Consider the following 134151-nt stretch of genomic DNA (forward strand, 5'->3'; position numbering starts at 1 on the left):
TTGGGCAGACTGGATGGACCGTACAGGTCTTTATCTGCCGTCATTTATCATTTACTATATGTTACACAGTTAGCATGCGCTAATTTTGTGCACGTGTTAAAAACGCTAGCACACCCTAGTAAACAAGGCCCTTAGTGTCGCCTATAAGAGTCTGTCATGAAGTATCCTCCACTGCCATTTTTATATGCTGCCTAGAGCCAGATTTATTAAGGGGGAGGGGATTGGAGAGACACTGAATAGGAAAAAGCTTCTTTTTTTTCCTAAATGAAAACCAACAAACAGAATACACCATATTAAATAAACAAATTTGTAGCCCACCAGAGGTCAGGGCAAACAGAGTGATGTAATACGTTGTAAGCCACTCTTGGTCCACTGTGAAGGCGGGATTATATACATGTAATGTACAGCTAATTTACAGATACGAGAGCAGTAGCCTAATAGTTAAAGCATTGGACTGAGAATCAGGAGAGCCCAGTTCAAATCCCACAATTGCTCTGTACGATCCTGAGCAAGTCACTTAGGGCCCCCTTTTACCAAGCTGCGGCAAAAGGGGGCCTGCGCTGGTGTCGGCATGTTTCAATGCATGCCGTGGCCCCCTTTTACCAAAGTGGGTAAAAAGTAGGTCTTTCTTTTCTTGAAGAAATGGCCATGCGGCAAGTGAAACACTTGCCACGTGGCCATTTCAGGGGGCAGCCCTTACTGCCACCCATTGAGGTGATGATAAGGGCTCCTGTGCTAACCCAGCAGTAATCGGGCAGCCTGTGGCACTGCCCGATTACTGCCGGGTACACACCGGTGCTACAAAAATTAAAAGTTTTGTAGCGCCGGATATGACGGTGCACTGGGGGTGGGAAGTACCGCCAGGCTGTTGTGGTAGCCCGGCGATACTTCTGTTTTTAGCGAGCAGTAAGCCCGCGTTGCTTACCGCCACTTTTTAAAAGGGTCCCTTAACTCTTCATCACCTCAGGTACAAACTCAGATTGTGAGCCCTCCAGGGACAGAAAAATACCCACTATACCTGAAGGTATACCAGTATATAAGAAATTAAACAAACACAAAGACACAAAGGTTGGATCATTGGTTAATTCTGGTACGAATTTCCTGCCTCTTTAAAATTCCATAAAACCCAATGGAAGTTGGAAAGAATTATACAAAGTGCGTTGAGAATGTCTGCCTGGAAGCAAAATAACTCTCCCAAAATGGAATGGGATGAAATTTGGAAAGTGAGAAAAAACTGGTAAAAAGATGCCTCGAATTTAAAAAATGGCCAAATCAGACCAGAGGATCCAGAGCAATAAACCTCTGCCCCCCCCCCCCCCAAAAAGCCCAAATGCATTTCTGTGGGAGGAGTCCTAGTTTCTGCAACATAGAAACTTCGAGTGAAACACACAGCAATTAGGCAATTTCTTCTTTCAAAGTGCATCACCCTGTTCTCTACTCTCCCAAAATGCCCCCCACTGATTCCCTCCCACATATGCCCCACCACCCTACATATGGCCCGTGCCCTCAAAAACTGCCCTGCCACCTGGCAAACTGTTTCCATACCCTAAAACCCTCAATTTTCCCATCACCCTGCAACTGCCCCGCCTCTAAAAACTACCCCCTGCAACTACCCCATCACTTGCAAGTTGCTTCCATCCAACACAAACTACCCTAACTATCCATCACAGTTTTCTTACTGGTTGCTATGTGTTCTGCCAACTAATATCTGTCTTCATGGGCATTTACTAAATGTTGGGGACTCAGGATGTTCAGTTGACCACTTTCTACTTTTTTCAGGATTCATCAGATTGTTTTAATGTCCAGAAGCTAGAAGGATGACTAACGTATCTGGATATTTTTCATTGTTTAAAACCTCTACATACATATCTTCAATTAACCCCCCCCCCCCCCCCCCCAAATCAGCCTGTGCTGCCTGCTTCCTATATAACTAGCAGCAGAGATTATAGGTGGGATCCAGACAATCAGACAGAGCACTAGAAAGCTCTCTAGTCACATGGAGGAGTTGAGCTAGGGGAAGTTCCAGCACTGTACAAATAAGGCTTCTGCATGTGGTTGAGCGGAGGGAAGAAACAAAGCTCCCCCCCAGAAATGCCCTAATGCATTTCTATGAGAGTAGCTGCTCCAACAGCTGCAGCATATACAACACTGATTCACTGTAATAATGAAGGGCATTTTAGAAAGGATGTCCAACTCAGAATATGGAGAGAGTAATCCACCTAAGTGGATCATATTGAGACGCTACGTCAGCAAAATATCACAAAGGTCTTTATCAAGACCACTCGACCTCAAGGTTTTTTTGGAAGTACAAGGATCACCAAAGACCACTCAATCCAGAGATCCATCTCCTTTTTAACCACAGGCTCATCCAAGACTCCTGAGGCAGGCCTGTGGCCAAAACACAGTTTCTGTGTCGAGCCATTGAATAAAGTGGTACTTTGAAATCTTATCTCCCGTTCTCCTGGAGTCATTGGTCCACTTCCCACTCTCTCTGTACTGTACTACTACTGCTCCCAACTCAGAATATGGACATCTTTCTCTCATGTACTTTTGAACAGGATCTGCCCACACGAGAAATGGACGTCCAAGCGCTGGCTACATCCAGCATCAACATCCATTTTACAAACTAAAACCCGAACTATGAATGGGGCAAAACAAGGGACATGGATGTCTGTGTGGGAGCACAGAAACATCCCTATTTTATTTATTTGTTACATTTGTACCCCACATTATCCCACCTATTTGCAGGATCAATGTGGCTTACATAGTGCCGTGAGGTGATAGCCACCTACGGTAAAGAAACAAATATAGAGTGAAGTTATTTACAATGAAATAGATATGAACAGATGCATCGGGGAATCATAGAGAGGGAAGTTATATAACAATCATAAAGTTCAATACAAGTTTGGATATCTTTGTGTTGCTGGATTTAGGTGCCGGTGGTGGGAGGCGGGACTGGTGGTTGGGAGGCGGGGATAGTGCTGGGCAGACTTATACGGTCCGTGCCAGAACCGGTGGTGGGAGGCGGGGCTGGTGGTTGGGAGGCGGGGATAGTGCTGGGCAGACTTACACGGTCTGTGCCCTGAAAAGGACAGGTACAAATCAAGGTAAGGTATACACAAAAAGTAGCACATATGAGTTTGTCTTGTTGGGCAGACTGGATGGACCGTGCAGGTCTTTTTCTGCCGTCATCTACTATGTTACTATGTAATTAAGTTTGGTCAGTAGGATATGATCTTCCGAACAGATAGGTCTTTAGTAATTTCCAGAAGTTGAGGAGGTCGTCTGTAGACCTCATGGTTTTTGGGAAAACATTCCAGAGTCTTGTACCTATAAATGAGAAGCTGGATCCATGAATTGATTTGCACTTGAGACCTTTGCAATTAGCGTAGCGGAGATTTAAATAAGAACGTGATGATCTGATTGAGTTTCTAGTTGGCAGATATTATTAAATGGCTACCCAGACATCCACGTGGAAGTGTAACCTAATGGTTACAGCAGCATGCAGAGAAGCAGAGGTTACCCGTTTTAAATTTCACTGCAGCTTTTTGTAACTTTTGCTTCTATTTTTTAAAAATTTTGTTGTTGTGAGTACCTGGTCTAAATGCGGACATCTCCTCCCCTTCTGCAATCAGACCGGATAGCCATCTTTTAGCCCCACCCAGACCACACCCCCCCCTTGTCATACAGACATTCAGCCATTTAAGACATCCATGTCCTGACTTTATAAATCTGAGATTTGGACGTCCATGCAATATAGAAATCTAAATGCCAGTTTTCAGATATCCAAAACATGAATAGAGTTTCTAAAATAACCACCATAGTGAATAAGGAATTTCACCTTTCAAATAGACTTCCCTACCATCTTATACACACACACAAACCTGCTCACAAATGCAGACACACACATGCAAGCACTCATGCACAACGTGCAGGTATTCAACCATACACATGCACACCAGTCCAGACACATACGTGAACAAAACAAATATACACATAGATAAAAACATACAAGAGATACCCATACATACAAGCAACGCAGATACAAACACAGATGTGTGTGTGTGTGTGCATAAATGCTTTCCCCACTTGTTTTTGATGCGTACGTCTACAGAGAAGTGCTCCTATCACTAGAAACAGAGAAAATGGCTATCTGTCCTTGTGATCCAGCCCTGTTGCTACTGGTATCCATAAGCGCTTTCCTGGTTGGGGAAAGAGAGTAGAAGAGGTGCCTGCTGTGCTTTGCAAATCTCCCTCTTAAAAATTGCTCCCCATTGGCAGCTCTGCTCTTCCGACATTATAATTTTCTGACGCTGCAGCTCGTGGTGAGGTTTGTCCTCATACCCACAAATAGGCAGGTTGTGAGGGTTACATCAGAGTTTCCTGTCGAAATACGTAGACAATAAACCGTCAGTGGTTTACAGAGTTCCTAAGAAAGCCAGATCACAGTGGTCCTCACAAAGGAGCCCAGTGGGTTTCAGTTCCTATGGAACACCCTGCATAAATGACCTTCAGCAACAAATGAGGGAGGGTGAAGTTCCTGGATAAGAGAACCCACTGGGATTTCATAACACATCCCATATTTATTCTCAGACCTCGGCAGAAACTGTTATGTAGATCTGTTTCCCCAGGTCTTTGCCAAATGCACCATCAAGCCAGGACTGTAAAACAGACAGGGAAGATTTTTTCACCCCACCTCTTCTGTCAACAGAAAACACTGCGCAATGATTCTGCGTGCCAAATGACTTCTGTTGCAACTTGCTGTGGCTGAAAACAAAGAGCCCAGAAAATTGATAGCCACTTTCCAATGATCATCTCTCTTCATCATACTGCAGCCCTCTCTGTGGATGTTTAAGGCTCACCACAATTCCTAATAGAAAACATTTTTGTGTTTGTGGGTACTGAAATCCTGCTGGAAACCTTATATGACTTCACTGTGTGGAAACAAAATGATCCTGGCACTGGACATTCTGCTCTACTGTACAATTAATAGTGAAACAAGGAAGCAGGGATCAGCCTCGGAGGTTTTCCTCAGAAAGTGGATAGGAAAACTGCTTAGGACCTCCGGGCCCTGGGGTAGATAGTAAACCTGTTCTCCATTTCTCCAGAAGCAGCATACACAAGACCATTAAAGCAGCAGCCCGTTCCCAGTCTCTCCAAAAATTAATCTACCTGGCTCAATTTTTAATTCCTAGTCCTATCTTCTTTGCAGTTCCTCCTATTTTTACATTTGTTTAGAATAAAGAATGTCCATTTTATTTGTACCCTATGGACCTGGATCACTGTCTCCTACACTTCAAAGCTTATGGGGTAAAACCGACCATCCATAAACTGATGACTCATGTTTTTATGTGTCTAGCAAGTTAGTGCTGGCGGGGTCCTGGATGCAACCTACATTGCCAGGCCTCCAACTCCTTTTGCAGAAATTAGATTACATTCAGCTGATGTCCAAATTGACCACGCTCCGGCCTGGCCGGATTCTGCCGTATCATAAAATTTGGGATCCTTATCACATGGATCTCGCACCCAGATCCTTGGCGAGTTTGTCTTTGCCATCCCAACCCTAAGTAGGCGGGTGGGATTTTCTGTTGTAGTTTTACGCCTTTTTTTTGGGAATGGGGGACTTCATGATTGATGAAGGTTTACCTTGTATTTATGTTCTCTTTTGGGGCAACAATTCATTGCTGTTGTTGTATCTTTTATTCTGGTTTGTTATAATAATTTAAATAAACTTTGGAAAAAAAAAAAAGAACGTCCGTTTTATATTACGGCCACTGCACATTTCTAAAAATCTCTTTCCTTGGAGCTGCATTTCACTTGTTTATCAGGTATTCATAATTTTGGATGTTTTACAGCAACACAGGATCACCGTCTGGCTCCATTTTAGGATGGCCAAGCTCATCCACAGAATACTGGATATCCCCTTGAAGGACTACACAGCTTTTATAGCAAGAGTAAAAGAGGCACGGGTACAGTTGGGGTTTTCATCTGTGATTTATCCTTCAAAGCGAGGGCCATGACATAGCAAGGGTCATACAGGAAGGCACTGATTATAGAGGTGTCAGTCCCAAGTGATTACTTGGTGAAGCACATGGAGAGAGATCCAAGAAATGCAGTCTGAGACCAAGAAAGATACAGAAATATTTCTAATCATTTTGGGTGGGTGCCACAGATGAACAAAAAGATCTTCCAAGCACACCTGGATAAGTTCCCTACACATATTACATCTTATGAACTCCAGAAAGAACCTCTGGCACAAGGCACGTACTACAGCAAATGTCAGCAGTAAATTTGAGATTGAGATCATACTCCACCTACCCTGGCTTAGGAGTGAGGTTCAATCTCATCTTGGTATGCATAAAACTAACCCATTTAATGATATACATATATATATATATATTTTTTTTTTACTTTAGTTTGTATATTGTTTTGTCCTGTTTGTTCAATTAAAGTGGTATAGAAAATTTTAATAAAGTATAATAAACTATTTGGAGAAATTGTCCCCGAGGAATGATGCCTCTGTAGGCAAATCATGCAACTACTGCATCTGTGAAGGTTAATTTCTAAAGCCGTAAATGGCTGGGGGTGGTGGCTGGCAAGGATAGTGGAGGGCAGACTTAAACAGTCTGTGCCAGAGCCGGTGATGGGAGGCGGGACTGATGGCTGGGAGTACTGCTGGGCAGATTTATACGGTCTGTGCCCTGAAAAAGACAGGTACAAATCAAGGTAAGGTATACACATATGAGTTTATCTTGTTGGGCAGGCTGGATGGACCATGCAGGTCTTTTTCTGCCGTCATCTACTATGTTACGTTACCTGCCTTGCCATCACTCCTTTCTGATATTCAAAACCCAAAAACTACAAGGGGGGAGGGTAAATAACATCATCTAAAAACCCGCCCTTTTGTAAAACTATAAAACTGTCTCCCACCGCTAGTAATTATGGAGTTGATTTGAAATGGTTCCAGATTATTTTGCAGCTTTTTATTTTTTTTTTTTAAGGATGAACCGTCCCTGAAGAAGTAGAGAAACAGGGTACTCTGTCAGGCAGCACGCTCTAGGCACCTACGATAAGTTGATTTCTTATTTTTGAATTTTCTGACTGGATCAAGCTCATATGAGATTGAGATTTTTTTCCACTGCTTTTCGTCTCACTCACTTTGAAATGTATGGACATTAGAATGGATACTGCAATTGTAATTACATATTGAGGTATCAACTTAGTTACAATTTTCCAACCTTTTAAGCAGCACTTGATGGTCAATTGTATGAAATGCTGCCAAGACATTTAACATGACTGTAAAATACTGCTTTGGTTTAGTGCTGTTGAAAATAACCGGTTAGTGCCAAACTGAAAACCGGCTATTTTGGAAGCAGTTGACACTTGGTTGGTTAAGTTCTGATATTCAGTACATAAACGGCCAGGTTAACCGAATAAATGTGGTAACCCATAGGCGGTTAAGTGCTCAATATTGTACTTCGCCATCTCTGGAAACCCAGAATTTCAATGTTGGTGTCCGAACGTGGCCCAGCAGCGTGGCGTAAACATAAAGGAATCCTGTTGAGAAGGAATGGATCCTCAGAAGATTAACCAAGATTGGGTCGCAGAGCTGGTGATGGGAGGGAGGGGGGGGGGGGGGCTGGTGCTGGGCAGACTTCTACAGTCTGTGCCCTGAAAATGGCAGATATAAATCAAGGTAAGGTATACACAAGAAGTAGCACATACGAGTTTATCTTGTAGGGCAGACTGGATGGACAGTGCAGGTCTTTTTCTGCCGTCATCTACTATGTTACTACTAGGCATATTTTCAAAGCACTTAGCCTTCCAAAGCTCCATAGGCTAAGTGCTTTGCGTGCGAGTTAGTTAAATTTAAATTCACTTGGGCACTATGAAGCGAGGACAAATGATAGTGTGGAGCATTTTTAGAGTAGCTGACTAAGTCGGCAGAATTGTACACGTTGGCTCCGGAGATCGTGTATAGGCAGTCCCTCTAGCTGAAAGTCCTCCTTTCATACTAAATTTGCTTTGATGTCCCCATGCATACCTCCGACCCACCCCCATCCTCCCACCCTGTCAGACTATCATAGTAATGCTTGAATGTTTTCACTTATATACACTGTCAGCTAGCACATTTGCTTATTTCCGATCTGACGAAGAAGGGCAACCTTCGAAAGCTAATCAAGAAATGTATTAAGTTATGTCCAATAAAAAAGGTATCATCTTATCCATGTTTTATTTTGTTTGATTTCTATAGATTCTACATGGAATGTTGCTATTCCACTAGCAACATTCCATGTAGAAGTCGGCCCTTGCAGATCACCAATGTGGCCGCGCAGGCTTCTGCTTCTGTGAATCTGACGTCCTGCACGTACGTGCAGGACGTCAGACTCACAGAAACAGAAGCCTGCGCAGCCTTCTACATGGAATGTTGCTAGTGGAATAGCAACATTCCATGTAGAATCTCCAATAGTAGCAACATTCCATGTAGAATCTCCAATAGTATCTATTTTACTGTCATAGTAATACTTGAATGTTTTCACTTATATACCCTGTCAGCTAGCACATTTGCTTATTTCCGATCTGACGAAGAAGGGCAACCTTCGAAAGCTAATCAAGAAATGTATTAAGTTATGTCCAATAAAAAAGGTATCATCTTATTTTCTTTTCCATGTTTTATTTTGTTTGATTTCTATTGATACTAAATTTGTAGACTATTGTAGTAGTGGTTGATCCCTCTAAGTTTTAGTTTTACAAAAGGGCGGGTTGTAGATGTCATCATCACGAACCTTTGAGCAGAGTCCCTGCTGCAGCGGCTCGAAGCAGTCTGCAATAAGTACAAGTGGCATTTCTACACAACATTTCACCTAGATTTGCATAATAAATAATAAACATTTTCTTTTGCTTCATTAAAATGAAATCATTTTTTTTTCCAATTTCTCTTGTGTGTTTTGATAATTTTATTTTGTTCTTTTTGAGTTTCCTTTGGGTTGAAGAACTGGGATCTTAGCAATTGATGAAGGGAAAGGATGGTCAGCTTCAGGATGGGATCTTGAGTCTCAGGAGAAGGGTGGGGACAGAAAGAATAAGAACATAAAAATATCCATTCTGGGTCAGACCAAAGGTCCCTCTAGCCTAGTATCCTGCTTCCAACAATGGCCAATCTAAGTTACAAGTACCAGGCAGAATCCCAAGAACTAGCGAGGTCCTATGCTACCAACCCTAAAGGATCAGCAGTGGCTTTCCCATGTCTACCTTAAAAGCAGTTTATGAACTTTACTGTACCTCCAGGAACTTGCCCAAACCTTTTTTAAACCTAGCTATGCTAACTGCTTTTATCACATCCTCCAGCAACAAGTTCTAGAAGTGAAATAAGGATTGAGTGAATATTTTCTCCTATTAGTTTTAAGAGTATTGCCCTGTAACTTCATTGAGTATCACCTAGTCTTTGTACTTCTTGAAAGAGTAAACAATTGATTCACGTTTACCCGTCCCACTCCACTTAGGATTGTGTATCATATTTCTCCTCAGCTGTCTCTTCTCCAAACTGAAAAGCCCTAACCTCTTAAGCCTTTCCTCATAAGAGTCGTTCCATCCCCTTGATCATACTGGTCGCCCCCCTGCTTGAACCTTTTTTTAATTCCACTATATCTTTTTGGAGATGTGGCAACCAGAACTGCACACAATACTCAAGAAATGGCAGCGGAGGACAGGGGAGTTAGGATCATTTCTCTAACTCCCCATTCCCAACAGCTGCAGCTCATCACTCTCATACCTTCAACCCAGGTACAGACCCCATCTCTTACGGGTGTATGCCCCCACCTCAATCTCCCTATCAAATCCCCATGAGACACATGCACAAACCCCTAATCAATTCCCTCTTTCTTTCCCCAAATACATACACCAATGTTAATTCCCCGCCTTTCTCATATACCGTGCCAATCTGCCCTGACACACAGCTATTATCTCTCACAGCTACATACCCCCCCTCCCATGTTCCTCATCGCCTCTCTAAGCTACTTCCCCATGCCAATAATCTTTTTCCCCCATCACCACCACATATACATGTATGCAATCTGTAGACTATCCTCTCACAATCACTTTATCCCCCCCTTTTCTAAACCCTTTATTTACCCTCCCCCCCCCCCTCTCAGTCTCCAATCTTAGTTGGAGGAAAATGATGAACAGTGGTGTCTCAGATTATATCATATGCTGCCCGGTGCCTGACTCTTACCGCGGCGGACAGGGCAGGTGGTTTATATTAAGTTACATCCCAGGTTGCAGAGAACAATATGACAGTAAAGGCATAGAGGAAGGAAACTGTATGCTGAGTTGGTCCTGCTAGCTACTGCCATCCAGACCCAGCCCATGGCTTTCTGCAATTATGGAAGGGAACGTACACTTCTATACTGAGGGGGCAAATTTGTGGCCCTTGTCATACCTATGGAATCAAGGGAAGACTGAGAGCCCTGTTAATAAGTGTATTATTCCCCTTACAAATACCATATTTTAGCAACTACACCAAATCCACCCTAGAGTAACATGTACTGATAACTCGACACAGCACTATACTGATCAAGCTAGAAAAGGAAAGGTAAGCTAGGGAATAGAAAAGGTTATTCAGGACCACATGCACGTTCACGACTATTGTTATTAAGATGAATGGATATCCCACCACCTTATTTATTTACAGTCTTTCTGTCCAGCTGTTGATCCAATCAGTTGTGTGACCTGGTGTGCATTTTTATAAGGTTACAATCACTGGCTCAGTTTCCCCTCCCCAGTGGTTAGCTACGGGGCTAGAAAAACAGCTATCACACTGCTTTCCCTGACTGAACATAGAGCAGGCTGTAGCACCTGTAGCAGTACGTTTAAAGCTGTCAGAATCTCTTTTGTAGGAAGTAATGGGAGTTATCCAGCTGTGGCAGTGTTCTGATCCAGACTTAAACCACTACCGGGAGTAGTAAATATATTCATATTTGTTGTCTGAGGGCTCTGGAAAGTAAATAAAAGGCACATATGTATTTGGGCGTCTGTGGCTAGAGCAGAAAGTACAAATGGACATAGGTGGTGGCTTCTCCTTCTATGTGGTTCAAATATCTATTTTCAGGCCAAGGAAAACCATTTCTTTTGTCAAACACTTCTTTTTATGACAGAAGATATTCAGCAAAACCTAAGTATATCTTCTGTAGTTTGTCCTCCAAAGGCCAAAATGATTCAGAGTAAACTGCATACGCTGTTCCTCAGGTTTACTTCCACATGTTGCAAAAATGTGAAAAAAATGCAACAGAGAGCTAGAAAAAAAACTGTTTTGATCCTGATAGTTTTTACTGCTGATAGAGCAAAAAAAAAAAAAAAGAGAAAAAAAAATCCTCCAAAAACACAACACACTTAGCTCTGGATAAACTAGAAATGGGATTCCAAAACAAATTATTGTAAGAAAAAAAAAACCTTCCAAAGAAAAGTTTAAAAACCTGTAAACATTTCTGTTCCAACTTGAGCATGAATAAAATAGCAGCCACGCCTGTATTTCTCATGTTTGTCCAGTGAAAGGCAGGCCTGGCCTGTAGTAGCACATAATCCGGTTTTCCCTATTTGCTCACTCCGGCACTGAGGCATGTCTCATGCGGACACGCTGGTATCCTAAAACTATAACCCGGCTGGGATTTCTGAGGAGACCGAGTCCAGAGGCTGCCAGTGACAGTCCATTAAAGAATCGTACAGCTCTTCACTCTGTTCCATAAATTGTTTGTTCGCCTCTTCTACGTCCAGCTGGCGCAGGGGATCTAAGGACATAATTTTACAAGAAAACTCAGAAGGTGAAACACATAGGCTGAATACAAACCTTGTTTAAAAACACAAAGGCCCTTTATGTTGAGGTTGCTTGTCACTATGTCATGGAAATGAGCCCAGGGATCTAAATTATTCTAATCCTAGTTTTACTATATTAACAATTCTATAAAAAATAGTTACATAACCATTTTTGTTACATGCAAAGGAACTACATGATTATTTGAAAAAAACAACAACAAAAAACTAACACAGCTAGATGCATTCACAAACCCAGCTGTAGTCAGTTTCTAAGAATAGTTACCTTCCCAGATCTCGGTGCTATTGCGTCCTTCATGGATCTTATTCCTAATTCACCTTCTTATTGCACTAATTCTATAAACTGGCACCTCAATCTAGGTGCCCCAATGCTGTGCACTTAGCGTGAATCCTATAACGGCATCTTGGTTGGGGGGGGGGGAGGGTCAGAAAGTGAAGGCAGTCGTTTTGGTTTCAGCCGAAACTGAACAGCAGCTGAATCCGGATTTCAGGCTGATTTTGGTGCCAAAGCTGAAATTCCGTCAGCCTATAGCGTCAATGTGCCCCATGTTCTTTCATGCTGTATCAATGGAGGTGTAAGTTGACACACCATATAGTATTCTGCAAAACTACACAAGTACCTGGGAGACACGCCCATGCTCCACCCACGTCTACACCCCCTTGCGGTTAGGCGTAACGGCACTTAGGCCCCACCTTATAGAACAGAGTCTGGCGCACGTAAGTTCCTGTCAATTAACGGCACCTCTGACGTGCATTAAGTGGCACCTACCTCTAGGCGCCAGTTATTGCCTTCAATGTGCTGAAGTGACAAGCAAAAGAGGCAAACAGTACATTAGGTTTATTGTACTGAAGTTCTTGCAATATCACCTTTAACTACGTCGTCACTGAAATGCAGTTTTTCTGCATTAAGCTATCTACAAAAGTTTCCACATGCAAGCATTTTTGCTGCCCTAACAGATAATGAACTCTTACATCTCATTCGCAGTTTTTGCACTCAAAACGCTAGCTAATTTCAATAGAAGCATAGAGAATGATGGCCAACAAAGACCTTGGGGCTGATAGTGAGACTGTAGGAGGGAGCCCAGCTAACTCCTGTGGTCGGTGGTGAACCCGCAAATTCAATGCCAGGGCCGTATCCAGTGACCGGTATTGAATTTCTGGGGGGGTTTTGGCTGCTAAAAACATAGCTGGTTAAGCCAATATTTATCGGCTGACCAGCTAAGTTATAGCAGTCAAAGACAGACCTGGTATTTACATGGGTCAATCTGCCCGCTAGACTTAGCTGGTCAGCCAAAGAATATTGGCGTTAACTGGCTATGTCACATGACATAGCCAGTGACCAGGCTAGCTGCTAAGCTGTAATATTCAGCCGAGATAGCCAGCTATCTCATGCTGAATATTAGTGCTTAGCCGGCTTAAGGCTATTTAACCGGCTGTTCCTGGACGGTTAAACAGTTTTAAATATCAAGTCTAACCTTCCATACCAACTATTAAACTGTACTATTTTTTTCCTTTCTCTTAGAGATCTTCTGTGGTTGTCCCATTCTTTCTTGAATACAGATACAGTCCTTGTCTCCACTGGAAGGCTTTTCCATGCATGCTTCTCTGTGGTTTGCACATGCACGAAAATATTGGGCACTCTTTGCAAAGAATGCACACACTTGATGGCATTCGTCTCAAAGCAAAAAATAAAAAAAGACACAAAAAGACTTTGCCAGCTCAACCCTCGTGGAAGCCAGCCCCATAGTATGCCAGATAATTCTATCCTAGGTGTTATATTCCAGGAGAGATGGGATTAAATAATATTTTGGAATACATAGAAATATACGATAGTATCTTTCAATTATATTTCAGAAAAAAAAAAAAGGTCACTTCCTATTGAAAGAATTTCTGGCACTCAGACTGCCTGGCAACTTCTGAGGAAGTAGAGAAGAATGGATAACACTGTTGTTATTCAGTTAGAAATCTGCAACCTCAGGCAGTGGGCGATCTGCTCTTGATGGTGGACAAAAGTCTAGAAAACAAAGTCTGGCCTAGGCCAAGGAAACGCAATATACAGTGCCAGGCTTTGGTTTCAGCTAACTCTTAAATTGAAAAATAGGGAAGCTATCTTTGCTGGAAAACAATTATCACTCGCATTTTCTACCATAAGATAAAGACACAAAGGCACACTTTACCTTCCAGCACATCAGCAGCAGCGTTTTCGTGTGTCTGTAAATGAAAGAAGCACATCTTTGAAGACCTTAAGGGCAAACTGTATCGACAAATGACCAAGCCACTCCCACGTAGCATCAACATATAGTAACATAGTGCTACTTTTTGTGTGTACCCTACTTTGATTTGTAGCTGTCTCTTCAGGGCACAGACCGTATAAGTCTGCCCAGCACTATCCCCGCCTCCCAACCACCAGCCCCGCCTCCCACCACTGGCTCTGGCACAGACCGTATAAGTCTGCCCAGCACTAAACTTAAAAGAGTAAAACCTTTCTTCCTGAGATACGTCTTCCGTACCCTGATACAGTCAATGGTAATAAGCCATTTGGACTACTGCAATGCACTATACACCGGGTGCAAAGAACAGACAATCAAAAAACTCCAGACTGCCCAGAACACTGCCGCCAGACTCATATTCGGAAAAACCAAATATGAAAGCGCAAAACCCCTAAGAGAAAAACTTCACTGGCTTCCACTTAAGGAACGCATTGCGTTCAAGATCTGCACGATTGTACACAAAGTTATTCATGCAGACGCCCCAACCTACATGCTAAACCTCGTGGACCTACCTCCCTGAAACGCCACAAGATCATCCCGTAATTTTCTCAACCTGCACTACCCCCCAGCTGCAAAGTATCTAGCATCAACATATCTCTCTGCACACTACGCACCGGTATGAGTCTTACCTGTGAGGTGTCCTGGGTATATCCATATTGTGGGTAACTGTAATTGTAAACACTCTGGTCATAAGCCCATTGTGCGTAGTAGTTCTGAAACTGCTGGTAATAATAATTCAACTGGTAGTTGTACTCTTCACCCGGTGGCCTCATTTTGGAACTACAATAAGAAATTATAATTTCTTGGAATGCAAAGTCAACAGTGCTATAGAGTAAACATACCGGTTTAATTCACAGCATACCTTTTCTTTTTTTTTTTTTAACCAGTAAATGGACATATTTTCAGATGTACTAGTTCCTCTTCCCTCCCACCCCAGTGCTAGACTCTCCATGGTCAAACTTTTCTGGCCAGAAGTCTTCTATAGGGTTTTTGTCCTTTAAGGGTGAGAACCTGTGATAAACTGGATGAAACCAAGATGAAGAAACAGCAAGACAGAAAGTTTTATGCTGGTGACTGCCAAATCCGATCCACCCTACAACAGCTCTGGTTTTTGGGAAGTAACTGTTAATGAAAACAAGAATAGATGATGCAGGAAATTTATCAGTCTAATTGTTAACTAATTATAACTTGTCTTTTCAAATACAAAAGTCATCATATAAAAGGGGACACACATCTTGTAGATCATTAGGAGGTCTTCTTATAAGCAACTAACTCACAATTTAATCATATCAAATTTGGTGTACAAAAGTATTTTACAAACATTTATGTAACATTTTCCTGGTCCAAAGATTATCCAAAATGGGTTTGCACATCACATCAAACATAAAAGTTGGAAACACAAGAAAAACGTCAGAATAAAAGAACACAAATTAGTAATATAACAAAATAAAACCTACACTTTTTCTTCATAATCGCTACTATCAAAAAATAGAATCAAATTCGTGAGGAAACAAAAACATTTTTTAGTTTTCTCCTAAATATTATCAGATTTGTTTCCAGTCTCAACTCAGTAGAAAGTTTATTCTACAACTCTGGTCCAATCATTGGAAAATTATTTGTCCACCATCTAGCCTTCCTTACGACATCTACACCTGGCAGAAGTAGTAAGTTACCTTACTTAGCTGAAATTGGGTGGTGGAGCAGTTGGGGGGAAGAGGGGGGTGGTTGGGAGGCGAGGATAGGGGAGGGCAGACTTATACGGTCTGTACCAGAGCCGGTGATGGGAGGCAGGACTGGTGGTTGGGAGGCGGGTAATACTGCTGGGCAGACTTATATGGTCTGTGCCCTGAAAAGGACAGGTACAAATTCAAGGTAATGTATACACATATGAGTTTGTCTTGGGCAGACTGGATGGACCATGCAGGTCTTTTTCTGCCGTCATCTACTATGTTACTATGTTACCTTGACCTGATCACAGTGGTCGATTAGGTATGTAAGATGTTTCTCATCTATATAATATTGGTCTCTGACAATGTAACACCTTAAAAAATTATTGTTAATAGTTTAAAATGAACCCTTTCCTTCACAGGAAGGCAGTGTGATTCAAGGAGGGTTTTGCACTCTTCCAGCGAGACCCCTCTACAAATAATCTAACTGTTGTATTCTGGATAATTTGTGATTTCTTAAATAAAATACATAACAGCACCCAGGCCCAAGACTTTATAGTACAATCCAGTCTAATAACACATTCCTTAAAAATACTGTATGTGTGCTATTTTTAAGATGAACTGTAGGTATAAAGGGACCATGCGAGGTCATTTGCTGAGAAAGGAATGTTCCAATATAGAGAGGACTAGCACCCTAATAGTTAGATCAGTAGGCTGAAAACCAGGGAAGTCGGGTTAAAAATCCACTGCAGCTTCTTCTGATCTTGGACAAGTCACTTAATCTTCAATTGCCTCAGTTACAAACTCTATTATAAGCCCTCTAGGGACAGGAAAATTCTTACTATACCTGAATATAACTCGCCTTAATCTACACCTGAAAAAAATAAAAGTGGGAGCTAAATGCTAAGTCCCATCCCTTCAAGTTTCCTCTGTATAATCTGTCTGCCCTCTGGTCCTCCAAGTTTGCTACTTTAGCCTCCAAAGATCTGAATCATTCCCTAAGAACCAGAAGCTCTTTGCACTGAGCGCATACATACAACCTCTTCCCAACTGGGAGAAAATCATACATGTGGTACTGAAAGTAAAACAGCACCCATCCAGCCGCTGGCCTGCTGTCTGCATCTTAGTATTGTTGAGTTGTTTAGTTATCTTAGGACCCCTTTTACTAAGCTGTGTAAGGGCCTATGCACCTACAGTGCGCGTCAAATCGGCACTACCACACGGCTAGCATGTGAGCTGGGAAGTAATTCCGAACTTAGCGCAAGCTGAATCCTGCGGTAGAAAATAATTTTCTACCGCGGGCTAATTAACCGGCAGTAAACAGCAGTTGGCGTGTGCGGCATGCTTACCGCGTGGGTAGCGTATGAGATCTTACCGCTAGGTCAATGGGTGGCGGTAAGGATCTCAGGTCAAAAATGGATGCACGCTGGTTTCAATTTTAGTGCGCATTCATTTTCCAGTCCCTTAAAAAAAAAGGGCCCTTTTTCCTAGACACAGTAGAAATACACGGTTAGGACCGTTTAGTAGAAATACACGGTTAGAACAATATAGCAGCTTAACTTTTGACATAGGAGGTTTTTGCCCATGATGATTTAAGGGACCTCCCTTATGTTGTGAGAAGCAACGACGGAGTACTCCCTTTGCATTTGAGGCTTTTCCTCCATTTCAAATCATTTTTGAACACATCAGTATTTCATTTGGATATCTTTTATTGCTTAACAGTACTTGATTTTGTGATATCCTTGACAGTTCTGTTTTGTAATTTAGATTACAGTAAAAAAAAATGGCCCAGCGTGCACCCAAAAGACGCATTCGCACTACTGCAGGACACTTTAGGGGCCCTTTTACTGAGCTGCGGTAAAAGTTGGTAAGAAAATAGGAATACCTAAACTATTACAAAGGCCTATAATATTATTTGGTGTATTTTATATCCCATTATTTTATGTTTGCTTCACAATGAACTGCAAATAATTTGTTTAGTGTTAAATTGCATGGTGATGAAAGTACCATGTGGTGAAAAATGTCACTCCTGTCTCTTAACTGGGGTAACTGCCTATAAATTAAGGGATGTGCTTAGGGTAGCTGGGAATGGGAAAGAAGACTAAATAAAGCTACAGCAAATGGATTTTAGACTTTTTAAAAGAAGCAGCAAATGTTATTCCCAGTAGTCGATTTGCAGTGAGCGCGTCACTGAATAAAGACACACATTTAAATTAAACTGTGTGTACAGAGAAAATTTCAAAGCTGTTAATTATGTAAAAAGCCCCATTCAAAACTATTTTCTTCTGTGCAGAAAGCGTCCACATTGTTCTCAAAGGGTTTGTATTTTTACCACTGACAAAAATGGGATGGGAGGAAATTGGGAGAGGAAGGGAATGTCTGGGGCTTGCATTTTAAAAGCCTCATGCATACTTTCAGAACATTTATCTGCACCTGTTTCAAAGTTTCACTGAGTTAATTTTCAATGTGGAAGAACACAATCTTTCACTTTGAAAATACTTCTTTAGAGGTCAGTTCTTAAAATATCTGCAGTGATGAAACACAAGATTTCCTTTGAAATTCCTGTGGCAGCCAGTGTCAAGAATGCACAAGGATTTCAAATTGTGAAATCTCTGCAAGTAGTTTACCAGGCCTGTCTAACCTTGCTACTAGTGCTGCTTCTTTTCCCTGCCAAAGGACGTGGGCAGTTTTGGCAAGGACTTTCCTCAATGAGGACTTGGTTGGTTCATGTACAAACCTTCCTCAACAGAACTGTCAAGTAATGCTGTTCGACAGTACGTGTTAATTTATTACTACGTTACCCAATGGTTCTCTTCCTCTTATAAGACTTCCACACCCCATTTGACGCTGATCGAGCAAAAAGGCTGGAATGCTTCACTATGACACAGAATGAACTAAATAAAGATTTCAGCATTTAAAACAGACAGTACTTACGCCCTGGGTAAAGCTACATTCAGGCGAATAGGTTTTGTCCCCAGTCCGACAGCTCCCTGGCACTCGGCAAGAGCCTTTTTCTGGTCCTCTTCATCAGAGAATTTCACAAACCCAAAGCCTCTAGAAAGGGAGAAAAAAAAAAGCTAGCTACTGAGATGCCTCAGGGCAGATGCAGACAGCTCCAGCTCTAGATCCACAAGCAGGCCTGGTTTTCAGAATAACCACAATAAATATTGAAAGCGAATACATTGGCTTCCAAGTACTTGATTGATTTGTAAAGCGATTTTGAAAGCCAGGCTTGTGGCTCTTGAGACCAGAGGTGTCCACCGCTACGTTAAAAATTGCTCAGCAGTCTAAGACATCTACCTGTAACATCTGTGAAAACCTGGACGATGCAACCATTCATCCATCCATCCAAGGTACATAAAATGACGATCGATGGGGACCGGTTAATAATAATCGTGTTCTATATCAAAGACCTATGGACAAAAGAGCTATTGAAGTAATAATATTAGGACTCTAAATATTCTGTATTTTCAAAAATGCCTCACTATGGAAAAGAAAGTAGGCCGACCTCAACAAGTGGTCTCTGAACTGAGGGAAATTAGTCACTAACAAACAGCAAAAAGTTTGCAAAGTAACTGTAGATAGTCCCTTAAGACTATTCCTTGCAGAAAAGCTGTGGTAAAAAAAAAAAAAAAAAAAAAGAGAGAATTTATAGACTCGACAGATGGGAACCTTTGGTGTTCTTCACTGCTTGCTGGTGTGTAGGGGAGATACAGGATAAGCCTGCAGGAGGATATCACTCAGACTAAAGTCAGTGCTATGGGATAAAATACAGTGGTGGAAATAAGTATTTGATCCCTTGCTGATTTTGTAAGTTTGCCCACTGACAAAGACATGAGCAGCCCATAATTGAAGGGTAGGTTATTGGTAACAGTGAGAGATAGCACATCACAAATTAAATCCGGAAAATCACATTGTGGAAAGTATATGAATTTATTTGCATTCTGCAGAGGGAAATAAGTATTTGATCCCCCACCAACCAGTAAGAGATCTGGCCCCTACAGACCAGGTAGATGCTCCAAATCAACTCGTTACCTGCATGACAGACAGCTGTCGGCAATGGTCACCTGTATGAAAGACACCTGTCCACAGACTCAGTGAATCAGTCAGACTCTAACCTCTACAAAATGGCCAAGAGCAAGGAGCTGTCTAAGGATGTCAGGGACAAGATCATACACCTGCACAAGGCTGGAATGGGCTACAAAACCATCAGTAAGACGCTGGGCGAGAAGGAGACAATTGTTGGTGCCATAGTAAGAAAATGGAAGAAGTACAAAATGACTGTCAATCGACAAAGATCTGGGGCTCCACGCAAAATCTCACCTCGTGGGGTATCCTTGATCATGAGGAAGGTTAGAAATCAGCCTACAACTACAAGGGGGGAACTTGTCAATGATCTCAAGGCAGCTGGGACCACTGTCACCACGAAAACCATTGGTAACACATTACGACATAACGGATTGCAATCCTGCAGTGCCCGCAAGGTCCCCCTGCTCCGGAAGGCACATGTGACGGCCCGTCTGAAGTTTGCCAGTGAACACCTGGATGATGCCGAGAGTGATTGGGAGAAGGTGCTGTGGTCAGATGAGACAAAAATTGAGCTCTTTGGCATGAACTCAACTCGCCGTGTTTGGAGGAAGAGAAATGCTGCCTATGACCCAAAGAACACCGTCCCCACTGTCAAGCATGGAGGTGGAAATGTTATGTTTTGGGGGTGTTTCTCTGCTAAGGGCACAGGACTACTTCACCGCATCAATGGGAGAATGGATGGGGCCATGTACCGTACAATTCTGAGTGACAACCTCCTTCCCTCCGCCAGGGCCTTAAAAATGGGTCGTGGCTGGGTCTTCCAGCACGACAATGACCCAAAACATACAGCCAAGGCAACAAAGGAGTGGCTCAGGAAGAAGCACATTAGGGTCATGGAGTGGCCTAGCCAGTCACCAGACCTTAATCCCATTGAAAACTTATGGAGGGAGCTGAAGCTGCGAGTTGCCAAGCGACAGCCCAGAACTCTTAATGATTTAGAGATGATCTGCAAAGAGGAGTGGACCAAAATTCCTCCTGACATGTGTGCAAACCTCATCATCAACTACAGAAGACGTCTGACCGCTGTGCTTGCCAACAAGGGTTTTGCCACCAAGTATTAGGTCTTGTTTGCCAGAGGGATTAAATACTTATTTCCCTCTGCAGAATGCAAATAAATTCATATACTTTCCACAATGTGATTTTCCGGATTTAATTTGTGATGTGCTATCTCTCACTGTTACCAATAACCTACCCTTCAATTATGGGCTGCTCATGTCTTTGTCAGTGGGCAAACTTACAAAATCAGCAAGGGATCAAATACTTATTTCCACCACTGTAGGTGGCTGAGATACATCACTGGGAAGATGTAGTGCTTCACATAACAGAAAAGATGTGCTGATGACAGGACAGCTCTGTCTTACAAAATAAACATGAATAAAACACAATGGGACCAGTAGCAGTCAGATATATCGCCTGGTACTCAAGATTTCTTGAGATAATTAACTGGTGATGATTCAGAGACCTGCTCTCATCACCATTCCTTTTGTCAGAGGGACTTAACGTGAGCCAAATTACATATGCCCACTTAGAAAAATTAGACAGAGCCACATGCACCACAAGGCATTCCGAGCACAATGTTACATGAAGCCCAACTATCCTCATTTTCAACTTTTTAAAAATACATTTGTTGAATAAAAGCTGTACATCTATTACTTACACCACACTCCCTACCATTTATAAAAAGCTCACATCCGTGCTCCTTGTGACTCTGGGCAAGTCACGTAACCCTCCACTGCCCCAGGTTCAAAATAAGTACTTGTACATAACACGTAAACCACTTTTGACTATAACCACAGAAAGGCGGTGTATGAAATCTCACCCCTTTCCTTTTATGCTTTGCCAGCTTACCTGGGCTTATTAACATTCCAAGTGAATACTACAAAAAAAGGCAAAATCAATTAAATAAAATCACCAGACTGTTGTGATACAACCAATTAAATATTTAACTTAATATGATTTTTAAAAAAATGGAGTTATCAATACCAACTTGGTTTCATTAGTAGCTGTGGCTAACTCAATGAGTTGCCATTGAAGCCAAGTCAACTCTGATCTCTCCATTTTCTGAGGATATTAAGGGCTCCCCTTACAAAGTGGTAGTAAACTCAACGCGGGCTTACCGTTCAATAAAAAGGAAGTACCGCCGGGCTACTGCAGAAGCCCAGCAGTACTTCCCACCCCCAGCACAGTCATATGTGGCTTTACAAAATATATTTATTTTTGTAGCGTCGGTGTGTACCTGGCGGTAATCGGGCAGTGTCGCTCATTGCCTGGTTACTGCCGGGTTAGCGCAGGAGCCCTTAGGTGGCGTTAAGGCTCTCCCCCCCCCCCCTCCAGAAATGGCTGCGTGGCAACTGCTTCACAGCCATTACTTTAAAAAAAAAAAAAAGACCTACCTTTTACTCACTGCGGTAAAAGGGGGTCTCGGCGTGAATCAAAAACATGCCAGTGCAGACCCCCTTTTGCCTCAGCTTGGTAAAAGAGGCCCTAAGTTAAACAGCAATTGGTTGTATCGCTACATGGTTTGGTGATTTACCTTAGTAGCATTCAGACTGTGTGTGGCTCAGTAGGAAGGGCTATAAGAAACATTAATTCCTCCTTCACAATGAAATAAAACCCAGAACGAAAAGAGAACCTTAGTAACTTTTTTTTTTTACTTGATGATTTTATTAACTTTAGGCTTGCTTTTCTGAAGTACGGCAAGGGCTGTGAAAATTGTAAGGCTGTGTCAGGGGCGTAGCCAGACTTTGGTGGGAGGGGGTCCAGAGCCCAAGGTGAGGGGGCACATTTTAGCCCCCCCCCCCCCGGTGCCGCCGACCCCCCCCCCCCCCACTGCCATTACCGACACCCCCCCTCCCCGCCAACTTTGACCCCCTCCCTGCCGACGACCCTCTCAACCCCCCCTCCCACCGCCAACCCGCCGTCGCTGTCTGCTACCTTTGCTGGCGGGGGACTCCAACCCCCGCCAGCCGAAGTCTTCTTCCTTCGTTTTGTTTCTGAGTCTGATGTCAGACTCAGAAACAAAATGAAGGAAGACTTCGGCTGACGGGGGTTGGGATCCCCCGCCAGCAAAGGTAGCAGATGGCGGGAGGGGGGGGGGGGGTTGAGAGGGTCGTCGACAGGGGGTCCAGGGCCAAATCTAAGGGGGCACAGGCCCCCGTGGCCCCATAGTAGCTACGCCACTGGGCTGTGTATAGCTATTCTGCTTGCTGTTTTACATTCTTTGTCAGTTTGTATTTTGTATTTCTCATGTTTTCATTACTTTTTAGTCTAGAATTTTTTTTTTAGGGCCGCATTTCGATTAAAATTTTTATCATGATAATAGTGTGATTAAAGGTATGTTTATCTGTTTATCTTTTTTTCCAATGCAGCTCCCTGTGACTCTGGGCATCTCACTTAATCCTCCATTGCAAAAAGAGTCACAAAGAGCTGCAGTGGAAAGAAAATAAATAAAGATTAATCACAATTAAAATTTTTATCGAAATGCAGCCCTAAAAAAATTCAAGAATAAAAGTAATGTAAAAATGAGAAATGCAAAATACAAATGGACAAATTTACCACTTCTACAAGCAAAAGCAGTGTAGGCTGGCATTAGGCTACCTACCCAGCCCCCAGATCACGTAGAGTCAGACCCAATTGTGTTCCCTCCTGTTCTAAAGCATTTTGGGACTCTCTCAAAATGACAGACTAGGAATGACTCAGCTGTTACCTTATATGTAAAAAGGGGGGGGGGGGGGAGGTAGAAAAGGGGAACATATGACGTCAGTTATCAGGTACTGGCTCAACAAGATAACATTTTGAAGTTAAGACAATCACACTGTCACTTTCACGGCCCAGGTTCTTTACAGAGGCCCACAGAGGAAAGGAGAAGCAATGAGGAAGTTGAAGAAGGGAGAAGAGGCTTACTTGGATGTGCCAAACTCGTCCATCACAATGGTCCCTCCTTTGCAGGATGGATAAAGTTTAACAAAGAACTCGTAAAGCGTGTCATCATCCACATCAGGGCTCAGGTGGGTCACAAAGACAGAGTATTCTTGGCTGGAAAATAAATTCACAAGAAAAGTAACTAAACAGCTATGATGGGAATGGGAATTGTTTTTTCGCATCACAATCTAAAGATTCAGGGGGTTAAAACGCTAGGTGCAGCAAACAGCTGTACACTGTCTCCATGCATAACCATGTTACAGCAACAATTCTACGACAAATCTCTCTCTCTGCATAAGATCCTCAAAAACCAGCATGGAAGTACTTGTATAAAGGTTTTTCTGCATATAAAGCCTACTGTAGGCTAAATAAATCTGAGCATATCTGGACTGCTCAGGGAGATTTAAGCATGTTAGTTTGAAATGTTTCTATTCATTATATCTTTGCCTTTTCTATTGTTGTGAGGGGAGTGGAAGTGGGGGAGGGAGAGCAGACGCTGTGAAGGGATTATAGCATGTTACTTTGATCTTGCTAATCTGATGTGAATGGGGTATATGTTTTTGAAAACCTGAAAAAGAAATACGGCTTGTTATGAATCTTTATAATAGCCCGTTTTCCCAACTATTGTGGTCAAATATGGCTGTACAAGTACTGCGCTGACGAGTTTGAGCATATGCAAACCGTGTGTAGACATTCCCGAGGGTGGGGAATGGGGTGGTTTGTTCATATTTTAGAAAATACACAAGTAAAGATGACACACATATTTAAACTTCCTTCGGAGCACAGGTGTAGATTTCCATGTGAGCACTTGCATGTTATTACAGCTGGTTCCAACAACCTATTTTGTAAACACACACAAACAAATACATCGTACTGGCACCTTTGACATTTCACATAGGTGCCCTGTTAAGAAATCAAGTGCTCTGTGTCCTCCTACCTCTTTCAGCTTATTTTTAAAACGGGCTACTATTGGAATGGGGGTTTTCCAAGGCCCCCCCCCCCAGGTCGCCGGTACCCCCCCACCCCCCCGGAGTCACCGCCACCCCTCCATCCGGCCCGGGCCCTCTGTTCGCAATTAATTCAACTTATATCGCCGCAGCACACAGATCAGCTGAGCTCCCGTCGGCCTGGCCTTCCTTCTCTGCCTGTGTCCCGCCCTCGTGTGACGTACCGTCCGCGAGGGCAGGACACAGGCAGGGAAGGAAGGCTGACCGGAGCTCAGCTGATCTGCGTGCTGCGGCGATGTAAGTTGAATTAATTGCGATCAGAGGGCCCGGGCCGGGTGGAGGGGTGGCGGCAGCGACTCGGGGGGGGGGGGGGGGTACCGGTGGCGGCGACCTCAGGGGGGGGGGGAGCGCAGTTTCCCTCTCTGTCCCACCCCCGTCATCACATATTGACGCGGGGGCGGGACAGAGAGGGAAGTCTCTACTGCGCATTTGTGAGTGAGTTCGGTCACTCGCCGTTTATATGTTTGATGAGCTGAACTGTCATCATTAAGTGCCTTTCTGAATATAAATTCGGCATCCTGCTAAGTTGAATAAAGGCTAGATGTCTCTGACAATCTCGGTTTATTTCAATTTATTATAACAGACTTGGCGATTCCCGAGCATTTAGTTTTGCCATGTCTCCTGTCTCGCTCACCTGTTCTCTGGCTGTCTTCCGTAGGTTGCATAGTTCAGTTTAAATCGCTTTGGCTGCAACAAACAGAAATATATTAAAAATCCTTCGGCTTATTAGACTCTGTAAGATATAATCATCCATTCAGAGATCAGGGGAAGCGGGTGAACACAAAACCATCTCACAACCGTGAAAGCTTTTAGCTATAGATTCCAAAGAGAATATAGTCTCTGCCTCTCATCCAGTGGTCTGTATCTGTGATTGCTGGGTTAGGCCAGAAAGAATCGAAAAAGAAAAATACTTAGAATGGATATGAGTGAAGATTCATGGTGTCAAAACCCAAGCAAGGGCTTACTGCTAGAATGCCAAAAATTGCTGAAAAAACTGCTAGGATAACAACAACAAAAAAAAAGTACAGCAGCTTAACTCCAAAACATCTGAAAGCCTTTCACAAAAATCTACATCCAAGTCAATAGAAATAAGAATTCATCACTACATAGTATTCATATTTTGGATGACTAAAATACAGGGGTGCCCAACCTCTGCTATCGCCCAGTCGATTTTCAGGATTTCCATAATGAATATCCATGAGATCTATTTGCATACAATGGAGACAGTGCCTGCAAATAAACCTCACGCATATTCACTCAGGAAATTCTAAAAACCCGACTGGGTTGCAGCCCTCAAGGACCAAAGCTCGACACCCCTACTATAATATAACGATCTTACTCCAGCAACCATAGTGGAAAATGGCACACGTTGCATTAATCAGATCTGTACCTGCTGAATGAAGCCGAGTTTCTTGAGAAATTCTGTCTCACGTATTTTCTCACAGTTCCTGTTTAGTCTGGAGCTACATTCTCCAGCAACGTAATACTTATGATAAACCTCTCCCTTTCTCAGCAGTTATCAAACATATAAATGGCAAGTGACCGACTCACCTGCAAATGCGCAGTAGAGACTTCCCTCTCTGTCCCACCCTCGCGTCAAGACGTGATGACGTCAGAGGGCGGAACAGAGAGGGAAACAGAGTCGGACTGTCGGCCGCTGCCGCCTGGAAACGAACATCGCGCACACCAACCTCCACCCTCCCCCCATCCCCGCCGCCACTCCCGCCCCCCTGCACTGACCTGACAGCGCCTCTCACCTCCGTGTGGAAGCGCTGCAGGCAGCACAGCGATCTGCTGCTGCTGCCTGCAGCGCTTTTACACGGAGGTGAGAGGCGCTGTCAGGTCAGTGCAGGGGGCCAGGCACGGAGGGGGGAGGGAGCGGCGGCGAGGAGGGTAGCTGGAAATCTCGCCCGTTTTAACAGGCTTAACGGCTAGTTACAGGATAAATAGCTATACTGATACTCACCGGTGTCGCACCCGGAATAAACTTTGCATGGACTCTATGCAAACATTTTTCCGCCGTATCCTGATTGGGAAATTCAACAAAACAATAGCCTGAGGGATGCCTAAGAAGAGAAAGATTATGTGCCTTTAAATGAAATGTTATAATGTTATCCGGTTCAAAATGAAGTGGGAAAGACAGGTACCCATAGTTTGGAGGCACTGCACTGTGAAGCAGGGTTCTATACGATACGACGCTGGGATTCAGGGATAAAAGGAAGCCATAAATTTCTACTAAGTTAAGCTGAGGCGAGTCCACCCCAGGGTGAAAAAGAGAGAACAGTGCTTATAATGTCTGACTATTTAAGAAAAGAGAGGCTTTGAATTTAAACTGAGGCTATTTCTGGTCCTAGAAGTCTACGAATAAAACCAAAGTGTGCAAATATGCTATAACTGTATTTTAAAAAGTAGATAAACAATCTAGTTGGACCCCTGATCTAATTGCACCTCTGAACACAAAAGCAAGCCAAGTCCACTTTTAAGGAAATCAGGGCCGTGGTCCACTCTTGTTCCAAAGACTATGAAGAAAGTAGTGAGTACATAAAGTCTTGCAGATGGCAGAACTGATTAAGTATGGGCATTGCCCGATTTTCTTCTAAGTATTTAGGCCACAGAGGTTACGAATCAGTGCAAAGCTGAAATAATGCAAAATGTGGATAAAAAGGCTCAACTGTCCTCTTGATTTTATTAATACATCACCTTTTATGTCCCAATATTTATTGCTAATTTTCAGGCTTTTTGAAATAAAGTGCACCTTTCACTACAGCCACTCATTTTGCTTTGAAAAAGCACCTTTCCTTGTTTTCATGCATTATATTTATCAATCTGCATACATGAGTATCTATATGTGTATATCCCTGTGCACACAAGCATGGCGCATTCATACGGTCAGAGAACTGACTAAATCACGGTAGTGGGAGTGGATAAATAAGAGGAACTTTCAGACACTTTAGACGGTAACAGAATTTCAAAAACAGACCAACCTAGATATCTCATGACATGAATTGTTAATATAAACATTCCCCTTCATAGAAGTTGGATTGTAATTTCAGCTTCTTGTATGGCATTTCTTTTCTGACTCCATATATGTTAATTTACTGTAAACTGCTTAGATGGAAAAATTAATTCTTACCTGATAATTTTCATTCCATTAGTCCCAACAGATCAATCCAGAGACTTGTGGGTTGTGTCCTTCTACCAGCAGGTGGAGATAGAGAGAACCTCCAAAGTTTGCTATATGTGGACCTGTGCAGCCAAGTAAACCTCAGTATGAACGATACCAAAGCAGTAGAACGGAAACAATAGAAAACTCTCCTGACATTGTCAGACCAAATGCCCAACATACTTCCACCACTTCCAAATGTATTTGTTTTTATTATTTAATCAAACGAAGGAACATTCAGAATGAAACCTGAAAAAACTAACCAACCGAAACAAAACCGCAGATAGTAAATCCAGGGGGGGCCTCTGGATTGATCTGTTGGGACTAATGGAAAGAAAATTATCAGGTAAGAATTCATTTTTCCTTCCATAGCGTCCCACAGATCAATCCAGAGACTTGTGGGATGTACCCAAGCAGTCCTCAAGTAGGGCGGGACACCCCCAACCCGGCAGAAATCACCGAGCCAAACACCGCATCCTGCCGAGCTGCCACATTCACCCGATAATGACGAGTGAACGTACAGACCGAAGCCCATGTAGCGGCTCTGCAGATATCTTCCAGAGAAACCAAACGGGACTCTGCATAGGAGGAAGCCTGAGCTCGTGTAGAATGAGCACGGATTTGCGAAGGGGCTTGCTTGCCCAATGCCATGTAGGCCGAAGTGATGGCCTCCCACACCCAACGGGCTATGGTGGCCTTGGAAACCATAAGACCCTTCTTACTGCCTCCAAAAAAGGACGAAGAAATGATCAGAAAGACGAAATTCATTCATCACCTCCAAATACCTGAGAAGAGCCCGTCTCACGTCGAGGCAGCGAAGAGCCGGAATTGCTCAGGGTAATCTTCCCGGAAAAAAGTCGGCAAATGCAGAGACTGTCCCAAATGGAAACGAGAAACCACCTTGGGCAAAAACGAAGGAATGCCTCCGTAAAACGCAGGAAGGGGTCTCTGCAAGAAAGAGCCTGCAACTCTGAAATTCTCCGAGCCGAAGTAATGGAGACTAGGAAAATCGCCTTCAAGGTAAGATCCTTAACCGTAATCCCCGATAAGGGTTCAAAAGGAGGACGCTGAAGCGCTCTGAGAACTAGATTAAGGTTCCAGGATGGCAGAACTGGCACATGCGGAGGACCCAACCGATTTACGCCCCTCAAAAAACGAACCACATCCGGGTGGGAGGTGATCGGCGCCCCCTGAAGACGGCCTCTAAAGCATGCCAGAGCTGCCACCTGCATCTTAAGATTACTCAACGAGAGTGATTTCTGTACACCCTCCTGAAGAAACGCGAGGATAACCGATACCGAAGCCGCTGACAATCCCGAACTTGCACACCACGAATCGAAGGTACGCCACACCCTAGCATAAGCTATCGAGGTGGATCTTTTCCGAGCCTGAAGCATCGTAGCGATAAACGCGTCCGGATACCCTTTCCTTCTCAACTTCGCCCTTTCAAGGGCCAGGCCATAAGACCAAAGGGGGAGGGATCCTCCATCATGACTGGTCCCTGCAGCAAGAGACTGTCCTGCACCTGGAGCTGGAGAGGACGATCGAACAGGAGCCTGACTAGATCCGCGTACCAGGGACGTCTGGGCCAACCTGGGGCCACCAGGATCACTCGACTGGGATAACTGGCAATGCGAGTCATAACCTGCCCATCATAGGCCACGGGGGAAAGGCATAGAGCTGGCCCCTGGGCCAAGGTTGTAGAAGAGCATTGATGCCTTCCGAGCCCAGCTCTCTTCCCTTGCTGAAGAAACGGGGAACCTTCGCATTAAATGCGGTGGCCATTAAGTCCATCACCGGCATCCCCCAACAGGCAGCTATCTGATTGAAGGCCAGAGGGGAAAGTGTCCACTCCCCCGGCTCCAACTGGTGGCGACTGAGAAAGTCCGCTTGCACATTCTGTGACCCCGCTATATGAGCCGCCTTCGAGAGAGATGAGTCTCTGCCCAACGGCAGATCAAAGCCACCTTGGGCGCAAGGGGTGCCCTCCTGGTGCCCCACCGACGGTTCACGTAGGCGACCGCTGTCATATTGTCTGAGAGAACTCGAACTGGGCAACCACGGAGAAGAGACAGAAACTCCCAAAGGGCCAGACGAATCGCCCGCAACTCCAAGCGGTTGATGGACCAAGACACCTCCGTCGAGGTCCAAATGCCCTGGGCCGTCTGTTGGAGGCAATTAGCCCCCCAACCAGACATCGACGCATCCGTGGTCATGATCTTCCATTCCGGGGTTTGCAGAGTAATGCCCGACACCAGTAATGCCCAACACCAGTGCATGGTTGTGTGCAGACAGGTCGAACATGGCACCTGAACCTCGTATTCCTCCGAGAGAGGAGACCAACGGCTCAGAAGGTGCCACTGCAGGGGGCGCATGCGAGCTCTGCCTCACTTTAGGACATCCAAGGTGGAGGCCATGGAACCCAGAACTTGTACATTGTCCCAAGCCCACGGGTTCGGAGTTTGGAGCACAGCTCGCAACTGACCCTGCAACCGCTGTGCTCGAGCTGAAGGAAGAGAAACTATCCCTGTTCGGGTATCGAAGCACTCTCCCAAGTATTCCAGCATCTGGAAGGGCGTAAGGCTGCACTTTGGGAAGTTGATCACCCAACCAAGCGATTGAAGTAACCCGACCACTCTGTCGGTTGCCCGTCAACTCTCCTCGAAAGAAGACGTCTGCACAAGCCAGTCGTCTAGGTAAGGATGGACTTGAATCCTTTCCTTTCTGAGATAGGCCGCCACTATGACAAGGACCTTGGAAAAAGTCCGAGGTGCTGTGGCTAGGCCAATTTGAAAATGACGACCGAGCACTGCAAAGCGAAGAAAACGCCTGTAGGAAGGCCAAATTGGAATGTGTAAATAGGCCTCTTTGAGATTGAGAGACATCAAAAACTTCCCTGGCTGTACTGCTGCGATCACCAAGCGGAGGGTTTCCATGCGGAAATGCCGAACCCGTAAGGACCTGCTGATGCACTTGAGATCTAGGGCGGGTCGCCAAGTACCACCCTTTTTTGGCACCACAAAATAAATGGAGTATCAACTGCACCCTCTTTCTGCTGGGGGTACAGGCTGGAGGGTGTGACGAACTGTCCGCACCTTGGCGGGAGATTTGCAAGGAGATTCCAGAAACGAGTCTACTATCGGACGAGCCAATTCCAACTTGTAGCCGTCTCTAATAACCTCCAAGACCCATCCGTCGGATGTTACCCTGGTCCATTCCACCAGGAATAGGGACAGCCTGCCCCCAATAACCGGCTGGAGATGGACCAGGGCCCCATCACTGGGCAGACCTGGCTGCGGGCTGGTTTCTGTTGCCGGAAAGGAAGGCCCGCCTTTCACCTTGAAAGGGCTGAGGTCTCTGAGAAGACCTTGCTCTCTGAAAAGAGACCCCGCGCCCTGGACGGTAATGACATATATCCCTAGATCTAGGCCCCGCCGGTCACACAAATTTGGACCTGTCCTCCGGGAGGCACTGGCCCTTACAGTCACCGAGGGCCTTCACAATCTGTTCTAGGTCTGTCCCAAACAATAGCTTTCCCCTAAAAGGAAGCCTTGCCAGCCATGACTTGAGGCCACGTCTGCAGCCCAATGTCGCAACCACAGCCAGCAACGCGCGGTGATCGCTAGGGAAACCTGCTTCGCCGAAGCCCTCAAAAGAACATAAAGAAGATCCGTAAGGAAGGCTAAACCGGACTCTAAGGCTGGCGAAACAGCCACGAGGTCCTCTGGAGAGGAGGCTTTCTGTATGCATGCCCGCGCTGCATAGGAGCCACAAACTAAAGCTTGCAGGGAAAGGGCCGCTACTTCAAAGGACAGCTTCAAGCAAGTCTCCAACTTACGATCCTGAGGGTCCTTGAGCGCCATGCCAGCCTCCACAGAGAGAGTGGTTTTCTTAGTGACCGCTGTGATTAATGAATCCACCGTAGGAACCTTCAGCAAGTCTAAGTCAGCAGCAGGCAGCGCATAAAGACGCGACATAGCTCTAGCAACCTTAAGCCCACTGTCCGGCGTATCCCACTGCGCTGAAGTAAGGATTTTCATGGCCTCATGCACATGAAAGGAACGAGGTGGGCATTTGGTGCCAGACATAATAGAGGGCACCGGACCTGTTCCCCCTGACGATTCAGGGGGTGAAATGGCCAAAACCTCAAAAGCTCTAATAATCAGGAAGGGAAGCTCTTCCCTGTAGGCGGGCAGCTGTCGGGTCATCCCCCTCCTCAGAAGGCAGGATGACCTCATCTGCCAAATCCAATGATTCTGAGGGAGAACCTAGGAGTGGCCTAGTGGTTAGGGTGGTGGACTTTGGTCCTGGGGAACTGAGTTCGATTCCCACTTCAGGCACAGGTAGCTCCTTGTGACTCTGGGCAAGTCACTTAACTCTCCATTGCCCCATGTAAGCCGCATTGAGCCTGCCATGAGTGGGAAAGCGCGGGGTACAAATGTAACAAAACAAAACCGGGCCATCTGTGTCAGATAGCTCCTCAGGATCCAAAATCTCCACCCGGGGACGTTTTGGCAGGAAAGACTGAGAGGCTGCAGCAATCGAAATTTGCTGAGGAAGAGACGGGGCTGCCTGAAGAGAAGCTCCTGACTTCTTCAGAAGAAAGGCATTGTGCATTAATAAAACAAAATCCGGGGAAAAAGGAACTCAAAAGGGACTCCCCTGCTCCCTCTAAATTGCTTTCCTCCATCGGAGCCTGTGCCATAGAAGTGTGCTGTGCCTCCTGTCTGTCAACCACCACGTGCGGAGCTGGTTGCGCCTGAGAAGAAAAAATGGCGCCCGCCAACGCGCGCTGCACTAACTACCCTGAGGAAACTGCCCAAACTATCCCCTGCACTTCCGACTCACTGGAAGCCTAAGGGGAACCCCTGTCGCACTGAACACCCGCTGTGGGCTGATGACGGCACGACTCACACTCCCCTGAAGCTGCTCTCCGGCCCCCACACCGGGAGCAGCGCTTATCCGCCTCAGAAGGCACTGTCATGCTCCACAAACGCCTGCCCCTCAAACAGACTCGGCAGAATGTCTAGTTCCTCTGTATAATTAAACAAAAACAAAGTCTCTTACCTTTTTTTTTTTTAGTCAGGAGAGAAAGGAAACACCCGATCAGGCCAACAGCCCCGGGCGACGGAGGAAAGGTAGGGGGAGACAGGGAGGGACCTGGCACCACAAGATGCAAACAGCCACTCAACCCGTCTGTGCTAAACTAGGCCCAAAGGACACCAGTAACCAGATCAAACCAGAGCTGCACAGAGATGTCCCTCCACCTGCTAGATAGAGAGAATAAATACTGAGGTTCAGATGGCTGCACAGGTCCACATATAGCAAACCTCAGAGGTTCTATCTCCACCTGCTGGTAGAGGGACACAACCCACAAGTCTCTGGATTGATCTGTGGGACGCTATGGAATTGGGTTTTGTTTTTTTAGTGTTTGCAGTATATTAAATAAAACTGAAATATGAAATGAAATATGAGATCCAAGATCACCGATTGTTAGCTTGCTTCCGCATACTGGTGTTCACTTTTCCCTTTTTATTTCCTCCGATTTAAATTCTATTGCAGCCTGGGGTGATGGATGCTCATGTTTTTCAAGCTACAGCGTTGAACAGCCCAAATCATTTGGGAGCTCTGACCATTTGGGCTGGTGCCAGAAAGCAGCCTGCCATTCTCCCCAGGGCAGGGAGACAACGTAAGAACATAAGCGTTGCCATTCTGGGACAGACCGAAGGTCCATCAAACCCAGTATCCCGTTTCCATCAGCGGCCAATCCAGGTCACAAGTACCTGGGCAAGATCCCAAAAGAGAAACACAGATTTTATGCTGCTTATCCTAGAAATAAACAGTGGATTTTCCCAAGCCCATCTTAATAATGGCTTACCATCATGGGATCTGGGAGGCTGTGAGGAACAGTGACCATGGTGTGGTCTGACTTGCTGGTGGGGACCCCAGCACTGGAAGGCAGGTTTGGTGTCAGGATATAAAGCAGCAAGCAGGTATGAAGACACACAGAGGCTCTGTAGTTTCCATTGTCTGTTTTAAAGGTATCAGTTCATTTTTAGCTGGACAAATGCAGCAGAACCCTTTGAGTTAGTTTTCTCTAAGCTGGAGGGTAACTTAGAAGTTATCTGGGAAGCTACTGACATGCCACACGGGCAAATAATCCCATTGTCTAAACAAGTGCAGACATCTGTGGAAGGCACGAAATTGCTGATATTCAAAACCAGGTGCAACAAGCAATGAATTAACTTTTCTGAGCATAAAACAGAGAGCCCAGTATCAACAGTTGAAGGAAATGAGTACATTTGTATTGAGGCTGAAAGGAAGCAGAATGTGGTTCATGACAAAACATTCATTTATTTTTGCTACATTTGTACCCCGCGCTTTCCCACTCATGGCAGGCTCAATGCGGCTTACATATTATATACAGGTACTTATTTGTACCTGGGGCAATGGAGGGTTAAGTGACTTGCCCAGAGTCACAAGGAGCTGCCTGTGCCTGAAGTGGGAATCGAACTCAGTTCCTCAGGACCAGAGTCCACCACCCTAATCACTAGGCCAGTCCTCCACAAACTTTTCAAATTTTCAAATGGATTTTAAAAAATAGTTCCTGAAAAAGCTCTCATTAGTGTCTAAGGCCTACCACCTTCCTCCCTTTAGAAACAAAAAAAGCCTCAAATGACCTCAAGTACGAGAGATTTTTTATATTTATTTTGTTTTAATACTATGATTGACAAAATCATAGAAACTGGAGAAAACATTTCTTCACTCAATGTGTAATTAAACTCTGGAATTCATTGCCAGAGAATGTGGTAAAAGCAGTTAGTATAGAAGAACTTAAAAATGATTCAGAGAAGTTCCTAAGATAAAAGTCCATAAGCCATTATTAAGATGAGATGCAAAATAAGATCAAGAATATTATAATGCCTCTGTATCACTCCAGGGTGCGACCTCACGTTGAGTACTGCATTCAGTTCTGGTCACCGTATCATAAAAAAAGATATAGAGGACTTAGAAATGGTTCAAAGAAGAATGACCAAAATGATATGAGGAAAGGTTAAAGAGGTTAGGAGGCATATTTTCAAAGCACTTTGGGAGGCTAAGTTCCATAGGTTTCTATGGAACTTTGGGAGGCTAAGTGCTTTGAAAATATGCCTCTAGGGCTCTTCAGCTTGGAAAAGAGATGGCTAAGAGGGGATATGATAGGTCCACAAAATCCTGAGTAGTGTAGAATGGGTAAAACTGAATCGATTTTTCACTCTTTCAAAAAGTACAAAAACCAGGTGACTTTCAATAAAATTACATAGAAATATTTTTTAAAACAAATAGGAAGAAATATTTTTTCACTCAAAGAATAGTTAAGCTCTGGAACTCATTTTTGGAGGATGTGGTAACAGCTGTTAGCGTGTCTGTGCTTGAAAAAGGTTTAGACAAGTTCCTGGAATAGTCTGTTATTGAGATAGACACGGGGGAAGCCACTGCTTGCCCCGGGATTAGTAGCATGGAATGTTGCAACTAATTAGGTTTCTGCCAGGTTCTTGTGACCTGGATTGGCCACTGTAGGAAACAGGATACTGGGCTAGATGGACCATTGGTCTGACCCAGTATGGCTATTCTTATGTTCTTAAGATAGATGGGCAAATCCACTGCTTATTCCTTGGATAAGAAGCGTGAAATCTTTTTTTTTTTTTTTTTTTTAACTCTTTTGGGATCTTGCCAAGTACTCGTGACCTGAATTGGCCACTACTGGAAACAGGATACTGTGCTTGATGGGCTCTCCCAGTAGAGCAATGTTCTTATGACTTCACTGGTTTTTTGGAAAGCTTGAGAGATTTTCCTGTTCCCACAACATTCATTGTCAAATTAATATTGGATTTAAGATCAGGATTACCTCCTTGGATATTTCTTTCATCAAATAAAAATGTTTATTTTATAACATGAAAGGGAGAATGATTCTAGAAGTAACCAAAGTTACTGAAAGCAGGAAAAATAATTTTTTGTTTTTCAGGCCTGGGGTTTTACAATGAGGGGCTTTGGTTTGGTTTAATTTCCTTTATAAGTGTATTGTTAAATATCAAAATGTATCTTTCACAGGGCATCTGAGCCAAATTTTTGCCTCATAAACTGCTCCAAGCATTCCTGTGATCCTATGTCATTTCCTAGTGCTACACAAATGGTATTTAGAAGCACATGCATTGTAAGGATCAGCCCTAGTTAAAGCTGGAAATTTGAGACTTTCCTTGAATTGTGGTCTTGGATCTCTCACGAGGAACTAAGAGCACTGACCTACACCATTAATTGATTTTCCTTGTTATTTTTTAAATTTGTTAGAATTAACATTAGATCTGGACAATGTATACTTGGGTATATTGTAAACAAAAATAAACAGAACTTTTTAAGGGTCAGAGTCCCTAATGATCATTTCTCCTTTCTAAAGCTCTTAAATAAATCCTCCTAATTTACGTGATAATTTCGGAAATGGTTTTTACATTACTTACCCAGTTGCTTTGTTCCGAATAATTTTTACACTCTGAACGATATGTCCCATGGTGGCAAAGGCTCTAGTAATGAAGCTTTCATTCATATAGGGTTCTAGCTGTTAAGAAGAATGAAAATGTTAGGCATGTGTGAGAAGTGATTGCTTGGGGTGCAAAACAGTTGCGCTCAGGAGGCTGGCAGAATAAGGGATGACGTCAAACATAATGATATAAAAGGCGCACCACCAAGTATACAGGGGTAAATTCTATAAATGGCACCTAATAAATCAGCAGCAAAAAACCCTGCTTAAGCGGTATTCTATAAGTTGCGCCTAAAGTTTGGCATGGTTTATAGAATACACACTTAAGCAGAAAGTTGCATGTAAATTTAGGTACGGCCATTTGCACCAACAAAAACATGGTGGAAATGCCCGTGAATAATTTACACACGGAGCCCCATTATTCCGTAATTACACACGTAACTTGAAACCATGCCACTGTTCTGCCCAGAGACGCCCATGACCCTCCCATTTTCACGCCCCCTTTTTTGGAATGTGCATAACTTTTAGGCGCAGATCCTGTGCCTGTTACATGCATTGGTCCCAATTAAATCTAATTAGTGCCAATAATTGCTTGTTAAAAAGCCAATTACTGACACTAATTGGCTTGTTCAATTAAATTGCACGTGCAAATTGGGAATGTGCCTAAATTTGCGCAAGCAATTTTTTGGTGACCTTGATTAAGGGATCTCAGAGTACAAACCAACAGCAGCATCTCCCACACCCCTCCATGTTTCTATTTAGAATTTTTCTTTTAGATATTTGAAAGTAATATATGCATTTCTTGTCACTATGTGGTTATCCACTTGTCTGTTTGCAATGTACAGCAACTAGATAATGCAATAGGCAGGTGAACTTAATTTTAATATAATAAATACAGGACATTGCAATCTTACTAGAGTGCAAACAAGTTGGTTCTCAGAAAACCAAAGTATGTATGTTTGCTTAACTACAGTCACTGTAGATCTTGCCAGGTATTTGTGACCTGGATTGGCCACTGTTGGAAACAGAATGCTGGGCTTGATGGACCTTTGGTCTTTCCCAGTATGGCAATACTTATGTACTTATGTGCAGTTAAACTTATTGAGAATTTAATTTTTGATTTAGCTCACACCATTTCATTGGTAGTTCGATGTGAATTACATTTAGCTGCAGTATTTTCCTGTCTTCAGAGGCTTACAATCTAAGGGGTCTTTTTACTAAAATGCAATGGGATATGGGCTTAGCAAGTCCTAAAATGGTATTTTCCTGTGTGCTAAATCCATTTTACCATATCTAAAAAAAAAAGGGGGGGGGGGATTTCCTTTTTCTGTTTTCGCAGGTCCTATGTTAATTTTACCATTAGCGTGTGGGACTTGCAAAAATGTTAACATGGGAGCACTTACTGTCTCCTATTTAGGAGGCACCAAGGGCTCCCACGTTAATCCTGCGTTATTCAATTAGCACGCACTACAGTGAGCATGCTACCTGAACAGTTTCACGCCCATTTTCCACCCCTCCAAAAATTAAATTAAAAAATACCATGCAGTTAGCGTGCACAAAAGGGAAAAGTATCACAAGACGTTTTGGTACGTCCTGCGATAAGCCTTTTTTTGCAAACTAAGCCTGCATTTAGCCTTATTCTATAAAGGTTATGCTCCTAAATTTAAGCTCCTAAAATTTAAGTTAATTTATGAGCTTAATTTATGCTCCAAAATAGATTATGCTCCTAATTTAGGAATATAAATTTTAGGAGCACAACCTTTATATAATAAGGTCCATTAGGGCTTACTGCACCTAAGTAAAAGAGCCTCTAAGGGTTCCTTTTACAAAGCCGCACTAGTGATTCCAGCACGGCAAATGCAACAAAGCCCACAGGAATTGAATGGGCTTCGTTACATTTACTGCACCGGAATCCCTAGCGCGGCTTTGTAAAAGGAGTCCTAAGTTTGTAAATGAGGCAGGAGAAGGTGACATGACTTGCTCGCAGCCACAGAAAATGTCAGAAGGATGTGAATCCTGATATCCCTGGTTCTCTGCCTGCTGCTTTAACCACTAGGCACTCCTCCACTGAAGGTCTCTATGGAATTATGGAGGAGATTCTATATATGGCACCTAAATATATGCGCAGAAAACATCGTCGACTAAGCATATTCTATATGCGGCACCTAGATTTAGGCGCAGCATACAGAATACACTTAGTTGATATCCCAGCGCCTAAAACTATACACCTCCATTTAAACCAATGAAAGCATGGCGTAAATCCTGACGCGTAGATTTACACGCTCTGGGCCATATTCTATAACTATTCATGTAAATTTCAGAATGCTCATAAAATGCCCATTTCCCGCCCATAACCACGCCTCTTTTTGCCTGCGCAGTTTGAAATCAAATACACACAATATGCTTAGTGAGTTGTGCACGTAAATTATAATTATTGCAATTAGTGCTGTTATCAACACTGATTAGCTTGTTAAGCCATTTAAGTTACGCACATTGTTATAGAATATGCCTGATTTTGGCGCAGATTTTTAGACGCGCTATATAGAATCTGGGGGTATAGGCCTAAAATTTACCATCACTGACGTGTGGATTCAGAAGCAACATTAACAATTGGGGGCTGCTTCAGCAGCTTTTTTTTTTTTTTTTTTAAATAACCTACTATAGAAATTGTTGGTTTAATCAGAATTCCATTTAAAACCTCTGCTTTAATAAAATGGCCCAGAAAGAAATATTGTCATTTCTCATCCTTCTCTCAACCGTTTACTTGCAGCAAAATAACTCTTTAGCGGTTATGCAGTCAATGAGGGGCACAGCTATTTTAAATATTTCTGCAGCGTCTATCACCTTTGGAAAACAATGGATTAGCTATCATCCAACAGGGCCATTTAAAAGATTACAGCACGACATTGCAATTTCATAGCTCAGTAGCCTGTACTTCTGCTACTCTCTGCAGACGTTGCATATTGTGTATATCTACATAAGATCTTGTAGTTTATGCTCTAAATCTCATGACTGCAGCTAATGAGATGAGAACAATAGAAGCCCTAATAGATGCTTATACTTGATAAAATATATGGGGTGGGGGGAGAGAACCTGCACTGGGCACCACCACTTGCTGGATACACTAAGGAGGCAATTCTACAACTGGCCATCTCTGTTTAGGCATCTCGTGTGAGCTTAATTTGTAATGGCATCTGAGTGCCTAGGTTCTGTTATAGAATACTAGTATAACCTATCGGTGCACCTAATGTTCACATGTTTATAATAATGTTCATATCTGAAGATATATTTATTTTATTTATTTATTTGCATTTGTATCCCACATTTTCCCACCTATTTGCGGGCTCAGTGTGGCTTACAATACATTGTAAATGATGGAGTACAATTGGCTGCAGTACAATTATGGGTTACATTGTGAAGAGTTTATATAAGACAGAGTAAGTTCAGGATATTAGGGGATAGAACAGTGGAATATAACAGTGGTGAGTTGAGAGGGGGACAAAACAGTATCGAGGGAACAGGGAGGTCTGACAATTTTATCTGTGGGTAGGGTTTAAGAGTGGTGAGAGCGCGGGAGAAGAGATTTCAGAGAGTGTATTGGTGCGTGTCTATGAGATTGTATGGGCTTCATGTGTTTTGATCCTTGCCGTAGATTTTCTCTAAGATGCACATCCCCTTGCATTTACACACTATGTAGGTTATATACACTATTACAGAATAGCGCTTAGGCAAGCTGCTGGCATTTTTATACCCATGCTACTATTCTATACATTTCTGACAGGACTGTATAAATGCGAGCATCTAGATTACAGAACTATCCTTCACATTTACTATTTTGGTCTTTGTCTGCTGCCAATTCCTATTCTAGGATCACAATGGTTCAGAAAATTGTCAGCTCTGAAAAATCAAGTAATTATATAAAAAATACGAAGACGTACCAAGCAAAGAGATTTGTTCAACAACTGTGTCAAAACCACGCTAAAAAGTGGCTGGCACTGTGTTTATCGTGTGGGTTTCCCACATCCTAAAGCCACTTTTAGCATGGCAGTAAAATGATCTATTTCTATATATTTTCATTAATGGCCAAACGCTAATTTCCCAATTTGCGCATGGCCATTACCGCAGGAGCCCTTACTGCCACCTATTTTGTTGGTGCTAAAGGCTCCCACACTAATCGGGCAGCGCATGGCAATGTACCAGGCTACCCAATTAGCACAGGGCATGCCTACTCTCTTGCCCACAGACACACCTCCCGTGCCAAAAATTAAAACTATGTTTACCATGGGGTTAGCGTGTGTTTTTTGCTATGTGGTAGGCACATGCTATTGCCTACTGCAGCTTAGTAAAAGGACCCCTAAATGAGTTCTTGGAGCAGTAAGAAAACACCCTTAGGTGTTCCTACAACTAGAAAATAATAAATAAAAATAAAAAACAGAAGAAAAGCCCTTTTTTTAACGGACTAACTCAATACATTCTTTGAATAGCTTTCTTCAGGTCAGAAATGAGCAAATGATGCGACTGTGAGATTGATACATTCTAATAACTGTCATCATTTGCATACTTTTGATATGAAGATGGGATTAACTCCCAAATCTAATCAAAAAAATGTATTGTTAGTCCAATAAAAAAAAAAAAAAGAGCAGGCTTGGAGAAATCTCGTCAGAACGACACTAACAGTATTTTTGGAAGCTCAAAGCTCTGCTTCCCTAACCTCAATGCTTACAATCTTAAGCTAAAGGCGCACTAACAGTACAGTAGAGAGCTACAACATCCTACTCTCGAAAACGGTTATTCCTTGCAAGGTAAACGCAAGCCGCCCTCCCCTTGGACCCGCAACTCACATCTCCCATCCACAAGCTCGCCATATCCCCTTCGACCTCCGCTCAACGCTCCTCGGTCCTCGCAGCAGCCCCAGGGCCTCACTTCCGGCAGCGGCGCGCAGCAGTACTGTTCACGTCATAGCGTCATCACCGCCGAATTCCAAGGCCGGAAGTGTTTCCAGCTTCCGGGAATGCAGGCAGGCGGGGACCTCTGATGCATTACCGATCACCGAATCGCGGAGGAGCCCCTCGTCGTCCTCTGGTCGGTCGAGGGCCCCAGACTTTAGAGCTGAAAAGTGTGCGTTCTTTCGCCTGAATGCGCCCAGGAGGCCCCCCTGTGGAGGGATTATGCGGCCTACTTCCGGGTGGCGCCTTGTCGTCGCCGAGGTTTGACGTAGTTCCGGTAGGTGGCCTGCAGTGCTGCAGGTGAGGTTGTGTGACGGTTTTTCCGCTACCGGAAGTGAGGCCTTCGTGGTGCGAGATTCATTTGTACCGGTAAAGCTGGAGGGCTGCGACGCTGGAGTGCGTGGGGGCATGGCGACCCTGTGGATGGGCGACGTGAGTAGTGGGAAGGAAACGAGGGGTGGACCTGGGTGTGGTTCTTTTATTGCCGGAGATGAACTGGTCTCTGATACTAAGCCCAAGAGGACTCTCCTTTTAGTCTAGGAATGTTTTGTGCTGAGGCTGACTGGAGAAAGGCAAGTGCGAGAAGCTGAAAGGGAATGAGAAACACCTATCTCTCTTTAAACAAGAGCTCTTCATAGTACTCCAGTGTAAATTGCAGGTTTTGCTTTGAATGCATTCACAAATTGCTTCCCCTCTACTCTCTTCCTACCTCCCTCCTTTTCCTTCCAAGTTCCTCTGTTACCTGCCTACTGATATTCTTTGGTGTGATTACCTGATTATTTCTTGTAATTTGTATTTCCTACCCCTGTTATTAAAATTTAATAACAAGAGAAAGGCAAGTGCGAGGTGTTTCTCCCTTGTCTGTTTGGGAAAACTGGACTAGAATGAGCCTGAGGAAGATATCCCCGAGAACCAGGGTTTGAACTTCAGATGGAGGGCTAGGCAAATAGCTCGATTGCTGAGGGACAGCCAAGTTAGTGGTGTTTCTCTTTCCCTTTCAGCTTCTTTAGATAGCGTGTGTTATAGTTAAAAAGGTTAATTCGCATCACTACTACTACTACTTATCATTTCTAAAGCGCTGCTAGACGTACGCAGCGCTGTACACTTGAACATGAAGGGACAGTCCCTGCTCGACAGAGCTTACAATCAGCGGGCGTTTATAAGCAATAATAATGTGATGGGGTAGTGCCCCCAATTTATTTAGCGTTTTATATACCCACTGTTTTGTTTGATGGTACTGTAATAATGTAGTGATATTGTACTTATGCGTTTGTATACTGCTTGAGCTCAAGTTGGACTGGAGATCAACCTGTCAGATAAAAATAAACATATAGTGATTTTGCTGGTAACTTAATGTACATCTATTTTTATCATCCTGAAAATGAAGTTCAATAGTCTTGTTATAAAGGAAGAGAATGGATGGTGACAGTAAATTTTTATTATGGGGGGGGGGGGGCACACTATTAAAAATTCAAAAAACATGGCCTGTTTATGAAGGTCATCAACAAAACGTGAATGTGTTCCATGGTAGCATAGTTCACAGCAGAAGCAGGAAGACACCCTCTACGAAGATCCGCACAATGCAGACAAAGCAGGAGTACAGGATAACACAATGAACAATCCACCAGGGAGATGTAGTTCAAAGCAGATTTATTCAAGCACCAAAACGAGAAGACCCAACATGGGCCGTGTTTCAGTGGCCACCTGCCTCAGGGGTCAATATACACAACTGGGTCATAAATGATTAAAAATAATAAGATTATTTGGCATGCTTTCTTTCATCTGCCGTCTCTTGCTAAAGGCAACGTAGCTACCTATGTGCCTTAATACTTATAAGGTCCCAGAATTATCCCCAGTAAGTGCACAAATGGTTTTGTTTTATAGATAGCATTTAGCGCCGATTCACACAGCCATCTTTGGGCATGCGGACTTACACCAAGTGAAACCTGGTGCGCAAGTTGAGTGCACTACCCTGGAATTCTATAACATCCTGACTAAATTATGGGAACACCCTGACTGCCCATGCCCCTCCTATGGTCATGCCCCTTTTTGGGTTGTGTGTGAGAATTTTGGCATATAGCTTTATAGAATAGCGCATAGGCAGAAACGTGTATAAATCTAACTAATTGCCAATTAACACCAATAATTGATGTTAATTGGCTCAATTTTGTTGAGCGTGGATTGCACCCAAAATTTGGCACACAAATTTCAGTGACCTTAATAGAATCTGGGGGATATTGCATAAAAGTATATGATTTCTTTCTATATACCCACTTCTTACACGTGTATGGCTTCCATGCAGTTTTATTTTAGCTATTTTCCTTGTGTACAACATGCTTTACAGGAAGAAAATGCTTTTCAAAACTACCCATAAAGGTAGCTTGGAAAGGAATGGGCAGTGCCATCGCATACATTTCTTCAGTGCCTAGTTATTTGATTGACGAAAAATCTTTATAAAGTTATTTTTGACTTTATTATTTGTTCTCTCCTTGGCCTTTTGCTTATGGGAGAATTAATTTGTGACCCATGTCAAAAGTCAGAAATGCATTTCTGTTTATTGTGGCTAATTTTCCAATTTTATTTAAACAGCTGGAACCCTACATGAATGAAAATTTTATCACAAGAGCCTTTGCCATTATGGGACATCTTGTTCAGAGTGTAAAAATTATTCGACACAAAATGACTGGGTAAGTGCTTATAATGTGTGGTTTAACTCTGAAATCATAAGTGACTCACCAAGCGTTTTTCTTTATGTCCATTACATAAGAGTCAAGCCTTATGAACCATGATTCTTATGTTTTAAAGAAGGGAAATCCCAGTCTGGTCTTCAAGAGCCATAAGCAGATCTGGTTTTAAGGATGCCCAAGCTATACTGATTATATCTATTCTTAGGCTCATGAAGACCTGAGTTGGGAACTATTGATGTAAAGAGCTTGATTTTTCTCTTTCTGCAAATATCAATTGCCGTTAAAGAGAGGATATTCAGTAGTTATTTGCCTAGAAACAAAATATAAAGATTATATTAATGTAGGGGAAGAATGTTTTGTTTTTCACTGACCTGCCCGCAGGAGCTGATTCACCAAAATGCATGTATGTCTTTATTCATACTTGGGGACCTTTAGATGTAAATATTGTATCTTGCAATTATGTCTCCGGGGTTTGCTGCCAAAACACAGTTCCCGTGTGTTCTTCAGAAACATAATTGTACCTGTTTCAAGCAAGATATTTTGTGTGTATATGTATAGATACAATGTCTTGCTCTTCTGATCCCACATCTTCATACAGCTTTATACAAACATTTGTGAAGGAAAAAATTCACCTGCTTCTCTTATTTTTAAAAAGGTTTCTGAAGTTTGTCATAGATCAGGTGTCTTAAAAGCCAGTAGCAAATTTCTATTGTCAGTTTAATTGTGCTTACCTATCAAAAAAAGAACTTTGTAACCTCAGCTTCCTTTAATTCTTAGCGTAAAAACTTAAGTGCCTAGTTTGGTCACACTTAATTCATGTCAGAAGTATTCACATTGTCTCTTGCTACACACTTTCACTAGAAGAATAACTTCACATTAACATATCATGTTCTCACCTACACAGACATGTAGTATAATCCTATGGGTTAATGCTTGTGCACCTCTGTATGTATTATACAGCATAAATGAGCTGACCTAGCAAGCATGACACCTACATGTAGTACTCAATTCTAGTTGCAACTAATGCATATGTATTTGTATTTTATGTTAAACATGTTAGTATATGGGATTTTGTTATGCAGGATGTTCATGCATGAGAAATACATGGAAATTATACGTGTTGACAAAAATATATTAAATGCCAGCTTTGGGTTCTGGGCTGAGCTGTGGCTGTGCCCTACCCAGTTTCTCTGGCTATATGTGAAATTGGGACGGGAGAGGGCCTGGTGACCTTGGCAGCTCCTTCTGCAGGAGCACTCTGTTGTGGTGATATTACACAAGGCTGCAAGGAATATTGGGAACACAGCAATGTACAGAGGCAGAATACAGACTGATAACGGCCAAGGTAAGGAGCAATGTGGAGAAAGAGTATGAGTATTCACAGAAATCAAAACAGTATGCACAATACATACATACAATCATGTAGCAGTGAGGGAAGAAAACACACATGTACACAACACTTGAGTGACTTAAGTAAATTCCCTAACACATGACAAACATACACTGAATGACCTAAGCATCATCACGTTCCTCCAGGATGACGGCATTAAGACAAATGTGAGTGAAATGTCTGTGTGCAGCACATGTATAGTAGATGTGCTATCAATGGAGCGTGTAGCACAGGAAATTGTAGCTGTAGCCATACCCACCTGAATAGTCTATAAGAATGTGATACAACCTAAAAAGATCAGTACTTGGCAAGCAGCAGAAGAGGAGGTGCCAAACTGCTCCTTGCTTCCCCACTTCAAGCATGCGCTCAACTGTGCCTTCTGCCAACACCTAGACATCTGCCCTCGTTCTCAGTAGTCTAAAAAACATTTTGCTCAATATATAACAATAATGGTAATATTTCACTATCATTTTTATTCATAGACAATCAGCTAAGCTTTACAGAGAGCCTATGTTGTCTCTGCATACACCTCAGGCTTGATACTATTTGACATTGTATACTATAATAAACAGAAAATAACTTCTAGGGGGGAGGGAAGAGAACCTTTAAGGGTGCCTCCTGATCCCAGTACTATCCTAGAGCATGTGCTAGAGCAAGACACGCAGCCTTAGCTCCCAGGTTAGCAATCATGCAGTTCCTGGAGCTGCTGTGTCAGCAGTCAGCCACGTAATGAGCTTTGAATGCAACCTGAAAGCCCTCTGTATGACCAGATGGGTAACCACTCTGTGAAAATGAAGGGGCCCATATCTGACAGCTGAAGGAATCATGAATTTCATTGGAGGGTTTCCATTTTAGATATTAGGTGGCAAGGTCTGACTTCCTACTTACATAGCTAAAAGGGATATATCTTTGTTACTCATATCATTGACCACATTGAAGGATTTCGCTCACTGACTGCAAGTGCAGTTTGTGGTATGCTGTATATCCTGCTATTCTGTCCACCACTGTCTGCCTTGGCAAGAGGAGGAGCTTACTGAGGCTGAGCTATGAGATCTGCCTGATACAGAAGAACTAGAACCTTCAGCCTGTATAACGATATCCCAATGACTCAGCACTTCAGCTGTCTCTGAAGGTAGGTGTAGAGTGGAAGCATTGGCCTTAGGAAGCTGGATCAGGTGAGTGTGTGTGTGTATAAGTCTGTAATGTATTTCTCTTGAGCTGCGTGTATTAGGTTTGAGACCAAGGGTTTGAGGATGCTTCAACTGTCTGAGTTGTATGAGCCTCCCCATTCTCCTGACCTTCTCTGCTTTTTATTGTATTGCCATTATCTCCTACCCTAGGAAAAATGGAATGGATTGGAGAGTAACATTTGTCATAGAAATAAGATTGTTACCTTCACTGTCCCACAGCATGCACAAGTATGCAGTGAGTGTAGGGCACTGTTTCTTTCTTTTGTGACTTGACCTAGGAGTTGCAGTGGAACAAAGTGAGTATATTCTCATTGGGTCCTCTAGTCTTCTTTGTACCCTCTCTCACCCCACTAACCTTCCACTGAACATTCGTCTTTTCACTTTTTCTCGCCACTTCTCCATCTTTCTTTTATAGATTTTTGTTTTCCTTTTTCCCTCCATTCTCCATACCATCTCACCTTCATCAATCAGGCCACAACGTTTACATAATTGATGGGTTGGTAGCATGACGGCACAGCATATTTGTGATTCCCTTCTCCCATGCTTCCTATTTAGGAAAGCAGTGTGTTAGTGGAAAAAAGGAGCAGATGGGGTGGTAGTGATGGTGGTGGTGGGGAACTGGCAACCTATGCTGTCAGCATCTTCCTAAGCTGCCAGCCTGCTGATCCTGTGTGGTGCAACCTGAGAAGCATGGAGGGGCTGCAGGTCTTCAGTGTCTGGCAAGAAGGTCTTTCCCAGTAGCAGACCTTCCTCTCCTGTTTACAGGGTATGTAACGCCATTCCTTCATCTTTTCTTTGCACTGCATCTGCAACATTTGTTATTGCAGTTCCAAAATTATCTACAACCCCTTCTGAAGGTTTAGAAGTAAAATAAGATATTTTTTTCACCATTAAATAGAATTCTATTGATCCTTTTATTTTCCAGTTTTAATCCTTGATTCCTGTGAAGCTGATGCATATGTACATGGAATAGACCAAAGAAACCTTAGTGGCAGAAAGAGGGAGACTGCCACAGATTGAGTAAGGCCTATGATAACACATTAGGCAGTTACAAATAGAAGACTGGGTGGACTGAATGATCTTGTTTTGCCAGTGCTTTCTATATTTTAGTGTATCAGAACATAGTTGCCATATGTTCTTGGATAGTGCTTGGACAGGATGTGTTTTTGAAATATGGACAAATACATTTTGTTTCAAGTGTTTTGTGTTTTCTTTACCTTTTTCCAGATGTTGCCGACTGATGTGATGACAGCGAGTTTCGTCAAAGGCTAATGAGATGAGATTAATTGTACAACATTATCAATAGCAAGTTGCTAAGAGGTGTTCACATGTCACTTCTGACATACAGAGCCTCTGAACCACAATGTTGTAAAATTTCATGTGAATATTTTAATTTATCGACACCAGCAAATATCTCTCTGTTAAAAATGTTTTTTTTTTTTCTGGGTCCTGGTTGAGTCAATTAGGCTCTATCTGTAATAATTTATAGCAGGAGACTTTTTTTTCATTCTAATTTCTGAGGTGATATAACTATTTAGAATTTCAGAAAAGTTCCTATTTAGTCACTCCTACTACTGTGAATAAAATAAATTAGGGCAATACAGTATATGGATCAGGATGTGTATATATTTTTATATAAAATGTGTGAATGCAGGTAAGTGTATATAGGTATCTGTACATTTATAAATGTTTTTACACGTAAAAGGGAAGTTTCTAAAGTGTATATGTATATATGGTCCTATGCAAGCAAATGTATAAAGGTGGACCAGGTGAAAGCACAGGTCCTTTTAGCTACCAGGGCTGCAATTTTCAGCATGACTAGAAAACAAATTGAAAAATTGATCAAGGATGGATAAGGTGCACATGTTTTATTTCAGAAATTGTCCCCAAAAGGAGGCAATACGTGAAGAATCCTCTACGTCAGGGGTTCTCAACCCAGTTCTGAGGACACACCTAGCCAGTCAGGTTTTCAGGATAGCCACAATGAATATGCATGAGATAAATTTGCATACCAGGGAGGTAGGGCATGCAAATCTTTCTCATGCATATTCACTGGCTAGGTGTGTCCTGAGGACTGGGTTGAGAACCCTTTCTCTAAGTAATCAGTAATTGTAAAAAAACAAGACACAGGCAATTGGATGCAATTTAAATAAGGATATGGTTCTTTTGCATACTCAGCTGCTGTTTGTATCTGTCTGGCACCAGAGCTTGCCCTTACTTGTATAAACTGAAAACTCTGAATTTTATATTAAGTGCTCTTCTTAAAACAGTCTAACGTTATAAGTACTGCTCTCTTTTCATCGTGCAGTGGACTCGCCCACTATGTATTCCTGCAAACCCCCTCCCCTTAACAGTGTGACTGAATTCTGATAGCTCATCAGATAGAACCCCGCTGCACCTTGCAGGGCCTCCAAGTTGTCGGTACCAGCCTTGCCTGATGTATTTTGTACCACATTGTGCCTTATTTCATTAAAAAAAACTCGTAGACTTTCTCTTCTTAGGAATCTAACAGGTTACTGCTTTGTTGAATTTCCTGATCAGCAGTCAGCAGAAAGATGTTTACAGAAGGTCAATTCCAAGTTCATTCCAGGTGCAGTACCAGTGAGTATCAAAATAGCTGCTTGACCTGTAACAAGAAGTCACAAATTGGAGGATGTTTTGCAGTTATATCTGTTTGTTTGTTTGTTTGTTTTAAATGATTGACAACCTAGGTGAACTGGCCAAATCTTGATCAGCTAAGTCAAGCTGATTTTTATCCTAATTTAGCTTTCTTAGATTTTTGTCTACAAATCATCCTGAATCTAGTCATTATCTCTATTTGATATACCGCCAAGCAAAATATCTAAGCGATTTACAAATAATAGGAAAAAGCAAAGGGGGAAAAATGGAGGTAGAAAAATTGGCCTAGGTTACGTATTTGCATTAGATAATACTGCTGCTTTAGGCTTGGGGTACCTATGTTTAGCTAGCTAGTGCCAAAATCAAATTGAACCAGCTAAGTCTTCTCCAACACTTCCAAATTAAAAACTAAAAGTGGGGCTCACATCTCCCATCCACACTTCTGAATTCAAAATTATTGCCAGGTCCAACAGCCTCCAAACTTCCCAAACTCAAAATCACATAAGGTCGGCAGTCTCCACTTCCCTTCCCCCTGCCACTGCACCGTTAAACGCTAATGGAAATTAGGCTGCTACTTGCGGAAATAAACGTATAACGGGAGATTTAATTGTCCCAATATCAGTCAAGTGAAGTGTCTAATGAGGGCTCGTCAAGGAAGTTAAATCTCTACATGTGTAAATGACTGCTTCCTGGAGAAATTTAGGTCAATTAAATACATCTTTGTTCTTGCTGAAATGCATGTTCTGGTATGGAAGTAATAATTAGTCACTTAGATGTAGTGATTATAAGTAACTTTGGAACTGCCACTAGGAAAGTATTTCATAGGCAGACCAGGGCATGGTTGGTCTGCAAAGCACTTACTTATTTCACAATTTATATTCTGCCTTTATTCAAGCAGATCACAATAAAATATAATCAACATACAAACATTTCTTCACAACATAACAAACACCCCCCAAAATGTCATATATATCCTGCAAATGACCTGCACATAATTAACAGTCACACTAGGGAGATTATCCTGCTTATTAGCAGTACTGTCAGATGCTGGTTTTGAGGGGCATTTCTGTTTTTGAAGGTGATGGAGGTGGGAGGAGTAGGGGCAGCTAATTTATTCTGGGTTATTTGTGGAGTATTTGTGTATTGTATTTTATTTCATTGTAATGCACTTCAAATATTGTTTATGATGAGGTGTTTAGTGAATAAGTTTGATCAAATTTGAGATAATCACTGAGTGGTACAGTAAAACAATAATAATGGGTGATTTCAATTACCCTGATATTGACTGGGTAAATGTAACATATCAGGGCATGCTAGGGAGGTAAAATTCCTTGACGAAATCAAGGACTGCTTTATGGAGTAGCTGATACAGGAGCCGACGAGAAGGAAAAATTCTAGTCCTTAGTGGGGCGCATGATCTGGTGCGGGAGGTAATGGTGATGCTTGATAACAGTGATCATAATATGATCAGATTTGATATTAGCTTTGGAGTTAGTATAAACAGGAAATCCAATACGTTAGCGTTTAAATTTCTAAAAGGAAACTATGATAAAATGAGAAGAACGGTAAAAACAAACTTAGAGGAGCAGCTGCGAGGGTCAAAAGTTTACATCAGGAGTGGATGCTGTTCAAAAATACCATCCTGGAAGCCCAGGCCAAATATATTCTGTTCTTTAAAAAAGGATGGAGGAAGACCAAACGACAGCCAGCTTGGTTAAAGAGTGAGGTGAAAGAAGCTATTAGAGCTAAAAGAAAATCCTTCAGAAAATGGAAGAAGGAACTGACTGAAAATAATAAGAAACAGCATAAGGAATGTCAAGTCAAATGCAAAGTGCTGATAAGGAAGGCAAAGAGGGACTTTGAAAAAAAGATTGCGTTGGAGGCAAAAACACATAGTAAAAAAATTTTTTAGGTACATTAAAAGCAGGAAGCCGGCAAAAGAATCGGTTGGGACCGCTAGATAACCGAGGGGTAAAAGGGGCAATCAGGGAAGACAAAACCATAGCAGAGAGATTAAATGAATTCTTTGCTTCTGTCTTCACCAAGGAAGATTTGGGAGAGATATCGGTGCCAGAAATGGTATTCAAAGCTGATGAGTCGGAGAAACTGAATAAAATTTCTGTAAACCTAGTGGATGTAATGGGGCAATATGACAAATTGAAGAGTAGTAAATCTCCTGGACCGGATGGTATTCATCCCAGAGTACTGATAGAATTGAAAAATGGACTGGCGGAACTATCATTAGTAATATGTAATTTATCTTTAAAATCAAGCGTGGTACCGGAAGACTGGAGGGTAGCCAATGTAATGCTGATATTTAAAAAAGGTTCCAGATGGGATCCGGGAAATTATAGACCAGTGAGCCTGACGTCCGTGCTGGGCAAAATGGTAGAGACTATTATAAAGAACAAAATTTACAGAGCAAATTCAAAACCATGGATTATTGAGACAAAGCCAACATGGATTTAGTGAAGGGGAAATCTTGCCTCACCAATCTATTACATTTCTTTCAAGGGGTGAACAAACATGGATAAAGGCGAGCCGGTTGTTATTGTGTATTTGGATTTTCAAAAGGTGTTTGACAAAGTACCTCATGAAAGACTCCAGAAGAAATTGAAGATCATGGGATAGGAGGTAGTGTCCTATTGTGGATTAAGAACTGGTTAAAGGATAGAAAACAGAGAGTAGGGTTAAATGGTCAGTATTTTCAATGGAGAAGGGTAGATAGTGGGGTTCCCCAGGGGTCTGTGCTGGGACCGCTGCTTTTTAACATATTTATAAATGATCTAGAGATGGGAGTATCTAGTGAGGTAATTAAATTTGCTGACGACACAAAATTATTCAAAATTAAATCGCAAGAGGATTGTGAAAAATTACAAGAGGACCTTACGAGACTGGGAGACTGGGCGTCTAAATGGCAGATGACATTTAATGTGAGCAAGTGCAAAGTGATGCATGTGGGAAAGAGTAACCTAAACTATAGCTACGTAATGCAAGGTTCCACGTTAAGAGTCACCGACCAAGAAAGGTATCTTGGCATCGTTGATGATATGTTGAAACCCTCATCTGTGTGCTGTGGCGGCTAAGAAAGCAAATAGAATGTTAGGTATTCTAAGGAAAGGAAAACAAAAGTGAGGACTTTATAATGGCTTTGTATCGGTCTATGATGCGACCGCACCTCAAGTATTGTGTTCAATTCTGGTCACCACATCTCAAAAAAGATATAGTGGAATTAGAAAAGGTACAGAGAAGGGCGACAAAAATGATAAAGGGGATGGGACAACTTACCTATGAGAAAAGGCTGAAGCAGCTAGGGCTATTTGGCTTGGAGAAAAGACTCCTGAGGGGAGATATGATAGAGGTCTATAAAATAATGAGTGGAGTGGAACGGGTAGACGTGAATTGTTCGTTTACTCTTTCCAAAAATACTAGGACTAAGGGGCATTCAATGAAGCTACAAATTTAATACAAATCAGAGAAAATTTTTCTTCACTCAACGTGTAATTAAACTCTGGAATTCGTTGCCAGAGAATGTGGTAAAGAGTTTTAAAAAGGTCTGGACGGCTTCCTAAAGGAAAAGTCCATAGACCATTATTATTTATTTATTGGTATTTATTAAATTGACTTGGGGAAAATCCACTGCTTATTTCTGGGATCAGCAGCATAAAATGTGTTCAACTTTTTTGGGATCTTACCAGGTATTTGTGACCTGGATTGGCCTCTGTTGGAAACAGGATGCTGGGCTTGATGGACCTTTGGTATGTCCCAGTGTGACAATACTTATATATACTAAATACAACTAATTTTCTTAGCGTCCTTACCAGACCAGTCCAGGACCAGCAGATGCAGACAGATTAAGACTTGTGGGCTGTACCCTATAAGGGCACTGTGCAGCCTCAGGTCTCCAGTATTTCTCTGTCTACACTAGACGATGATGAGCAGAGCGTGCAACTCCTCAATAGGTCAAGGAGAGCTCTTGAACTGGTCAGAGGACCAGGTCTCAGCTGAGCAGGAGGGTACCCATTTAGGTGGTTTCACTCTTTTTTTTTTTTTTTTTTTAATGATTATTAAAATAATAATAATTTGATAAGAGCAAAGGGGGGAAATCTCAGAGGAGCCTAAGATTCCCCCGCTCCCCCCCAGCCTTCCTTCTAGCTGTCTGCTTATGATTTATTCATTTTCTCCATGAAAATAATATAAAGGCAGACCTGGGAACTGGGGAAAGAAATCTTCAAGCTGGTAGAATTTCTGAGGGAAGTTTTTCTTTCCACTTCAACTGGGTCCTTCGGAAAAGGGAGGTAATGCCTTACTAATCTATTAAAATTCTTTGAAGATGTGAATAAGCACATGGATAAAGGTGAACTGGTTAATATAGTGTACTTGGATTTTCAGAAGGCATTTGAAAAAGTTCCTCAGAAGAGTCTCCTCAGCAAATTAGTCGTGCCATAGGAGTGATAGTCTTACTGTGGATTGATAACCTGTAAAAAGACATGAAGCAAAGAGTAGGATTAAATGAACATTTTTTCACCAATGGAAGGAGCATAGGCATAGTTGCCCTGTTGGGAAGGAGAGAGAAAGCTTGCATCCTAAGACCCAACCCCACTAGTTTCAGCCCTCACATGTTACGTTGTAGCATAGCAGTTCAATAAAATATTTTCGAGCCTTTATATTTCTTGATCCTCCTTGAGATTTTTTTTTTATTTTATTTAGGTTTCTAGTTTCTTTAATCTTGCTTTCTCTGTTCATTTTTTCTGAACTCTTGATTTCTTAATTTCCTCCTTTTGTTACCCATTGTATTCGTAGCCTTTCCTGTAGATTTTTCTGTCCTGCTGCTATTGTCCTTTTGCTTATCCTGTATATCCCCTTCCATTATTCTTTCTTCTCCTGCACTTGTCCTTCTGTCTTTCACACATTCTTCATCTTGCTTCCTCCTTGTGACCCTTCTGATTCATCCCTTGCCCTCATTTCTCCTCCCCCTCACCACAATTTTATCCTCTTCCCATAGCGCACAACACAGATCACATAGACTTTCATACACAGTGTAGCTGGTTCCCACAACTCTTCCTCCACATGCAGTTCCACTTTTAAATAAGAAGCACATATGTAGAGGGGAGGAGGAGATCACTGTGTATGCTTTGAGTCCCTGTGGTCCAGCACAGAACACTGCCTGCCTGCAGAACACCTGTTGGCTTTTTATTCCAGTGCACTGACTCCTACATCCGTGGACTGATTGAACTCCAGTGAATTTGGGATGCATTGTCCTCTCCTTGGCCCCCTCAAATTCTGTCCATGGGAAAGAGATAAATAATGGAGCAACTTATGAGTTTGTGAAATGCTTTATTATAATAGAAGTCAGCTACTGAATTAATATTAGCTTTAAAATCGTACCCTTATTAGAGTTAAATTCCTTCAGTCAGTTTACATAACATAAAAAATAATAGGTGCCTTTATCTTTGTTCTATCTATGGAAAAAGGAAAGAATTTTGGGCTTGTCATGTGATAACATTGTTAAGTCCGTTTTATTACTTAGCTTCCCTCTATTCCAGCACCTGTGATATAGTTGTGTCCATCAACCAGCAGGTGGAGATAGAAAATTAAAACTGAGCTGAGACATCTCTCTCTTGACTTCCAATCCAGCTCCTCAGAATTTCTGTCTCCAAGAGGTGGATGGACACACTTTTTAGCCTCTGGTTCTGAGTGATTGGCTCCTGGTCCAGTTGGTCAACTGGTCCCCAGTTGAGCTTTGCGGTAGCTTGAGTCTGCAGAGTCATAGCTGAAGGTCTTCAGATCCTGCTCTGGTGCCCTGTGAATTTACTTCTTTCCTCCCTTCACCTCTCCCCTATTTCCTCTGGAGCTTTCCTTTTCCAGCACAACAACCTAAAAAAAAAAAAAAAGATAATAAGGAAAGGTTTGCTGACAAGTGTGGGACAGAGTATCAGTCCTGAGCCTTTCTCATCTGTGGTAAGACTTGTGGAGACTGTGAGCTTGAAAGGAGCAGATGACAGTGGTAAGTCCAACTAAAATTTCACTCAGAATCACTTGGAGAGCTGCAAGTTCTATTTGGTGCAGGGGAGGGATCCTGACTCGCCACTTGGAACACTTTGTGCTGCACTTGTAATAGGGTGAATAGCGACTTTCGTGGAGGCAGTTATGCAGTATGCCAGCTGTGGGACTCGCCGGCCGGTGTCAAGGCATTGCAGTGCATGCAAGCTGGGAATCCGGCCAGACACAGAGGAAATGGTCAGCAACAGCACATCTTCGTATTTGGCGCAGCATCCAAATATTCAAGAGTCTTCGCGCTCTCCAGCAAGGCCAGTCTGCAGTTTGATGCAGGAGAGCATGGGAACGGATGCCATTTTGTTGGATCCGACTGGCAGTAGGGATCAGCCTTTGATTATGCACAGAGCACAACCGCCATTTTACAGCCTCAGGGCTCAACAGAGCATTCAGCTGCATTGGGATCTTTTTGTCTGGAGTTTATATTGCTTTTCAGGGTGAACTCCCTGGTTACGGTGATGACTACGAGAAGATGCCGAGGAAAAGGGGCATTACCCTAAAAGACCTACAGGATAGGAAACTAGAAGGCTTGCTGAAACAAGCCTTTGAAGTGGCCTCTTTGGATCTTCAATTGACAGTGTTCAGCTCGTACGTGGCAAGAGCATGCCTGAAGTGGCATCAGCAATCAGCAACACAAGACAGGTACCTGTTGGAAGCAGGGCTGGCCTACTTGGCAGATGCTATTGATAACATTTACAGTTCCGGTCTGCAGTATATATTTGGCTATCACAGCATGTCAGTAACTCTGGGTGCGGCATTGGGCAGCAGATGCAACGTCAAAGTGACGTCTAGTTAAACTGTCCTTTCAACTGCTACTTGGAGAAGATCTTAGTAACTTGGTGAAAAAACTGAGGGAAACAAAGCCACAGCAGTTGCTGGAGATAAGCCAAAAGCCTCTGGTTAACCACTTTCAAGGAGCTCTCAGTTTCGAGACAGCAGACAGTACCGACCTGGTCGTCAGTAATATGGTCAGAAGTCCTGCTTGCAGGTATGCCGAACTTCTTTTGGTGCAGACAGGAAGTCCTCCTCTCAGTCAGCTAGAGCACCTAATGCCTCAAGAGCTTCGCAATGATTCAACACTTGTCCACTTTTCTCTTCCTCTGTTGGGAGGACGTCTTCAGGAGGAGCAAGCCAAGATCATGTCAGACTAGTGGGTTCTGGGTATTTTTACAGAAGGTTACAAGTTGGAGTTCTTTCAACCAGTTGCTTTTTTTTGCAGTCTCCTTGTTGAAAAGGAACCAAGGTAGTAGAGGTTAAGGCCACCATAGATTCCTTGTTGGCGCTGCAGGCCATTGTTCAGTTCCCCAGGCCAAACTGGGACAAGGCAGATACTCCATCTACTTCATTGTTCCAAAGAAGGAAGGCACCTTTTGTCTGGTTTTAGATCTCAAAGTTCTAAACCACTGCCTCTTGAATGTCCCACTTTAGCATTCTGACACTAAGAGCAGTCATAGCCTCGGTTCAAGCTGAAGAATTTCTCGCCACACTTGATCTCAAGGAGGCGTACTTGCATATGGCCACTGCATCAGAAGTTTCAATGTTTTGCGGTGCTGAGCCATTACTTTCAATTCAGGGCTTTGCCCTTTGGTCTCACCACAGTTCCATAGTCTGTTATTGAGATACATTGGGGAAGCCACTGCTTGCCCCGGGATTGGTAGCATGGAATGTTGCTACTATTTGGGTTTCTGCCAAGTACTTATGACCTGGATTGACCACTGTTAGGAACAGGATACTGGGCTAGATGGACCATTGTTCTGACCCAGTTTGGCTATTCTTATGTTCGCCAAGAACGTTTACCAAGGTTATGGTGGTAGTGGCAGCCTTCCTTCAGCGCCAAGGGAATCAAGGTTCACCCGTATCTCGACGAATGGCTCATTTGTGTGTTCTAGTTGAATAGCATGATGGCAGTGGTCAAAGTTTGTCTTCTGCAGTCGATGGGTTGGACAATCAATTTTGAGAAGAGCAGACTAACTCCTTTGCAGACGCTAGAGTATCTGGGCATTCTATTTGACACAGCATGGAAGAAGATCTTCCTCACGGAGTAAAGAGGTCATAGCCAGTTCAACAAATTCATCTTCTCAGTCAAGGCAGGTTCTGGGGTCAGCGATGGAAGTGGTGCCAGGGCAAGGGCTCATATATGTGGCTATTACAGGAATCTCTTCTCAGCCACTGGTCTCTGATGTTGCAAAAGTACGACCGTCATCTTCCTTGGACACTGGTTGCCAGATGGAGCATGCAGTGGTGGTTGTGACCCAGGAGTTTGACCGTCAGATAACATAGTTGGAGGTGGTGACAACGGACACCAGCAAATTGAGTTGGGGGAACTCAAAGTTCCATCTGGCACAGGGCACCTGGATGGAACAGGAGTCTCAGTGGTCAATAAATCACTTGATGCTAATGGCACTGCGGAATGCCTTATGTGACTTCCCTCCCTTTCTGGCAGGGGCCCCGATCTGAGTTTTCTCTAACAGTGCGATGGCTTTTATCAACAAGCAAGGTGGGACCCTCGGCCGTCCGATGGCAGTGGAGGCTGCCTCCCTCATGAGTTGAGCAGAGAAAAATCTCTGCTTGTCGGCAGCTCACATCTCGGGGTTCCTTGAATGTGGAGGTGAACTTTCTCAGCAGGATCTCCTTGGGAGAATGGGAACTATCCAGCAAGGGGCTTTGGCTGATAGTGGACTGATGGGATTTTACGCTTCTAGACTTAATGGCGATGTAAAGGATGGCCAAAGTGCCCTAGTTCTTCAGCTGTTGGAAAGAACCGAGCTCGATGGGGATTGAGGCCCTCCTGCAGCCCTGGCTGGAGACACATCTACTGTATGTCCTTCCTCCATGGGTTCATGGTAAGCTGCATGTTAAAAGGGATCACATTGCACCAGGGTCGAATAATTCTCGTAGCCCCAGATTGACCGCAGAGGCTGTGGTATGCGGATCGAATTTGACTTACGGACAGGGGTCCCCTCTGTTTTCCGCAGGTATACGGCCTACTAAAGCAAGGGCTGGTGCTCATGGAGAATCCATGCCCCTTTGGTCTTACAGCTTGGCCATTGAAAGAGCTTGGTTGAGATGAAAAGGTTATTCTGATTCGATCATTGCTTTAGGCTCGGAAATGCTGTACATCCATGGCATATGTGAGGGTGTGGAGGATGTTTGAGGGATGGTGTTTTGAGCGTGGACTTTCTCCCGTCTCTGCTCAGATCGTGCACTTCTAGCATTTCTCCAGACAGGTTTTCAGAAAGGATTAGCATTGGGTTCTCTAAAAGTTCAGGTTGCTGCTTTGGTCTGTTTCAGGGGCTGACTACAAAAATCGTCTGTTGTGGCTCTCCCAAATATTATTCTATTCTTGCAGGGAGCAGGTCACGTCTGGTCTCCATTTTGCATGCCGTGTCCAGAGTGAAACCTTAATTTACTCCTTCAGGCTCTTCAGAAACTTCCTTGTGAGTCACTCCAGAAGGTCTCCTTGAAGATCTCATGCTAAAGACAGCGTTCTTGGTAGCTGTTGCATTGGCATGTAGGTTTTTGGAGCTTCAGGCTCTCTCTTGTCGGGACCCTTTCTTCGCTTTTCAGATGTGGGTTCTCCCTATGCACAGTTCCTTTTGTTTCTTCCGACAGTGGTATCAGCATTTCATCTGTGGAGCTTCTGGCCTTTTGCAGAAAGGACGAAGATGCTCTGTATTCTTTCTTGAAGCTTCTCGATGTGCATAGAATCCTCATTAGATATCTGGAAGTCACGATTGAGTTTTTTGCAAATCAGAATGACTGCTTTTTGGTAAACAGAGGTTTGGCCTCATGGCTTCCAAGCCACAGTTACTAGATAGCTGAAGGAGACTATCACGTCAGCTTATTTGCTTGCCGGGAAGCAAACCCCTCAGGCCTTGCAGGCTCATTCTATGAGGCATACATCAACATCCTGGATGGAGACTACCTTACTGTCTCTGGCTGATATTTGCAAGGCGACGATGTGGTCAACGCTTCATACCTTTGCCAAGCTCTACAGGGTGGATGGACATTGTGGTGCTTGGAAGCTACTTTTGGGACTTCAGCCCTCAGGGCAGCATTGCCAGGATCCCACCCATTCAAGGGATTGCTTTTGAACATCCTACAGTTTCTAGAATAGTGGGAAACTGTGAAATGGAAGGAGAAATTAGGCATTACTTGATAAGTTTCTTTCCATTTGTCCTTCACAGTATTCCAGAGGCCCGCCAGAGATTTCTGAGATGTTTAGTCAGGTCAAAGTAACAAGTCAAATAATGACTGTCACCTTGCATAGTGCTTCCTGCATATCTTTTGTTCTCTACAAGTTGTCCAGAGATGAGAGAGGTCTACATGTTTGCAAGTCTGGTTATTGTTAGGTTAGCGAGTTATTTAAGGCTTTTGTGTTTATTCTGAGTTTTTCCTTACTGCTTGTCTACATAAATACTGAGAAGCTGGACTGGATGCCAAGAGAGAGATGTCTCAGCTCAGTTTTTAGTTCTCTATCTCCACCTGCCGGTTGATGGGCACAACTATCCCACAGGTTCTGGAATAGTGAGAAGGACTAAAAGAATGAAAATGATCAGGTAAGACCTACTTTCTCCATACCATTCTCCCCTAATTCATATGCTGCATCTTGGGAAAAGTTATTGGAGAGGTCCTCTGCATCCGTGTTAAACCTCTCGCATGCAAGCTGCCTTCATGCTTTTGTCACTCATTCAATGGAAGAGAACCGATGTCACCATGGCAATATTTATAGAGTTGAATGATGGGAAGGTGACTTTTCCATACTCTTATTTTATTTTTCTTTCTTATTGCAGCCCAAGCAGTTTAGACTGAACTATTCAATCCGTGAGAAATTATTGGAGAACAGGTGAGCAGAATAGAAGTTTCAGTCACAGCAGCCGCTCAGGAAGCCTAGCATCGCCTCTGACAAAACAAACCAACACCCCCCCCCCCCCCCATTTTTTTCCCTTTGCATCTCAGTAGCTTGTGATACCTTGAATAAAATGAAATAAATATGAGCTTCTGAAGAACGTATCGCAACCTGCAAAGATTCAAACAACAAAAAAAGTTCTCTTCCTGTAGCTTGTTTGCTGTAAAACAGTTGATTTCCAGTTCTGGAGGTTGCCTTCCTCACTGACAGTGGATCCATTACTAATTTATAGGTATAGGCTGGAAGTAAAACAAAATCAAGGGTATCTGGAATCTATAATTTGGTACTTTAGTTTCACGTATCTCAAAGGGACACCAGACCTGTAGGTTGCAAGTTTTGTTCTGTGATCTTTTCAATGGATTGTGTTTCCAGAGATTCCAAAATTCCTTCTTGAGTTGCGTGCCAGTGACAACATGATCTTGTATATAATTCCCCATCCTCTTAAGATATGTTAGGAGGGATGAGGCAGGAAGAAGATGTTTGAATTGGATGGTAAATGCATTTGTTACTTGACCAGTACACCATTGCATCTTATTCACATGGAGCCCTCTCACTGTCCTCCACTCCCCATTCCCTTCCTCTGTCATTCCACCCAGATTCAGTCCTTTCTCCTTCTCTGCTCCTCCCCCCCCCCCCCCAATCACTGCATTCCTCTCACATTCTTCTTCCCCCACCATTCAGTCCTGTGTCTTTTCCTTCATAACCTGGCTGCACCTCTCTTTCCTCTTTATGTCTTTTCTGCTGTCTCCGAAACCCCTGAATTGGGACCAAGGAGGCATATCCTTTCTCTAATCTGGGGCCTCTAGTTTGAGATACAGATGCTACCCTTCCTTCACAGGCCCCAGTCAGGGAATTTCCACCTCCAGTTGTGCCACACTGTTTCCACCCCGGGGGTGGAAACAACATTCCTTTTTTTGAGCAGTGCTGCCTGCTAGCTGAAAGGAGGAAGCAGCTGAAGATCTTGCTCTGTGTACTTGCCTTTAGTCAAAATCAGCTTGGTGAACAGGTGAAAGCTTACGTATTTTATTGTATTTGCGTATATAAGCAATATGTCTCCATCCCTTTTAAAGTATTTCATCACAATGATTCAGCTCATTTGAAAATAAAAAATGTGTTGATCATTCATGTTATATTTGAACTGCATTTGGTCATAGGGTTGTTTTGAATAACACTACGATGTGTAGACACACGGCAGACCTGTTCTCTGTAGTTAGCATTTTAACAGCTGGTGGTCTTTGAGTTGTGGGTACTGAATGTTCAGGGTCTGGTAAGGTGGTAAGGAAACAAGACTTCCAGGACCTTCAACAGATGTTCCTTTATAATATTTTTAGCCCGATAAGATCAATAGGGGGTAATTTTATATTAGAGTTCATATAAACATTTTCCAAAAAAAGAGCCTCTTATGTGTTTTTACAAAGGCCATTCTAGTATAAGTCCAAAAACAACTTCAAATTATCAATGAGAAAATTAAATGCACCATCATATAAACAAAAAAAAAAAAAAAGTAATCCACGCAATATTTCACTATTTTTTGAGTATTGACACATTACAAAGACTGTATTTTTTTGTTCTAAATGATCAAATGAAGTTGCATAATTTTATGATGAAGTAGATATCTATTGGATCATCATAGCTCTATAAATCTTTTTGATTTTGAGCTACTTTGTGGCATTTCCTTCCTTTTCGTTATAAGCCTGTTTCTTTTTAAGAAGTTTGCTTTTGACATATTAGTGTTTCATATGTCGATATTGCGTGGATTACTTTGTTTTTTTTGCTTATGGCTTTTGTAATTCCACATCCAGTTTGTGTTAGTATAGTTGATTCCATCATATAAACAGCTGTGTCATAGCAATTGACATTGACTTCTCATTCATTCATTTATCATAGGTCCTCAATAACATTCCTCTATTGCTTTTTATCAAAACTTTGTACATAACATTTTTTTCTCAAGAACTATTGAAAAGACTGAACATATAAGTTTCCATCATCTTTCTCAAACCACAAGCCTCCCAATTATTCACATTTCAACCAACAACATAGAGAAACATTATGATCACGTTTATGAATCAATGCATGACAATAATATGTTCTCATTTAGATCATATTTTGTACAGCAACCAGATTTAAGGAGGTGGATGTTTTAGTTATATGTAACCAAATCTTTTCCCAAGTGTCTTTAGTCATGGTTCCAACAAGATTCCCATCATGTGTGATATTTAAATAGTATGGTTTGGTGCTTATGAACTTTTGCCTAAAAAAGAATTTAGGTCAGTGTCAGATGAGATGCTATAAATTGAGGATTGATCTAAAGTTCTCAATTATTGTGGACTCTAAATTATCTTTAGAGCCTCATATAAAAGCTTTGACAAAAAATGTAAGACTGTTGAGAGAGAGAGAGAGAGAGTTTTAAGTCCTCTGAGTTTTCAATACATTGCACAAACTATTCTGTTGCCATATTTGAATTATTGCAACCCATTGTATAGATAGATCACCAGTAACTTACATAGAGGCATATGTTCAAAGCTCTTAGACCTAACATAGTAACCTATAGAACTTTGTAAGTCTAAGTGCTTTGAAAATGAGCCTCTTGGTAGATTGCACTTTTTGCAAAATACATCTTCAAGATTGATTTTCCCGTTGGGAAGCTCTGAGAGGGCTTCTCCATTGTTAGTAAAATTGCATTGCCTGTCAATTCCAGGATTAAATTTAAATTGGCTTGCTTAATTTTTTAAATCATTATATGGATATAATTCCAGTCATCTGATGTATAGACTGGTTTTACCATCATCTTTTACTTCAGCCCATAAAGAGCATTGTTTAAATATAATCCATCAGTAAGGGTTATTCTTATTCATTGTAAATTTTTGTGTGGGGGTCCTCATTCTTGTATCAGGGAGTGAAAGTTTGGAATCGGTTACCATTAATTATTTGAAAAATTGAGACATATAGTTTTTCATAGAGTTTGAAAAGCTTATTTCAAGAAGAATGTATTTTTTTTTCTCTTTTACTGATATGATTGTATTATTCTCCTAGAATGTAGGATTTCTTATGATTGAGATCTGCTTTGAACTTGGATGGATATAACCATATAGCATAGCAATAAGCACATCAAGCTTTGTATAATTTTGAGATAAGACCTTTATTATTTATCTCTAGGAAAATAATTTTTTCTAATAATAAGGATTTTCAAATGAAGTGTTTATATTATTAGTTTTGGTAGCGAAGTGTTTATATTATTAGTTTTGGTAGCAAAGTGTTAGATTTGGAAAAATTGATATTGTTACATTGTTAGATTTTTTTTCTAGATCTGATTGTGTGCAAACATTGTTTTTTATTAAAATACTAGTAAAAAAAGGCCCGTTTCGAAATGCAATGAAACGGGCGCTAGCAAGGGAAATTCCCACCCATCCTCCCTCCCTGCCGAGTTCCATGCCCCCTCCTTCTCTCCCAACCCAACCCCCTCCCTCCCTCCCAGTTCAGGGCCCCCTTCATGCCCCTCCCACAGAGTTGAACCCCCCCCCCCCCCTTGGCGTTACTGCCTGCCCCCCCCCCCTGTGGCGTGACCCTCTGGACACCACCCTTTCCTCCAGAAAACCTCTCCCGAAGCCTCTGCTGACGGAGGCGAACTTCTCTTCTCGGGGCGTTCCTTGTTGAATGAGCATCTGTTGAAGTTTCTGTTTGTGCGTCTGATGTCAGACTTGGACAGATACTCCTTCATCAAGTGTGTAACTCGTTGTTAGGGGAGCGTGTTTCCCTACTCCTCCCTTTTCGTTACGTTCATTTCGTTCACCGAAATTGTTCCGCCCTCGACGTCATCACGTTGGACGCGAGGGCATGACAGAGAGACATGGTCAGTGGAGAGGCTTCACCACCACGAACTAACGAACCCTTCACGGAAGTGGGTGGAGCTTGGGGCTTCATTAGAACGTTGGGGTTGCGAATTATGTCCAGATGGGGCGTGGCTGAGGGCGGCTGTATGAGTGAGAGTGAGTGGTGCTGACAGGCTACAACAGTACAGGGCTTCAGTGTTTCCCTGCCACACAGTGAGCTTCAGAATTGGAGGTGAGAATTATTTATATAGATATTCAGAAAATGAGAGCGCTCCTAGTCTTCTGACCTGTCTTTCCCATAGACTTTTTCCCGTATTTCTAATAAATGCTTTTGTTGAACTGGGAGTAAAGGGGAGAGGTGTATACGCTGCCAAATACAACTATAGCTGCTAAAAAGAGATGAGCTCTGTCTCTTGAATGAGCTGTTGCTTCAGAGATAAATAAGAAGGCTTGCCATGGCCAAGGATTAAACCGTTTGGGTGTTTCTCTGTGACACATATGGAAAAAGCTATGATGTGAAATATAAGTTACTGCACGAGAGAACCCACACCAGGGTGTGACCCTTTTCATGTTCTCAGTGTGAAAAATGTTTCAAATAAAAGATAAATCAGAAATTACACCAGAGAATTTTTACTGAACTTACAATATTTCTATGTATTGAATGTAGCAAAGGTTTCTGTCATGAGGAATCACTAATTACACACCAAAGAGCACATGATAGAAAATGGTCTTTTGAATGTACTGAAGGTGTGAAATATTGACGTTATAAATCAATTAGGAGACATAATTATTATGGGATCCCTTAACTAAGGTGCGCTAATGATTAACATGCGCTGTGACAAAATGCCTATTATGTTTCTATGGGCATCTTATCATTTAGCATTCGCTAATGGTTAGCACATCATAGTAAAAGGATCTCTATGTTTGTAATTGCTAATGTTGTACTAATCTGAACTTTTGTACTGACATTGAGCCAATTTGATGGGTAATAGAATGCATTACAAGCTCTTGTATACCCCTATTTCAGTTATAAAATTACCACCCATATCAGGATACGTGTCTCCCTTATGTTTGTGTTTACTGTCCTAGCCATACCAAATTGTTAGATGTGGGGTGGTGGGGGGAGAAATGAGGCAGAAAACCTGAGGATTCTGCTAGGGTTCTTTTTTTTCTTTCATATATTCAGACCTGAGATGTGCTTGATTCCTGGAAAGGAGGCTCCATTACTTTTGGATGAAATGTCTTGATAAAAATGCTGGGATGTAGGGTAACCAAATGCACAAGATCTCCAGAGGTTGACTGTAGCAAATGTTGTTGTTTTTTTAAATACAGATACAGTGGACTTGGCACGGACTGTGTTTCGGTAAAACAAAAAAAGCTTGCTTCAGGAGTCAAGTATTTGCTGAAAGGTGAAATTAGGCCTTACCTGCTAATTTTCTTTCTTCTAGACCCTCCAGACGCTTGGGTTATGCACACCTACCAGCAGAGGGAGACTGAGAATACATGACGTTAGATAATGTATATCCTGTGCAGAACCCAACCAGTCAGTATATCAATAACAAAGCAGAGCAAGAAAGGAAGAAAAAAAAGAAAGAAATCCATAGAACCCTGTACCATAGCCCACCACAAAAAGGACCATGCTTCCACAAACCAGCAGACTGGTGTACTAGTAAGCAACCACAGCAAACATGAGCAACACACAATAAAAAGGAAGGACTCTTGACTGGGAGGGAGGGTCTAGAGGAAAGAAAATTAGCAAGTAAGGCCTAATTTCACTTTCCTCAACAACCCTCCAGACCGGTCAAGTTGCTTGGGAAGTACCAAAGCAGGAACACCCTAAGGGCAGGATCCCTGGAAACCAGAAGTTAACACTGTTGCTCCAAAACCATCATCCCCTTTTACCTGCACGTCAATTCTGTAATGTTTCACAAAGGAATGCAAAGAAGACCACAGCACCACTCTGCAGATATTCTGCGGCGGAATCAAACTGCTCTCCCTGCCCAGGAGGCCCCCCCCCCCCCCGAGTGGAATGCGCCTTAAGCACCAGTGGAACATCATACCCTTAAATAAATAAGCTGAAGCAATCACCTCCTTCAACCACTGAACTATAGTCACCTTGGAGGCCACCGCCCCCTTCGGACCTCCATACAGGACAAACAATCCATCTGAAGCACGAAATTCCTCCGTCCATTTGAAATAATGCTGCAAAACTCTTTCACATCCAACTTTGCCAAGCTACGCTGATCTGAATCCCCCCGCTCTATCTCCCAGAATGGGCAAGAAAATAACTTGATTCATATGAAAGGCCGAAACCTCCTTGGGCAAAACCAACGAAACTGGCTTCAAAGAGATGACTTTCCTGGAAAAGGACAAGAAAGGCTCCCTACAGGACAAAGCCTGTAACTCCGAAATTCTCCAGGCTGAAGAAATTGCCACCAAAAACACAGTCTTCAAAGTTAAGTCCTTACAGGTGCTCACCCCAATTGGCTCGAAAGTAGCACCCACCAAAACCAGGACGAGATTTAAATTCCAAGGAGGTACAAAAGGACTCCGTGGTGGCTGCAGGAGTTTCACCCCGCAAAGAAAACAAAACCACATCTGGAGAAGAAGCCAAGGACAATCTCTTAATTTTATCCCGAAAACAAGCCAAGGCCGCGACCTGCACTTCCAAAGAAGACAACGCCAGACCTCTGTCCAAACTATCCTGCAGAAATTCCAAAATCTCTGTGAGCAAAGTAAAGTAAACAAAGGCTGATAAGACCTATCCTGGCACCAGTTCTCAAAAATCTGCCACACTAACACAGGCCAAAGAAGTCGACTGTGACTGCAACATCGTGGAAATCACCTTGGGGGAATAGCCTTCTTCCTCAGCCGAGCCCTCTGCCGTAAGTGAGAACGGAGACGGGTCGGGCATCACAATCGGTCCCTGATGCAACAAAACTGTCGGCCCCTGCACCACCAGACAAACCAAATCTCTGTACCAAGGATGGTGTGGCCAGTCCAGAGTTACCAAAATCATCGGACCCAAGTGTCGCTCTATCTGGTGAAAGACCCGACCCACTAAGGGCCAAGGCAGAAACACATAAAGCAGCACTTGAGGTGGCCACAAAAGATTCAGCACTTGGAGTAATTAATTTTTTTATTTTTTGAAGTTTTTCCCAAGGAGAGAAAAGCCCAAGCACTCAAAGCACCCCATGGGGCCTAACAGACCGGTCAGGCCACACAGACTGCACATCTACCCTCTGCTGGAGACTGAGAAATACTGACTGGTTGGCTTCTGCACAGGATAGATATACAGTATCCAAAGTCGTGTTCTCAGTCTCCCTCTGCTGGTAGGCATGCATAACCCAAGTGTCTTGACCAGTCTGGAAGGTTGCTGAGGTACAGACAATTTTGTTTTGCCGAATCAACGGTCCGTATCAAGTCCGCAGTGTCTTTTTTTTTTTATAAATTTGCTACGGTCAACCTCTGGAGATTTCTGTGTGTTTGGTTGGCCTATGTCCCTTCCCTACTTTCCCAGTGGTTTCTGCTTCACTGTAGTGGATTTTTCTTTGTTCCTGGTGGTTATTGTTAAAAATGTTATCATCCTTTGCTTTTAAATCCCTATCCTTACATTCTTTCCAGCCCAGACTACTGTGTATTTGTCAGAAACCTAAGCCCTGACGTGGACGACAGCTTATTGTGCAATTTCTTTGCTCGATCTTATGTCTCCTTCAAAGCAGGGACTGTTGTATTGAATGAATTTGGCATGTCCAGGTAAGCAGCCTCTTTCTTAAGTCCTATGTTCATCTCCTCTGTATGATAGGCACCTGATTCCAGGTCATGATGGTTACGTTCATTCTGTTTTTTCAAGCTATGTAGAGATATTTCATATTAGAATACTGTGAAACAGAAGTTGGAAGCCATGATTGCATTGTTCCTAGTGATGTGGTCAGGTAGTTACCCTTAACCTCCAGTTTACCTCTTCCTTGTATGAAGGTAGAAGTTAAAGATTTTGTAATTACTTAGAAGAAGTTCTAACAAAACAGAGTAGTATTTAGTTGGCCAGTGACACACAAACACCATTAAGATACCCCTTATTTTGTTCTGACATAGAGAGCATTTTATGTATTTCTGTACAGTATTCCATGCTCAGTCACTCCTCTGTTTTGAGTGTAAATAAATCAGGGTGCCGCTGTGCTGATAGCTATCACTCAGTTCTGGCATAAATAGAGAGAGCATCTTATGTATTTCTATACCACATTCCATGCTGAGTCACTCCTCTGAGTGTCAGTAAATCAGGGTGCTGATGTGCTGATAGCTATCACTCAGTTAAAACATATGAACACAGACTGGATCTTTTCTGCCATCATCTACTATATTACCATGAGCAAATGGTGTATAGACTCTGGGAGGGAAAATGGAGAGAGGACCATAGTAATGTGTAAATGTTCTTGTCTACATGTATATACGTTTTCTAAAGACACAAGCCAGTAAAGAGAAGAGATCTAGAATTGGGCTCGTAAAACGAAGTAGCAGAAAGGCAAATTGATATTTTGGTCTTTCTAGACCTGTGGTTTTCAACGTGATTTCCAAGGACCCACCCAGTAGGTCCAGTTTTAAGGGATGTCCACCATAAATATGCATGGGAGAAATTTGCAAGGACAACCTACATTCTGTGCATGTATCTCTTGTGCACAGTTAGATAATGTAAAACCAGACTGGCTTAGTGGTGCTTGGAGTCCAAGTTGAGAACTGTTGTTCCAGTTTTCTAGACAACTATCCGGAACAATTCAGATATGTTGTTAGGCTTCTCCAGTGCTTTGTAGCAGTGCTGGTAAAATTGATTGAAAAAGGAAGTTGATTCATTATGTTGAACTTCTTTGTATTATTTGTGAATGGTGTGAAAATGCTAGAAAAATGGAGCTAGCCCCCCTAACTTTTTGTAATTCTTGTGTAAAAATTGATCTCACCATTTACTTAGGCATCTGAAATTAAATCCCCCTTCATCTGACTTTCTTGAACTCATCCTTTCTGCACTATATCTTTCCAGTGATGCATCTCAACCACCTACTTTATTCTACAGACACTGACTTTAGTCTGATTGGTATCCTCCTGCAGGCCTGTCTCCCCTAGACACTGGCGAGCAGTGAAGAGAACCAAAAATCCCAATACAGTGGCTGTTGAGTCTCGAATTCTTTAACTTTTTGCCACAGATTTTCCACAGGAAATAGTCTACAGGGAATATCTACAGTTACATTGCAAACGTTTTGCAGTTTGTTAATGACCCATGCCTTTTGTGAAACCACTTGTCTGTAAATGTTCTTTTCCATAATGAAGAATTTTGGAAAATACAAAGTATTTAAAGTCCTAATAATCATAGTACAGATAGAAAGTACGAATATTATCATTATCCAGTTAGCAACTGTCGTTTTAAGAATCTTGGATGTGAGACTGGTTGGGTTGGCCACGTGTGGATCTGAACCTGTGAACTCTGGGTTTGCACAAATGTTGCAGGCAGGTACCTCGGACAGCTGAGTTCTGCCTCGTATACCTCAAGACCTTGCCATTCAGCCCACTCTGCTATTTTTCCCTGTAGAGGTTTCGCATTTGTAAAATTTGGCGATGAAGCAGATCAGAAGAGAGCTCTTTCTGAGTGCCAGGGAGTTATTGGACTGGGGACGAAACCTATCAACATAACTATAGCTATACCCAAGACGTAAGTGTTGTACAACTGGAGATGGAAACTTAGTAATTACTTAACTTTTCTTCTTTAGAACAGAATATAGGCTTTCAGCAAATGAAAATATCAGGCCTCAGAATCCCATAATCACCAAAAATCTGGTGTACGTTTATGAAGATCTTGTGTTTTCAACATACGGAAAGTTTGCTAATTTCTGATAGGACATACCCTACCGTATGTGATTGCACATGTCTGTGTTGTGGTTCATTAGTGGGAGAGAACTTAAAAAGTAAATATTTAAAACAATGGTGTCATATCAAATAGTTGTCATCAAATTAATATCTGTGAAATGATTTTAAAAAATTCATTTTCAGCTAGTAGGAAGTAGGGAATGTACTAGGAAAATAAAGACAATTGTAAGCTAAGACTTTGGGGGGAGGGATGTACGTTTGAAACATGTTTCATTTGGAACACCCCTCTGTATGCTGGCAAACAACATTAAAGGCAGCATATTACTTTGGTCCTGGGAATTTCAGGTGTTGGACCCAGCATTGCAAAGTGTGACTGTGAATTAACCTGGGATGCTTAGCCTCTGTACTGCTGGTTTTAATTTGCTTTCAAATAAATTTTCTTTTAAGAGATTTAATAACTTTTTTTTTTTCTTTTAAGTTCCAGATTGAGGTCGCCAACAGAGGAATACAGTTATCAGTTCAATTACTTTTACCAACAGTTTCAGAACTATTTCACCCAGTGGGGAAATTATAACCAAAACACGGGCACTTACAACTATAATTACCCCCAGTACGGATATAACGAGAGCGGCCTGCAGGTAAGGCTCAAACCTGAGATAGTGGGTACATGCTAATGACAAAACCTTTAAAAATCAAGGCAGCCCAGGACACCGCTACTGAAGGAGTTGCCTTCATTCAATTGTGTCTCTCTGCTTGTGCAATCTGTCCTTCAGCTCAGGTTTCTATTTCTTTTACAGACAGCTGAAGCTGCTGATAATACGCTGCAAGGTAGAGTACGCATTTTGTGTTTTTTTAATTTCTTTGTATTAAAATGAAGGTGATAATCATGTGCTGACAAGATAACATACCCTTTATGTGGAAGATTTAAGGATGAGCAAAAAGCCTCTTGATGTGAAAACAAGAGCCTATAATTGTATATGTTGTTTCCTTGTTTTGGGTTACACTTTGAGGCATATTTTCAAAGCACTTAGCCTTCCAAAGTTCCATAGAAACCTATGGAACTTTGGAAGGCTAAGTGCTTTGAAAATGTGCCTCTTTGTCTTCCAGACACCGCTGCACCTAGGTTTTCCCACCTGAAAGTGGAGATGACCCTCTGTTTCAGGTTACCTGTTTTTAACTGGGTAAATAGCAACATTACCCATGCTCCCCTAATTCCATCGGAAGTCCCAGTGTCGAAAGCCCTTACATCTGAAATGTGACACTGTGTACTTTTTAAGTATACTAACTTGAAAAGCAGTTGTGATGGAGCTGAATGACAGATACGCAATAATTAAAATGTATTGTTTGCTTCAGTCCAGCCTGCAGTTTGACACCTGGAATAGAATTGTCTTCTAACTGCATACATGTTTTAGATATTTCAGTTGGCTGCTAGGCGGAAAGGGAAAGCCACCATGATTCTCTTTATTACATTTAAGCTTCCAGCTCAGTTGGAGCCAGGGCTTGGATCTGGCACTATGAGCCTTTATTCATAACTACTTGGAGATTTTTTTCCCCCTATACTATCTCCTCTCCACCACCCCCACCCCTGTTATTTTGGTCCAGTTACGGTGAAGATCTTCAGCCATGCACCAAGGCACCTTCTTGAAACCCTGTAATCGGGCCTGAAATCCAACCACTAGGTGTTGCCATTGTGCAATGACTCCCTCCACCCTATAGGTACTGTGAGTGCTTCCCTCTACCCTATAGGGACTGTGAGTGCCACCTTTGCATCATCCCCAACACAAGGAATGGAGATTTTATTGGTTTTGGTTCAAGTACTGATCACATCCCTCACAACTTTGATCAACTTCTCATTAGTAACAGGGAAGGTCCAGACAGAGTGGAAGACGGAAAATGTATTCCCGCCTCTCAGAAGTGACAAAAAAGAAGAACCAGGTAACTGCAGACCTATTGATGTAGTATACTAATGGGCAAATATTGAAAGGCTAACAAACAAAGGCTTAATTTAATACCTTGAAACAAGTAAGAGTGAACAAGAGAGGCGATCTTAAACTCAGTTGAGTTTATTGAGGTCACTAATGTCATAGATCAAAGCAATGTGTTGGGTGTTGTTTATTTTGGACTTTGGTAAGGATTTGACGTGTGTGGCTGGAGTGGGATAGCCGCCTAATAGAGCAGTGGGCTGAGAACCAGGGAAGCCAAGTTCAGATCTCACCGTTAATCCTTGTGACCTTGGGCAAGTCATTTAATCCTCCATTGCCTCAGGTGCAAATTTAAGATTGTAATACCTCCAAGGACAGAAAATCACTTACTGTACATGATTATAACTCACCTTGAAGTACTACTGAAAAAGGTATGAGCTAAATTCAAAATCCCTTTTCCTTTTTGAGGTTTTCCACCCTTCTCCTGGTACACTTGAGCAAAGAAAAAAAACATTTCTGCATAAAAAAACTGAAAATTCTGGGCACAGTTTTTCAGAATTGTGCAGTATTCTATACACTTAATTAACAATATAATTCATTATTTTTTGAGAAGTAAAAAACTTAAAAATGCAGTCAAGCGAAAACTCAGTTGTTCAGAAATGCAGATTTCTTTTTGTTTGCTCTAGTACTGTCAAGATATTATAAGGCCTTGCCCACCAAGCTTGTAATACCCTATCCCTCAGGTCCCTAGGTACAACCTTGCTTTTGATCCGAGTAAGAGTCCAGCTTCTTGTGGAAGCTTGAGAAGTGGGCCAGAATTCACACACATCAAATCAGCATACCACGATCTTTTGGGCCAGTCCAGCACTACCAAGATGACTAAGCAGGTATGCTGACCCATCCTCTTCAAGACCCAACCAATTAAGGAAGAAAGACATAAAAAAGACAATCCCAGACAATCCAGTTCTCATTTGCGCCTCAAGAATGTTTGAAATGTCAAATTATGCCTAGTAACTATGAGATCCATGGAAGGAAGACTCCCCCCCCCCCCCCCCCCCCCCCCCATGACAGTTATGAGAGAGAAGGCTGTCTTAATGAGTGGCAGTCTTACTGCTTGGACATGCTAAACTCCCATTTTGTGAACTGCCAAGAGAGCCACCAGCAAACAAGCAGAGCTGTCTTTTGAGCAATTGCTACACACCTTGTTGATGTAGGCCACTGCCATTGCATTGTTGAAAATCTTTTTTTATTGAGAATTTCCAAATAGATAACAAAAGAACAGCATGAAACAGTTATTGCGATACATAAATTACCAAACCAGATAGCCGTGGCATTTTTGGAATAAATTCTGATCATGCTGTCTTTGACAAAGGACTTCAAAGTTGAGAGCCGAAAGCTGTTCAAAAGGATGTAGTCATCTCCAAATGATTGATTGCCAGGATGCTTCTCTTCTGGTCCACTGGCCCAAGTTCAGTGATTCTGGCAGTGAGCTCCCCAACCGCCCAGGCTGGCAACTGTATGAGCCATGTGGGCAACTCTGGATCCATGCCCTTCAACAGATTCTCAGGCAAGAGCCACCAAGCCAGACTGGCGCTGGCTGTCAGCAACCAAGGAAGGTATGCTGACCAATGGCTCAGAACTTACCGCTGAAGTGCATGCATATAAGCTTGTGCCAAAGTGGCCACCTTTGTCGCTGCTGCCATGGAATCTAGTCCCACACTCAAGGATCCTTTTGAGACCTTAAAGCTCAGATCTGATTTTGAAGGTTTTTTCATTCTCTGCAAGGGAAGGAAAACCTTTCTTTTCAAAGTATCAAACCCGGTGCCCAAATATTCTAGGTTCTGGGAAGTGAATAAATTGCTCTTCTGAAAGTTGAGCACCCAGCCGAGAGACTAAAAGAGCTGAATTACACTGGAAGTGACTTGGGTGCTCTCATTCTCCAGTTTTGCAGTTATGAACCAGTTATCAAGATAACTGAAATTCTTTCCCAATGATGTTTCACTGCCACTACCATCATGACCTTGGAAATGGTCCTTGGAGCTGTGGACAGGCCAAAAGGCAGAGCTAGAAACTGAAAATGATGTTCCATAGTTGTAAATCTGAACAACCTCTGATATGGCTGCTAAATTGGAATATGAAGATATGCCTCTGTGAGATCCAGGGATGAGAAGAATTCTCCCAGACAAATTGCCGCTATGACTGAGCACAGTTATCCATTTGAAAATGTGGAGCTCCGATATAACTATTGACCTTTTCAAATCTAAAATGGGGCAAATGGTGGGATGAAAGGTGCCTTATTTTGGGGGGACAATGAAATACCACTTTTACCTTTGCAGGCACTTGACAAAGATAAACTAAAAATAAATCTGTGATTTGATGGGGAAATTCCGCCTTGTAACCAGATCTGAAATTGTGTAGTACCCCACTGATCCAATGTAATGTGAGTCCACTTATCATAAAAGTTGATAAGATAGCCACCTAGTTTCACTATTGAGGAGGAGTTGTGTCCCCCTCCTCTCCGCACCTCATTGGGCAGGTCTGGAATTGTTCTCATCCTTCAGGCCGAGGCCGACCATCTTCTGTTTGAGCAAAAGGAAGAATTCTTTGCCTGAAACTGAACATTAACAAGAACCAAACTTACCTGGCCAGTAGCGCCTACAGCTTTGGTTTCTCTTCTGGCAGACGTTGAGGCTGAGAGGCCCCCAGATCCTTCATGAGCTTCTTGAGATCTTTTCCAAATGAAAGGTTACCCTTAAAGGGAAATCTGCTGAGGTGAGTGTTAGAAACAGTATCTAACCATACGAATGACAATCATTCACTAGAGGGAAGTCTCAATTTCCAATACCAAAACATCCACACAGCGTATAAAGTATATACAACCTTCCAAAACATTTTTCAATAAAATTGTGCTCATACAATAGAGATAAAACAGGCACCATATGGTGTTACACCATTCAATCTCATATTATTTAATTGCACGTTTCTTGATAAAGTGCCCAAAAATATTCAAATATTTTCACCAAACTTTCAATTGCAAATCCCAAATTACAAAAAAAGTGACTACATATGATAAATTCCAAAAATATATCAAACAATATCATAAATAGTCCTGTACTTATCGTGAAATAGTTTGAACGCCTATTGTTTGCAATCCATCAAACAGCTGATTAACTCTGCTTCTGATATTGGACTGTTTGACAAAGCTGCTCTGAGCCCTGAAATCCTTTGAAGTGCAATGCTGAAGTAAGGAAACTGCTCTTTAAATGCCCCTTTGTGAGAGGCACTAGAAGAGGGGAGGGAGGAAAAGAGAAAAGGCGAAGTCTAAATCCAGGGACTCAGAATGAGGGAAGAAAATACCAGACTTCTCTGGGTGTTCTCTGCCTTAGGTGAGAATAGCACCCTGAATTCCCCCTTTCATCCTCCTCTTCAGTGGAACCAGTTCTCCAACTGGTCCAGCTCCAGAACAGTCTAGAAGCACTGCACAGAAAGCCAACTATCTGCTTGAAACAGAGCGATACTGAGGAGCCATGCCTACACAGGGCCCTATATAGGGTAGAGCTTGCATTTGATTGGCTCTGTTTTCAGTAGGTTGGTGGACAAAACTTATTGATTCTGGACTGGTAGAGAAGATAAAAAGATGCTTTTTATTTATAAAATGTGTGAGCACTGATTCCAAGTGGAAGGACTGAGACCTAGAGGAAGTAAGTATGGTCATCTGAGATGTTGTAGTCTGACATTTGTGCTAGCTTACTTTGGTTTTTAAAACGGAACTACCGTATTTTTCGGACTATAAGACGCACCGGACCATAAGACGCACCTACGTTTTAGAGGAGGGAAATAGGAAAAAAAAAAATTTCCTATTTCCCTCCTCTAAAACCTAGGTGCTCCGGTGCGTCTTCTCCGAGTTTTGGACCGCCGTCCCCTACTTACACGATGCCATGTTCCGTGGTGGTCTAGTGACGTCGGGGCAGGAAAGAGCCCCCTCTTTCCTGCCCATCGCGCTGCTCTCCGTGCTCCGCACTGCTTTCTGACGGTCTGGCGAGATTCAAAATGGCCGCAGAGAATTTTGAATATCGCCGAGACCGTCAGAAAGCAGTGAGGAGCACGGAGAGCAGCGCGATGGGCAGGAAAGAGGGGGCTCTTTCCTGCCCCGACGTCACTAGACCACCACGGAACATGGCATCGCGTAAGTACGGGACGGCGATCCAAAAACGCTACCTTCGGACTATAAGATGCACCCCCCATTTTCCTCCCAAATTTTGGGGGAAAAAAGTGCGTCTTATAGTCCGAAAAATACGGTATGTACCCTGTGTGCTAATGGCCAGCATTGAGATTGTTTTCCTGTCCCAAATTTGCATGTCTTTCAGTCATTCACAACTCCCCCCCCTCCCCCCCAGTTTAACACTTTTGTTTCCTTCAGTCTTTTAAAACTCTCCTATCTACCCTGTGTCCTAATGGCCAGCATTCAGATTGTTTTCCTTTCCCAAACGTTCATGTCTTTCAGTCCTTCAGAACTCCCCCCTCCCCCCATTTAACACTTTTGGTTCCTTCAGTCTTTTAAAACTCTCCTATCAACCCTGTGTCCTAATGGCCAGCACTCAGATTGTTTTGCTTTGCCAAATTGTCTGTCACTGAGGTCAGTGCTTGCCTGCCTAGCAGACCACTTCCGGCAGGCACGGTCCCAGGCACATCCTGTTGGAGGTGAGGATTATTATATTGGATGTGTGAGCACTGATTCCTCTCTAAAATAAGAGTGGAAGGACCGAGACCTAGAGGAAGTAAGTATGGTCATCTGAGATGTTGTAGTCTGACATTTGTGCTAGCTTACTGTGGTTTTTAAAACGGAACTATGTCATATGTATTTCACCTGAATTTTTTCCAAAATTTCTCTCCTTTTAGAACCTCTGCCCAAGCTGGACATAGAAGAGGCAAACAAGCAGGTCATGGCACAGAGCGAAGAGCTGTATAATGCTTTAATGGACTGTCACTGGCAGCCTCTGGACTCGGTTTCTTCAGAAATCCCAGCTGGGTTATAGTTTTAGGATATGCAAGCCTGGGTGGAAGAACCCAACTGGTGTGCCACCGAAGGCAGTGCCTGGCCTTGTGCTAGGCAGGGGACACAGGAGCTGCTCATATTTTATTCACGCTCACCCGTTGGAACAATGTGTTTACAAGTTTTTAAATTTTTGTTAAGAAGGACTTTTTTTCATATGTTTTTGGAACTCATCCATAGATGTGAGCTGGAGCCAAGACTTTCTTTTTGCTCTATAGTAAAGACTATTGCGATCATAAAAAACACAAACCAAACCTTTTGTTTCTGTTGTGTTGCTTTTATTTTTCTCATATCCTGCATCTGAATGAAGTAAACTGGACACGTGTGTTAAGTATGTTACACAGAGCATAAAGTTCATTTTTGGTTGGGCGCAGTTGTATAGTTGCTGTCTCTAGGAAGTTCATAGTTTAAGTTGAACATTTTAATTCTTAAAAAAAATTTTTTTGTTTCATTTTGAGAAATGTACTTTTCTTCAGTCCTTCTGGTGCAGTCTTTATGCTAGATAGTGATGTAACCGGTTACATCTCCTTGCTGCTCATTCAGTCTCTGCATTTCCCTCTTCCACCACCACCACCCCCCCCCCCCGGGGGAGGGGAGAAGGGAAATGAACAAGAGATATACTAGGAATTAGCAATCTGTGGTGTGAAAGGGAAGTATTTATTTCCTTGTCATCTATACCAGACTAGTCCAGACTAACTGGTTGTGTCCATCTACCAGCGGAGACAGAGAAAACAGTTCCAAGTAAACCGCCCCTTAAGGGTATCGTGCAGCCTGGAATGTTCAGTATTTTCTCTGTCTCATGCAGCTGCTCTGGATTGCTGGCTGGTAGTTCCTGTCCCAGATTCTTCTGGTGCCAGTGGCGTGCTGGTAGTCGTTTTGGGGCTAGTTTTAGATGATACTCAGTGGTCCTGAGTTCCTCATCTGCCAGCTAGGGTGATATCCAGTGACCCTGGTTCCCTCTCCTCCCCTGGCTGTCTTTCTAGCAGGGTGATGGTTGATTGTGGCATGGAGTAACTTGTCTCCCCTGTGGGGTTCTTCTCTTCTGTGGTGGTAGGTATATCTGAATTTCTGCCTCTGCGGTAAGCCTTTATGTATTCCTGTCACTAGTGAAGGTTGGTTTTTTTTTGTTTTTTTAAAAAGAAGAAGAAACTTTGTTTTTTCCCTCCTTTTCTACTACTATACATCATTGCTATAGCGCTACCAGTCGTACTGCCTCTGAGGTAAACCTTTATTAATTCCTGTCACTAGTGAAGAAGATTGTTTAAAAAGAAAAAACTTTGTTTTTCCTTCTTTCTCTTGCCTGTTACCTGTTATTTTCCCCGCCTTTAGCAATGTATTCTAGGAGGCCACTTGTGAAGTTTCTTTGAATTTCACTGGCCGGTGCCTAATTCTGATCTTGGACCCTTCCGAGCTGGTACCAGTTGCTTTGATTTTTGTGGGGCACGGCTCGTGTCTGGATCACGAAACTCAGTTGTTTTTCTCCTCTTCACGGTCCTAGACGGTGGCTGGTTCAGAGGGCGGCCCCGTTTCTGGACCTCGTACCTTTGCGGTTCGGAGGTCTTAGTCTGCCATTTCCAAAGTGGGGGAAGTCTCTCGCTGGCTCTGTTTGGCTGCAGGCTCAGTCTTTTTAGGCCAGGGCTATTTTTTCATTCTCCTGAATAGTGCAATATAAAAGTAATCTTGTTCGTTTTGAGTTGTGGACATTTTAGTGGCTTCTCCTATGGCTTTTGCTTTAAGTTGATTAGAATTTCCTGTTGCAAAATCCTGTTATGGGGGGGGGGAGGGGTTAGAAGGTCCTTTACTAGGGCAGTACTTAGAATAGGCAGTGCTCTGCAGGGGGTGGGGTCCCTTCCCTATTCCTCAACTTCCAAATGATGCTTTCCCCCCTCCCCCCATCATGGCTCTTAATGCAGCCTATGTGCCAAAAAGTATTCCTGAGTTCTGGGACAGCATATCTGGTTTAGTATGATGTGATGACAGCACTTGTATGGTTGGCGTGTATTTATATTATACTAGTCCATACAGGCAGCAAAAGTATGGGGACTGTGCTCCTTTTGTCCAAGGGGATGAGTCCTCACTTGTTAATAATGGGTTTTTCTGCTGCTCATTCTCCTCAAAGGTGCAACTGGAAACAGCAGTAGGCTTTGAACAATCTGCTCCAACAAAAATGTCTCTTATTATGGTCAAGCTTTATTGTTGCTTCAGGGTTCTGCAATGGTGTTAAATCTTACCAAAACAGTTACAGGTGGTTTATTTCCACCTTCTCCCCCCCCCCCCCCCCCCCCTTCTCCAGAAGTTCTAGCTATTCATTCAAAGCAGATATGTTTGGTCTGTGGGCTCAATGTTCTCTATGACTTCTGCAACTGTCTATGCTATGAGCCATCCTCTTCAGGGGGGGGGGGGGAGAATGGGGCAGAGTAGTATGCAGTGATTGCAATGGAACCTAGTCTACAGCGAGCCCTAGTACCAGGATTGATAGGTATTTTACGTCAGCAATAGAATTCTGGGGCCCTGTAGTGATGCCCTTGCTACAGTGGTGGAAATAAGTATTTGATCCCTTGCTGATTTTGTAAGTTTGCCCACTGACAAAGACATGAGCAGCCCATAATTGAAGGGTAGGTTATTAGTAACAGTGAGAGATAGCACATCACAAATTAAATCCGGAAAATCACATTGTGGAAAGTATATGAATTTATTTGCATTCTGCAGAGGGAAATAAGTATTTGATCCCCCACCAACCAGTAAGAGATCTGGCCCCTACAGACCAGGTAGATGCTCCAAATCAACTCGTTACCTGCATGACAGACAGCTGTCGGCAATGGTCACCTGTATGAAAGACACCTGTCCACAGACTCAGTGAATCAGTCAGACTCTAACCTCTACAAAATGGCCAAGAGCAAGGAGCTGTCTAAGGATGTCAGGGACAAGATCATACACCTGCACAAGGCTGGAATGGGCTACAAAACCATCAGTAAGACGCTGGGCGAGAAGGAGACAACTGTTGGTGCCATAGTAAGAAAATGGAAGAAGTACAAAATGACTGTCAATCGACAAAGATCTGGGGCTCCACGCAAAATCTCACCTCGTGGGGTATCCTTGATCATGAGGAAGGTTAGAAATCAGCCTACAACTACAAGGGGGGAACTTGTCAATGATCTCAAGGCAGCTGGGACCACTGTCACCACGAAAACCATTGGTAACACATTATGACATAACGGATTGCAATCCTGCAGTGCCCGCAAGGTCCCCCTGCTCCGGAAGGCACATGTGACGGCCCGTCTGAAGTTTGCCAGTGAACACCTGGATGATGCCGAGAGTGATTGGGAGAAGGTGCTGTGGTCAGATGAGACAAAAATTGAGCTCTTTGGCATGAACTCAACTCGCCGTGTTTGGAGGAAGAGAAATGCTGCCTATGACCCAAAGAACACCGTCCCCACTGTCAAGCATGGAGGTGGAAATGTTATGTTTTGGGGGTGTTTCTCTGCTAAGGGCACAGGACTACTTCACCGCATCAATGGGAGAATGGATGGGGCCATGTACCGTACAATTCTGAGTGACAACCTCCTTCCCTCCGCCAGGGCCTTAAAAATGGGTCGTGGCTGGGTCTTCCAGCACGACAATGACCCAAAACATACAGCCAAGGCAACAAAGGAGTGGCTCAGGAAGAAGCACATTAGGGTCATGGAGTGGCCTAGCCAGTCACCAGACCTTAATCCCATTGAAAACTTATGGAGGGAGCTGAAGCTGCGAGTTGCCAAGCGACAGCCCAGAACTCTTAATGATTTAGAGATGATCTGCAAAGAGGAGTGGACCAAAATTCCTCCTGACATGTGTGCAAACCTCATCATCAACTACAGAAGACGTCTGACCGCTGTGCTTGCCAACAAGGGTTTTGCCACCAAGTATTAGGTCTTGTTTGCCAGAGGGATTAAATACTTATTTCCCTCTGCAGAATGCAAATAAATTCATATACTTTCCACAATGTGATTTTCCAGATTTAATTTGTGATGTGCTATCTCTCACTGTTACTAATAACCTACCCTTCAATTATGGGCTGCTCATGTCTTTGTCAGTGGGCAAACTTACAAAATCAGCAAGGGATCAAATACTTATTTCCACCACTGTATATGCCTTAGTGCAGTGCTTCTTAACTCAGTCTTCAGGATATCAATGATAGATCAAGGCAGTGCATGCAAATCTCTCATGCATATTCATTGTAGATATCCAGAAAACAAGACTGGCTGTGTGCACCCCAAGGAGCTGCGCGAACCACTGCCTTCAGGGCCACCTCTAGGTTCCCCTTCCTTTCAACACCAATCCACCTTCCCAGCAACATATACTGTTGTATGACTTGTTTCACAGAATCCCGCCCCCCCCCCCCCCCCCCCCAAAAAGAAGGCGCTCACCAACTTCCATGCAGTTCATGGCTTGGAGAAAGCTTTTGAGATGCTGCTGGAAGGAGCATTCCAGTTTACTTATGGTGTAGATAAAATGAAACCTGGTGAGACATCTTAAGGAAAGGATACCCTTCATATTCCCAGAGCTGAATGTCCTAGAGTACAGCACTGCTTGTATTCCAGCTAATATACAGAAGCCTGCCCCATCCCATTTGTAGATTTTTACCAGCCAGCGGTAACAGAGAATAGCAGAAGGCTTGGCTGCCCAGGGAGAGGTGCAGTGTAGTATCTGAACTCTTCTAGCAGGTGAGAGTAGATCTTACCTGTAGTCCCTCCAGCCATTACTGACTTCAAGCTATTTCTACAAGGAATTTACTTGGCCAGCTACTTATTGTGCTAAAGCTAGATTGCCACTAAGAGCTGGTAAACACCAGTGAAAGGTTGTCCAACCTCTTCTGCATTGTTCTCTTGTATTGTATAAGGCTAGAAGACTAATGGAAAAGAAAATTACATAGGTAAGACAATTTCCATCTTTAACCTCTCCAGAGCAGGCCAGACCAAGTAGAAGTACGAAAGCTATCTCATCCATGGGTCAGAACTACACTGCCACTGTTAATACTCCAGCCCCAATGGATGCATCTTGGCAAACCCATACATGCAACTGATATGTGTATCATGAGAAAATGCAAACAGACCCCTGATACCTCATGAGTACCTTGAGTTAGGAATGAGTCTACCAGGCCCCTTGAAGGAATCTTGCAAGCCTTCAGCCTGCCACTTTGATGGACAGGTGGTGGTTGGTCTTTTACTATTGCCCCTACCAGCATCAGTGTCACTACTGATCTATCTACAGGAGTCAAAGGGCCCCTTCTCCTCCATAAAGCCTAACCTTAACCCCTGCATCCAGGGTATCCCACTCTAAAGCTATCTCCTGTCTATGTGGATAAGGGATGGGACTTGATATACCACCTTTGTGATTACAAATTGGTTTACATATTATATACAGGTATTCTGTACTGGGGTGAGAAATTAGACCTTACCTACTAATTTGCTTTCCTTTAGTCCCTCCGGACTGGCCTGGGATTGGACTGATGGGTTGTGCACACCTTCCAGCAGGTGGAGACTGAGAAATTCTGACTCTAGAGAACCCATAAGAGCCCTGGCCATGTGACCCTAGCCTCAGTATTTGACTAACAAAGCAGGACAGACCAACCTTTTGTGACCTGTGTAATAAGAGCAGCCACAAGCACTCATGAAAGCACTTAAACCATGGCCATGCCATGTAACAAAGCTCACCACCAACTCCAAAACAGAGAAGAGGTATGGCTCAAACATACAAAAAAAAAAAAAAGGATTGATAAAATTAACAGAGCAGCTTTGTCGCAAAGACTAGACTCATAGTAACATAGTAGATGACGGCAGAAAAAGACCTGCACAGTCCATCTAGTCTGCCCATTTTGTTTTCCGTGTGAATCGCACCTATCAGCCAAATGCAGCCAATCCAAAAGAGTTACTATACCCATAACATTCAAGAGAAAAGTTATAACGTTATCTACAACATATGTCTCATTTTGTAATTAATCAAACCAAATAAAACATTTTTAAAAATGCAGGATTTTTCATGCTTATTATTCACAACAGTAAAACTACACACAGGAGACAGATTACTTGTTATCGGCAATACAGAGCAGAGGTGCCCTTCACATTAAGAGGAGGGATGAGGCCCGTGAAGCCAAGATTATCACTACTCAAAAACTACTGTACTAACACAGCTACTACTTGAGTTCAGCCCTAAGGCAGGCAGAGTGCAAGGAAGAACAATAAAGAGAGACTAATGGGCTGACCTCCTACCTGCTGGAGACTGAGCAAACATTGAGGCAAGGGTCACATGGCCAGGGCTCTTATTGGCTCTCTAGAGTCAGAATTTTTCTCAGGGCTGGTCTGGAGGAACTCTAAGGAACAGAGGTTTAGGTGACTTGCCCAGTCACAGAGAGCTATAGTAAGAATCCCAATTCTCAGGTCACTGCATTAACCCTTTCCTCCACTCCCAACAAAGAGGAATTTGATCATCATGTGAGAAAGCAATTGCAGGAGTTCACCTCTGTGAAAACCCATAACCAACTAACTACTAACATTTCTAAAGCGCTACTAGGGTTACACAGCGCTGTACAATTTAAACATAGGACGGTCCCTGCTCAAAGAGCTTACAATCTAAAGACAAGTGTACAATCTAGAGGACGAGTGAACAGTTAATCTGATAGGGTGGGTAGATTGGGGCATTCTATATTTCTCAAGCGGTTAGGCGCCGAAGGCAGCATTGAAGAGGTGAGTTTTAAGCAGAGATTTGAAGATGGGTAGGGAGGGGGCATGGCGTATGGGTAAAGGAAGATTGTTCCAGGCATAGGGTGAGGCAAGGCAGAATGAGCGGAGCCTGGAGTTGGCAGTGGTGGAGAAGGGTACTGAGAGAAGGGCTTTGTCCTGTGAGCGGAGGTTACAGGCGGGAACATAGGGGGAGATGAGGGTGGAGAGGTAGTGAGGAGCCGCAGACTGATTGCATTTGTAGGTAAGGAGGAGGAGCTTGAATTGTATGCGATATCTGATCGGAAGCCAATGAAGTGATTTGAGGAGAGAGGTGATATGAGTATATCGGTTCTGGCGGAATATAAGACGTGCAGCAGCATTCTGAAGGGATTGAAGGGGGGATAGATGGCTGAGTGGGAGGCAGGTGAGGAGTAAGTTGCAGTAATCAAGGCGAGAGGTAATGAGAGCGTGGACGAGAGTTCTGGTGGTGTACTCAGAGAGGAAAGGGCGAATTTTGCTGATGTTGAAGAGGAAGAAGCGACAGGTCTTGGCGGTCTGTTGGATATGCGCAGAGAGGGAGGAGTCGAAGATGACTCCAAGGTTGCGGGCAGATGGGATGGGGAGGATGAGGGTGTTATCAACTGAGATAGAGAGTGGAGGAAGAGGAGAAGTGGGTTTAGGAGGAAAGCAGAGGAACTATGGCTAGATCCTTTCCCAAGCTATCCTCCAGCTAGCTGGCTCTCTTGAAATCCAGAGACTTCCTCTGCAAAGCTGTAGCCACCTTTGATCTGAAATTCCTCCAAATGTGGCTGTACCTTAAGTTTCTTGTGCTTTAGTGCCCTTGACCATGCAATAGAAAATCGTCCAACACAGGCACATATCTACTAGCCTTCCCCCTGCAATTTATTTTTGCTGTATTAAGATATCTTCTCCATGTCATCCTCCTTCCTGCACTCTCCCTCAGCCTCAAATGATTCCATAGCTTGTAGCCATGGAGGGGGTAGGTGCTGAATCTGCACAGGAGGAATACAAGATGGCAGTCAAGCCTGCCAAAAATCAGATCAGAGACCAACCACACACCATGCTCCTCTGCAGCTCGCTTCAGAGCTCCTACATGTCATGTCTCAAGTACCAACTGCCAAGTTGTTTTTTTTCCATTTGTTTACTAGAAGCTAAGCAAAATTTTACGAGCAAGGCTTTTATCATTTTATGGAGAACTAAAATAGCTCCTCAATAGCACACCTATCTGCTGCAGGATTACAGAAACACTGAAGCCATCCAGTTGCCACCCAAGCTGGTGATAGGAGTGTGTAAACTATCTGGATTGGTCACAAAGAATGCTAAGGTAGTTTGAGGTTGTTCAAATCTTGGGTCCTCCTCCTTCCTAGAATAGTTTCCCACCTCCATGTAGAAGGGAGGGGTGTAACACTTGGACTGCTGGTTAGTTTGCAAGTACTGGCTTCTGCCTCCTCCAACCAGGATCAGCAGGTAGTAGTTCAAATAGTTCCTGGAAGATGTTGGGTTTAAAATAAGTGAAACTGAAGATTCTCTTGCATCTCTTTGCTGCAGTTTTGATATTTTTGCTGCTCTTTGCACCTGGACTTTAGCTGGAATATTTGGGTGGGGCACTGGCTGAGTGTCAGCATTACACTGGGTTAGCTGCCACTTGCAGCAGCAAAGCCTTGATTCTGCAGAAACTCAAAGGGTCTGAGGGCCCAACGAGCAGCAGGCTTGCTTCGCTGCAAAAGGTTCACCCTTAAACTTTATCAACCAATCACTGCTATTAACTGCAATAGTGTGTTACTGGGTGGGCTGGCAAGTTTCAGAGCCCACCATGTAGTTTTTGATACAGTTAACTCTTATAAAGTTTTGTTTGAGGAGTGTTTTTTTTTTTTTTGGGGGGGGGGGGGGGGGAGAGAAGAGATTGGCTTCTAGAGGTATGTTCTTTAAAAAAAAAAAAAAAAAAAAGGATTTGTCCCAGAATGCAACTGAAGGAATACCATATTAACATTTAATACGAGTAGCACCTGCTATTGTTTACAATTTTCCTTTACGAAAGTATATAAAATCAATTTTAGATTCTACAAAATCTAATGTGCATTAAGATATTTAGACTTCGTTAGGTCAAGAAGGCAACAAACCAGCATCTTATTACATTTTTCAATGAACAAGGTTATCAATAGAAATCAAACAAAATAAAACATGGAAAAGAAAATAAGATACCCTTTTTATTGGACATAACTTAATACATTTCTTGATTAGCTTTCAAAGGTTGCCCTTCTTCATCAGATCGGAAATAAGCAAATGTGGTAGATGACAGTATATTTATAAGTGAAACATCCAAGCACTTCATTGACAGTCAATGAACAAAAAATGTCCTGCTGCTCTGAATGGATTCTGCCAAATTACCCTTGGACCAACTTTGTCTCCAGGAATGTCTGGGGCTGTCTGCCTGGTGTACATGGTACAGCAGGTATTTACTACAGCCTAACCCTCCTTCCCTCTGCTGTTTCTCCATGCAACAGTTGACTTTTGCTGAAGAGTAGTGTCAAGGATTTCAAGGGAAGCTGAGAGATGGTCCAGTCAGATGGATGGTGTGTTTCCTTTATGCCTCAGTGTCATGTGTTGCTGCTGTTAACATTTGCCTCCATGTGTCAAGACTGCAAACCAAAGAAAAAAAGTTAAATTATTCAAGGAAAAGACTTCTCAACTTATTTTTTCAGAAACTGTAAGGAGTATCCCAGAACCAGTGGCAGAAAATAGTTAAAAGCAGTACCTGGATAGTTTCGCACCACTACAATATACTAGAGCTGCATCATAAGAGTAACCATACTAGGTCAGATCAATGGTCCATCTAGCCCAGTATCCTGTTTCCAGCAGTGACCAAGCCAGGTCACAAGTACCTGGTAGAAACCCAAATCGTGGCAACACTCCATGCTACACATCCATGTCTGTCTCAACAGCAGACTGGACATTTCCTCCAGGAACTTGTGCAAACATTTTTTTTTTAACTCAGATATGCTAACCACTTTTACCATACCCTCAGGCAAAGAGTTCCAGAGCTTAACTATTCACCGAGTGAAAAAATATTTCCTGTTTTAAAATTATTTCCATGTAACTTCTTTGAGTGTCCCCTAGGTCTTTGTACTTTTGGAACAAGTAAAAAAAATCTATTTACTTGTACTTATTCTACACCACTTGTGATTTTGTAGACCTCAATCATCTCCCTCTGTTTTCCAAGCTGAAGAGCCCTAACCTCTTTAGCCTTTCCTCAACTGAGGGGAGTTCCATCTCCTTTATCATTTTGGTCGCTCCTTTGAATATTTTCTAATAGTATATTTTACTATTTGGCCAAATACAAATTTCTCAGTCTCCACCTGCTGGTAGGCGTGCACAACCCATCAGTCCAATCCTGGGCCGGTCCAGAGGGACGCTAAGGAATTGCTATTTGGCTGAATCAAATTAAACACGAATATTTGGTACAGTCCTATATATAATGATCTAAGTTACATAAAATTGTTTTACAAAGCTTTTGGGGGTATGTACACATGATCAGGGATGCCAATGAGGCTACTGTTTATGTCTGGTGGGTTAAGGTCATTCATTACTGCAAATGAACAAAATTACAGAGCATATACACAGGCATGGATTAAGTCGAGGGAAGTCTTGCTTAACTACATTTTTTTGAAGGGGTGAGCAAATATATGGATAAAGGTGAGCCGGTTGACATTATCTGCATTTTTCAAAAGGCATTTGAGAAAATACCTCATGGAAGACTCCTGAAGAAATCAGAAATTCATGGGATAGGAGGCAATGTCCTATTATGGATTAAAAACTGGTTAAAAGATAGAAAACAGTAGGGTTAAATGGTTAGTACTGAATAGAGAGGTGTAGATAGTGGTGTTCCCCAGGGGTCCACGCTGGGGTCACTGCTTTTTAACATTTAGAAAGCATCTAGAAAAAACTAGTAAGGTAAGCAGCAAAGACTCTTCAGCTTGGAGAAGACAGCTGAAGGGAGATATAATAGAGGTCTACAAAATACTGAGTGGAATGGAACATAAATGTGAATTGAATGTTTACTCTCTCCAAAAATACTAGGACTAGGGGGCACACAATGAAGCTATTAAGTAGAATGTTTACAACCAGAGAAATATTTCACTTAACATGTAATTAAACTCTGGAATTTGTTGCTAAAGAATGTGGTAAAAGCAGTTTAGCAGGGTTTAAAAAAAAAAGGTTTGGATAATATCCTTAAAGTGTTTTTACTCAGATCTTGCTAGGTACTTGTGAACTGGACTGCCCACTGTTGGAAACAGGATACTATGTACAGACCGTCAGTCTGTCCCAGTATGTTTGTGTTCTTATGTAAATTATATTAAAAAAAGACTAAACTTCACAGAGAAATCTCAAGCCGAGCCAAAGATGTCTTCAGAAAACCATAGCTCACCACCACCAATCTGACGGTAATTCCAGCTAATTTAGGTGAATTTCATCATATGACATCTTTTGGTTAAAGCTTTGATAAAATGGCATAGTGACATTTACTTGGACCCTACTAAATGTTTATCTTACCTGAAAGCATCTAATCCTGGGCCATATTAGCTAGTTCCTTGTTCCAGGCTACCTCCAGGCCAGATCTGAAACCATTCAAAAACAGAATTCAGATACCAAAGTAGCAAGCAAAAAAACAAAAATACACAAAAAAGGCTGCAAGTCAGACAGGAATGAGCTTTATCGTCAGTTGTCGCATCTGACGGCACTTCCTATTCTGGAGTCTCATCATATTGCAGCCAGATTTCCATTCAAGCACATGCAGGCCTCAGATCTGATCTTAATTTTACACCTCTCAAAATTTCTCATGCATCAAAGGTTAATTTATGGAAATACCCACCTCACATAATGCAGGCAAACTGAACCGCTGTCATCTACAAGGAAAAGCACAAGCATTAAACCCTTCCAAAAACCCAAATATCAGTATTGCTAGATGTGGTGGCATGGTCTCAGCCCCATATCCGCAGGATTCATCCATCAGTCACCACTAGTAAGGTGTCATCCTGGACCAGCCAGAGAACAGAACAAGAGTTCCATACTGCCGCCCCCTTCTTGTATAGGGCATGGAATCAAATAGCCATGCTAGACGTTTCAATGGAAGTCAGCTGGCTTCTCCATACAGATTTAATAAAAAGGAATTTTAAGTGGAAGCAGAAAACATGCAATAACTCGGAAAAGATGGTGTGGGGGGGGGGGGGGGGGGGGGGGTTAACATAAGTCACTGCACACTGGATTTAAGGGTGCATAGATTTTACTGTTTCAAAAGTTCTTGTTGAAGGCCTCCAGCCAAGGATCACTACTGTGTCTCATATAAAAGATGGAACAAGAGAACGCCCAGAAGTTGTAAATAAAAAAAACCTCATGCAAAGAAAAACCTGGCCCTAGCTGGGCTGGAATCAGTCAGGCTCCCTGCAGGTAACTAGATTAAGGCAGGCATTCACCTGAGATTTTTCCAAAAACAGTGCACAAAGCTCCCAATAATGCCTGGGCATGTCTTCATCTTGTGGATGTATTAAATTCAGTTTTGTAATATTTTAGCAAAATTTAGCTCAGGTGCTGCAAAGCATGCGGCTGCACATGGCTGCACCAACTGAATGCCAGGTGCTGCAATTTGTTCCATCCTGCAGCTATTCAACTGCACAGCTCGACTTAGAAGGGTAAGAAACCAACTTGCAGCCCCTCCAACACTTTACAGTTTATATCCACAGCATTTCTTTACAAATTCTAAAGATTAACATAGTGCTGGGCAGATGTGGGTAAGTGTTGGGATAACCAGTACCCACACATCTATTTTACATAAGGCCAGTCTTACAGACTCCTGTATACCTAGCAAAAAGTCTAAAAAAAAAAAATAGAAACCTCCCTCTTACAATCTGCCAGGGGCGTAGCCACAGGTGGGCCTGGGCCCACCCAATTTGGGCTCAGGCCCACCCAGCAACGGAGCACCCAATGGGCCTTCTTTCCCCTCCCTCCGTCGGGCAGCGCGCGCCAGCCTAACTGTACAACAAAGCTGCACGGCACCGGGTCCGTCAGCATGCTGCCGCTAGCTCCTACCTTGTCATCTTTCAGCAGAGGTGTTAGTTTTGCTGCTAAATCTGCAGCGGATCCACGCGGTGCCATGGCTGTCTCTGTACGCTGCTGCGACTGCTTCCTCTGCACTAGCCCCGCCTCTTCAGAAAGAGTATCGGAGGTGAGGCAGGGCTAGCGCAGAGGAAGCAGTCGCAGCAGCATACAGAGAGGCAGCCCTGGCACCGCATGGATCCGCTGCAGATTTAGCAGCAGAACTAACACCTCTGCCGAAAGATGACAAGGTAGGAGCTAGCGGCAGCATGCTGACGGACCCGGTGCCGTGCAGCTTTGTTGTACAGTTAGGCTGGCGCTGCCCGACGGAGGGAGGGGAAAGAAGGCCCATTGGGTGCCGGTAGGTGGTGCCGGAGAAACCTGCAGCGGTGGCTTGGGGGGGGGGGGGGGGGGGGGGGTAGATTCGGGGCAGTGGGTAGCCAGACAGCCAATTTTGGGGAGAGAGAACATTTTGTGCCCACCCACTTTGTGCTCAGGTCCACCCAAAATTGGCTGTCTGGCTACGCCACTGCGATCTGCAAAGTGGTACTGCAACACTACATTCCTGTAGAGTGCAAAAATGTAAGAAAGGGAAAAAGCTTTTGCACCCACAGCTCCACTCAATAGACCTACTTCTTTGCTAAGACTTACTCCCCACTTTACACCGCTGATTGATGCACCCTCCCTGACCTCTACCCTGCTTAGATTCACACTGTTAGTTACTGTTTCCCCGTCTACTCCTTGTATACTTTCCTCAGTTCCTACCTTGTAATTTTACTTAACTTTTTGTAAGCCACATTTTGCCTGCATGAGTGGGAAAATGTGGGATATAAGCAAACCATAAATAAAGAGGATTTAAATTGGGTCAAAATCTCTTCATCAGCAAAAAGCATCATTTTATTGATTTATTGCATTTGTACCCCACATTATCCCACCTTTTTGCAGGCTCAATGTGGCTTACAGGGTGTTAATTTGGTATGATCGTTACATAGTGTTAGATACAGTCGGTAATAAATTGGAAGTAAAAGAGGAGTTAGTTAGAAGGTAGTGGGTAAGGTCGTGTCGAAGTGTTTTAGAGCGTTTGGGTGATGTACGGAGTAGTATGATTCCTCAAGGATTGTTTTTGTATGCTATGTTGAAGAGAAATGTCTTCAAAGATTTGTAGTTTGATTTATCAAGGATTATTTTTGTAGGCTTTGTTTTCACATCATGTAGCCCTTAAAATGTTGGTTTAATATTAAGCTTACTTGATCACATGTTGTGAGTTTGCAGCCGACAGCCTAAAGACTTCCTGTTGCCAGAGCCTAGACATATACCTTCAGAAAAAAAAAAAATAAGACATGATTGTTATATTCTGAACTTTGTAAGAATTAAAGAAAATCATGAACACTTGAGATAAGCGGCTTAAGTTATGACAGGGTTAACAGTTTGGGGGCAGTAGCTAAACATACCCATTCCAAAAACATTTTAGAAGTCAGCCTCTACCACTGCAGACTCAAAAGAACATGAAGCTGGTCTGGCATCCCCCCCCCCCCCCCCAATGACCATAAGGGAAAGGATCAAGAGGGGCAACACACAAGAAAAGAAAGTCTGGGGATAGGTCAGTCTTTTATCCGATACACTTCATGGAGCTGAAGACATGCATCAATTTACTGGGTCCAAAGAAAAATCTACAAAGTTGCACAATACAAGAATCTCATAAGACACATTCTTCCAAGACCACCACAATTATAGACCTACTCTTCAGAACAGCCCAGAGACATGCAAAACCTGAAAGCACAGAGCACACCTGTACAAGGGTCGAGTGACTGCTACAGACACTGCAGGTCCAGGCTGTCAAAGCCCCTCCCAGTTATTCTTGCATGTTGTTGGAAACCCTGCGGCTATGTCAGAGCCACAGACCTCGGTTAACATGCATTTTCAGAGACAAATAGGCAAAGCATCGCATTTCATACTCGGAACTGTGACACCAGTGGTAGGCAAGCTGCAGCTCTGGGAAGCAAGAATATACTATATATACTCTAATATCAGAGCAATTTTTTCCAACATACATCAAAAATTGCTTCTTGGTTTATACTCAAACCTCCCTCCCCCTGTGGGGTCCGGAATGCCTCCCCTTACCTCCCTCTCCCAGGTCAGCTGACACAAAGCACATGAGAGAAGAAAGTAATTGTGCATGGTCAAGGCCCAACACTGGCAGACCGCCAACCCAGAAGAGGGAGATAAGGAGAAATACTAGATTATAAATCCACTAGTAAAAAAGCCCCGTTTCTGATGCAAATGAAACGGGGGGACTAGCAATGTTTTCTTCTGTGTGCATGTGGGAGTGTGTGTGTCCCTGCCCTCTGGCCTCTCTCCCCTCCCCCCTCTGAGTCCTTCACTGTTACAGAGCCAGCGATTTGATTTCGTGCTCTGCTGTTTTCCTTCACTGACTGTGTTACAGAGAGGGCGGGGCAGACGCTCATAGGGAAGCCGGATATCTCGCCCCCTTCACACTTCCGGCTGGAGGCTTCATAGAATGTTGGTTTTGCCTTTTATATAGAGAGATGGTTTATAGTCAAGTCCCATCCCCCTCTGCTAGATTATATTTGAGTACATATAGTTATTTCTACATATAATAGCATTTGTCCTTTACAAATGTTTTGTTTTACAGTACTGTTTAGTTCTGATACAGTATCATGTTAATCACGTTACTATGAATCAATTTGCCAGCTCTTTCGATCATTGTACTATTACTTTAAAATTTTAAGTTGATGAGGGAGGAAGTGACGTCATCGGGTAGCATGGCAGCCTAGCCTTGGAGCTCCCTCTCCCACTACCGACAAACCGGGTAAAATAGCAACCCAAAGGGAGAAAAAATCAGCAAAAACCAGCGGATCTCACCCTTAAATATCTGGAGACATGAGCAAAGCAATTTCCACGAGGAAAAAAGAGGCGGAAAGGGCAGAGAAAAGTATGTTGAGCAAGGCCGCAAAAAATCGCGAATCGCCCGAGCGAGCCTCCCCCTCGGATTCGGACTCTGCACTCTCTATGTCTGAAGCGCGAGCCCCACCTTCAAAAAAAGGCATATCTGGTGAGCTACGCAGGTTTCTCTCCAATATACAGACGGAGATCAAGCAGTCTAAAGAAGAAATATTAGAGCGAATGGACACGCTTAGCGCTGACCTCAAAGAATTGGGAGGAAGAGTGGAGGAGGCAGAATTGAAAATAGACGAGCACACGGACACTTTAAATAAGCACGCCACCCTGCTGCAAGAAATGGAACATAAACACGCTCACCTGGAATATAAATTGGACGATATCGAAAACCGGGGACGGAGGAATAACCTCCGTTTTCGCGGTGTCCCTGAAGGCGGCGAGACAGAAAACGTGGCGGAGATAGTACAAACATTGTGCTCCACGTTGTTAGGCCCCGAGGAGGGAGAGCTGCGGTGTGAATTGGATAGAGCGCACAGAGCACTGGGCGCGCGAAAGGAGCAGCAAACGCGTGATATAATTGTGCGGTTCCATAAATATGAAACCAAAGAAAAGGTCCTGTCGGCTGCAAGAAAGACAAAGACTCTGGAGTTCGGAGGAGCTCAGATACAGGTTTATCAAGACCTTTCACAATATACCCTCCAGCTTAGAAGACAAATGAGGCCGGCGCTGGAGTCTTTGAGTAAACATCAGATACAATACAGATGGGGATTCCCTTTTTCACTAAACTTTACCCTGAAGGGTAACAAGCATAGGGTGCAAACTCTACAAGAGGCATGGGAGGTCCTGCACGTTGCTGAACTTGTTTCCGCAAAGGCCCCACCTGGGGCGGTGGCGCCCACTACAAGAGCGAAACTTCAACGGTGGCAAAGAGTCCCAGAATCTTCCAAGAAAAATAACCAGAAGCGTTGAGCTGGACTGCACAGGTTTGATAAGGGTGCAGGGACAGTGCCTCAACAGTCATGGAGAATGGAGGCAGCCCATTTTGGGAGAACGTGACTAAAGGTCGCTGGACAGGCCGATTTTGGCCTGCATATTGTTTAGTTGGTGATGGACCTACTTTTAGCTATAAGCTTCAGACTTGGGGGGGAGGGGGGGAAGCACATAGTTGGATAAGTTGTGGGTAGGATTAATGCTGACACAAGTTGATCCGGCGTGACTTGGTTGGGAACTAGGAGGGTGGGGGGAAAAGGGGAATAATAAGTGTTTAAAGACCCGGTGGGAGTGGGGGGCTGAAAGTGGGGTTGGGTGCTGTGTGGCTGATGGGTAGCTTCCTCGATTCCCATCTGGAGGACATAGGTCTTTCAGGTGGTGAGAATGGTTGGGAGAGGGGGGATGGAAGGGGGGTGAATAGATGGGAGGATGTTAGAAGGGGAGGGGGGGAGGACAAGGTTAGGGCTACGGATGCAAGACAGTGTAATGTTGTACAGAGGTGCCACGAAAGAATGCAATTGATCAGACTTGCTCAAATAACCAGTGATGGGTACTGACTTAAAGATTCTCTCCTATAATGTAAAGGGGTTAAATATGCCACAGAAACGACAGAAGTTTCACAAAGAATTGACGCAGTTAAGGTCACATGTGGCCCTGCTGCAGGAAACACACTTGCGGGGCAGACATGAAAGGCTTCTATCCCATTCAGAATATCCAGTGGCACATTATGCATCGGCGGCAGAGTCAAAGAAGGGAGGTGTAGCGATACTAATACACGCATCGGTTGGGGCACAGGTGATCAAGGTAAAGAGGGACCCGGGTGGACGTTATATCTTCCTGCATATCAGAATTGCCCAAGTGGACCTAACAATTGCATCTATATATGCGCCCAATGTAGGACAGGCGAGCTTTATCGAGAGAGTTAAAAACTCCTTAACTAGTTTTGCCCAGGGATCCCTTGTGATTGGTGGGGACTTTAATGCTGTGATGAGCTTAAATCTAGATCGCACGGGAGCTCCTAGGGCCGAAGGTCAGAAGGATTCGTTGGCTCTGAGATCTCTAGCACAATCTTTAGGCACACTGGACTTGTGGAGATTGAAACATCAGAGAGAGCGAGATTATACATTTTATTCACCCGTCCACAACTCCTATTCATGCATTGATTACATTTTTTTAGATGTCACATTAGTAGAGCAGGGACCTGATGCGGGGATAGGGAGTATGACCATCTCGGACCATGCACCGGTGTGGGTTACCTTACCAAATATCAGAGCAGAACCTAAGGATAAAAGATGGACACTAAATGTTGGTCTCTTGGGGGAAGGGGAAGTGGTGGAAGGATATAAAAAGATGCTAAAAGAATATCTTGAAATTAATTTGGAGTCAGGGCCCTCACTCAATACGGTATGGGATGCTCTGAAAGCAGTGTCCCGGGGTTACTTCTTGCAATTGGCAAGCAAAAAATCAAAGATTCGCAGGGCACAGATAGAGCGCTGTATGGAGAGCATTCGCGTACTAGAGGCACAGCACAAAGCCAATGGGTCAGCACGAACATTGCGGGAGCTTCATGCACAGCGGGCGCTATTAGACTCCATATATTCCGAGCAGCTTAGCATGATAGAAGCAAAGAATAGAGTGAACTCATATGAATTTGGCAACAAAGCGGGGCGCCTTCTGGCCACAAAATTGCGTAGGCAAAAAGTAGAGCGGACCATTCTAAAGATACGAGAGGCAGGAGGGAGGGATCTAGATACATCTGACCAAATTCGTAAACGATTTGGGGAATTTTATCAGACTTTGTATGCTCAGGAACTTAGCCCCCCTTTGGAGCTAGTAGACCAATATTTACTAGATAGTGAGTTGTCCTCTTTGAGTCCCCAGCAACAAGCACTGCTAGATGAACCAGTGACCCCTAAGGAAATTCAGGTAGCTATCGGTAGCTTACCCTCAAGCAAATCACCTGGGCTGGATGGCTTGCCAAATGAGTTTTATAAAAAGTTTGCCCCTGAATTAGCTCCCATCCTGGCAGATGTGTTTAACAAAGTGGGGAGGGGGGAGCCCTTGCCGATGTCCATGATGGAGGCATGGATAGCAGTGCTACCTAAGCCAGGCAAAGACCACCAAGAATGTGGTTCTTATAGACCTATATCGGTCCTAAACGCAGATGTAAAAATCCTGGCTAAGGTGTTGGCAAGTAGGCTGGCACCTATTCTCCCAGTGCTCATCCATCCTGACCAGGTGGGTTTTGTCCCTTACCGAAAAGCGATGGACAACATTAGGAGAGTGGTGGACATTATGTATCTGGCAAAGAGAAACAAGAGACCGCTCTGTCTTCTAAGTCTTGACGCGGAAAAAGCCTTTGACCGGGTTCACTGGCCCTTTATGTACAAGGTCTTGGAAACCATGAGGTTTGGGGTACAGTTCCGGAGGTGGATTCAGGCTTTCTATGAGTCCCCAAGGGCCTGTGTCCGGGTCAATGGTGGTAATTCCGAGATGTTCACGTTGTACAGAGGCACCAGACAGGGGTGCCCACTGTCACCCTTGTTGTTCGCTATGGTGATGGAGCCCTTTGCGGCTCATGTGCGGCTGGATCCTAATATCTCAGGAGTCAGAATAGCAGATAGAATCCACAAAATGGCCCTTTTCGCGGATGACGTCCTGCTGATGATATCTCGACCTCTCGACACCTTTCCACACTTAGAGAGCGTCATAGAGGAATATTCGGCAGCGTCGGGATTCAAAGTTAACATGGCAAAATCAGAAGCTTTGAATGTGACACTCCCAGATGCAGTGGTGGAATCCTTAAAGATCTCTTCCTCTTTCCGATGGGCACCTAAGCAAATTAGATACTTAGGGGTTAACCTGACTAGGGAGTTCTCTGAACTTTTTAATGCTAACTACAAAGGAATAGGCAAAACTATCGGGGAAGACATAGAGCGCTGGGGAGATTTGGGAGTCTCATGGTTTGGAAGAATAGCTATCCTCAAAATGAACATACTACCCCGCTTGCTGTATCTCTTTCAGGTGCTGCCTGTGATGATGCCCAGGCGATTTATAGCTTCATTGCAAAACAAGTTAGTGCGGTTCGTCTGGGCAGGAAAGCATCCAAGGCTAGCAAGGGCACTGCTATATAAAGAACGGAAGAGAGGAGGGCTGGGGGTACCCAATCTCACCTGGTATTACAGAGCAGCACAAGGGAAGGCCGCTCTTGAATGGCAACAAGACTACCCGGACCGACAGTGGGTGCACATAGAACAACATTCCTTAGGGGACACACCGTTGAACGCACTCATGTGGCTACCGAAGCCTTTTAGAACCTTGGATGAACGAGCATGCCCATCAATAGCGGTGACACTTTACTACTGGGACAGTTTATTCCCTAAGAGAAAATGCGTTCTCACCCGCAGCACCCCTATAGCTTTTAATCCTTTATTTTTACCAGGTACTACAAAAGGGACTTTTACTGTTTGGTACAAGGAAGGGGTGAGAACCTGGGGCCAAATGTCAACTAGCACACTTCCTTCAGACTAAAGCGGTGAGGGAGGTGATGCAACGTCAAACATCAGAGTTAGAAAAGATGTGTGAGAAGTTTTCTTCTTCTCGTGGTCTGATCAGCCACCTGTACCTCCTCATCAGTAAACAATCACCTTGCAGTGGTGAGCACAGGCAAAGATGGGAAAGGGAACTGGGTGTGAAGTTGGGAGAACCTGAATGGGAGAGAATAGAAAGAGGTGTAGTAGGGGTATCGACACATGTCCCCATACAGGAGAACGCAGTGAAAGTACTATATAGGTGGTATCTTACACCTGCCCGCTTACAGAGGATGTTTCCATTGGCCCCAGGTATGTGTTGGAGGAAGTGTGGGCATAAAGGCACAATGGGGCACATATGGTGGGATTGTGTCAAAATTCGGGCATTCTGGAGGGCGGTCCACTTTAGGTTGCAGAAATGGCTGGGGAGCGCAATACCGTGGAATCCTGAAGTGTTTCTGTTCTCAGCTCAGATTGCAGGCCTAGCAACATGTAAACAGATACTGGTGAAGCATGTAGTAGGAACTGCAAGGGTGGTTGTGGCCTCTCACTGGCGGCGCGAAGGGGTCCCTCCGATAGCAAGATGGCTAAACAAACTGTGGTATGTGCGTGAAATGGAGAGATTGAAGGCTGAGCGCAAACACCAATTGGGTAAATGGAACCTAATATGGAAAAATGTTACTTCTGAAGCTCTGTCAGTTTAGAATGTATGATGAGAGAGTGAGCGGATAGTAGGTGGCCAGCCGAGTCCTTAGGGAGGGAGGGTGGGAAGAGGGGGGGGAGGATGGGAGGGGGGGAACGTTTGAATCCACAACATTACAAAAAAAAAAAAAATTTTGAAGTTCTGTTATGATGATTATTGAAGATTGAAACTGTTAAACATTGCAGTATTGAAAACATTTGCAGACTAGTTGTATTAGCAATGGAATAGTACTTTTATTTTTATAGCTGTGTTGCATGTGCAATGTATTTTAAGTCCTGTTTTGTTGGATAATAAAGACTTCTTACAAATAAAAAAAAAAAATTTTAAGTTGATGTCACGCTGTACACCACCTTGGGTGAATTTCTTCATCAAGGCAATTAAACATTTCCAACAAAGAATCTATCAGGTGGTCTCCAACCAGCATTCCTTGGGCTGGAACTTGGAGGGGTGAGGGGAGGAAAGGAAGAGAATCACCTGGGCCAAACTCCCAGTGTTACCCCCCCCAGGCCAATACCATTCTCACCTAGGATCTATAGAACAGGGTCAATGCTTACCTGAAATGCTCATATGAGGAGACAAGACCCATGGCTTCTGTTCACTAGAGGTTTTGCCAGTCAGCCCCACACTTCGAACATATAACTGATAAGCTAAAAAAAAAAAAAAAAGTACAAAATTATTTTAACACGAGGTCTAAAAGGAGAAATTAGGTCTTGCCTGTTAATTCCTTCCTTTAGGCCTTCCAGACCGGTCCAGACACTAACATCTGGGTTATGCTTGCCTACCAGCAGATAGAAACCGAACACAAACCTTGACTTGAATAAAACCCCTGTGCAGTTGTCAGGCAGCCAGAATGGAAGTCAAAGCAGAAAACTAAAACTTCCACCCCGGCTATTCACAGATATATATCCACAAGGTTGTGCCATGCAAAATAAATACATCTCGGGATTTTTTTTTTTTTTCGTTCAACCAACCACAGCAGTTATTTGAACATGGAATGAAGATGAACGCCACAATTAAACATACGACAACCACCAACTTCCACATACCGCGATTTGAATGTGATCAGTGTGGGCTCTGGACCTGTCTGGAAGGCCTAAGGGAAAGTTTAGCAGGTAAGAATTTCTCCTTCCCTTGTTGGCCATTGCAGACTGGTCCAGATGCCAACACTTTGGAAGTACCAAAGCAATAAGAAATTATGGGTAGGACCCCCAAAGCCTTGAAGTCAAATCTCCTGGACATTTATCTGATAATAAATGATATGCAGCAAAGACCAGACAATTTACTCTATAAAATGTCCTGAGGCAGAATCAAACCATTCTCGGCCCACGAGGTTGCCATGTCCCGCACGGAATGCGCCTACAGCACAGAAGACATTGCCCAGCCTTTAAGAAGGTAAACTGAAGCAATCACCTCTAAGCCACCATAGGTTTAGACACTGCAGCTGCCTAAGCCACCTTAGAGAAGAGCAAAAAAGGCATCCTGCAGCTCTGAAATCCGTTCAGGTGATGAAACGGCAACCCGGAACACTGACTTCAAAGTAAGATCCTTCACAGAACAGGACAAACGCTAAATGACCCCAATATTAAAACCAACTAAACCAAGTTTAAATCCCACTGAGGAACAAAAGGTCAGTGGAGCACAAGGAACTTGAATCCAAGGAGATGCACGATGTCTAGAGAAGATGACAAAACTGTTCAACCAGCCCCTGAAAACAAGCCAGTGTCACAATCTTGATCTTCAAAGAAGCCAAAGCCAATCCCTTATCGAACCCACCCTGCATGAACTCAAATCTCCAGCAAGGATGCCCAGTAGAGCATATCCTGTCTAGACACCAGCACGCAAAGACCCACCAGACCTGCATATAAGCCAGGGAAGTAGACATCTTATGAGACCTCAACATGGTAGCAATCAGAGATAGTGGGCAGCCAATAATGACATAATAGAATGGAGACTAGCATCCTGAACAGACCCCACCCCACCCCCACGGTAACTGAATGGAATATTCACTTTCAGGCTGATCAGATCTCCGTACCATAGTTTCATGGGCCAATCTGGGGCCACCAGAACCGCCAGACTTGGATGGTTTTCTATGTGCTGAAACATGGAAACATAAAGGTGACCCTGTAACAGCCAGGTCTGAACTAAAGCATCTCTTCCCTCTGACTTTACCTCTCTGATGACTGAAAGATCAGGAACTTGTGCATTGGCTGCCTTCACCATGGGGACCATCAGTGGTAGACCCCATGCCTGATGGATGTTGAAGGCTTGAATACTTAAAAGTCTCCACAGGATCCAAGGTATTTCAACTGAGAAAGTCCAATTGAATATTCTCCACACCTACCACATGTGCTGCCAAGAGATCCAACAGATGGGCTTCAGTGCAGCCTCTTGCACACCCCAACTACACTGCTGATTCACAGGCCCCCCCGCTGTTGCATTGTCAGAGAGCACTCACCGACATGCCTTACATAAGTACTGCCATACTGGGAAAGACCAAAGGTCCATCAAGCCCAGCATCCTGCTTCCAACAGTGGCCAATCCAGATCACAAATACCTGGCAAGATCCCAAAAAAGTACTGCTTATCCCAGAAATAGTAACTGCCTATGTCACGCTCCTTTCAAGACAAAGAATTGGTGTGTGCAACTCAAGTAGATATTTCAAGCTGGCCCTGATCACCTCTGCCTTCCAGCGGAAATGACGGAGACTCCAGAAACAGATCTGGAAGATGACTACTGTATTCCAAGGCATAGCCCTCTTGAATTACTAGCAGAATTGACATGGTCTGTATCCACCTCCAATAAAAGCGCAAGCCAACCACCCAGCCCCACCCCTTCATTGGGAACTTCAGCCCTGGGCAGCGTGGACGAAGAGGACTCTATAAAAGGGTCCCACAAAATCTGAGTCTTCTGAAAAATGAGCGCACTGAACAGCACTGGTCTTGCTTGGGTGGTAACAATGAGCCTCCCAAAACCTACCTCTGCCCAGTCCCCTAGGCTTGTCCTTCAGCAAACACAGAACTTTAGCTTCACCTAGCCCCCTTCAAATTGTCCCTAGTTCCTCTCCAAAGAGCATAAAACTGTGCAAGGGCAGAGACCAAAACATAGACTTAGATACATCAGCTGCTCAACCTTGCAACCACAAGGTTCTTCAAGCCACCATGACCAAGTACATTCTTAGCCAAAGCCCTCAAAAATCATATATAGCATCCATTAGAGAGGAGGACCCCATTTCCAGCTTTGTTACCTTCCAGAGTCACCACTTACCCAAATCAGGACCATCCAACACACCCTAGCCATAAGTCCCCCTGCGAATGCTGGAGCACCAGAGCTTAAAGAATGAAGCTATGCTTTAATAAGGTTTCCATCTAGCAATCTAGTGGATCTGTAAGTGGGAGCACCACCAACAGGGATCGCTGTCCTCTTTATCACCACCATGACCAGAGCATCACTGAAGCCACCCTCAGACCCCAAAACGGCCAGATCTTCTAGGTTCTCAACCCAATCATGGGCCGCTTAGCAACAGAAGGTACTCCTCCCAACACACAATCCTTAAAGGACCCCTCAGAGGCAACCATCACTGCCGACTTAGGCTCCCCACACAATTTGCACACTGCCTCCAGCGTGTCAATACCTTTGCAACCACATGCTTTATGGTGCCTGAGCTTCTGAGCCCATGGCCACATCAACTTGTTGGACTACAGAAAGCTCAACCTCTGGAGGACTGAACTGCTAGCCAAACAGCAGCACTCGTTTTAGGGACTGGATGCCTACAAGCTTTCCCACAAACAGCCTTGTCAGACTCCATCTGCTGGTAGGCATATATAACCCATGTGTTAACAAATCTGGACCAGTCTGGAATGGCTGATAAGGAACAAAAGATTTCAGTACACTGCATACTAAAGATCTTAGTGTATTTTCCTGAAAAGTTGCCAGTCAGTTACCAGCAACTGAACAGCAGTAACTGAGGAAAAATATACTCTAGGCCCATTCTATCCAAGTCAGCTATAGAAGCCAGCTAACATGGCTTGGATGAGAGCCAGAGAATCCTACTTCACTAATGGGGAACAAGTACATGACAAACTAGGCAATGGTCTATGGGTTTTTGTTTTTCTCATGCTCGTTATCAATGAGAAACGGGACTTAGAACAGTAGGCTGGGAACTCTTGAGTTCAACTACTAGGCTACTCCCCTCGATTTTTTTCATTCTCCAGTACTTTAAAAGCAGAGAATGACATGGGGACAGGGAACTGTGGAACCGCGGGGATGGGTACAGAGCTCGCGGGGATGGAGTGGGGGACAAATTTTGTCCCCGCGTCATTTTCTACTTTGAAGCATGTTAATGAACTGGACTTATGTTTAAATGCCTACAAAGATATTTTGATTTTTTTTTTTTTTGAAAAATAAGCAAACATACTGGTCACAACTAACAAAATTTGAATGGCGGATCCTGTATATCCTGCTACCAGCACATCTTCTAAGACAGGAGAGCTAGATTGAATCCTGAAATTGTTGACTTATTCATCCACAGTTTCAAAAAAGAAAATATAACAGTGCTTCATAGGGCATATTTCCCCCCTCTACGGCATACAGTTGTATTTTATACCCTTGGACATTTTAACAGTGTGAATTAGGATTCCTTGGTGTAGTAGAAATCACCTATTGTTGGGGTTGGAAGTGTAGAGGGTGGTGGTGGTGGTGGGAAGGAAGGTTATTATAACTGCTCATTATTATTGTTCTCTATTTATAATTTATACACAACAGTTGCACAACATATTGTTTCTTTTTATACTTTAATAAAAAGATTTAAATATAAAATCATAAGTGTTCAAGGCTTCTGCAAATGAGGACAGAGCCCATGGAGACGGGGCAGGGACACAACCGACGGGGACCGAGACAGAACCTACGGGGACGGAACGGGGAAAAACTGTCTCCGTGTCATTCTCTATTTAGAAGAATCTAGTCAATATAAAGGCAAGTAGTACATTAGAACTAGGCGCAACCCAATGGTTAGAGGCAGACCCAGGAAAGCAATAGTTAAAATCCCACTCAAGTCACTTACCTATTACCATGGGTATAAGCTTAGATTGTAAGCTCTCCTAGTACCTGAATGTAATTCACTAAATGCAATAAAAGATGGTGGTGGAGGTGGCCTGATCAATGACACGTAACGACAATCAAAACTTCCACTGCATCATGGAAAGGAAAGTGTACAATCACAAAATATAATCACACAAAATGTATCATTTAAGACATAAGGGGGAAGAAGCCTCAAGGTGCTTGGATCAAGACGATCTCATAAGCAACAGTTGAGCCTGTTGACCAGGCACTTGATCTTAAGAGGATCCGCTCCTCATCACAAGCATGAAGAGCAGATCCTCTTAAGACCAAGTGATTGGTCAACAGGATCAACTGTTGCTTATGAGATCGTCTTGATCCAAGCACCTTGAGGCTCCCCCCCCCCCCTTATGTCTTAAATGATACATTTTGTGTGATTATATTTTGTGATTGTACACTTTCCTTTCCATGATGAAGTGGAAGTTTTGATTGTCAGCAGTGCCGTAGCGAGGATGGCTGACACCCGGGGCGGGTCTCCGCTGCCACCCCCACCCCCGGGGGCAGCACGGCGCCCCCCCCCTCCGGCGCCATTCTTGCTTTGATTGGGAATCGAGGGACGGGCGGGAGGGCCGATCCGCCCCCGAGTGAACGACACTGGGAGCTGCGTCGGCTCCGCTAGTTCCTTGCTCTCCCTGCCCTGGAACAGGAAGTAACCTGTTCCGGGGCAGAGGGAGCAGGGAACCAGCGGATCCGACACCCCCTCCCCAGCGTGTGCACCTGGGGCGGACCGCCCCACCCCCCTTCCTAAGCCACTGATTGTCAGTACCTGAATATAATCCCCCTTTTACTATAACTGGAAAAGGTATAAGCTAAATCCAAAAGCCCTTCCTTTATTGCCCACTAAATTAAATTCTCTTCAATTGACAATACAAACACAACTGAACAGTTTTTTCCTTTACTCGCCAACTCCTAGACCGGAGATCTTAATTTTCAAGTTAGGACCTATTTATAAGAGTTAATTGTGAGAACAAAGATCATCATCAAAGAAACAGATATACCTTGTGTTCTCCCTTCACCTCCTCCCCCAGTCACCTCCTTACATTTACAAACAGTAATACGATTTAGGGTTCGGGGGGGGGGGGGGGGGGGGAATCAAAACCACTACATCAAATGTTACTTACTTCCAGTGCATGTCTGCAAGCCACCAAACCAGCATATGACCTGAAAATGAATGAAACGGTATTTTATGTAAGTAACATACTTATGTTTTGGTTTTTTTTTTTTTTGCAACCCAGACTTTGTTCTTTAGAAGAAACTAAACGTAATAGACAGTAACTAAGAATACAAGACCAGATGAGAAATTGCAACAAAAAAACCTTTACAAAGACTCTTCGACTTCAATGCTTAAAATATTTGATTCTAAAGCAATATGATGATACCAGTAAAAGAAAAGGCTGTGTTTCCTTGTAATGTTGCCAGCCAGTCACGCCATGCAGACCGGCTAGCGACCGTCGAAAGAAACGTTTGCTCTCGGCACCCGTTTGACCACATTAGTTACTAGAGAATCCTCTAACATGGCTTCGATCGGGGCCAGGTCGGAGACGAATTTTGTTTTTGTGCAGCGCTGCGTACGCTTTGTAGCGCTATAGAAATGCTAAATAGTAGGAGTACTAGTGTGAATCGCACCTATCAGCCAAATGCAGCCAATCCAAAACAGTTACTACACGCGTAATTCAAGAGAAAAATTATTATAAAGTTATCTACAACGTATCACGTCTTGTTTCGTAATTAACCATACCAAATAAACACGTTTTTTTAAATGCAGGATTTTTATGCATACTATTCACAACAGTAAAACTATACATAGGAGACCGATTACTTGCTATCTGCAATACAGAGCAGAGGCACCCTTCCCATTAAGAGGCGGGATGAGGCCCGTGAAGCCAAGATTATCACTACTCAAAAAAAACTACTGTACTAACACACCTACTACTCGAGTTCTGCCCTAAGGCAGGCAAGAGTGCAAGGAAGAACGTTAAAACGCAGAAACATTACCGTGAAAGGAAGGATGACAACGGATTACAAACCACGAGGTCATCCTGCAGCACAACTCACACTCACCACCAACCGTCCGCACCCTGTGTTGACCGACGGAAAGACCTAGCACGCACACGTCACGCCGCTTTTAAAAGGCACGCCATCTAGCGCATTCTCTGATTGGTTGTTGGTGCGCGAGTGGCGCACAGCATGTCGGGACATAACGTGTACGTATTTTTAATTTTTTTTAGGGGCTTGGATTTAGGTGCTCAAGTTACAACTCTTCCTAGGCTCAAATTACCGTATTCTTAGGTGCGCGTTCCTATTACGGTACTTATTACAGAAAATTAATTCTGTTGCTAAATGAACCCTTGGAGCACGTTAAAAAAAAACAAAAAACATGCAAAGTATTTACATGTTTATGAATACATTTTCACTATATAATGCACATTTGGAAAGCTCATTGTAAATTTTAATCTCAAACTCACAGCTCAAAAAGAAACTATATATTTTAAAAAATTTTTATTTATAACCATTTAAATTTTTACAAGCGATAGAACAACTTGCCGGAAATACAGAGAAAGTAATATATAAGAATTATTTCAGTCAGGTAATTCTACTACTACTACTCAACATTTCTAGAGCGCTACTAGGGTTACGCAGCGCTGTACAATTTAGCAAAGAAGGACAGTCCCTGCTCAAAGGAGCTTACAATCTAAAGGACGAAATGTCAAATTCGACCAGTCTAGATTTCCTGAATAGAGGTATGGTGGTTAGGTGCTGAAGGCGACATTGAAGAGGTGGGCTTTGAGCAAGGATTTGAAGATGGGCAGGGAGGGGGCCTGGTGAATGGGCTCAGGGAGTTTATTCCAAGCATGGGGTGAGGCGAGGCAGAAAGGACGGAGCCTGGAGTTGGCGTTGTATATTCTATTCTCTTCCTTAGACCACTAAATAGGGAGGGTGAAACAAGACAAGGAGATCAATTAAACAGTAAACAGAAAAAAAACGTGGTATTAAGCTGATTATCCCCAGATATTACTCGCCTAATTCATTATTCCACATTGATCATCTGGTTGGCTTCTTCAAGGCCAATACGGTGTATAGTCAAATCATTTCATTGAAAACATACTTATTGTCCAATATTAGTTAGAAATAATACATCTGATTACATTCTTTAAAAACCAGAAGTTATTTAACAATACATATACTTAAGTCTCTAATTCAAATCCCACTGATTAAAGTAATCCCAGTTTTCACAGGCTTCACTCCTTTTAAAGTAATAATTTATTTATTTATTATCCCACATTTCCCCACCTCTTTTGCAGGCTCTTATAGTGGAAACATATAAGAAAATGTACATTTAGCATTATAGAAGGAACATGGGCTATATGATAATGGTAAAACATATTAGTAGTTTAACAAGCAAATATAAGGCAGTTCTGGATATTGGAGGAAATATTTCTGAGGAAAACTTTAGGAGTCATACCCGGAACTCTGGGAAAAACAATAATCTCAATTTTAATCATCTATAATAATATTCATTTTATTATTCAAAATTTCTGGTCTATTATCATTTTCAAAATCATAACCACTTCTTGCTCGTGTAGAATCATTTGTTATATCAATTTTTCACTCTAAAAGGGTTCAGTTAAATTGTCCATGTAACTCTCTAATAAAATTATATCTGAAACAAAACTATTTACTGCCACCGTTAGGTCCCGAAGCACCTTCCAGATGATATTCAATGTAACCTCCATGGGAGCCAAAAACTGTAAGATGAAAACTGTAAGATGAAATAACATGCAACATGTCTATCACCCTCACCTTCATACATAGGGATATTTAAAACCCTCTAAGACCTGTCAACCAGACTAACCCAATGAACTAAGTGACTCTGGGACAAACCTGTTTGTTTTACATTTTTAAATACCCATCCCAACGTATACTAGGACCAGTAGTCCAGCATTTTCTTGTAATTCTTTTAAGTTGAAAGTGTTGTGATAGAAAGGACTCCATGAAATTATCATCTGAAATAAAATGCATTTGTCACTTTTAAACATCTTAAGTTTATATCTTTAAATATCCAATAGCTAAAAAAGGATATTTAAAACAAAACAAAATACCTTTTTGTTTCCTTTTTACTACTCTTCTGAGCTAAAATACAGTGGCTAAGATTATTTGCTGTTTAAAAATCTCTGTCTCTGCTTCAGCCTCCTTGAGGATTTTGTGGATCAGAAACTCTCTCAGATCACTGTGTTTGCTTTAGGATTGCAGGCTGGGTATTCCAGCTGGTTCGGGTTTATGAGAAATCATTCACAGGAAAAGCACTAGACTGTGAAATCATTTTCCCTCAGAATTAAGATTAAAAATTAATTACTGCACTGCAGAGAAAAGCTAAATGCCTGGGGGGCTCATCTCCAAAAGGGCTGATCTGGTTTTCAGGACCTGCTAACAGATCAGTCCCAGGCCCGGATGCACAAAACTCTAGCGCTGTAGGGAACAGCGCCAGAAAAACACCGGCTCGGCACCGAGTCGGAATTACCAACCAAAGCTCAATACTAACACATGCAAATCATATGCACGCTGTTACTTTTGAGCATTGGTCATTGCTGAACATGCCCACAACAACTGTGTCTACCGCACGGCTCTTTTGGGCATGGACTAGGAATGCTCAGACACTTCCGAATCCCTTCCCTAACTTTTAAACCTCCCTAGTGGTCCAGCGCCCCCCTCCCCGCCCCCCCCCCCCCCCCCCCCCCGGCTGAACAAATAAAATCCCTGGTGGTCCAGTGGACCCTGCAAAAAAAAAAAAAAATCAATGGAAGGTGAATTGAGCATCACTCCCTCATCCTCTGCCTTCTGAAAACTTCACTTTACATGCCAAGGCTCCCATGCAATTTATGGGTTTCACAGACCTGCCACCCTCAACTAGAAGACATGAATTGAGGTTGAAGGGGAGCAGACTCAGGAGTAATGTCAGGAACTATTTTTTTCACGGAGAGAGTGGTGGATACATGGAATGCCCTCCCGTGGGAGTAATGGAATTCAAACATGCATGGGATAAACACAAAGGAATCCTGTTTAGAAGGAATGGATCCACGGAATCTTAGCGGAGATTGGGTGGCAACACCGGTAATTGGAAAGCAAAACCAGTGCTGGGCAGACTTCTTCGGTCTACGCTCTGATTGTAGATATGGATGGGCTGGAGTGTAAATTTTAAGGGGCTTCGACGTTAGCTTCAGAACTTTTAGTACAAGAACAGTGCTGGGCAGACATCTACGGTCAAACTCTGGTGTACATATAAAGTCCTAGCCCTTCCATTTATCTAAGAAAACATAAGAAGGTGCTTCTTGAGCTTTTTTCCTCCTGTTGTACTAATATATACTTACCAAGTGGCTTACTTTAATAGAGTTTCCTTATTTGTATATCTATTGGATTGTCCATAAATGGAAACTTAGTCCCTGACTGTTTGAGTAGGTAGTACATATAAAGTATCACATACCATGTAAAATGAGTTTGTCTTGTTGGGCAGACTGGTTGGACCATACGTGTCTTTATCTGCCATCATTTACTATGTTACTATGTATTTGGTATAAGGCAGGGCTGTCCATCCTTGATCTTTGAGGGCTGCAATCCAGTCAGGATTTCCCCACTGAATATGCACGAGATCTATTTGCTTGCACTGCCTCCATGCATATTCAGTGGGGAAATCCTAAAAACCCGACCTGGTGAGGGCTGAAGTTGGACACTCGTGATATAAGGGATCAAGTTGTTTTTTTTTTAATCTGTTACCTTTTATTCTTAGAGCAGAGGCTGTCACCCTGTCCTTGGGACACCCGGGCAAACCCTAGTTTTCAAGATGTCCACAGTAAATACGTAAGAGAGATTTGCATACAATGGAGGTCATTCGTACACATTGATTTCATGCATATCCATTGTGGCTATCCTGAAAACCTGACTACCTGGGATGAGAACCCCTGGCCTTGAGGTAGGGCCTGCCGTTACACATACGGGGACCCAGGGCAGAAGGTTTGGGAAGGGACAGCTAAGTCGGTAGTGGACTGTCTTCTTCAGCTTTGGTCAGGCTTCAGGTTTCTTGGGGGCCCAAGGCAATTGCCCTATTTAGGGGAGGTAGTCGTATTAATTTGTTTTTGAGCTATTCTAGCTCATATTGGTTTAAGTGAATATGTCGATGGTTGTGCAGAATACTTCTTGAATTGAATATTGATTATTTTATTTCACGTTACTACTACTACTACTATTTGACATTTCTAAAGCGCTACTAGGGTTACGCAGTGCTCTACAATTTAACATAGGACAGTCCCTGCTCAAAGAGCTTACAATCTAATGGACAAATGTACAGTCAGTCAAGTAGGGGCAGTCAAATTGGGGCAGTCTAGATTTCCTGAAAGGTATAAAGGTTAGGTGCCAAAGGCAACATTGAAGAGGTGGGCTTTGAGCAAGGGTTTGAAGATGGGTAGGGAGGGGGCTTGGCATAGGGGCTCAGGAAGTTGATTCCACGCATAGGGTGAGGCGAGGCAGAATGGGCGGAGCCTGGAGTTGGCGGTGGTGGAGAAGGGTACTGAGAGGAGGGATTTATCCTGTGAGCGGAGGTTTCGGGCGGGAACGTAAGGGGAGATGAGGGTAGAGAGGTAATGAGGGGCTGCAGACTGAGTGCATTTGTAGGTAAGAAGGAGAAGCTTGAACTGTATGCGGTATCTGATCGGAAGCCAGTGAAGCGACCTGAGGAGAGGGGTGATATGAGTATATCGGTACAGGCGGAATATAAGATGTGCAGCAGAGTTCTGAATGGATTGAAGGGGGGATAGATGGCTAAGTGGGAGGCCAGCGAGGAGAAGGTTGCAGTAGTCAAGGCGAGAGATAATGAGAGAGTGGATGAGAGTTCGGGTGGTGTGCTCAGAGAGGAAAGGGCGAATTTTGCTGATGTTAAAGAGGAAGAAGTGACAGGTCTTGGCTGTCTGCTGGATATGCGCAAAGAATGAGAGGGAGGATGAGAAGCTGGTTCCCACCTGGCCATATCAAATCAAATTTCTCTATTTTCAGAGAGTGTTTAAAAAATGTGTTAGGTTTATTCTAACAGCTGAAATTGTCTGTATGCCTGCAGCAGGGGATGATCTGTTGGTTATGACGTTGCCTTGGGTACAGGTACTTTCTATTGAGCCTCTTCCTTTCTTTCTCTCTGGTTGCAGATAAGGACATACCGGACTGGGAGATAGAGCTGCAGAGAACTGCAAGAATTTGAAGCACTGGAGGTGCAGGAGAAGATGAATGAGGCCTGGGAGAAGGAAATAGAAGACATGCTGCAGGAAGATGATTAGTGGGTAGGGTGGACCCTGTGTGATGGATGGAGATCCCTGTAGGTAGCACTCTCCTGACCACTTGGATTTTGACGTGTGTACACAGTGCCACCTTCAGGAAGGAGACTGAAGAGCAGTTGATGAATGCTTAAGCAGTGCTTTTCCCTGTGAACTTCATCCCAAGAAAGGTCCTGACTTTTGCAGACTTGAAACTGAAATAAGGGTGCTTTTTACCATTTATTGCAACTTTGCTTAGGGAAGAAATACATTACAGACTTGGACTGTGCAAACTAAATCTAGATGTAAAATATGTATGTATGTATATATATATATATCCTATATAATAAAACGCACCTCCAACGTTCTGAAGCTGAGAAAGTGAAGCCTTCAAGCCTTGAAGCATTCCTGCAACGTTCCGGAACTACGTGTCGTCAATTGAGGAGATGGAGCCTTACAGAGCGCACGAATGCTTCAAGGCTTGAAGGCTTCACTTTCTCTCACACACACACACACTCTCTCTGTCTCTCACGAACACTCTCTCTCACACACTCTCTCTCTCACACAAACACACACACACACTCTGTCTCTCTCTCATTCTCTCTCACATACACACTCCATCTCTCACCCACATACTCTCTCTCAAACATACACACTCCGAGGAAAGGGGGGCATGGAACACGCTGGGGAGGAGAGGGAGGAGGGCATGGAACTCGGAGGGAAGGGGGGGCCAAGAACTCGGAGGAGAGGAGAGAGAGGGGGAGAGGAGAGGGAGGGAGGGAGGCCTGCACCTCGGATGGAAGGGGGTCCTGGAACTTAGAGGGGAGGAGAGGGAGGGAGGGGGGTCATGGAACTCAGAGCCCCAAACACATACACTCACTGTCTCTCACATACACTCACTCTCACGTACACTCTGAGGCATATTTTCAAAGCACTTTGGGAGGCTAAGTTCCATAGGTTTCTATGGAACTTTGGGAGGCTAAGTGCTTTGAAAATGAGCCCCTCTGTCTCTCACACACACTCTCTCTCTCTCTGACACAAACACACACACACTCCATCTCTCACACACACTTTCTCTCTCTCAAACATACACACTCCGAGGAAAACCTTGCTAGCGCCCGTTTCATTTGTGTCAGAAACGGGCCTGTTTTACTAGTATATATATATATATATATATATATATATAGTAACCTTTAACTAGATTCGAGTGCCACTGCTTCAAGGTTTCAGCCTCCACATCCCTTATCTAGTGGAAATATCTGCTGCCATCCTCCCCCTCCCCCGCCAGTCTTTCTCCTCTTCTCTCTCTCTCTTCTTTTACTCCCATGTAAGTAAAAGGGAATTGTGTGCAGTGTACTCAGGGCTGATGAACAGGTAGTAATGTGTGTGTGTGTGTGTGTGTGTGTATATATATATATATATATATATGTACACACACAACAAAATAAACTAGTGATGTGTCCTGATCATGGCTGGACAGCTTTGGATGGTCTGGAGTGGAGCTTCGATGACAACTTCAGAAGTTGGAGAACAAGGACAGTACCAGGCAAACTTCTACCGTCTATGCCCTGAAAATGGCAGGAACAAATCGAGATTAGATTTACATACCTTATGCTATGAGTTTATCTTGTTGACCAGTCTGGAAGGACCGTACAGGTCCTTATTTGCCATCATCAATTATGCTCCTAGTTGCACAATAAATAAGAAAATGTGTAGTTTTTAACTATTTAATAGATATGCTATACTTGCCAACTGAAATCCTATAGTATTGGCAATATACTTCATCCATCCTGGAGCGAACTGGGTTCTGCAAAACTGCCATATGTTTTTTATTGAATCCACTTAAAATCATAATCTGTACAGGTGCCCTGCTAGGTGACGAGGGAGTAAGGAGTGCTCAGGGAGGACTTGCCTCCTCCAGCTTAAACAGAAAAGTTCCCCCAACCGCTGCTGTCTCAAGGTTGGGACTTTTCATTCAAAGCCATTACTCCAGCAGCTAGAGTGTTTTAGGGCTTTGAATGAAATGTCCCGACCTTGAGAGTGCTCCAGAGGTGACCAGGAACCTATAGAATGGTCGACCTGACATTGGTGGCATGGAAAATGGTAGATGCTCTTATGAAAAACAAAATTAACGACAATATTGATTGACATCTGAATGAGGCAACATTGCTTTAGCAAAGACAAGCCTTGCCTTACCCGTCTGATACATTTTTGAAGGTATAAACAAAACGTGACTAAAGTTGAGCTGGCAGCTATAGTGTGGTTTGATTTTTAGAAAGCATTTGCCAGAGTCCCTATGTAGGAAAGTAAAGCATCAAGGGATAGGAGGCATTCTCTTCTGAAGCTTGCAAACTGACTAAAGGACAGGAAGCAGAATAGAGCAAAGTAATTATTGACATAGAAAATGGTCAGTAGTGGACTGGAAGAAAAGAAGAAAAAGTAACAGTGGAGGTGATGACAAAAATCTAAACAATATACTAAAAGGGCTCAAATTTCCTTTAATCAAAGGAGTGTGATCTACCCTGTTCTGAAGGGTAAACTATTGGATCCATTGAAAATGGAGCTTTATTGACCTATTAAAAATGTTTTTTTATTGAAACTCTTAGAAAAAAAAATAGCAGTACAACAACTAGTGGACAAGTTCTGTATTACATCTGAGACAGGCAGCATTCCACGGAGACCAATTTGGTAGCACTCCTTATGAGATGTGGAGTATTTTGGATGCAGGTGACTTAGTTCTGGTGGGAGTAGTTGGATTTAGCTTCTATATTTGATGTTGTGAATGCTGCCTTGCTTTTAGATCGACTGATTAGAAATTGTCTTGGAGGGAACAGTTTTGTTGGGCAGACTGGATGGACCATACAGGTCTTTTTCTGCCGTCACCTACTATGTTACTATGAAGGGAGAGACCTGAAGGAGAAAACGGCCCCAGGAACCAGATGTTGTCTACATCAAGCCAGGATACGCTGCAAGAATTTTACTGAAACGCGTTGCTGATATAAGTATCTTCTGTTATATATACCCTGCTGTACGAAAGACTCCTGATGCAGTCCATTTAGCCGAAACACGGCTTGTGTTGACTCAAGTGAAGATTTTGATCAAAGGGCATTTGAGCATTTTTGATTTTTGTCACGGCCACATTTTTTTGTGTTTTTTCCCCCCTTGTTGTTTGTTCTTCTATGGAGTGGCCCAGGAGTCTGTACTGGGACCTGTGCTGTTTCATATTTAGAAATAATCAGGAGAAAGAAGCAATGAGTGAGGAAAAAAATTATTCAAAGCCATTAAAAAGGCAGATGGTACTTTGGAGAGCACAGCTAATTCAGCAAATGAAACTTGACAGATGTAGCATTCGCTCCCTGGACAGTGCTGTGGGAGAAAGATTCCGTGCACAGTGGGATCCTCTGTGGCTGACCTTGCCCTCTAGGGGGAGAAGCCACATTTTGAATATTTGAGCAGCTCACGTGGCGGAGGGGGAGGGAGGGGCTTGTTTACGGGTAGTTGGGAGGGTTGAGGAAAGGGAGGTTGTGGCGGGGGAGGAAAGTTCGTACTTTGTTGTAATTGTTCTAAATTAACATTGCTTTCCTGGACTTGTATTGATTTATTGCTTTTGTGTTGTACCAGCGAAGTAATGTAAGAAATGATTGAATATAAAAAGGCAGGTGGTTATGAGGAACTGCAGAAGGATCTTGTATGAATAGGAGACTGGGCAATCTGAATGGCAGATAGAATTTAATGTGGACAAATGCAAAGTGATGCACATAGCAAAAAAAAAAAAAAAAAATAACACCAATGACAGATGCAAATACTGGGTCCTGAGGTAGGAGTCACCACTCGAGAAAAGATCTTGCAGGCATGGTGGACGTGATCTTGACATTTTCAGCTCCATGTACCGCAACTGGCAAAAAAGCAAATCGAATGTTAGGGATTCTTTGAAAAAGGATGAAGAACAAAAGCGAAAATATCATAGCTCTGTATAGGTCCTTGGTGTGACTGCTGACTATTGCGCACTGATCTGGTCGCTCATGTGAAAAAGGAAGTAGAAAAGGTCCAGAGAAGGTGATGATGATAAGGAACTTGAACACCTTTTTTTATGGAGTAAACCAGGTTAAGAGTTCTTCAGCTTGGAGAAAAGTTTATGAAATCTGAGGTATTAACGTTCTGCACACTGAGCTCTACTGTTTAGGGTAAGGGCGTAGCTGCTATGGGGCCACGGGGGCCTGGGCCATCTTAGATTTGGCCCTGGACCCCCCACCCCTGCCAGCGACCCTCTCAACCCCCCCTCCCGCCGCCTACCCGCCGCCTGCTACCTTTGCTGGCAGGGGACCCCAACCCCCGCCAGCCGAAGTCTTCTTCCTTCGCTTGGTTTCTGACTCTGACGTCCTGCACGTTGTACGTGCAGGACGTCAGACTCAGTCAGAAACCAAACGAAGGAAGAAGACTTCGGCTGGCTAGGGTTGGGATCCCCCGCCAGCAAAGGTAGGCGACGGCTGGCGGGGGGGTCAAGAGGATCATCAGCAGGGGGGGGTCAAATTTGTTGGAGGTGTTGGCAATGGCGGGCAGAGGGGTCAGTGTCGGCAATGGCTGGCGGGCGGGGGGGTTGGCGGCGCCGGGGGGGGGCTAAAATGTGCCCCCTCACCTTAGTTCTGGACCCCCTACCATTGAAGTCTGGCTACGCCCCTGGTTTAGGGCAGGGGCTCTCAACCCAGTCCTCAGGACACACCCAGCCAGTCGGGTTTTCAGGATATCCACAATGAGTATACATAAGATACATTTGCATGCATTACCTCCATTCTATGCAAATGTATCTCGTGTATATTCATTGTGGGTAGCCTGAAACCCTGACTGGCTGGGTGTGTCCCGGGTTGAGAACCCCTGGTTTAGGATAGGCTGCTGAATTTTCTAAGCCGATTTTATAAGGTAGGTTGTGGTGTGATATTTAATCACTTAGAGGGTCTATCCCCAGCACAGCTCAGGTCCGCCTGCACCTGCCGCTTGTGCTCTACACTAGCACCCTCCTCCCACCGACTGGGTCCCAACTGCCTGTGGGTGAGTATCCCGCTCTGAAATTATTCTCTAGTGATTTCTAGGTTACTGGGGCCACACTCCCAGTGATCCCACAGTTCCTAGAAAGCAAAAACTATCTAAACATCTGTTTACTATCTAAATAGTACCTGGGGAGATCAGGACATATAGCTGCTCACAAGTTATCAAATACAACTGATCACAGGGCCTCAGAAAAGAGATTCTTCTCTCTTTTCTCCCTTGCTAAGACTGGAGAGAAAAAAAACTTGTACATCCTAGATGAATTTTGAGCTCTTGGGCCAATCAGAACCTAGAACAACAAGTTTTTAAAACAGCTTACCTCTTATCTGTGTTAACTAAAGAGGGAACAGTCGTTTGTCTGTAACAGCTTTAGACATAAACATGCACCATCTGCTGGCCAAACTAAGGAAATACACATCAAGAAATAATACAGTTTTACAGGCTTAAAACCCACTGTTTTATCACAGGCGCCTGTGATTTCAATGCGGGGGCCCTGTCTCTCGGCGGCCCTGGCCAACAATGCATATTCAGGAGATAAATTTGCATTTATTTATTGATTTATTTGGATTTTGCTCACACCTTTTTCAGTAGTAACTCAAGGTGAGCTACATTCAGGTACTCTGGATATTTCTCTGTCCCAAGAGGGCTCACAATCTAAGTTTGTACCTGAGGCAATGGAGGGTTAAGTGACTTGCCCAAGATCACGAGGAGCAGCAGTGGGATTTGAACCGGCCACCTCTGGATGGTGCTCTAACCACTAGGCCACTCCTCCATTCCATTGCCTCCACTGCAGCAAATCTATCTCATGAATATTCATTGTGGATCTATTGAAACCCTGACTAGCTGGGGTGCCTCCAGGACAAGGTTTGGAATAAGAAAACATCTGCACGTAACTATCATTTTATCTCCATTTTGGTGCTCAACTGCTGTCCCCCCCCCCCCCCCCCCCCCCCCCGTTTCCCTGCCCTATATAGCATTTCCCCCCCTGTGTGTTGCAGTGCTTTCTGTTCCCTAATATAAGACCTGTTTAGATTGCACAACAAATGTGATTTCTGGTTTAACGCTGTGGCAGAAAAGGACCTCTTGGTATTCATCAACTCCATAAAAATGAAACCTGAGCACCACTCATGGAACAAGGCACTCCAGCTCTAGGTACTCAGATGAGAAACTTTGTGGGAAAGAGATCTTATACATCAGGTGCCTTGTAGTACGTGCACTGACAGAACTGTCATATTAAATACAGCTTTCTCAAGCTTCAGGAAAGCATAAGTAATGCCACACTGGGAGAAGACCAAGGGTCCATCGAGCCCAGCATCCTGTCTACAACAGCGGCCAATCCAGGCCAAGGGCACCTGGCAAGCTTCCCAAACGTACAAACATTCTATACAATCAAGCCATTGTGACATCACTAATGAGGTTGGCTCTTATTGGTGGAATGAGCCACTATGACATCACAATAGGTTAAATCACTGCTCTATGTAATAAAAGTGAGCCAAGTAGAGGACATAAGTACATAAGTAAAGCCACACTGGGAAAAGACCAAGGGTCCATCGAGCCCAGCATCCTGTCCACGACAGCGGCCAATCCAGGCCAAGGGCACCTGGCAAGCTTCCCAAACGTACAAACATTCTATACATGTTATTCCTGGAATTGTGGATTTTTCCCATGCATGTTCTGCTTTTTTGCCACTGCCTGTCTTTCTCTTGCACCTGCACTTTTTTTTTAAACTCTCTTGGCTAGTCAGTTCTTTACCCAGGAGCCACAGAGCAAATTAAGATGCTACATTTTAAGGAACCTTATGAGCAGGTAGATGTCTGTGAGCATTCATGTGATCTGAAGTGTTGGCTATTAGAGTAATGATAGCAATGTACAGACCCTACTTTGTATCTGCTGTTTGTGAATATGCTGTGATGTCTGTGTTCTGGCCTGTTCTTATAGATGGAGCTCTTTTCATTGTCTTATCTAGATTATTGGCCTGTCTTGTCAGTAAAGGCAGTAGATCCTACCTAAATTTACATTATCCAGATCGCAGTGGCCTTAAATACAAATCTACCTATGCACCCAACTTCTCCTTCGTAGGCACACAGCTATGGAATGCCCTACCCAGAACCTTAAAATCAACTGAGAATTCTTTAAATTTCAGAAAATTATTGAAGACCACCATGTTCAAAAAGGCATACCTTCCAGACTCAACCTAATCTCAATTTTCCTGTTTTCAGCAAAACCCATAGACCTTATTATCTTGTATTATACCCTGTACTATCTTTTGTTATCTCTGTTGTTTTATATGACACCTATACGCTTAATAACCTACTATTACATTGTTCATTTATACTTTCTGAACTGTAGCCTACCCTACGGTTATGTGTAAGCCACATTGAGCCTACAACTAGTGGGAAAATGTGGGGTATAAATGTATTCAATAAATACATGTTAATTTGCTCTGGATTACTGCAACTCACTATACGCAGGTTGCAAAGAGCAAATACTGAGAAAACTCCAAACAGCCCAGAATACAGCAGCCAGACTCATCTTCGGAAAACCAAAATATGAAAGTGCAAAACCCTTATGAGAGAAGCTACACTGGCTCCCACTCAAGGAACGCATCACTTTTAAAGTATGCACATTAGTCCACAAAATCATTCACGGTGAAGCCCCAGCCTACATGTCTGATTTAATAGACTTACCACCCGGAAACGCTAAAAGATCATCCCGAACTTCCCTAATTGCAAAGGCTTGAAATACAAGGTGCTGCACGCGTCAACCTTTTCCTACATGAGCACGCAGTTCTGGAATTCACTGCCGCGCAACCTGAAAACGATCTACGAGCAAACCACCTTCCGCAAACTACTGAAGACCCATCTTTTTGAGAAAATTTACGGAAAGAACCAAAACACATAAAGCCCACACTCACTGTTCAATAATGCATCAATTCTCATCCCCCCTAATCTCACCTTCTCATCCCCCGTAATCTCTCCACACTCATACCTTTACTCACAGAAAATGTATACCAAATGCTTTCCTGTCATTATATATTGCCCCTTTTAGTTTCCCGTTGTTTCCTTTCCAATGTTTCAATGATCTTTTCCATTGTTATATTCCTTAATGATACTTGACTTTGTCTCGCCTAAATCCTCACAATGTAATCCATAACTGAGTTGTAACAAACTGCATTTCCACCTTTCATAACGTATTGTAAGCCACACTGAACCCGCAAAAAGGTGGGAAAATGTGGGATACAAATGCAATAAATAAATAAATAAATAAAATAAAACTATAAAGTTCTTTAATATATGCTCCTACGTCTGACCATTAGGGGTCACTGTTGCTCAAGGGCTGGGTTGGGTGGAAGGATCTTAAGACACACCTATCCCATGTTGTACAGGTTATCAGTCTAGGTCAAAAGGCCAAGATTGGATCATGCTGAGCTCGTGACACTATGTTTGATCTAAGCCTAAAGGGATTTCAGGTGCTGTTTTAGTATCTGCCTATGTCATAAGCTGAAAATGATCTCTGCTTGGCTGTTTGAGTGAGAACCTGTATATTATTTATTTATTTATTTATTGCATTTGTATCCCACATTTTCCCACCTCTTTGCAGGCTCAATGTGGCTTACAATACATCATGGATAGTGGAAATATGTTATAAAATAGACATTTAGTGTTACAGAAGAATCTTGGGTAACATGATAATGAAAAAAAGAAGAAAAAACACGATAGTCATAAAACAAGCAGATATTATAAGGTAGTTCTGAATGTATGTGGAGGAGTGATGTAAGTTCACATTTGTTGGTCTTTGTGGTACACCTTATTAAAGAGATGGGTCTTCAGTAGTTTGCGGAAGTTGGTTAGATCGTGAATCATCCTTAAGTTGCGCGGCAGTGCGTTCCATAATTCTGTGCTCAAGTAGGTAAAGTTTGATGCATGCATTAGTTTGTATTTTAGACCTTTGCAGTTGGGGAAGTGTAGATTAAGGAATGTGCAGGATGTTCTTTTAGCATTCCTGGGTGGTAGGTCTGTCAGGTCTAACATGTAGGCTGGTGCCTCTCCGTGAATGATTTTGTGAACTAGGGAGCATATTTTGAACGTGATGCGTTCTTTAAGTGGGAGCCAGCGTAGCTTTTCTCGTAGGGGTTTAGCACTTTCATATTTTGTTTTGCCCAATATGAGTCTAGCTGCAGTGTTCTGGGCTGTCTGAAGTTTTTTGATTATTTGCTCTTTACAGCCGGCGTAAAGGTAGAAAACTCCTATTTTCAAGTTGTAGAAGCTAGTTGGGTTTTCAGAACATCCATACTGAATATGAGTTTGCATGGAAAGCCTCCATTATATGTAAATTATTTTCTTTATTTGAAAATGATTTATAGCTCACTCATCTAGAAGTTCTAAGTAGGTTTCAATAACACATATATCATGTTTGCTGGTGCAGCTATCTTGCTTTAAGGAAGATATTGCTAATAGCAGAAAGATGTATCCTGATACAGTGGATTTCAGAGGCACTCCCTGATCTCACGAATTGCGTTCAAAATCTGTACCCTGGTTCATCAAATCATCCATGGCGAGGGTCCGGTATATACAGTTGTATGTCAGACCTCATAGACTTACCAACCAGGAACACAAAAAGGTCAGCACGCACATTCCTGAATCTCCACTACCCCAGTTGTAAAGGACTTACATACAAATCAACACACGCATCCTGCTTCACAACTCTGGAAAGCTCTACCAAATGTCATAAAAACAACGCACGACCTAACAATCTTCCGAAAATTACTAAACACCAACCTGTTCAAAAAGGCATCCCACAATGATCCTTCCTAAACACCAAACAATTAAACTCTTCCAGAACTAGACAAAACCGAACTCTCTGTACCCGACTGCTTAAAACCACTCTGTCAATAATGAACGTTACCGCTTCATCAACTAATCTGTCACGCCGGAAATGAACTGATTATCTAACTTACTCTATAAGTTACTCTATCATTTATGCACTTAATGAAATTCCACATTGTATTTCTCATTCCGGAAATGGCGATCGCCACTACGGCATACTGCACCATTGAGCCTGCAAAAAGGTGGGAAAATGTGGGATACAAATGCAACAAATAAATAAATAAATAAATGGTAATCGGTCTACAGCTGCAAGCAGTGATTTTTACCCAGTGATTCATCTGATGAATCCAGATCGAAGGAAGACATGTTAATGCTGCCTATACAGGCAAGAGACAAAGCCATGTTCACAGAGCTGCCAAAGTACCCGATTCCAGGAGGGAGATTTGAGACCATTCCTGGATTTCTAACCACCTCGAACCTGATGCATTATGGAACCGGTTTCACTGATTTCAATAGGTAACATCAGGGACTATGAATATCGCACTGCTTTGGCATGTCAGTTGAAAACTAGAACTGGTCAAAAAGTCTCCTTCCTGGAAATAGGTGATTTGGCAGCTCTTCATCCAATCCAGCTCGAACTACGAGCTGGAAGAGCTTAAACTGCATAACGGGAGAATCAAAGCTGCATTAATACAATACAATTCAATGATTTATATTCTGTTATGTACCAACTAAGGATCAATGCAGATTACAATTTAGATAAAAAAAAACTAGGTCATCACTAGGAAATACAAAAATTATATCTAAACCAATCTAATCTAACTGTATGAGTACATAAACCAAATTACATTAAATACATAGAAAATAAGTAAGCCTTTGACAACGTACAAACCAATCTCAGCTCCAAAGGAAGAGAGTTCCACCATTACTCCGAGCAATAAACGAAACTAGAGCTATGAAAAGACTTATATCTCACATGTTTTACAGAAGGAAACTGCAGTAGGCAACGATCGCCCAATCTAACCATCAAATAATCTGGAAGAAAACCACGAAATAATTTGTGGATAAAAATACAGAGCTTAAATTTACATCGTGCTTCAATAGGAAGCTATCGAAGAGATCTCAATAAAGGAGTGACCTGATCAAATTTATGTCTTCCACAAATTAGTCCAGCGGCTGTGTTCTGCAAAATTTGCAGACATCTCAAAGATGAGTGAGAACATCCAACATAGAGTGTGTTGCGATAATCAAGCTGAGACAGGAGTGGCCTAGTGGTTAGAGTGGTGGACTGGTCCTGGGGAACTACGTTTGATTCCCACTTCAGGCACAGGCAGCTCCTTGTGACTCTTAACCCTCCATTGCCCCATGTAAGCCGCATTGAGCCTGCCATGAGTGGGAAAGCGCAGGGTACAAATGTAACAAAAATAAAATAGATACTATTGGAGATTCTACATGGAATGTTGCTGCTATTGGAGATTCTACATGGAATGTTGCTACTATTGGAGATTCTACATGGAATGTTGCTATTCCACTAGCAACATTCCATGTAGAAGGCTGCGCAGGCTTCTGTTTCTGTGAGTCTGACGTCCTGCACGTACGTGCAGGACGTCAGACTCACAGAGGCAGAAGCCTGCGCGGCCACATTGGTGATCTGCAAGGGCCAACTTCTACATGGAATGGTGCTAAACATTCCATGTAGAATCTCAAATAGTAGCAACAGTGGAGGAGTGGCCTAGTGGTTAGGGTGGTGGACTTTGGTCCTGAGGAACTGAGTTCAATTCCCACTTCAGGCACAGGCAGCTCCTTGTGACTCTGGGCAAGTCACTTAACCCCTCCATTGCCCCAGGTACAAATAAGTACCTAAGCTGCATTGAGCCTGCCATGAGTGGGAAAGCGTGGGGTACAAACAAACAGCACCACTGTCTGAAAATAGATTTTACTCATCAAACCATTTAATACGTTGGCGCTGTCTTAACCTGAAAACAAATCTTCCTAGTTAACTGCGTAATTTGAGTTTTCATAATTAAATGAAGGTTCAACAGATTCCCCAGTACCTAATGCAGCTTAGTATAAGGGACCTGGAGTACATAAATATTGCCCTACTGGGTCAGATCAAAGGTCCATCAAGGTCAGTATCCCGTTGCTAATAGTGACCAATCCAGGTCACAAGTACCCTACAGAATCCCCAGATTCCATGCTACTTAACCCCAGGAATAAACAGTGGATTGATTGATGACATTTATACCCCACATTTTCCCATACAATTTCGAGTTCAGTGTGGCTAACAAGCCAAAAAGAAGTCGTTACAAAATATGAAACAAAATACATAAACTCGCACATATCAATAAGGAAAGAGGCTTAGGAATAAGGATTTCCTGGGTCTACCTTAATAATAGTTTATGGACTTTTCCTCCAGGAACTTGTCCAAACTTCTTTTAAACCCAGCTGTGCTAATCGTTTTTACCCTAACTCTGGCAACAAATTCCACAGCTTAATTATGTGCTGAGTAGGAGAATATTCTCCTATTTGTTTTAAATATATTACTTAGTACTTCGTGGGAGGTAGCTCCGAGCTGGCATTAGGTTTTCCGCTGCAAGGGCACCCTTCTGCAGGACGCTGTTCTCTGAGCATTAAAGGGGAATATATTTTTGACTGTATTAGCATGCCATTTGAGCTCATTGGGGCGAGCTCGGTATTTCCCGTGGTTGGGGCCTCTGAACATTGCGTTCTGGCAAACACGGGTTCTAGTCTGGTGCTAATGGGCCTCTGGAACCCGCATTTGCCTCTGAACATCGGGGCCATGGTGTCAGTACCAAGCCTGGCTCCAACTTTTGTACTTTTTGGGATCTTGCCAGGTATTTGTGACCTGGATTGGCCACTGTTGGAAACAGGATGCTGGGCTTAATGGACCTTTGGTCATAGGCTAAGCCTCCCCAACCTGAACCGTGAACTTACCTGCCTGCCGAACCCACTGCTTCTCTCCTCCCATCCACCCTTGATCTGCAAAAGTTTGGCTCCCTCCCGTTGCACTGCTGCTACCGGACCCACGCTCATAAACAATGATAGAAGAGCCCAGGACCCGGCTCTCTGCAGCGCTGCTAGCGCTTCTTATGCCGGTCCAGGAAGTTTACATCGGAAGAGGCAGAACCGTCACAGGAAGCACTAGCGATGCTGTAGAGTCGGGTCCCGCGCTCTTCTATCATTGCTTATTAGCACGGGACCGGTGGCAGAGGTACAAGAAGAAGGAAGAATGAATAGGCGTCCCGTATACTACTACTACTACTACTTGACATTTCTAAAGCGCTACTAGGGTTACGCAGCGCTGTACAATTTAACATATAAGGACAGTCCCTGCTCAAAGGAGCTTACAATCTAAAGCCATTACCTTCCCCTGCCTCCTGAACAAAGCTGTATCTTTCTTTCAGCGCCAGCGCCCACCCCTTCAGTTCTTTTCTTACCTGTCGCTCCTTACCCCACGGTTCCGGCTCTGCCGGAACCTCCCCCGTGATGCACTTCCTGCTGCTGTTCCGGCGGCAGAGCCTGGCTGTGACTGTGAGCCTAAGTGTTGCAGCACATGGTTCTTTACAGTCAGTCACTGACCGAGCCAGGGAGGGAGGAAGCGGATCGAGCAAGCGCCGAAGCAGGTAAGTGTTGGGGGAAGAGGAGTATTTGGGTCTCTTATTTATTGCTTTGCTGAACAGAGAGGAAGGGCAAGACAGTGGGGCAATGTTGGATTCGGGCAGAGAGAGAGAGAGGAGGGGGTTATAAGTGAAAATAAAAATACATATTTTGTTTCATGCAGATCCTTTTGTTTAAACATAACTAAATGGGGTATAAGCCCCTAATGCAGTCCATTGGTTTTCTTATATTTTACCTTTTCTGAACAGGGAGGAGGGGTAAGGAATGGATCCTCAGGAGCTTAGTCAAGATCGGGAGGCGGGGCTGGTGGTTGGAAGGCAGGGATAGTGCTGGGCAGACTTATATGGTCTGTGCCAGAGCCGGTGGTGGGAGGCGGGACTGGTGGTTGGGAGGCGGGGATAGTGCTGGGCAGACTTATACGGTCTGTGCCAGAGCCGGTGGTTGGGAGGCGCGGCTGGTGGTTGGGAGGCGGGGATAGTGCTGGGCAGACTTATACGGTCTGTGCCAGAGCCGGTGGTGGGAGGTGGGGATATTGCTGGGCAGACTTATACGGTCTGTGCCCTGAAGAGCACAGGTACAAATCAAAGTAGGGTATACACAAAAAGTAGCAAACATGAGTTATCTTGTTGGGCAGACTGGATGGACCGTGCAGGTCTTTTTCTGCCGTCATCTACTATGTTACTATATGTTACTATGTAAGACAGTGGGGCAATGTTAGATTGAGAGAGAGAGAGGTTTTATAAGTCAAAATAAAAATAAATATTTTGTTTCATGCAGATCTCTTTTGTTTAAACATAGCTAAATGGGCTATAAGCCCCTAATGCAGTCCATTTTGTTCTTGTGATGACTTATACTGTGCCAACATTGAAAACTCTTATCTCTGTCTGGTCATGAATAAAAGAGCTCATTGTGAACACTATCCACCCTAAATGGCTGTTTATGCATAGTGTTTTGTGGTTGAAGGATTGTGTGTTGGCCTTACTGAGGTGACATCAACACTTTAATTTTAGTTTGTTTGTCATAACATCAGACATGGTTTTAAATTGTTTTGGAGGATATGATGTTGAATTGTACCATAGATGTGTATGTGATTTAGTGTTGCTAAGTGCTTGAAGTAATTGAGTTTAAAATATATGTCATTTATGATATATAAATCCATTTTTACATGCACATAGAAGGATTATTTGTCAATAACCATCAGCCCCTCCTTGGGACTCAGAGCCAGATGCACAAAACCTAAAGAGCCCACAACTTGTGTTTTAAACTGGTTCCAGCCAGTTTAAAACGCAAGTAGTTCACTCCGGGCATGCACTAAGGGCATTTTCCCTGCCACGGTAGGAGGCAACGAAAACGGAATGCAAATGATTGAAAAGCTATTATAATGAGCTGCACTACCGTTGCAGCCCATTATAATGAGATGCACTACCGTTTTTCCGATTCCCTTACCGTAGGAACCCTAATGAGAGGTCTGCACCTCTCGTTAGGGCTCCTGTGAGGGAATCGGAAAGGAAAAGGGCCTCCAAAAAAGGTAAAAAAGAAAAAAAAAAAGCAGGGAGCACATGTGAGGGGCGTCCTTTAAGGACATACTCTCCCTGCGCTTCTGAGAGACGTCTTTTTTTTCCGCATTTTTTTTAGCTCTGCCGGCGCTCGTGTTTTTTCCCCCCTTCTATTTTGTCTTCGCCGCCCACTTACCCCTCCACAGCAAAACTTTTATATTTTCCTGGTTGCCGGAGAATCAGGACGTCCCTTTAGATTAGGCTCCTCTTCCTGGACTCTTCAGCCAATCAGAGCACGTTTCGCTGACAACAGCCAGCTAAGCCCGCTTTGATTGGCTGAAGATACCAGGAAGAGGAGCCTAATCAAAAGGGACGTCCCGATTCTCCGACTCAGGTATCGAAGGAATAGAGAATGCAAGTGAGCTACAACGAGTAGCTCATTTGCATTCCTTATCATTGATGCATTTCCGTTCCCTACCGATTCGCTATGGAATCCGTAGGGAACGGGAATTACTGACATCTTTAGTGCATCTTGCTCTCAGTCTCTTCTACTCCATGACAAATTTATATACCGAATACACTGCAAGAAAACTTTCACTTGCTAACCTTCAATCTCACTAATTAGGGTGGTGCTTGTAACTTTTCACATTTGGGATGTTGTACTTATTTTTTCTGTGTGTTGTCAATTATTGATGTAAGCCTTTGGTCTTTCCCAGTATGGCAATACTTATGTACTTATGTACTTGTGATCTTATGTACTTATGTACTTGTGATCTTATGTACTTATGTACTTATGTGGATATCCTGAAAACCTGACTGGCTGGGTGTGCCCTGAGGACTGGGTTGAGAAGCACTTTAAGATACAACCTGGGAACATCAGGCTACAGATTTGCAGCCCAATACTCCCAGCCAGTAAAAAGAATCCCATTTAGCTGGCATTTTTCCAGGAGTACCCTGGCTTGAAGTGTTCACTGCAAGCTGCACTCGACCTGCAGCCCCTCGTTACCTCTCTACCCTCATCTCCCCTTACGTTCCTACCCGAAACCTCCGCTCACAGGACAAATCCCTCCTCTCAGTACCCTTCTCCACCACCGCCAACTCCAGGCTCCGCCCTTTCTGCCTCGCCTCACCCTATGCTTGGAATAAACTCCCCGAGCCCATACGCCAAGCCCCCTCCCTGCCCATCTTCAAATCCTTGCTCAAAGCCCACCTCTTCAATGTTGCCTTTGGCACCTAACCATTATACCCCCATTCAGGAACTCTAGACTGCCCCAACTTGACATTTTGTCCTTTAGATTGTAAGCTCCCTTGAGCAGGGACTGTCCTTTTTTGTTAAACTGTACAGCGCTGCGTAACCCTAGGAGCGCTTTAGAAATGTTAAGTAGTAGTAGTAGATTTACATAGTAATGAGGGGTAGACATGAATCGATTGTTTACTCTTTCCAAAAATACTAGGACTAGGGGGCACACAATGAAGCTACAAAGTAGTAAATTTAAAACGAATCAGAGAAAAGATTTCTTCACTCAATGTGTAATTAAACTCTGGAATTCATTGCCAGAGAATGTAATAAAAGCAGTTAGCAGGGTTTAAAGAAGGTTTGGATAACTTCCTATAAAACAATAGTCAATAAGCCATTATTAAAATGGTCTTGGGGAACACCCACTGCTTATTAAGCAGCATAAAATGTACTGAACTTTTTCGGGATCTTGCCAGGTATTTGTGACCTGGATTGGTCACTGTTGGAAACAGGATGCTGGGCTTGATGGACCTTTGGTCTGTCCCAGTATGAAAATACTTATGTACTTGGGATTCTGAATGGAATCTTGCTCCTCTTTGGGGTTTTACATGGAATGTTGCTACACTTTGAAATTCTGCATGGAATCTTGTTATTCTTTAGAATTCTAGAATCTTGCTACTCTTTGGGGTTCTGCATGGAATGTTGCTATTCTTTGTTTTTCTGCCAGGTATTTGTGACCTGGATTGGCCACTGTTGGAAACAGGATGCTGGGCTTGATGGACCTTCAGTCTGTCCCAGTTTGGCAATACTTATGTACTTATGAGCTAAGCTGGAGGAAATGGGAGCAAGAGAGTAAATAAACTGTCAGGCAAAAGCAAAACATGAAAAGGTGGTAAAGAAAGCACAAAAATAAATGAATAACATACATAAAGGGAAGTTTGAATATCAATGGTGAACTATTCAAAGCCATATTTATTTCCCAGTTAGTTAAGGCGATATATCCATAGGGGAGGATAGGGATGTGCTCAGAAGGGAGGAACCAGAAAGGTACATCTTAAGCACAATGCCCTCACCTCTGTGACCTATTAACCCCTTGCTGAGAAGACAAGGAGCAAAGACCTGAGGTGATAAAGTTAAAGGCTAATCCTGTTAAGAGAAATGGATTTTTAGAGCACTTTCCTGTTGAAAGAAAGACTTGTGGATGCTAGAAAAGCCTTCACCACCCTAAACTAATCAGGTCTCCATTTCCCCCCACAAAGCTTCCAGGGTGAACAGGTGGTCACAGGCACAGCCTACAGACATATCCTCCAACAACCTTACAAGGGGCAGTTCTGAACCTCACTGTAGTCTGTGCATAAGGAAATACAGCTTCCAGATACCAGCTGTGCCCCATGACTGTTTGCAGCTTTACCTCTCTGGAAATGTAGTAAAGCCATACAGGTAGGAAATTCTCATCTCAAAATTGCCGCGCATCCATTTGGGGTCTCAGACCTTACCGCCAGCCACAGACCTAATGGTAAAGATTTGGTCGGCAATGACCTACGCGCGTCAGATGCTACTTGGTGCGCGTCCGTGACGTGCGCTAGAAAATAAAAAAATCTTTTTTCAGACGGGTGCAGCGGACGCGCACCAACATTGAAATTACCACAAGGGCCACGCGGTAACCTACGCGGCTTAGCAAAAGGACCCCTTAATTAGCAAAGCAAAAGGTTCCGATCACCCGGGGACTTAACCCTCCAGTCCAAAGCTTTTAAATACTAAAATAAAACCATTTTCCAGCAGGGTGTCATCACTCTGTTTCTCCTAAGGAAGGGAAGGAGTGTGGTAGCCGTGTTAGTCCACTCTTAAGGTTATCAATAGAAATCAAACAAAATAAAACATGGAAAAGAAATTAAGATGATAGCTTTTTTATTGGACATAACTTAATACATTTCTTGATTAGCTTTCGAAGGTCGCCCTTCTTCGTCAGATCGGAAATAAGCAAATGTGCTAGCTGACAGTGTATATAAGTGAAAACATTCAAGCATTACTATGACAGTCTGACAGGGTGGGAGGATGGGGGTGGGTAGGAAGTATGCATGGGGTCAACATTTTACAGGACCAGGACACTGTACCAGTGACTTCACAGTGAGAATCCTGAAAGGTAACTTTAAAACCATACAAGAATGTAAGACCTTTGAAGTCAGAACGATTGAATATTTTAACACCCAACAGAAAGGACTTAACAAGGATCTGGGGTTCCTAGTCCATTATAAAGCTGTATGTCTCTGTTGATCACCCCACCCCTCACCTATCCACACCCATCCTGTTAGAATATCAATGATATGCTTTGATGTCCCCATGCATACCTCCGACCCACCCCCATCCTCCCACCCTGTCAGACTGTCATAGTAATGCTTGAATGTTTTCACTTATATACACTGTCAGCTAGCACATTTGCTTATTTCCGATCTGACGAAGAAGGGCGACCTTCGAAAGCTAATCAAGAAATGTATTAAGTTATGTCCAATAAAAAAGGTATCATCTTATTTTCTTTTCCATGTTTTATTTTGTTTGATTTCTATAGATTCTACATGGAATGTTGCTATTCCACTAGCAACATTCCATGTAGAAGTCGGCCCTTGTAGATCACCAATGTGGCCGCGCAGGCTTCTGCTTCTGTGAGTCTGACGTCCTGCACGTAGGTGCAGGACGTCAGACTCACAGAAACAGAAGCCTGCGCAGCCTTCTACATGGAATGTTGCTAGTGGAATAGCAACATTCCATGTAGAATCTCAAAGAGTAGCAACATTCCATGTAGAATCTCCAATGGTATCTATTTTACTGTCATAGTAATGCTTGAATGTTTTCACTTATATACACTGTCAGCTAGCACATTTGCTTATTTCCGATCTGAGGAAGAAGGGCAACCTTCGAAAGCTAATCAAGAAATGTATTAAGTTATGTCCAATAAAAAAGGTATCATCTTATTTGCTTTTCCATGTTTTATTTTGTTTGATTTCTATTGATAATCCTAAGGAAGGGAAAAGAAATGCCCTTAAAGATTTGTTGATATTTCTTGTCCTGCTTTCTAGTGATTTTAACATAGCAATCGCACGACCTTCTCCAAAAGTTTGAACGTACAGAGAGGAAGTGTCTTCAAATTAGGCAGGCGTCTGTTTTCACTCTAATGGGGACCAATTGTAGTTTCTGATGGTGAGAAGAATGGGAAAAGGACTCTGCCGCCTCTCAGTGGGAGGTTGGGAGTGCTGGGGGAGGGGGAGGGAATGTGCCTTTCGAGGGTGGGGCTTTTGCTCTTGTTAAACTGATGCTCCTTTTCTGCCTTTCCAAGAAACTTGCAAGCAAGCAACCCTACCCTACATCTAGCCGCAAGGAAGGCGACTTCTCTGCATCGCAGGCCAGGTTAATAACTCAGTTATTGTACGTCTGCTGTATATATTTAACCAGAATGTCGACAAGTATACGGCGTGCGCCTATCTTCCCGGTCCCCATGCACACCCTGGCTTCCGTGGATTGGCACTACCAGTTCAGACTCACTCTCCTGGGTGATTCCACGGTGGGCAAAACTTCGCTGGTGAAGCGCTACACCGAGGGGCAGTTTAGCAGCGGCCTGCCCTCCACCGTTGGGGTGGAGTATTACATCCGGATGCTGCAGGTGGAGCCGGGGGTGCGAGTGAAGCTGCAGATCTGGGACACCGCAGGGCAGGAGAGATTCAGGTGAGTCGTGGAGCCGATCCACCAAAGTTAGTTACCCTATTCCTTCCGGTGTAAGTGTAAAAAGAGGTCCTGTGTGTAGACCAACATTAAAAAAAAACCCAAAACAAAACCAAAAGGCTGAAAAACACAGAGAAGCCAGCTTTTCAAAACGATTGGGGTGCTAAACTCAATGAAAGTCGAGGAGTTTTGGGGTGTCTAAAGCACCCACACAGCTTCTTGCTCTGGACTGGCCTGGGTATGTCTTGCATCTGTTTTGATGATTTTGTTTGTGTGCATCCCTGATTTTGGGGTTATGCCCCTAACCTCACTACTTTCCCCTGGAAACTTATCTGCAATTGGATGCCCCTGGCAAGGCAGAACTGTAAGTAAATGATACCTTTCTGACCTTGTGCTTGTAAATTCAGTCTGAGAGTTGCCTGACTCCTGCAACGCTAGTGTCTGGTTTAATTTTCGATCAAGCATGAACAGGTAGAGAGAAATGTCATCTTTCCTCGTGTTTAGGAGAGGAAAGTTGCTTTTTTCTTAAACGCTGCTTTTCACAGCAGAAAGGGGATGGGATGGGAGTACTGATTAGGTTTACAGTATCACCCAAAGCATTTTAGTTTGGACTGGAGAAAGGGGTCGAGAGGGTATATTCAATTACTTGAAGGTTCAAGGTGTAGTTTATTTGATCAACCCTAAAGGCAGTTACCATCTAAGCTCTGTACAAATACAACAAAATTAAATTATTATTTGTATAGTGCTACCAGACGCATGCAGCGCTGAAAACCTGACACAAAGGGAAATGGGACTTGATATACTGCCTTTCTGTGGTATTTGCAACTACATTCAAAGCGGTTTACATATATTCAGGTACTTATTTTGTACCAGGAGTAGTAGAGGGTTAAGTGACTTGCCCAGAGTAACAAGGAGCTGAAGTGGGAATTGAACCCAGTTCCCCAGGATCAAAGCCCGCTGTACTAACCACTAGGCTACTCCTCCACTCTTTACTCTTTGGGATTCCAGAATCTTGCTATTCTTTGGGGTTCTACATGGAATGTTGCTACTCTTTCAGATTGTGCAGGGAATCTTGTTAATGGGACTTGATATACTGCCTTTCTGAGGTTTTTGCAACTACATTCAAAGCGGTTTACATATATTCAGGTACTTATTTTGTACCAGGGGCAATGGAGGGTTAAGTGACTTGCCCAGAGTCACAAGGAGCTGCAGTGGGAATTGAACCCAGTTCCCCAGGATCAAAGTGCTACTCCTCCACTCCAAAGAGACAGTCCCTGCTCAAAAGAGCTTACAATCTAAATAATACAGACAGACAAGACAGTTACAGATGAGGGAAGTACTGGGTGAGAAGGAAGGAAGGAACAAGGGGAGGGCAATTGAGTAGTGGCTAGGAGCTAAAAAGCAACAGTGAAAAGGTGGGTTTTCAGCATGCATTTGAAAACAGGTAGAGATGGAGCTAGACGTATAGGTCCAGGAAGTCTATTCCAGGCATAAGGTGCCGCGAGAGAAAAGGAGCGAAGCCTGGAGCAGTGGAGGAGAAGGGGGACAACAAGAGAGATTTGTCCAGTGAGCGGAGTTTACGGGAAGGAATGTAGGGAGAGATGAGAGGTAATGGGGGGGGGGGGGGGAGGCTGCAGAGTGGATGCACTTAAAGGTCAGTAAGAGAAGTTTGAATTGTATGCGGAAGTGGACAAGGAGCCAGTGAAGTGACTTGAGGAGTAGGCTAGTGTGGGTATAACGATTCTGGCGGAAAATAAGTCGTGCCACAGAATTTTGGACAAATAAGAAAGTGAACAGTCCCCCAGATTCCAATAAAAAGGCATCACCTTCGATCATACTAAAATTAATTTTAGTGTATTAATCTTAAAGATCTATTCATTAGAAGTTCTTTTGGTTTTTTTGTTATTGTTGGGGTTTTTGTTTGTTTAGTTGGGTTTTTTGTTTTTTTTTGCTGTTGTGCCACTAAAATTTGGAATTTTTTTACCAGTAAATATTCTTTTATTTTCTAATTATAGTATGTAAACAAAGAAATTTAAGACTTATTTCTTTATTAAGTATGTTAATTCTTGATTTTGTAGTTTTATGATTTATGTTATTTTAGGCTGTAAATTTTATTTTTTATTTGTTACCCACTTTGAACCTGGTCTGTAGGGATTTAGTGGGATACAAATCCTTAACATAACATAAGTAAATGCATACAAAATATGAATGAAATCTGTTACTTGTAGGTCTCTCCATCTTCCACTTTCACTGTCTGAGAAGTTTCGGGACTCTCCAGTGGCCTGGCCACCTTTGTAACTGTGGTGTCTGAGTATGAACTTGCTGGTTTCTCCCAGAATAAGAATATTTGGAAGATAACACATTTTAAACACACATTGTGGTGTCCTGTCTGAAAAAGGAATGGGGCAACCTGAGTTTTTCTCTTCTAAAAATGATTTTCTACTTTCACATCATGCAGTTTAAAAGTCGTGTATTAGAACATTTTCAGGTCTGCCCTCCTTAGCTATCATTTTCACAATAATTCTGCGTCACTTTGAGAGATTGGAGGTCATTTCTCAGCACAAGTTCCCATCTGTAGGAAAAATACCATAGACTCTATGCATCCAAATTGAAGGGTTTGTTTGGATGGGAGTGGGTGGAGGGGCTGGGGTTTTTTTTTGTTACAATAATTCCCACTCATGGCAGGTTCAATGCAGCTTACATGGGGCAATGGAGGATTAAGTGACTTGCCCAGAGTCACAAGGAGCTGCCTGTGTGGGAATCAAACTCAGTTCCTCAGGACCAAAGTCCACCACCCTAACCACTAGGCCACTCCTCCACTGTTTCTACTATTTGAGATTCTACATGGAATGTTGCTATTTCACTAACAACATTCCATGTAGAAGTCAGACCTTGCAGATCACCAATGTGACCGCGCAGGCTTCTGCTTCTGTGAGTCTGACATCCTGCACCAGGACATCAGACTCACAGAAACAGAATCTCCAATAGTATCTATTTTATTTTTGTTACATTTGTACACTTTCCCACTCATGGCAGGCTCAATGCAATGGGGCAATGGAGGGTTTAAGTGACTTGCCCAGAGTCACAAGGAGCTACCTGTGCCTGAAGTGGGAATCAAACTCAGTTCCTCAGGACCAAAGTCCACCACCCTAACCACTAGGCCACTCCTCCACTGTTGCTACTATTCCACTAGCAACATTCCATGTAGAAGTCGGCCCTTGCAGATCACCAATGTGGCCGCGCAGGCTTCAAACTCAGTTCCTCAGGACCAAAGTCCACCACCCTAACCACTAGGTCACTCCTCCACTCCCATAAAATGTATGACAGGGATGTTGTCCTGCATTAACTTCAGGGGCAAAACAAAAAAAAAAAAAAAAAGGCACACAACTGCTTAAAAAACAGTAGATATAAAACAACAAAGCAGAGTGGAATCAATGCATTTATTGGAACAATACCCCACATCACATACAAAATTTCCACATATAAAATTTAAAGTTACCACATATAAAATGTATGAACGCATATTTATCTTTTAATAATGGAAAAATACAGTATTCAAGTGGGTAGGACGCTGAAGTCTGAGCTGGAGAATTTTTTTCTTCCTTAAACTGCTTTTCGCTTCTACTACGATGCCTAAACGGAAAGGGAAATTGCGAGGGGGGATCTCCCTACCCTCCACTGACCTGACCAGTAGGCAACCTCCAATAACAGCCTTCACTGTTCCCGTAACATCATCGGGCATTCCGCTCCCCGAGACTGAGAGGAGTCCGGGTCTGGATAGCGAACTTTCGCTAAGCCCCCGAAGCCCGCTGCAGATTCGAATGGCAGGAAGCGCTCCGGGAGGAAGTCCCGCCCTTCGGCCTGAGAATGTGGCTGCAGAGTTCGGGAGGGAGAACTCCTCTGGAGAAATGGCGCTGCCAATAC

The 134151-nt window shown here is 43.3% G+C and overlaps 3 protein-coding genes, 1 long non-coding RNA gene and 6 other non-coding genes across 11 annotated transcripts in view; 2 read left to right on the forward strand and 8 right to left on the reverse strand.

Annotated features, from left to right (window-relative positions):
- Window positions 1-10642: 10642 nt before the first annotated feature.
- On the reverse strand, window positions 10643-41639 carry TRNAU1AP (tRNA selenocysteine 1 associated protein 1). The gene is made up of 9 exons (XM_030219889.1): window positions 41300-41639; window positions 36439-36536; window positions 26747-26846; window positions 25415-25467; window positions 23756-23887; window positions 18698-18817; window positions 14726-14876; window positions 14004-14037; window positions 10643-11783 (listed from the first exon to the last, which is right to left on the reverse strand). The coding sequence occupies exons 1-9, from the start codon at window positions 41321-41323 to the stop codon at window positions 11647-11649; spliced, it is 849 nt and encodes a 282-aa protein (XP_030075749.1). The 5' UTR covers window positions 41324-41639; the 3' UTR covers window positions 10643-11646.
- A 50-nt stretch (window positions 41640-41689) lies between these two features.
- LOC115480903 (tRNA selenocysteine 1-associated protein 1-like) lies at window positions 41690-77463 on the forward strand. 2 transcript variants are annotated; one of them, XM_030219887.1, is made up of 10 exons: window positions 41690-41836; window positions 43994-44091; window positions 49173-49272; window positions 60141-60193; window positions 67711-67842; window positions 69665-69784; window positions 70418-70577; window positions 70737-70767; window positions 71797-71874; window positions 76761-77463. In XM_030219887.1, exons 1-10 carry the CDS (start codon window positions 41813-41815, stop codon window positions 76895-76897), a joined length of 933 nt encoding a protein of 310 aa, XP_030075747.1. In that variant the 5' UTR covers window positions 41690-41812; the 3' UTR covers window positions 76898-77463. The 2 variants fall into 2 exon arrangements, with proteins under 2 accessions (XP_030075747.1, XP_030075748.1); XM_030219888.1 differs by lacking the exons at window positions 49173-49272; window positions 60141-60193.
- An 8450-nt stretch (window positions 77464-85913) lies between these two features.
- On the reverse strand, window positions 85914-105063 carry LOC115480721. Its single transcript, XR_003943859.1, has 7 exons — window positions 104976-105063; window positions 104102-104141; window positions 98420-98512; window positions 90971-91039; window positions 88504-88537; window positions 88185-88249; window positions 85914-86272 (listed from the first exon to the last, which is right to left on the reverse strand). It is a non-coding gene; the product is annotated as an uncharacterized LOC115480721 (long non-coding RNA).
- On the reverse strand, window positions 88039-88110 carry LOC115481241. Its single transcript, XR_003943908.1, has one exon. It is a non-coding gene; the product is annotated as a small nucleolar RNA SNORD65 (small nucleolar RNA).
- Window positions 88325-88399, reverse strand: LOC115481284. Its single transcript, XR_003943940.1, has one exon. It is a non-coding gene; the product is annotated as a small nucleolar RNA SNORD49 (small nucleolar RNA).
- On the reverse strand, window positions 88604-88676 carry LOC115481245. Its single transcript, XR_003943911.1, has one exon. It is a non-coding gene; the product is annotated as a small nucleolar RNA SNORD99 (small nucleolar RNA).
- Window positions 91511-91641, reverse strand: LOC115481286. The gene has a single exon (XR_003943941.1). It is a non-coding gene; the product is annotated as a small nucleolar RNA SNORA44 (small nucleolar RNA).
- Window positions 101772-101906, reverse strand: LOC115481282. Its single transcript, XR_003943938.1, has one exon. It is a non-coding gene; the product is annotated as a small nucleolar RNA SNORA16B/SNORA16A family (small nucleolar RNA).
- Window positions 104373-104515, reverse strand: LOC115481281. Its single transcript, XR_003943937.1, has one exon. It is a non-coding gene; the product is annotated as a small nucleolar RNA SNORA16B/SNORA16A family (small nucleolar RNA).
- A 24898-nt stretch (window positions 105064-129961) lies between the features above and the next one.
- LOC115481017 (ras-related protein Rab-39B-like) overlaps window positions 129962-134151 on the forward strand; it is an 8184-nt gene continuing 3994 nt past the window's right edge. The window contains exon 1 of the mRNA XM_030220002.1: window positions 129962-130230. Within this exon, the coding sequence (XP_030075862.1) occupies window positions 129962-130230 (269 nt within the window). The remainder of the gene's footprint in view (window positions 130231-134151) is intronic.

The sequence above is a fragment of the Microcaecilia unicolor genome, chromosome 11 (assembly GCF_901765095.1).
Source record: "Microcaecilia unicolor chromosome 11, aMicUni1.1, whole genome shotgun sequence".
Lineage (NCBI taxonomy): Eukaryota > Metazoa > Chordata > Amphibia > Gymnophiona > Siphonopidae > Microcaecilia > Microcaecilia unicolor.

Bases quoted from the DNA above. Each gene is read 5' to 3' on its own strand.
- LOC115480903 (XM_030219887.1), top strand. From the start codon at position 41,813: ATGGCGACCCTGTGGATGGGCGAC. The intron at 69,785-70,417 runs GTAAGTGTTGTA...TTTTCTTTTAAG, and splicing joins ACTATAGCTATACCCAAGAC to TTCCAGATTGAGGTCGCCAA. The intron at 70,768-71,796 runs GTAGAGTACGCA...ACTTCTCATTAG, and splicing joins TGCTGATAATACGCTGCAAG to TAACAGGGAAGGTCCAGACA.
- TRNAU1AP (XM_030219889.1), bottom strand. From the start codon at position 41,323: ATGGCGAGCTTGTGGATGGGAGAT. The intron at 26,847-36,438 runs GTAAGTAATGTA...TTCTCTTCTTAG, and splicing joins ATTCGGAACAAAGCAACTGG to GCATCCCTCAGGCTATTGTT. The intron at 11,784-14,003 runs GTAAAGTGTGCC...TTATGTCCTTAG, and splicing joins TGCTGCTGATGTGCTGGAAG to ATCCCCTGCGCCAGCTGGAC.